This window comes from Bos grunniens, chromosome 11 (genome assembly GCF_055505025.1).
Source record: "Bos grunniens cultivar Pamir isolate PY7600 chromosome 11, Bosgru_T2T1.0, whole genome shotgun sequence".
NCBI lineage: Eukaryota > Metazoa > Chordata > Mammalia > Artiodactyla > Bovidae > Bos > Bos grunniens.
Window position 1 is genome coordinate 51193051 of NC_141175.1, and position 144179 is coordinate 51337229.

General features: G+C 39.5%; 2 protein-coding genes across 4 annotated transcripts; one reads left to right on the forward strand and one right to left on the reverse strand.

The window, feature by feature from the left end:
• Positions 1 to 7861: 7861 nt before the first annotated feature.
• LOC147363083 (lithostathine-like) lies at positions 7862 to 60206 on the reverse strand. 3 transcript variants are annotated; one of them, XM_086323683.1, is made up of 6 exons: positions 60040 to 60206; positions 10407 to 10514; positions 9742 to 9851; positions 9410 to 9547; positions 8402 to 8528; positions 7862 to 8145 (listed from the first exon to the last, which is right to left on the reverse strand). In XM_086323683.1, the coding sequence occupies exons 2-6, from the start codon at positions 10480 to 10482 to the stop codon at positions 8078 to 8080; spliced, it is 519 nt and encodes a 172-aa protein (XP_086179809.1). In that variant the 5' UTR covers positions 10483 to 10514; positions 60040 to 60206; the 3' UTR covers positions 7862 to 8077. The 3 variants fall into 3 exon arrangements, with proteins under 3 accessions (XP_086179809.1, XP_086179808.1, XP_086179810.1); XM_086323682.1 differs by lacking the exon at positions 60040 to 60206 and adding an exon at positions 10768 to 10815; XM_086323684.1 differs by lacking the exon at positions 10407 to 10514 and having other exon boundaries at positions 60040 to 60201.
• Positions 36084 to 43285, forward strand: LOC147363084 (endogenous retrovirus group K member 113 Env polyprotein-like). Its single transcript, XM_086323380.1, has 2 exons — positions 36084 to 36196; positions 42308 to 43285. The coding sequence occupies exons 1-2, from the start codon at positions 36084 to 36086 to the stop codon at positions 43200 to 43202; spliced, it is 1008 nt and encodes a 335-aa protein (XP_086179506.1). The 3' UTR covers positions 43203 to 43285.
• Positions 60207 to 144179: the final 83973 nt, after the last annotated feature.

The following is a 144179-nucleotide window of genomic DNA, read 5'->3' on the forward strand; positions in this document are numbered from 1 at the left end:
TTTACCAATAAGTTGCCTCTTCCCATCAGTGGCCAAAGTACTGGAGCTTCAGCTTCAGCATCAGTCCTTCCAATGAATATTCAGGGTTGATTTATTTTAGGATTGACTGATTTGATCTCCTTGTAGTCCAAGCGATTCTCAAGAGTCTCCTCCAGTGCCACAGCATGAAAGCATCTATTCTTTGGCACTCAGCCTTCTTCATAGTCCAACTCTCACATCTGTATATGACTACTGGAAAAACCATAGTTTTAGCTATACAGACATTTTTCAGCAAAGTGATGTCTCTGTTTTTTAATATGCTATCTAGGTCTCTCATAGATTTTCTTCCAAGGAGCAAGGGTCTTTTAATTTCATGGCTGCAGTCACCATGCACAGTGATTTTGGAGCCAAGAAATATTGAATACTGTGGCACAGTGGTAAAGAATCCACCTACCAATGCAGGAGATGCAAGAGACACAGGTTTGATCACTGAGTGGGGAAGATCCCTGGAGTAGGAAGAAGATGGAACTCATCCTGGTCCCATGCAGACTGGGCATCATGTCAGGACAGGGTCTATACAGCTGTAGATCTATAAGGAGAAGGGAAATAGAAACACTGTAGGACCTGAGTGGAAAGGGCAGGAGATGAGGACTGTGATAGGAAAAGGGCAGGCTAGTAGTTCTGACAGGTGTAATTTTTAAAAGAGCAATAAACCTGTTTTTCTCCTAAAAGAAAAATGCAATGGAGATAGCGGTAGAAATTAGGAGGTGAGGCATAAAACATCACAGTTGAATTTCTTTTTGTGCAGCATGAAGCAAAATTTGCTTATGTTCATGTCAAGGACCATGAGTTCTCTGAAGTGTTGCCCTAGTAGCAAACCTAGTTGGTCCCCATGGTTTCACATACACTGACAGTAGCAAAGGACTTTAGTGCTTACAGTATCATGAGCTTCACACTATTCAGCTCAGTTCTCCTTAAACCCTAGTCCAGTGGTGGGGACATAGAGGGCCCCATAGGTGCCTTCACATGTAGTGGGTTATATTATGGGAGAGGAATATCCCCTGTAATTAGGCTACAGGAGCTTGGATAACCTGAATCTTTCTGATGGACAGTAAGCTAGCTTACTCTTTACTTCAGAAAGAGACATCTTTCTTGTAATGGAGAGTGACCAGGACTGATTTACTTCATTCTGGATGGAAACTGTCTCCATTTTCCAAAACTGTAAGCAAACCTGCCATTGCTTTGGAGAGAGATGCTCTCTGTTTTTAAAGGCTCTTCACTACACAGACATCCTAGCACAGGTTGTCCAGAAGAAAGGGCAGTGAATGTCTTTATTGAATGAAATGCAGAAATGTTAGAGCCCCACCAAAGTTGTTTCCCAAGTCTGCTCTGGACATCCTTTTCTTCCTCAGTGAAACAATATGGTTTTTTCCACTTGCAATAGTTAACAACTTTTAGAAAAATGGTGATTTGTCTGTGTTTAACAGTCTGGGGAAAGGGTCCCTGGGTAACTGGCAGCAGCGAGATGCTCATAGAATTTGACAATCTTGAAAAGTATGTAGCTGAACAAAAAAAGAATGCAGCTGAACAAAAATGTATGTAGTTGTGCAAAAAGCAGCTTATGATTTGAAACCTTTTATCATCCCTATGATACTTTCTGAGTAGCTCCTAAGATTCTGTAGGAATATCCTGAAGACAGCATCTTTAGTTAATATTTTCTTGATAATACAGACCTTGGATTTTAATCATCCAGCTTCACACATGTGTAAACCTCTCTGTGCAACATTGTTCAGTAAGATTTTACACAAAAATATTTTTATATACATTCAGTATCTTAATATCAACCCTTAAATAAAACATCAAGTGGACTAAGTCTCAAGTTGCATTTTAAATACAACTGATAAAAAGATCAGAATTAAGTGTTCTTTGAAAAGAACACTAAAGGTCAACAAAGAGCACAGATCACAGATGTTGCTGGTGGTGCAAGAGAAGCATCAATGGGTCATGCACCTCATACAATAAGAGAAAAAGCTTTTCCTGATTTACTTCACTCTGTGTGACAGGCTCTAGGTCCATCCACATCACTTCAACTGACTCAATTTCTTTCCATTTTATGGCTGAGTAATATTTCATTATATACATGTACCCCATCTTCTTTATCCATTCATCTATTGATGGACATCTAGACTGCTTCCTCCATTTGTAAAATACATAGCTAGTGGGAAGCTACTGTATTGCACAGGGAGTTTAGCTTGGTGATCAGTGATGACCCAGGCAGGTGGAATGGGGAGATAGGAGGCTGAAGAGGGAGGATATATATGTATACCTCTGACTAATCCACTATGTTGTACTGAAGAAACTAACACAACATTGTAAAGCAATTATGTTGCAATAAAAAAAAAAAAAAGAAATGTTTTAAACACACATTTATTGTGTGCCAATCAGGAAACTGAATTTTAAAAAATTTTCCATTTTAACAGGACAGTTTGCTACTTAAACACCTGTATTAATATTCTTTAGAGAATTAGAGGGTTGGAGTAGTTATCTAACATTATCATTTTTTTAATTTAAAATAATGAGATATAAGCTTGTGAGTAATCTTTTTACACTAAACTCAGATTTTCAGGGATATTTGTAGTTGGATTCAATTGAAAGAATTATAGCTTTATTTCTTAATCATCCTCCTCTGCTACCACCAGATTCTACTTAGGCAAGTATTAGTTATTTTATCAAGTTTGGGGAAAAAGGCAAAATCTGGAGATAAGGTGGGTTGTCAATAGAGGAAATGGTCTGTCCACTCTTCCCTGCTTCTCTTTTCCATAAAGCTCTCTCCAAATATCCTCCAAAATGTTTTTAGTGTAATAAGGAGAATGAATCTTACCTCAAATAAGATCTGTTCCTTTTACTTTAAACTTTGCATTTTATTGATTTTGCTTTGAGCTAAGAATGTTGCCTATAGCCTGAAATATACAGGGTAATCCACCTAAGGAATCTGACTTCTACGTGAATAACACTTTTCCATTCATTTAGAGATAAAAACTTGCAGAATAGAGAATAATATTTGTCTTGTTGGGGGTTTACAGAAACACAATGACCTGACCTACATGGGCAGCAGCAAGAACAAAGGATTCCCACACCAAGAAGCTTGCAACAACCAACAATCCCCTCCCTCACCTTGCCTTTAAACATGTTTTGCTGAAATACTTCAGGGAGTTCAGGGCTTTGGGAGCATGAGCCACCCATTCTCCTTTCATAGTCCCAAAATAAACTTTTCTCTGTTCCAAACTTCAATGTTTTGGTTTGTTTGACCTTCCTGTATGTCAGGCACACAAATCTGTGCTCAGTAACACCAGGAGGGCTGATCTGCTGCATCCCTTCTGGGCTACTTCTTTGCTTCCCTTTTGCAGCTTCTCCTGGAAGATCTTTTCTCACTTCCCCTGCTGCTCAGGTACATGGGAACTGGGCACCTGGAAACACTCATAGAATGATAAAACTCCACTTTTGCCTGAAGGAAAGTGGGACTGACTGTGGGAAGGATTCCTTACATTGGAGAGTTCCAGCTTGTGCCAGGAAGGGCCTCTCCCCATTCTGGGTATCTCTCTGAGCCTATATCACCTGTGTCCCTTCTCAGGTCCTGGTTTCTTTCTGCTCAATTGTGAGGCTTTGATTTCACCTCTACCTTTTGCTCATGTCCCATTGTAATAAATCTTCCTCATTTACTCTGGTAAAACGACCAAAGGTAGATAGTGAATAGGGAAGTGGAAAGAGAGCCTCTACCTCCTCCCACATACATATTTTTTCATTGTAAAAACTGAAGCATTTCAGTGTGATTTATAATGATAAATATTCACTTCAACTGTACCACACTTTATTAAACTTATCTGGTTTGTTAAATGTCAGTATTATTTTTAATTGTCAACTTAGGAAATATAGGAATAAAACCTTTTAAATTAATAATTTAAAATGCTCAAGCTTCCAATGGTGTTGTTGTTGTTTTCATTTTACTCTTTCTGTGAAAAGGCCAGCAGCAAAGAACTGGTTATGAATTTCCTACATTCCCAAAGTAGCCACTTGGTTTAGTGACCCAGATTATGAACACTAAGTAACCTTGTTCAAGTTCCAGGCAAAATTTATCACATCCTTAGGAAAGCAGCAAAACAGTAATGTCCAATCTAAACCCAATTTAGAGAGAAAAAATTTCAAAAGACTTAAAAAATGACAATATCACAAAATTTTCCAAGTGTCTTTCTAACCCTTTGTCCTTTCAATGTTCTCAGAAGAAGGAAGTATTTTTATTTTATCATCACCAAATGACTTACTCACTTTTTGAAAATATACAACATCACCAGCTTAGCTTTGAAAAATAATGACATCTAAACTTTCAGTATCAGTGAGATTGATTACTTTCAAAGGGAGTCTTAGAAAAACCCATGGCATACTTACATGCCGATTTGCAGAACAAGAAACAAAAGGAGCATTCACAATGTAAGTTTACAAAGAGAACTGAAAAGGTTCAACCAAAGTTGTGAGAAAAATGAGAAGAGTGGTATTTTATGATGTTAGATGTCAACAGCAAACAGACAACAAGAAAGTAACTGATCCCTGACTTGGATTCTACAGATTTGAGATATTTTTCCTCACTCAAAACACAGTATATCTTGAGATTTTTGATGAAAGGAACATGGTAATTGTTGATAATTAAACAAAAAAGATGCCTTATATCCATTTTTTATATTCTTTAATCCCAGTTGATTATGATGTCAAGTCTTACCTATTTCCAATTGTCTCAGTGTGTGCATCATGAAAATCCCTGGGAACTTGACCAACTTCATTATTCTCTTTCCCTTTTTCTCTAAGAGCTCCCAGATGTTCCACTAAGAAAACCCATGTCCTCCATCCTTGTGGGACACCTTCCTTATATTTATTGATAGTGATCATACCTGATCAGTTTATAATTTATGTGATACTATCTTCTTTGCTCTAATTATGGCTCAAAGATGCACAAGTAATTCAAACTTAAAAAAACAATCCATGACATTTTTCTGTCTAGCAATATGCTTAGATTTGTTTACAAAGACAGGAGGAAGTCAGGATTATTCTTTTATCAGTTAAGGATATAATATATGTTCTACTGATATTGCTGAGGAATCAGTATTCCCAGATGCTTCTGGCAACTCTCTTGAACTATAAAAATAATGAAGCCAGAAGAAGGATGAAAGATGCATATAAAAGAGAATGCAGACAGGAGAACCCCAGAGAAATGACACCTCAGCCCTGGTCAAACTAGCTCAAAGCTTTCCTTATTGTTCAGTTCATTTCAGTTCATTTCAGTCACTCAGTCGTATCCAACTCTTCACGACCCCATGAATCGCAGCACGCCAGACCTCCCTGTCCATCACCAACTCCCAGAGTCTACCCAAACCCATGTCCACTGAGCTGGTAATGCCATCAAACCATCTCATCCTCTGTCGTCCCCTTCTCCTGTCCTCAATCCCTCCCAACATCAGGGTCTTTTCTAATGAGTCAGCTCTTTGCATCAGGTGGCCAAAGTATTGGAGTTTCAGCTTCAACATCAGTCCTTCCAGCGAACACCCAGGACTGATCTCCTTTAGGATGGACTAGTTAGATCTCCTTGTAGTCCAGGGGACTCTCAAGAGTCTTCTCCTTACTGTTAAATATTTTCAATTATGTGATTTAGTAAATACCTTTACTTTTTTTGAACCAAATCATATTGGAATTTTTCTTTCTTTCAACTGAAAATATCCTAACATAATGAGTTCTCCAATAGGAAGAATAGGATCTGATCCCCATAGCTGTGTTAGCTTACCTCCTATTGAAAATGGAACTCAACTAAAATAGAAACTGACATACACACAATCACTGTAAACTTTTCAAACCCATGTTGTTACTTTAACCAGGGCAGAAAATCAAGACCTCTGGAATAGAACAATTCTAAATTCATCTAGCTGTGAAGTGTTTCCACCAGAAGCTCTAAAGGAATATTTAATCAAAGCAGTCTACCTTAGAAATAGGATATGAAGTTTAACAAACAATTTTAAAAAGACACTGACCATTCATTTCATGTCTTCATTTGGGAAGCAAAACTCTTATATGACAACACTGTAGTACTCTTGGTCATATGGAAAATTTTATCAGTGGTCTTGAAAGGGTAACAGGCAGGAAGGTTAGGGGCCCCCAAACAGAGGAAATAGGCTGCAAGTGTCAGACGTTTTTTATCTCTCTCGTAAGGGGCAGGAGGAAACAAACTACAAGTGTCAGATTTTTTTCCTCCTCTATACAAAATTAAAAGGTTTCTTTAAAAATTCTGCATTGCCATGATGATACCTGGTTCCATGTAACTTAACTTTTCTCAAACTTTCAGCTAACCAATGTGTTTTTCTTATGGAAATGCTTTTCTTAAGCTATGGTAATCAACTATGTATTTACCCTAGGCTCTGTCTTTCTTCAAGTCAGTTTGCCTAAGACTCAGACCCAATAATGGCTCAACAAAAAAAGTATGCTTTACTCAGGAAAATGTTCTCTTAAGCTATGTTAATGAGACTATGTATTTGCTTGGAAATCTGCCTTTCTTCAAGATAACATGATTGAGTCAAACAATCGACATGAGTCAATTGTTTTAGATGACTTGAGATGGCCCGAGATGACTCACCTTGTGCCAATATTATCTCAAAATGTATGTTGTGGGTGACGACCCTGGTGCCACTCTCTGAGTTTTGAGACATTTCCTTTCTCTGATTAGCAGCCTCAGCCTGCTAATGGGTATATCACTTCTTGCTGAAAAACTAGCAAGGGGGCACACTTTCTGCCCCCTTCTGATGTGTCAGAAGCCTTCTCTATTTTATATTTTAATAAAACTTTATTACACAAAATCTCTGAACAATCAAGCCTCATCACTGGCTCTGGATTGTTGCCCTCTCCTCCAGAGGCCAAGAATCCCAGCATCTTTCATGGCTCAGCAACAACCTTTCAGTCTCATATGAAAAATGTTTTTTTCCAAATTAGGGAACGGGCCCAAAATATTTTTTCCACAATAGAATCGTGTGGTGAGGGTGGGGTGGTGATAAGGTGAAAGGCAGATTTATGGTCTTGAAATACGCAGATAACACGAGACATCTGGGTCTTGCCTTTAGATAGGTGATGGGAATTTCTCCAGAAAATTGTCACTTTTTTAGTTCAAAATATGCAAGAGAAATCCTACCAGACAATAAGTTGACCCAAATCCTGTCCTAACTGTATCAAAGTATTTCAAGAGCCAAGATGAAGGACCTTCTGGGATTGGTTTTCCCAAGGGCCATCTAGGAACAGGGTTATCTAGGAATGTGGTTAGATGGACTCATGTCATCTGACCATGGGAAGGGAAGAGTGAAAGTTGAAAGACATGAAAAAATTTTACAACAATTTGAAAGCTTACCTTTTGTCTGTCAAAACTAATAACAAAATAATTAGGTTTGGATTTTGAATGTTTTATCCATCAATTTTTTAATTGATTCATTTTATTTGTATTTATGAACATTAATAAAATATATTCATTATCCTTTATACTTATGGTTTAGGAAATAATGTTCTAAACATCATCTCCTAAATTGGTTGCCTCAGAGACTTGGCCTAGGAGAATGTGTAAGCAGTAGAGTGTGTGGGAGAGCAAAGACTTTAAATGGCCACAATCCACATCCTACAGAGAAGCAGTGCTGATGTACTCTAACCACAAAAACACCAAGAGGAATATACATATATATTAGTTATTTCCCCAGGGACCTGAATGAAACTGAGCAGAGGTTGACCCCAGATTCTCTTCACTCAATCATTTCCTCTCCAGACTTTATGTATGAGAATGAAGCAGAGAAGACAAACAAAAGAAAGCTAAAACAAATTTTTTTTTTTATTATAGTATCAGGAAAACTCAGATTATAAAGCATACAAAAGAACCTGAAATGAGGCTGGGGAGGAGGAAAAGGCAGAATGAGGTGGTCAGGGTGAGGGTGTAAGGAAAATATCCCCTTCCAATTGGGTCTTCAGACTTGGTTCCAAGTCCATGATGAGCTGCAACAAGACGCAGGCTGCTGATTTCCCATCTGATCTAGCCCTTGAACTTGCAGATATAGGGTAAGTTCACATTACAGTTATAATTTTTCCATTTCAGATATCCTAGAGAGACAAAAGAACTTGAGTCAATGGGTCTGGTGCATCTTGAGGACCCAATGGAGAGGAATCCCAGATTCTGGCCTTTCACCAAAGTCCTAGTCGAAGGGAAGAAGATAGAAAGAAAGGAGAGATGAGAGGGGATGGGAACAGACAAACCAATGCTGTACTTCATAGCAGAGGAGGATTCTCTGACAATCAAGCCCAGAAATCGGGGATGAAAGGAAAAGACTAAGTAGAAGTGACCTTCTCTGTTTCTTACCTGATGTTCTGGACAGGATCCCACAGTGATCAAGTCCTGAGACAGTGGAAGGAATTCTCTCCCAGGCAAAATAATTGAACATAGCAGTGCTACTCCATTCCCATCCACCAGCATCGGGCTCAGAGCCCTATGGAACAGAGGATGGAGTTGGGTGAGACAGAAAGGCCTTTAGAATTCTCCTGGCCTGATGCCATCTGCTGGAATGCCTGGTCCCCTCCACAGCATCATGAAATTGGCTCTGCTCTTCCAGATGATGCCCCACAGCTCTCGTCTAGGAAACTCTCCCTAACTCCCTGTTTTACTTGGAAAATTCCACAGCCAATAATCACAAAGGCCAATAGAACACCTCAGAGTAACGTGTCACTATATGAACTACACTTGGGGATGCGTTTGTGATTACCCTGTAAACCTCCAAGACAATGCCTGTTTTATAAAAAAGGAAAGTGAGAATGAAAGTCGCTCAGTCCTGTCCAACTCTTTGCTACCCCATGGACTACACAGTCCATGGACTTCTCCAGGCCAGAATACTGGAGTGGGTATCCGTTCCCTTCTTCAGGGGATCTTCCAATCCCAGGGATAGAATCCAGGTCTCCTGCATTGCAGGCAGATTCTTTACCAGCTGAACCACCAGGGAAGCCCATTAAAAAAAAAAAAAGAAAGAAAGAAAAATGCATCTATCCTAAATCTTGATTTAGGACTTGCTAAGCACAGCATATTCAGACTCAGGGAAGCATAGAGAATTACAAATCATGCTTATGTGAATTGTGTAAAAGCTTGATAAGAGGCAGATTAACTTTAGCAGGCGTCTAGGAACTGGCACAGAACTCAGCTCTTCAGCTTCCCTCAAGGCCCTCACTTTCCCCAGTTATTACCTGAGTTCCAGGGATCTCTTGGGTATTTTCTGGGCTGGCAAATGGGATGGGGATGACAGGAGGGGGTGGAGGAGGGAGGGAAGCTGAGTGGCCATAGCATCTTTGGAAGTAACAAATTATAAAGAAATAAATGTACCTCTGTGGGGTCATGGAGCCCAATCCAGACGTCTGATTGGGTATTCAAGTTGTTCCTAACCAAGGAGGCCAGGAAGGATCCCTCAGTCCCACTGAGCACAGACGCAAGGTGTCCCGAGTGTCTCCTCTGGCAGGCAATCTGTGTGGGGAAGAGAGAGACACAGGAGGAGCTTGAGACACCACTAGGGGAAGGGCAGGGCCAAAAAGGGTTGTGTTTGCAAACATGAACTTTTATTCTCAATCTAAGTAAGCTCTTGAGGATCCCCATACCCCACAATCCTGTCTCTGATTTGCTTCTCCTTATCTCTATTAACTGCAAACCCTGGAACTTACATTTGCATTCATCCAGCTTCTGGCTACTTTATACAAGACATAGCAGGAGGACCCATAGGCTATGGAACCTCTGGGACAGCTGATCCTTTCAGAGCGCTGGGAATCTTCCCCTGAAGAAGAAGAAATAAGAGAGAAGGATGAGGTAAAATGGAGATAAAGGATTAAAGTACAGAGGTAACCTTGGAGAATATCTATGAGACCAGTGCTTGGGGCAGTGATACCAAACTCCTAAGTTTCTCTCGCCATTGCCAACATTACAAGAATTTATCTTTCTTAAATTATGAATTAGATGTACTAGTTGGGAGATGGTGTGTTTTCTTTTTATGCATCTGCCTAATTCAAACACTCTTTTCCTCCTCTGGACTGTTTGTTCCTACACTGGATCCTCATCATTCTTCTACTCTTATCTCTGCTTTTCCTCCTTAATCAACTCACATAAATTAGACAGTACTGAGAAAATGAAAATCATCTCATTCCACTGTTATTGAACCACTGGGGTGCCTCCTACCACTAGGTACCCTGAAGAAAGGAGTGATGACTCAGGAATCCAGGCAGTTATGTTGTGTGGGGATATCCCATTACCAGGGGAGGCACAGGAGCTTTCCTCCTTGTCTTGGCCCTGAGTAGACACTAGGAACCCAGAGCTAAAGGCAGAGAAATCTCACCTTGGACCTGAGACAGTAGCATCAGGCAGGAGAGCAGCATCCAGGACAGTCTGGGGAGGCCCAGGGAAGGCAGCATTGTGTCTGTGTGGTGTGGAGGCAGCTAGAGAACTAAGGGAGGATGGTCAGAGAGAGGGTGTGAGAGACCCCCTGTTGTACTTCTTGTCTTTCCTCCATCTAGTCCCCTAGGAATAACTCCATCTTGGTAGCATACCTCCCTTTCCATGGTGCTGGAAAGAATTAGAAAATCTATACATCCTAATGTACCTGAGGTCTCCCAAGTCTGGTTTCACCTGGTCTCAGAGCTCCCTTGTTCTCTGAAGATAAGGGTCTTTGTACACTTTCCCCCCATCACGGGTCTCACCTTGTCTCAGCTCCCACTTAACTGTCTTGCAGGGATCTGCACTGGCTCATCAGGGCAGAAATGACTGGGCTTTTATAAGAGAATTTGAGGGAGGGGCACTGAAATGAATAACAGGAAAGAGGAGCCAGGACAGGGATTCAAGGTCATTCCTGCCATGGGGAGGAGTCTCTTCCCAGAAAAGCTTTGGAGTTGCCACAAATACTGCCTCTTCCTCTTTATCATATTAGCACTTTTTCCTGGAAGAGGTGAAGTTTGTTCTTCCCACTGACTTTTCCATGATTAGCCTCTGTGGCACAAAACAAGTTTTGTTTAAGGGGCACATCTACTGGAATAGTTCTTCTGGTTGATGTCTCAAGTGCTCACTCTTCTAGGCATACACATGTATTTTTTCTAACTGTGTAGTGGAAATAAATAAATATTGGATTATTAAGTGGAGATGTGTATGGGAACTTTAAGTATCACAGATAAGTGAGGGCAAGAAGATACTGTAAGTAAGAGAACAGAGGTTCGGCATTGCCTCTTCTACATGACAGTTCATTTTAAAGAAACTTCAGAATCATCTCATAAGTCAATAGATGAGCCAAAATCTTAAGTGAAATGAGGGGCATAAACCTTCCTGGTATTCTGAGAGATGGAGTTCCCCAGTGGATAGTGATAATTTGATATAATAAGAGGCAATGAAGGAATTTCAAACCTAGGAGTTCTATAGTCACAGGCTGCAGAGCTAAAGGAAGAATGAGAGAGGGTAAAGGAATGATCAGAGGAAGGTCTGGGTGAAATTGTAGATCTGATCCCACACTGCATGTAAGTTAGATCTCTGCTCCATCAAGATGCTCAGTCTGCTGGGCTGCTGACAATTGCCTTCCAAGACTATCACTGGGCTACTGATGAAAAGTCATTTCTATTACACTCTAGTCAGGTGATCAGTGCTATATGAGAACACTAAGAAAACTTCATTAGTCAGGTTTATGTTTGAGCTGCCAGCTTTGGTAACTCTGAGATACACGACCTGTGATTGAGGTTCAGATTGGCCAATCTAGGGGAACATTATAGGAATTCTCTATATAGGCCCTGACCCTCATGTGATCTTTATAGCTAGTTTGTGTGCCAGTGGAGCTTTGCAAAGAGGTCAGTGCAATCAAGGGTGTAATTGATTCATGTCCTGAGACTCCAAAATTGAATAGGACCCACAAATAATCTAATAGGAAGGATAGGAGAGCCAAGGGATTCTTTTGTTAAATTAAAAAAAAGAAAGAAAAGGAATTACTTCAGAAATATGTGCAAGAATGTATAAATACAAAGCCATAACTATCATGAGAGCTAGGCAAAATTAAAACTCAAATGATCAATTTATCATGGAAATGATGATTGTTAGGATTATTTGAAACATAATATTGCTACATTAAAATAATTATTTGAGGGAATTCCCTGGAAGTGCAGTGGTTGAGAGTCCATGCTCTCATTGCTGAGGGCCCAGGTTCAATCCCAAGAAGGGTAAGTAAAATTCGACAAGCTGTGTGGTGTGGCCCCAAAAAGGAAAATTATTATTTGAGAAGAAGTAAATAGTAGTAATTACATATGGGAAATGGAATTCTGGAATTCTTGTGGGGAAAGATACCATTTAGATTAAAGTACCCTAAAACCAACCAGTCCATTCTAAAGGAGATCAGCCCTGGGATTTCTTTGGAAGGAATGATGCTAAAGCTGAAACTCCAGTACTTTGGCCACCTCATGCTAAGAGTTGATTCACTGGAAAAGACCCTGATGCTGGGAGGGATTGGAGGCAGGAGGAGAAGGGGATGACAGAGGATGAGATGGCTGGATGGCATCACCGACTCGATGCACAGAGTCTGAGTGAAGTCCAGGAGTTGGTGATGGACAGGGAGGCCTGGTGTGCTGTGATTCATGGGGTCGCAAAGAGTTGGACATGACTGAGCAACTGAACTGAACTATACTATACCAGACTATACCACAAAAAGACTCTAAAGTTATTTATTTTTTGACCAAAACAGATTTACGACTCCACCAGAAGGTTATATACTAGATTCAAAGCAGCATGTCTTTGAAATGAGCAGCAACACAACTGTGCCTTCAAAAATCACCAACCACACCCAGCATAATGTTGACTACAGAAATTCAAATGCCAGTATTTCCTAATCTCCTTCATTTGCTTATCCAAATCATTGTTGACTCTGATCTTTTATTTCCTACTGAACTCAGTTTTATATTGTTGCTGTTGTTCAGTCACTGTCATTTCCAACTCTTTGTGACCCCATGGACTGTAGCACACCATGCTTCCCTGTCCTTCAGTATCTCTGAGTTTGCTCAAACTCATGTCCATTCAATCCCAGCACCTTCTTCTATTTTGACTTAGTATATGATTTTCTTTTTCCTAGTACTTTCCTTCCCTCCAGTGGAAATGTTCTGGCTTCCTTCCACCTACTGTACACATTATGATACTATAAACAGCTTAAATAATACAGAGATTATTGATTCATTTAAGTATTCTGGAGGTAGACTGTTTCAAATTTCACCTTCGGAAGCACACAGTTGTCAGGACTCTAGGCAGAGGTCTCCATGATGATCTTGGCCTTTCCTTCAAAATAACCACAGCAGCCTAGAGGTTGTCTGACAATTTCCAGTGCATTAAAGAAAGAGCAGGAGGAACAAAAAGGCTCCTTTCTTATACATTTTTTCTTACTGTGGAGAAACATTTTTCTCACAAGCCCTTAGTCAATACAATGTTGTATCCTACTGGCCAATGTTAGGTTGGAGTTCTCTACCATAAAAAAAAAAAAAGTTACTAAAATTGCCTTAATTTACTTTGATCCTCATGATTCATCTCCTGGGACTGAGCATACCTTCTTCCAAGCCAAATTGGAATTTATAAGCAGAGTTTCAAATGAATATCTGCTATCAATCAGCATTTTCTACTGTACCTACAGCCATGCTTATCTTGAGATACTGATCACAGAGGATATTCTGCTAAATTAATAGTCTTTATTACTGACCAGTTTGTGTCTTGATTTATGTATTAAGTTTTCTTTCCCTAGTAAACTGTCATGAAGCTCTTCATCTGGAAGTCTAGAACAGAGTTAGGGAAGCATCCATCTTTCCTTCCCCTATATCTATTTTGTCCCATTGAGCCCTCTAAAATTTTGTGTCTTTCAGGCTGTCCAGAGCTTGACTTCTTCTGACCCAGTTAATAAAAATGGCCCTTTCCCTTAATATTTATAATCTCTTATTTTCTCTCTCTAGAAACAAGTCCAACTCAATTTAAGGGGAATATAATATCCTTCAATTTCTGTCTGAGCCCCCAGTGCACAAAATTTGTACGAGAAACTTTGTATGATATTCAATGCCTGAGATCCCTAAACTGTCTTCTTCTCCCTCCTCCTACTGGGTTGTTGAGAATTCAAAGGTGCCTTGACTGAGACAGGACACAGACTTCTTTCATGCTGACTTAGTTTAAATTATCTGCATATAAGGTACTGACATGCATTGCAATTCACTCAAGCAAGAGGGAATGTTTTAGGAAAGACAAAGATTTATCTCAGTACACCCAAGATTAGGACATATATCATCTCATGAAGTAATAGGAACAGGAAGAACACATTCAGACTGTGAGGGTACACTCTTCTTCCTTTTCTCTTTATTTCACTGGGCTTTATTCATATTTTTTCAGCCCATCAATTTCCTTGCCTTTGGGGTACAGAAAGAGTGATCCAACATAATAATTAGAGTTCTACTATACTTTTCACTTCATGGACTCAAAAGATTGAATATATTCTTAGTAAACAAATTCATTTTCAGGAGAATATCTGAATAGTGTTCTCCTGTTATGAATCCAAGCTTTTTCTGCTTGCCACATGATAGGTCAATTAACCAAGAGACAAAGTGTTAAGCCCAGGAATATGACTCTATTTGGAAAGCTGGCTGACCAATAAGATGGCAGACTAATGTCTCAAAATAACAATCTTATCTGTATCTGAATGTCAGGTGCTTTTGCAGACTTGAGAAGGGCAAGAGTTGAAGAAGTAAAGACCATTATCTTGCAAATAGCTTCTGGGATGGTCAACCTCAGAGAGACAGTGTGCTAATCTCCTCAAGCAGAGGGGCAGGATTACCTGAGGCAGAATAGCAAAAGCAATGAAAAACAAAGGTTAAAGTCAAAGAAACAGATCCAACATGGAGTCAAAATTGGCTCTTTCCTGCAACACTAGCATCCAATTAACTGGGGCAAAGAATTTAAGTCCTTTGGGATCATTGTGGGAGCTGCATTCACGTCTTAAATAGGAACTGTGGATATGACCTAGTTTTTAGAGAAGGGGGCCAGGAACTCACCCCAAAAGAAGTTACTGCAGCAAATGGACTGTCTCAACCCTTGGTTCTGATCTTGGCTTGTTTCCTAATCTAAATTCCCTTGCATATTTCCTCAGGTACCATATCTGCTTCTAGCTTGGAAGCTATCTGGCTTGGAAGAAGGTATGCCCAGTCCCAGGAGATGAATCATGAGGGTCAAAGTAAATTAAGGCAATTTTAGTAATTTCTTCTTTTTTTTTTTTTTTTATGGTAGAGAACTGCTAGAGGAACTTGGACTACCCTATACTTATCCAGGAGTTATCCTGCTAGCTGTTGTGTTCACTATTCTCATGGTATTTGTCTAATCCTCATTTGCTTCAAGAAATATGTATTTAGCCTATTGTAATTTGAATTTCTGCCAGCCACTGGGAAAGAATGAACCGGTTCAAACATCTTCTTCAGGAGGATCAGCATATCCCAATAGGATCCTCAGCCTCTGTTGGTGCCTCTGTCCTTGACTTTACATAGATTTCAGTAGATAATCTGAATAAATATGATAGCAATTTATTGTTATTTAGTCACTCAGTCGTGTCCGACTCTTTGCAACACCTTGGACTGTAGTTTACCAGGCTACTATGTCATGGGATTTCCATGGCAACAAACCTTTAGTATGTTGTCGTTTCCTTCTCCAGAGGATCTTCCTGACCCAGAGATCAAACATACAACTCCAGCATTGGCAGGAAGATTGTTTAACAATGAGCCACCAGGGAAATCCATGATAGTAGTAGTAAATACAAATAGTAAATACAAATAATAGTTGGAAAAAAGTTAAGGGAACTGAGGGACCCTATTTGTCAATATCACTGAATGTAACTTGTGTTTGAATTTTTATTCTTAACGGGTTTTCTCTATTTTACTGTTATGTTGTTGTTGTTCAGTTGCTAAGACATGTCCAATTCTACATAACTCCATGGACTGCAGCTTGCCAGGCTTTCTTGTCCTTCACTATCTCCAAGAGTGTGCTCAAACTCATATCCATTGAGTCAGTGATGCTATCCAATCATCTCATCCTGTGTCACCCTCTTCCCCTCCTGCCCTCAATCTTACCCAGCCCCAGGGTCTTTTCCAATGAGTTAGCTCTTTGCATCAGGTGGTCAAAGTATTGGAGCTTCAACTTCAACATTAGTTCTTCCAATAGATATTCAAGGTTAATTCCCTTTGTTTAAGTTTTGATCTCCTTACAGTCCAAGGGACTCTCAAGAGTCTTTTTCAGCACCACAATTTGAAAGCATTAGTTCTTTGACACTCAACCTTTTTTATGGTCCAACTCTCAATTCTGTACATGACTATTGGAAAAATCAAAGTTTTGACAGCATGAATCTTTGTTGGCAAAGTGATGTCTCTTCCTTTAAATATGCTGTATAGGTTTACCATAGCTTTTTTAATTTCATGGCTGCAGTCACTGTCCACAGTGATTGTGGAGTCCAAGAAAATAAAATTTGTCACTGTTTCCACTTTATCCCCATCTATTTGGCATGAAGTGATGCAACTGGATGCCATGATCTTAGTTTTCTGAATGTTGAATTTATTCCAGCTTTCTCACTCTCCCCTTTGACCCTCATCAAGAGGCTATGTAGTTCCTCTTCATTTTCTGCCATTAAAGTGGTATCATCTGCATATCTGAGGTTGCTGGTATTTCTCCCTGCAATCTTGATTCTACCTTGTGAGTCATCCAGCCCAGTATTTCACCTGATGTACTCTGCATATACATTAAGTAAGCAGGATGACAATAGACAGCCTTGATGTACTCCTTTCCCAATTTCAAACTAGTCTGTTGTTCCATGTCCAGTTCTAAGGGTTGCTTCTTGTCCTGTGTACAGATTTCTCAGGAGGCAGATAAGGTGGTCTGGTGTTCCTGTCTCTTCAAGAATATTCCACAGTTTGTTGTGATCCATACAGTCAAAATCTTGAGCACAGTCAATGAAGCAGAAGTAGATTTTGATATTTCTTTGCCTTTTCTATGATTCAGTGGATGTTGGCAATTTGATCTCTGGTTCCTCTGCCTACTCTAAACCCCACTTGTACATCTGGAAGCTCTCAGTTCAGGTGCTATTGCAGCCCAGCCTAGCTTGAAGGATTTTGAGCATTACCTTACTAACATGTAAAATAAAAATAATTGTGCAGTAGTTTGAACATTCTTTGGCAATGCTCTTCTTTGGGATTGGAATGAAAACTGACCTTTTCCAGTTCTGTGGCCACTGATGAGTTTTCCAAATTTGCCAATATATTGAAGGTGGCACTTTAACAGCATCATGTTTTAGTATTTTAAATAGCCCAACTGGAATTCCACTACCTCCAATAGCTTTGCTTGTAGTAATGCTTCCTAAATCCCACTTGACTTCATACTCCAGGATGTCTGGCTCTAGGTGAGTGACCACATCACCATAGTTACCTGGATCATTAAGACCTTTTTTCTATAGTTCTGTGCATTCTTGCTATTTCTTCTTAATCTCTATTGCTTCTGTTAGGTCTTTACCATTTCTGTCCTATATTGTGCCCATCCTTGCATGAAATGTTGTCTTTATATCTCCAGTTTTCTTGAAAAGGTCTCTAGTCTTCGCCTTTCTATTGTTTTCCTCTATTTCTTTGCATTGTTCACTCACAAAGGCTTTCTTATCTCTCCTTGCTGTTCTCTATTCATAATTTCTACTTTATAATGTCTTTATTAACTAATTGAGTAGTTTATTCAATTACTATATTTACACATCTAGATTTTAAGAATTTACAATTTAATTCCTAATAGTAAGCGAGGAATTCTTCCTCTTATAGTAGCCAAGGCTCAGTCTTAAGTTTTATTTACCAAAAGATAAAGTATCTAACCTGTACTTCTTATTCTTATTACCTTCCAAGTCCAATAATAGTAATATTTTCAGCTCAGCCTTAGTCAGCATTGCCAGAATAATATGAGAAGTAAATGATCCTTTTGCAGGAATTCAGTATCTTTCTTCCAAAAATGTCAAAATGTGAAAAGTTCCAGGAAGATGACTTAGAAGAGCCCAGGTCAAAACTATCCTTGAAGCATATGGAAGATTTAAAACTAAAGGACACACTTTAGGATATATTAGTCAAATATTAGGACGTTAGCTTGGTTCTTTCATCTTATCCTAAACCTATCAGTATAAAACATACAGATAACATATACTTTGTGAAACAAGGCAAACGGAGCAAAACCTCAAAACCCCTGAAGCAATGAGGAAAGTTATTAGTATATTGGAAAGCTGGTACAATAGCTCTTTGAATTTTATTAGTCATATTCTCGTAATGAACAGTAACTCTTAACGGTATCTACCTTATGGCTTATGCAGTTATTGGGGGCAATAAAGTTTTTATCAGGAAACTGCATCAACTTTATTTGGTCTCAGAATCTCACATTTGAAACAGTTCCCTCTTACATAGCATGTTTGTTCTTGTAATATATCCATTGAGTATTTTATAAAATTTATCATCTGTTATTTACTTTTCTTTTAGGATTAACTGGTCATAATACAAGTATAGTTCTTCATTTGAGAAATAATTAAGATTATGCTTCCAACAGATTCCCATCAATTATATTTAGTTTGTTGGTGGTAATTCTGCAGCTATAAACTGAATTTCCCGTGGTGATATTTCCTTTGGTGAAAAAATAAAAAATAAAAAGAAATGTATCTTTAATCATATTGCATTTTTTCCTTTTTATTGAAGTATAATTGATTTAAAACATTAGTTTCAGTTGTGTACTATGATTCAATATGTTATACATTATACTCCATTTAAATTTATTATAAAATATTGACTATTTTCACTGTACTATACAATACATTCTTGAATCTTATTTATTTTATGAATGCTAGGTTTCTACCTCTTAATCTCATACCTCTATCTTTCCCCTCCCCTCTTCCCTCTGCTCACAGAAAACCACTAGATTTTCTTTAAATCTGTAAATCTATTTCTGCTTTGTTGTATTCATTAATGTTTCATTTTTTAGAGTCAACATATAAGTGACAACATACAGCATCTTTCTTTCTCTGTCTGATATATTTCACTCTGTATAACACATAATACCTTCCAGGTCTATCCAGGCTGCTTCAAATAACAAATTTTTTTTCCTTTTCTATGACTAATTTTCTATTAAATGCATGTGTATTATATATATATACATATATATATATATAGAACATATATAGAGAGAATAGCATTGACATATATATACACATATATGTCAATATATATATATATATCTGTGTGTATTATATATATATATATAAACACTTAGCTTACATATATATCTTGGCTATTGTAAATAATGTTGCATTAATCATTATGATACAGGTATCTTTTTTAATTTATGGCTTTTAGTTTCTATGAATATATAACTAGGAGTGCAATTGCTAGCTCACATAGCACTTATATTTTTAGTTTTTTGAGAAAAATCCATACTGTTTTCCATAGCGGCTGCACCAATTTACATTGGTACTCACAGTTTACTAGGGTTCCCTTTTCTTTATATTCTTGCCAACATTTAATATTCATGAATTTTTGCTAGTATACATTCTGACAGATTGATACATCATTGTTCTCATCATAGTTTGTTTGTTTGTTTAATTGTTTTAAATGTTGTATTGGTTTCTGTCTTGTAACAATGTGAATTAGTCATCATTATATAGATATATATCCCATCCTACAGAGCTTCCCTCTGCCCTCCTAGCCCACTACTTTAGTTCATCACAGAGTGACAGGCAGGGCTCCCTATGTTATGTAGCAGCTTCTCACTAGTTATTTATTTTACACATTGTAGTATATATATGTCAATGCTATTCTCCAAGTTAGTCCCACCGTCTCTTTTTCCCGCTGTGTCCACAAGTCCATCTTTATATCTGCATCTCCATTTCTTCCCTATAAATAAGTTCAACAGTACTATTTTTCTAAATGACACCTATATACATTAATATATGACATTTGTTTTTCTCTGACTTACTTCCATCTGTATAACAGTCTCTAGGTTCATTCACCTCATTACAACTGACTCAAAATTGTTCCTTTTTATGGATGAGTAATATTCATTGTATATGTGTACTACAACTTCTTTACTCATCTGTAAATGAATATCTAGGTTGCTTCCATGTTCTGGCTACTGTAAAGAGTGGTCCAATGAACACTTCTTTAATAATGAGTGATATTGAGCATCTTTTCATGTCTTTATTAGCCATCTGTGGTATTCTTTGGAGAAATGTCCGTTCAACACAGTTTTGGAAGTTCTAGCCACAGCAATCAGAGGAGGAGAAAAAGAAATAAAAGGAATCCACATTGGAAAAGAAGTAAAACTCTTACTGTTTGTAGATGACATGATCCTCTAAACATAAAACTCTAAAGAAACAACCAGAAAATTACTAGAGCTAATAAATGAATATAGTGAAGTTGCAGGATATAAAATTAATACACAGAAATCTCTTGCATTCCCATGCACTATCAATAAAAAATCAGAAAGAGAAATTAAGGAAACACATCTATCATTGCAACAAAAAGAATAAAATACGTAGGAACAAATTTACCTAAAGAAATAAAAGAACTTTATATACAAAACTATAAAAAATTGATGAAAGAAATTTAAAAAGACACAAATAGATAGAGAAATATACCATGTTCTTGGATTGGAAGAATCAATATAGTGAAAATGAGTATACAATCCAAAGCAATCTACAAATTCAACCCAATTCCTATCAAATTACCAATGATATTTTTCACAAAACTAGAACTAGAAATAATTTCACAATCTGTATGGAAACAAAAGACCTCAAATAGCCAAAGCAATCTTGAGAAAGAAAAATGAAACTACAGGAATCAACTTTCCTGACTTCAGACTGTACTACATGGTTATGGTCCTCAAGACAGTATGGTTCTGGCACAAAGACAGAAGTATAGATCAATGGAACAAAATAGAAAGCCCAGAGATAAATCCATGCACCTATGCACATCTTATCATTGACAAAGGAAGCAAAAATATACAATGGAGAAAAGACAATCTCTTCAAAAATTGGTGCTGGAAAAACTGGTCAAATACATGTAAAAGAATGAAACTAGAATATTCTCTAACACCATACAAAACAATAAACTCAAAATGAATTAAAGACCTAAATGTAAGATCAGAAACTAGACAACATAAGCAGAATACTCTCCAACATAAATCACAGCAAGATCCTCTATGACTCACTTCCCAGAGTAATGAAAATAAAAACAAAAATAAACAAATGGACTTAATTAAACTTAAAAGATTTTACACAACAAAGGTAACTATAAGTAACTTGAAAAGACAGCCCTCAGAATGGGAAAAAATGATAGCAAATGAAACAGCTGACAAAGAATTAATCTAAATATACAAACAACACATGCAGCTCAATACCAGGAAGATGAACAACCCAATTAAAAAGTGGGCAAAAGACCTAAACAGACATTTCTCCAAAGAAGACATACAGGTGACATGTGTCTCTTTGAATTATGGTGTTGTTAGGGTATATGCCCAATAGTGGGATTGCTGGATCATGCCGTATTTTTATTCCTACTTTGTTAAAGAATCTCCATACTATTCTCCATAGGGGCTATATTAATGTACATTCCCTTCCCTGGTGGCTCAGAGGCTAAAGCGTCTGCCTGCAATGCAGGAGACCTGGGTTCGACCCCTGGGTGGGGAAGATCCCCTGGAGAAGGAAATGTCAACCCACTCCAGTATTCTTGCCTGGAAAATCCCATGGACGGAGGAGCTTGGTGGGCTACAGTCCATGGGGTCACAAAGAGTCAGACACAACTGAGCGACTTCACTTTCACTTTCCAGTGCAGGAGAGTTCTGTTTTCTCCACATCCAGCCCAGCATTTATTGTTTATAGTTTGTCATGATGTCCTTTTGGATTGCTGTGTGGTTTTGACTGCATTACTCTAATAATAAGTGATATTGAGCATCTTTTCATGTGTTTATTTGTCTTCTACATGTGTTATTTGGAAAAATTATTGCTTAGGTCTTCTGCCCATTTTTAACTGGGCTGTTCATTTCTCTGATACTGAGCTATATGAGCTGCTTATATATTTTCAAGATTAATTCTTTGTCAGTTGCTTAGTTTGCAACTATTTTCTCCCATTCTGAGGGTTGTCTTTTCATCTTGTATATTGTTTGCTTTGCTGTGCAAAAGAGTTTAAATTTAATTAGGTCCCAGTTATTTATTTTTTATTTCATTTCCATTACTCTAGGAAGTGAGTCAGAGAGGATCTTCCTGTGATTTTTGTCAGAGTATACATCATATGTTTTCCTTTAAGAGTTTTACAGTGTTTCAGTTCAGTTCAGTTACTCAGTCATGTCTGACTGTTTGTGACCCCATGAATCGCAGCACTCCAGGCCTCCCTGTCCATTACCAACTCCCGGAGTTCACCCAAACTCATGGCATCGAGTTCAGTGATGCCATCCAGCCAACTCATCCTCTGTCATCCCCTTCTCCTCCTGCCCCCAGTCCCTTCCAGCATCAGGGTCTTTTCCAATGAGTCAACTCTTCACATGAGGTGGCCAAAGTATTGGCGTTTCAGCCTCAGCATCAGTCTTTCCAATGAACACCCAGGACTGATCTCCTTTAGGATGGACTGGTTGGATCTCCTTGCAGTCCAAGGGACTCTCAAGAGTCTTCTCCAACACCACACTTCAAAAGCATCAATTCTTTGGCACTCAGTTTTCTTCACAGTCCATCTCTCACATCCATACATGACTACTGGAAAAACCATAGCCTTGACTAGACAGACCTTTGTTGGCAAAGTAATGTCTCTGCTTTTGAAATATGCTATCTAGATTGGTCACAACTTTCCTTCCAAGGAGTAAGTGTCTTTTAATTTCATGGCTGCAGTCACCATCTGCAGTGATTTTGGAGCCCCCAAAAATAAAGTCTGACACTGCTTCCACAGTTTCCCCATCTATTTCCCAGGTTGTGATGGGACCAGATGCCATGATCTTAGTTTTCTGAATGTTGAGCTTTAAGCCAACTTTTTCACTCTCCTCTTTCACTTTGCTCAAGAGGCTTTTTAGTTCCTCTTCACTTTCTGCCATAAGGGTGGTGTCATCTGCATATCTGAGGTTACTGATATTTCTCCCGGCAATCTTGATTCCAGCTTGTGCTTCTTCCAGCCCAGCGTTTCTCATGATGTAATCTGTATAGAAGTTAAATAAGTAGGGTGACAATGTACAGCCTTGACGTACTCCTTTTCCTATTTGGAACCAGTCTGTTGTTCCATGTCCAGTTCTAACTATTGCTTCCTGACCTGCATATAGGTTTCTCAAGAGGCAGGTCAGGTGGCCTGGTATTCCCATCTCTTTCAGAATTTTCCACAGTTTATTGTGATCCACACAGTCAAAGGCTTTGGCATAGTCAATATAGCAGAAATAGATGTTTTTTTTCTGGAACTCTCTTGTTTTTTTGATGATCTAGTGGATGTAGGCAATTTGATCTCTGGTTCCTCTGCCTTTTCTAAAACCAGCTTGAACATCTGGAAGTTCATGGTTCACATATTGGTGAAGCCTGGCTTGGAGAATTTTGAGCATTAGTTTACTAGCGTGTGAGATGAGTGCAATTGTGCAGTAGTTTGAGCATTCTTTGACATTGCCTTTCTTTGGGATTGGAATGTATTTTGAGTTTAATTTTGTGTACGGTGTTAGGAAGTGTTCTAATTTCATTCTTTTACATATAGCTGTCCAATTTTCCCAACATCACTTATTGAAGAGATTATCTTTTCTCCATTGTATAGTCTTGCCTTCATTGTCAAAGATAAGGTGCCCATAGGTGTGTAGGTTTCTCCCTGGGATTTCTATCTTGTTCCATTGGTCCATATTTGTTTGTGTGTGTGTGTGTGTGCCAATTTCCTACTGTCTTGATGACTGTAGCTGCGTGTGTATATACAGCATTCAGCAACCCTGTCCTTCTGAGGCAATTGCTAACTTCCTTGAGGAGTTTTCCAGTCCTCTCTCCATGATGAAGGTGACTAGAGGCATTGCCCTGTTTCACAATAAACACAAACCAGAGAAACAAAACACTTTTTAAAACCATAATTATATTTAAAAATAAAATGCTCTAATTTTTGTAATATGCTAAAGGGGAAAACCCTGCATCCAATTTTCCCTAATTTAAAATCATGGCACATGTTTCCAAGGTAAAATTTTATCAGATAAGTTAGCATGTATTTCTTCCACCCTAAAGAAGACCTGTGGTGTACTATCCAAATAGGAAACAATGTAAATCTGAGAAATTAAGAAATGTTTTTCACAGCGGCCAAAACAATGGCCATCTTTGTTTCTTCCATTTACAATATATATTCCCATGGAAGTCTAGTGTTCCAAAAGTAGCAGCCTCATGGTCAGGCTTGGCTGGATGAGCTTTCCAGCTCTCAGTACCTTTTCACCTCCTTTGGCCTGTCCAGCAGGAAAGCACAGGGAGGCACAGAACCACTCACTCTGTCCAAACAGAAAGCCAAAAGACATTATGAGTGTGAAAGTAACTCACAGATTTCTGACCCAAAGCCAAAGCTCGGTAAAGGCTTATATCAACTCCTCCAATCACAGTCATAAATCTGACTTCTTCTGCCTAGGAAATCATCTTAATTGATGAAATGGCAACATTTCAAAGACAGAATAGTCAATATGCTGGGCAAGGCTCCCCATCCATTTCTTGTAAGCCATATGCACAATTTATGACCCTTCTAACTGAATATCACTCTAGAAATATATTGATTTTTTAACCACAAGATTGACATCTGTGATCGGTGTCTTCAAAGGAAACTGATATTTAAACAGCAAAATCACTTCAGCCTTTATGTTTGTAAATGATCAGCAATTTCCATCATTTTACCCCACTTTCTACAAGCTTCTAGCTCTGAGATAATCTGTGATTTATGGCCTTCACTTGAAGAAATAAATCAGCATTTCTTCATTCAGGAGTTCTGTTGAACACTGAGGTTGACAAACTCTAAAGATTTTTGCTCCCTGGTTATGCAATCAGACACTAATCTAGGTACTGCTGCTAAGGCATTTGTGATTAAGGCTACTATGTTTCTGCTCTTAAATAGAGAAGTGTCCTTGGATTATCCAAGTGTAAACATCAGAGGAGCTCTTCAGAGAAGAGGAAGACAGAAAAGTCAGGAAGTCAAGAGAGACTCCAGTCTTATAAAGCACAAGGAACTAAATAGTACCAACAATCTGAATCAGCTGGGAAGCAGGTTCTTTTCCAGAGCCTCTAGAAAGGAATACAGTCTTATTGTTACATTGGTTCATTGAGTCCAGGCCTTGTGAAACATGGAGCTCAGAAATAGCCATGAGCCATGCCATGTCCAAATGTATCAACTACAGAACTCTGAGATAACAAAAATGTATTGTTTTTGGTTGCTAAATTTGTGGAGATTTCCTATAGAAGTTACAGAAAATTAATGCAAATATTTATTAATTTTTATGTAAGAAGTAAAATTTTCCTATAAAATGTAACATGGTGTCAGCTTCACACAAACCTTAGTTTCTACCCCAATAGAATAGTCATTAACATCCTTATTTTCATCAGCTTCATTCTATTATCTTTACTACCATGTTCTTCTCAAGACGAACTATTGTGACTCTATCGTTCATAAATAAAGGTGTTTCAGATTTTTTTTTAACTGTGTTTTTCACCTTTTACATTTTTATAGCACCTAGCACAGAGCTTTTCACACTGAAATTCTTCTTAACCACTTGTTGGAGTAGGTGACTTATTTTTTTCCCATGAATGTCATCTAAATATTTTTATATTCTGAGCTGTTCTCTCCCAACTTTAAACCAATTAATGAAAAAAATGTCAGAAGTAATCATTGAGTTTTAGCTCCCCTGACATGGGACTCAATAACACTAATGCAAACAAATCCTTACCAGACCTCCTATTTCCACTGGTATATATTTAGGAAATAGGTTATGGTGGCAAGTTTCAATCTATAACTGTGGATAGAGGTAAGGAGGAACACAAAGTTGGGGATCAGTCTGTCATTATATGTAGGAGTCAGTCTGAGAAGAGGGATCAAGTATTGGTCTATTGATCTAGAAACATTCTTGAGGATTAACTTGTGGTTAGTACTGATATCATTTTCTGCTTTTGGTTTAGGCAGAGCTGTAATTCAACTTCGGAAATTCACCAAAGTCTTCAGATTAGTTCTGAGCCTTCTCCAGCATTTATGCTGTGTAAAAACCGACATAACTCCCTTAATTAATGAGCCATGCAACTCCAGGAAAACTGTTTACATGTCCTTAACCCTGAGAATAGGGAAGAAGACTTTGTGAGACATAAAGCAGCCATCATTGATAGCAAGGTGTGAAAAATTAATAAACAGAAACTTCAATTAAATAGAGTTGGGAGATCATAAGGGAAAGTGCTATGACAGTAGCAGAGCCCAACAAGAAGAAAGGTTCTTCTGTCCTAGCAAAGACTCAGCCAGTGAAAAGTAATGGACTCTCTGTTTACTAAAACCCTCCCAACTTCTTTTTCCCCTCTATAAAAGTGGTCTCCTTCCCTAGCCATTAGGACAAACTTGCACATGGCTCACCACAGTTGCAGATTCCAGAATTGCAATTCTCTGCTAATCCCTTTAAAACAATCTTTGCTGAAGAAATATCTAACACTCTATTTGTTTTAGGTTGATATTTAGGTGACCCATACATGACCAGATAAGACACCCAAAGGCTCTATGGTTGGTGAGCAAACAGGTGCAGAATCCACAATTGAGTCACTTTTTGCTCAGTTTTTCTCATTGACTCTGATATTTAAGGGTATGTCTTTCTCCTGGATTTGAGCTCATGCCTTCTTTGCATTTGAAGATCTCCAGGTTTTATTCAGCATCTATTTTAAGATTTCATCTTTCTAGTTAAGCTTTGTTCTATTTGCAATTGATAATTTGTACTTCAGTCTGATTTTGAGATCTGATTGCTTCAATACAACCTGACTGAAAATGCCTTCAGCCCATTCCTTCAGGAACAAGGGCCGCTTCACTGAAACTATGCTAGCTTTTCAGCCTTAAGTCTCTTCCTTTGGAAGAAGCTGTTCTCTGAAAACTGGATTAAAAAGTCTTTGTCCTGGCACTCTGGATCAAGGTGTTCCCTTAAACTGTCTGGTATTAGATTTGATACAAGCAAGCTGAATTGAGCTGTTTGAGAATTGTTGTTTAATTCAGAGTGAAAGAACTTCTAAGGAATGGGATCTCATTATTTAAGTGTTTTGATGGTGCTCTACTAACAGATGATCTGGCTGATTTTATGTCTAAAAATCACAGTCCTTGCTCATTTATTTTGAAAGCAAACTAAATGGCTCAATCTGATCAAAGGAAATTTAGACTATCAATGGCCATTATGGAATTTTTGAAATCCCCAAACTTAAACTGAATTGGATTATAATAGTTCAAAAATTTCCAGAAATTTTCTATTTCAGTTAATATTTTAAAGCTTCCAAATGCTATCAAGATTCTAAAATGACTTCTCTTATAATATTATTTTAAGATTAACTGAGGCAAAATAAATAATTAAAGAAAGATAAAAAATAACCCTTGGGTTCTACTTTCATGGATTCTTGTCTCAGGCTCTGACTCCTGTGCCATCTTGCTTCTCTCCCTTGGTGCTTCATTGCCAAATATCAAATCCAGCACCCTTTTCCTCCTTTCTTGTATACTGACTACACCTGCTCTATACCCTCAATTTCTTCATATTAAGTGTCTAGCCAAATTTCCCCTTTTCTCTGAAATTCTCTCCAAACAATTTATTCTGAACTTGCTAGAACATGTTCCTTTAAAATCAAGCCTTCTGAGAATTTTGAGGCTAAACCCCTTAATTTCTTATATTCTGTGAACAAAGGTAAACTGTAAGCCATACTCAAATATTTCCCCAAAAAGTAACAGAAGAATCACACATATCTACTGAGGGATTTAATTTAATCATTCAAACTTATCAACCTGGTTTCTCTGACTTAACATCAGCTGTCTGCATGTTTGTTAGGGAAGGCCAGACCAAGGAATTCGATGAAAATTGCTGATTGAGAAAATCCTGAGAGGTCTCTAGAATTAAAACCAGGAGGCGAGTCCACTACCTTATTAAATGTTCAGGCTCAGGGAATTGTTAGGGGACTTCATGTGCAATTCTTTGGGCTTTCTTAAAAGTCTGTTGATTGGAATAAAATTCAGACATGCACACAAAAATCTCATGAGTCTGTTCATGACCTCAGGTACTACAATTGACTGATTAAAGTTGTTTTTAAAGAAAATTTGGTCTTTCATTAGATTTTGGTTCCACCCAAGTAGTTTTTAACTCTATGTTTATTAATGGGCTGAACCAGGACTTTTCCCCCCTTCTAGGCAAAAAAGATCAACATGGAATGGGAAAAATGTCTACTCCAGATATAGTTAATCTGGAAAGTCTGTTCTCTCAAACTCTAGATAGGCTCACTTAAAAGGAAGACCACCAAAATCTTAATCTTCAGCTTCAGTAAATAAAGCCTCCTAAACGAAATTAAAACCCATGTAGCTTCCTATTATTGGAAAGAGCTAAGAGCCAGAAAAAAGATTATTAAAATTTAAGCACTTTAAAATGAAGTACAAGCTGGAGTCAAGTATGCCAGGAGAAATATCAATAACCTCAGATATGCAGATGACACCACCCTTATGGCAGAAAGTGAAGAAGAACTAAAGAGCCTCTTGATGAAAGTGAGAGAGGAGAGTAGAAAAGTTGGCTTAAAGCTCAACATTAAGAAAACTAAGATCATGGCATCCAGTCCCAACACTTCATGGCAAATAGATGGGGAAACAGTGGCTGACTTTATTTTTCTGGGCTCCAAAATCACTGCAGATGGTGACTTCAGCCATGAAATTACAAGAGGTTTACTCCTTGGAAGGAAATTTATGACCAACCTAGGTGGCATGTTAAAAAGCAGAGACATTACTTTGTCAACAAAGGTCTGTCTAGTCAAGGCTGTGGTTTTCCCAGTAGTCAAGTATGGGTGAGAGTTGGACTATAAAGAAGGCTGAGCACCAAAGAATTTATGCTTTTGAACTGTGGTACTGGAGAAGACTCCTGAGAGTCCCTTGGACTGCAAGGAAATCCAACCAGTCCATCATAAAGGAGATCAGTCCTGGGTGTTCATTGGAAGGACTGATGTTGAAGCTGAAACTCGAGTACTTCAGTCACCTGATGCGAAGAGCTGACTTATTTGAAAAGATCCTGATGCTAGGAAAGATTGAGAGCAGGAGGAGAAGGAGATGACAGAGGATGAGATGGTTGGATGGCATCACCGACTCAATGGACATGAGTTTGAGTAAACTCTGGGAGTTGATGATGGACAGTGGGCCTGGCATGCTGCAGTTCATGGGTTCACAAAGAGTCAGACACGACTGAACAACTGAACTGAACTGAAATGAACCACCCTTATGGCAGAAAATGAAGAGGAACTAAAGAACCTCTTAATGAAAGTGAAAGAGGAGAGTACAAATGCTGGCTTAAAACTCAACATTCAAAAAACTAAGACCATAGCCTTAGATCTCATCACTTAATGGCAAATAGAGAGGGAAACAATGGAAACAGTGAGAGATTTTCTTTCTTGGGCTTCAAAATCACTGCAGATGGTTACTGCAGCCATGAAATTAAAAGATGCTCCCTCCTTGGAAGAAAAACTGTGGCAAACCTAGACAGTGTATTAAAAAGCAGAGACATTAATGTGCCAGAAAAGTTTTATATAGTCAAAGCTGTGGTTTTGTTTTTCTAGTAGTCATGTATGGATGTGAGAGTTGGACCATAAAGAAAGCTCAGTGCCAAAGAACTGATGTTTTTAAACTGTGGGATTGGAGAAGACTCTTGATAGTCCCTCGGACTACAAGATCAAACCAGTCAATCCTTAAGGAAATCAACCCTGAATATTCATTGGAAGGACTGATGCTGAAGCTGAATCTCCAATCCTTTGGCCACCTGATGTGAAGAGCTGACTCATTAGAAAAGAAAAACAATAACAACCCTGATTGTGGGAAAGATTGAAGGCAGGAGGAGAAGGATATAACACAGGATGAGATAGTTGGATTGCATCAGCAACTCAATGGACATGAGTTTGAGCGAGATTTGGGAGACTGTGAAGGAAAGGGAAGTCTGGCATGTTGCAATCCATGGGCTCACAGGGTCAGACGCAACTAAGCTACTGAACAACAACAACAAAGCACTTTAGGTACCTTCAGACCTCTAAATGGTCTTTGGCCTTTCAAATATTGTCTTCTCAATTCTCAATGATAGGGATCCAAAGCGCTAGGGGAGATCTTCCCAATTCTCTTCTAATTGGCTTGGAGAAACTTTACTCCAGATTGGAGGTAGATTTCTTCCAATTATAACTAATACAGGATCTACATCCTTGATTCTCAAGCCACTACTATAAAGCAGACCCAGCCTCAGGGTACTAAAACATTCAGTTAATGGAGATCAATATTGACCCTCAAAAGATTTTTGTTTCTGAATCTATACCATTTTGTTTTCTACCCTTTAAGATATACACATCTGCATCTCCTTAGTTTTTCTGCCATTACCCATTATTATGCCAAGAGTTCTTAGATAATTAACATGTTGAATCCTTCCCAGAAAATACAAATAATCCTAGAATTTGACAATAGTCATCAAAGCAACCAATCTAAATAAGTAGACCCTTTGGCATCTCTTATTTGCTCTATTTATGACAGTACTAGAGCTGATTCTGGAAAGACTGATTATTTGTCCCTATTGAATCAACTGTCACCCTTTACTTTTGCCTTTCAGGTATGTAATTTTTAGTTTTAATTGGAGAATAATTACTTTACAATATTGTGTTGGTTTCTGCTGTACAGCACTGTGAATCAACCATAAGTATACATTTGTTCCTTCCTTCTTGAATCTCCCTTCCACTCCCCACCCCATCCCATCCCTCTAGGTTGTCACAGAGTAACAGGTTGCACTTTCTATCTTATACAGCAACTAACCATTAGCTATCTATTTTACATATGGTAATGTATATGTTTCAGTGCTACTCTATCAATTTGTCCACACTCTTCTTCCCCCGCTATGTCCAAAAGTCTGTACTCTATGTCTGCATCTATATTCCTGCCCTGAAAATACATTCATCAGTAATATTTTTCCAGATTCCATATATATGTGTTAATATACAATATTTGTTTTTTTTTTTTCTTTCTGAGTTACTACACTCTGTATAACAGGCTCTAGGTCCATACACCTCACTAGAAATAACTCAAATGCATTCCTTTTTATGGCTGAGTAATATTCCATTGTGTATATGTACAACAACTTCTCTTCCATTCATCTGTTGTTAAACATTTAAGTTGTTTCCATGTCCTAGCTATAGTAAATAGTTCTGTAATGAACATTGGTGTACAGGTGTCTTTTTCAATTGTGATTTTCTCCAGGTATATGCCCAGTACCACCACCGCAGATTTTATGGGAAAAATCTCCAACTGATATTGGCAAATTCAGAAGGAACCTCCCATCAAAATTTATGTAGATGCCTCAAAATCTGTTTCCAAAATTAAACAATATCCTATAATCAAAGAGGTTTCCCAGGTGGCTCGGTGGTAAAGAATCTGCCTGCCAATGAAAGGAGACACAGAAGATGGGAGTTGGATCCCTTGGTCAGGAAGACCTCTGAAGGAGGAAATGGCAACCCACTCTAGTATTCTTGCTAGGAAAATCTTATGGACAGAAGAGCTTAGCAGGCTACAGTCCACAGAGTCACAAAGAGTCAGACAAAGTGACTGAAAACACACACACATACGTGTAAAGAAGCCCTGCAAGGCAAAAATCTCATACTAAAAAATTACAAAGCTCAAGATCTCATTATCCCTTTTACTTGCCCTGATAGGACTCCCATTACCAGTGAGAAAACTTAGTGTCTGAGGATGGGTGTTTGTCCAGAATCTGGAAACAATGAATAATATTATTTTCCCTTGATAAACTATTGTTCTTAACCCTCATACTTTACCAACATCCATTCCCACCAGAAATACATCTCAACTGCAATGGTTTTAGGAAGTAAAATTTTTCATTAATTCTATTGATAAAGCTAGCCAACACTTTTAAAAATAATCTTATTCATTTATTTTATTATTTATTTTTGTCCATGCTGGGTCTTCACTGCTGCATGGGCTACTCTCTAGTTGTGGTGCATGGACTTACCACTACGATGACTCTACAGTGCATGGGCTTCAGGGGTGTGTAGCACCTGGGTTCAGTAGTTTTGGTTCACAGACTCTAGAGCACAGGTTCAATAGTTGAGGCTCATGAACTTAGTTGCTTTGCTGCATGTGGGATCTTCCAGGATCAGGGATTGTACTTGTGTCTCCTGTATTGGCAGGAAGGTTTTTTATCACAGAACCTGCAGATAAGCCCTAGCCAAGCAAATTTTACCTGTATTTGGGGGAAAAAATAATTCACCAGGACAGTAATGCTTTCGGTTTAACTGAGTCCTTATTTCTAGCAAATTCTAGAGGCTGATCTGGATGATAAGGTGTTTCCTAGAGGATCTATTTTGTTTCAATAGGTGAATGATTTGCTTTTCAAATCTCCTTCTCCAGCCTCATTACAAGAAGACAGCATTTATTTGCTAAAGATTTAAGCCTTAAAGGGGCTAGGGTCACCAAAGAAAAGTTGCAGTTTGCCCAAACCCAGGTTTTTATTTAGGGCATATGATATCAAAGCAAGGGTTATGCTTAGATCCAGATAGGAATTAATGGTGTCCTAATGCAAGAAGACATTTTAGGAATCAGTGAACCAAAATGGACTGGAATGGGTGAATTTAACTCAGATGACCAATATATCTACTACTGTGGGCAAGAATCCCTTAGAAGAAATGGAGTAGTCCTCATAGTCAGCAAGAGTCCAAAATGCAGTACTTGGATTCAATCTCAAAAACAACGGAATAATCTCTGTTCATTTCCAGGGCAAACCATTCAATATCACAGTAATCCAAGTCTATGCCCCAACCAAGAATGCTGAAGAAGCTGAAGTTGAACTGCTCTATGAAGACCTACAAGATTTTATAGGACTAACACCCAAAAAAATATATATCCTTTTCATTATAGGGGACTAGAATCCAAAAGTAGGAAGTCAAGAGATACCTAGAGTAATAGGCAAGTTTGGCCTTGGAGTACAAAATGAAGCAGGGCAAAGGCTAACAGAGTTTTGTCAAGAGAATGCACTGGTCATAGCAAACACCCTCTTCCACCAACACAAGAGACAACTCTACAGATGGATATCACGAGATGGTCAAAACCAAAATTAGATTGATTACATTCTTTGCAGCTGAAGATGGAGAAACTCTATGTGGTCACTGAAAACAAGACTGGGAGGTGACTGTGGCTCAGATCATGAATTGCTTATTGCCAAATTCAGACTTAAGTTGAAGAAAGTGGGGAAAACTACTACACCATTCAGGTATGATCTAAATCAAATGCCTTACAATTATACAGTAGACATGACAAATAGATTCAAGGGGTTAGACCTGAAAGATAGAGTACCTGAAGGACTAGGTATGGAGGTTCATGACATTGTACAGAAGGCAGTGATCAAGACCATCCTCTAGAAAAAGATATGCAAAAAGGTAAAATGGTTGTCTGAAGAGGCCTTACAAATAGCTGAGAAAAGAAGTGAAGCTAAAGGCAAAGGAGAAAAGAAAAGATATACCCATCTGAGCACAGAGCTCCAAAGAATAGCAAGGAGAGATGAGAAAGCCTTCCTCAGTGATTGATGAAAAGGAATAGAGGAAACCAATAGAACAGGAAAGGCTAGAGATCTCTTCAATAAAATTAAAGACACCAAAGATACATTTCATGCAAAGATGGGTACAATAAAGGACAGAAATGGTATGGACCTAACAGAAGCAGAAGATATTAAGATGTGACAAGCATACACAGAAGAACTATACAAGGAAGATTTTCAAGACTCCAATAATCAAAATGGCGTATCACTCACCTCAATCCAGACATCCTGGAATGGAAAGTCAAGTGGGCCTTAGGAAGCATCATTACAAACAAAGCTAGTGGAGGTGATGGAATTCCGGCTGAGCTATTTCAAATCCTAAAAGATGATGCTGTGAAAGTGCTGCACTCAATATGCCAACAAATTTGGAAAACTCAGCAGTGGCTACAGGACTAGAAAAGGTCAGTTTTCATTCCAATCCCAAAGAAAGGCAATGCCAAAGAATGCTCAAACAATCACACAATTGCACTCATCTCATACAATAGCAAAGTAAAGCTCAAAATTTTTCAAGTCAGGCTTAACAGTACATGAAGCATGAACTCCCAGATATTCAAGCTGAATTTAGAAATGGCAAAGGAACCAGAGATCAAATTGCCAACATATGTTGGATGATCAAAAAATAAGAGAGTTCCAGAAAAACATCTACTTCTGCTTTATTGACTACACCAAAGCCTTTGACTATGTAGATCACAGCAAATTGTGGAAAATTCTTCAAGAGATAGGAATACCAAACCACCTTACCTGTCTTCTGAGAAATCTGTATGCAGCTCAAAAAACAACAGTTAGAACTGGACATGGAACAATAGACTGGTTGCAAATAGGGAAAGAAGTATTTCAAGGCTGTATATTGTCACCCTGCTTATTTAACTTATATGCAGAGTACATTATGCAAAATGCCAAGCTGGGTGAAGCACAAACTGGAATCAATAACCTTAGATATGCAGATAACACCACTGTTATGGTGGAAAGTGAAGAAGAACTAAAGAGCCTCTTGATGAAAGTGAGAGGAGAGTGAAAAGTTAACTTAAAACTCAACATTCATAAAACTAAGATCAAGGCATCTGGTCCCATCAGTTCAGTTCAGTCACTCAGTCCTATCTGACTCTTTGTGACCCCATGAATTGCAGCACGCCAGGCCTCCCTGTCCATCACCAACTCCCGGAGTTCACTCAGACTCATGTCCATTGAGTCAGTGATGCCATCCAGCCATCTCATCCTCTGTCATCCCCTTCTCCTCTTGCCCCCAATCCCTCCCAGCATCAGAGTATTTTCCAATGAGTCAACTCTTAGCATGAGGTGGCCAAAATACTGGAGTTTCAGCCTTAGCATCATTCCTTCCAAAGAAATCCCAGGGCTGATTTCCTTCAGAATGGACTGGTTGGATCTCCTTGCAGTCCAAGGGACTCTCAAAAGTTTTCTCCAACACCACAGTTCAAAAGCATCAATTCTTTGGTGCTCAGCCTTCTTCACAGTCCAACTCTCACATCCATACATGACCACTGGAAAAACCATAACCTTGACTAGATGGACCTTTGTTGGCAAAGTAATGTCTCTGCTTTTGAATATGCTATCTAGCTTGGTCATAACTTTCCTTCCAAGGAAATAGCTTTTTTTAATTTCGTGGCTGCAGTCACCATCTGCAGTGATTTTGGAGCCTGAAAACATAAAGTCTGACACTGTTTTCCCATGTATTTCCCATGAGGTGATGAGACCAGATGCCATGATCTTCGTTTTCTGAATGTTGAGGTTTAAGCCAACTTTTTCACTCTCCACTTTAGGGCTTAGGAATAATTAAAAATAGTTAAAAGCTAAAGATTTAAGGAATGTTGTAATGTTAGCATATTTTATTATAACTTATAGAGATTAGGAATTTTAGAGATATTAATAGCTAGAAGCCTTTTTAAGAGATAGTGAGTTCAGAATACTAGGGGCAAACAGGATTTAGAAAGATAAATAAACTGAGGTTTGTGGTATGCAGCGTAGACATAAGCACGAGTTACAATGTAATCCTGAGTTAAAGTAAACACAATTCTGAGAGAACTGCTGAAGCAGAAACTCTGCTTGAAGGGCAACAATGATTTATGGAGACAATAAATCTGGGTGAGGGGAAATTGAAAATGTCAAACCTCTGACCTAATGCTTTTGTAAAAGTATAAGAGAGAGTCTAACGCTTGAAATAAACATGCAGTCCAAAAAAACTAAGAGAGGCTGCATCGTTACTCGCGGACACTGCCCATCCCTTCAGGCTGGACTCCAGCAGGTGGCGCCCGAACAGGGACATCAAACATCTGAAGGGTAAGTAACTTCATGATTGTAACGCGGGGTGGTTAGGATTTTACCTGTGGGTGGCAGGCAACCCTCTGCAGTTTAGGCAGGGTGAGGAGGGTACAGAAGGAATAAGAATATTCTCTAGGAGAATGGGTCTCTTTGCATCTAAGAATAGACAAATGTTTATTGAAATATCACTTCACATGTTAGCCCATAGAGGCATTAAAGTAAGAACAGAAAGACTGTCTAAATTTCTAATTTTTGTCCAAGAGCAATGCCCATGATTTCTTGAGGAGGGCACCGTATATCTAGAAACCTGGACTAAGGTTGGAGACCAGTTACGTACGTTTGTTTTATACTTTGCATGGGCCAGAAAAGGTTCCTGTAGATGCTTTTGCTCTGTGGAATATGATTAGAGATTCCTGGACCCCCGGCATGAGGCTGTTAGACAGCCTATGGGAGAGGCTGCAGCAATGAATGGTGGGTCTCCGCTTTCTGTGCAAATCATGTTTTCTGCCATTGATAAAGAAGAGGAGAGAGACTGTGCTTTACCTCCCGAGGAAGGAAAGGACTTGCAGGTTGCTGCGGCCGGGCGCTCTAGAGAGCCCCCTCCCCCTCTACACAAACCTTTAAATATTTATCCACCACTTTCTGATTTAAGGCGATCGCTGCTGCTTCCGTTTGTGCCTCCCAGGGCCCAGGAGTTCCCCAGTTTGCCCCCAAAGCCTCCCAGAGCATTGCCTGAGGCTGAGGAGGATGAAGACTTTTCTGAAACAAAAGAGCTTTTGAGGCAGACGCGTGCACAATATGCAGAGCATGCTCCTTGGAGTAAACACTCTCAGGGGGGCCTCACCCAGGCTAGAAGGGAGGCGGAATAACGGGAGACTTGGAATTTTCTATGGCCTTTCCAGTAGCTTTTACCAAAACGGAGGGGAATAATGAAGAAAAAGGAAAATGGGAACCAATCCCATATAAGCTACTGAAAGAGCTTAAACAAGCCTGTTATGATTACGGGTCTACCTCCCCTTATACACTTACTGTGCTAGATGCCTTGGCTGGGAGATGGATGACACCATATGATCGGAGAATGGTTGCAAAGGCTTGCCTTCCTGGAGGAGAGTACCTCCTGTGGTTGGCATAGTATGATAAGTTGGCTAGACTACAGTCAGCAGAAAACAAAACCTCTAATGATGCACAGCTCAGGACAGTGGGATCTGCGGCATTAAAAGGAGATGGAGAACACGAATCTCACATAGCCCAAGCAAGGTGTCTAAACAAGCACTTAATCAGATTATGGCCGTAGGTGTCTTGGCATGGTAACCTCTGCCCCCTTCAGATGGAAAATTATCCACTCTGAGTAATATCAAACAGGGACCCAATGGGAAATATGAAGATTTTGTGGCCAGATTGAAAACTGCTGTAGAAAGAACAATTAAGAGTACTGAGCCAGCAGAGATAGTTCTTAAACAATTGGCTTATGAGAACGCTAATTCTGTCAGGCTTTGCTTTGACCTGTTAGAAGTAAAGGAAGTCTTTGGACTTACATACAGACCTGCCAGGAAGTAGGAACCTCCTTTATGCAGGGGGTTGTCTTAGCCGCAGCCTTGAAGGCAGAAACAGCTGCCCAAGTGATTCAGGGAATGAGAAAAAAGATTAATCCTAATGGAAACGATTTTACAAATAAAAGGTGTTTCTCTTGTGGCCAAATTGGGCATTTTTGCTGGCAATGTCCTGCCAAGCAGGGACAACAAGCTGTGGCAATACAGACTAATACCAAACCCCCAAAGACACCTTGCCCCCGACGCCAGAAGGGGTATCATTGGGCAAAAGACTGTAGATCTAAATTCCATAAGGATGGGACTATGCTCACCCCCCAAGTACAGGGAAGTAATTTTTCCAAGTTTCAGGGAAATGGGCAGCAGGGGCAGCCCCGGCCCTAGACAACAATAAGGGCAGCTGTGTTGAATCCCTTTACTCCCTTTGTCCCGTCTCTGAACTCCTCCGAGCAACCCCAGGGAGCGTGGGACTGGACCTCAGTTCTGCCACAGCAGCAATATTAACCCCTGATGTACCAGTTACTCCGATTCCAATGGGAGTGGCTGGCCCCCTACCTGAGGGCATTGTAGGACTTATGCCGGGGCGTAGCTCGCTTTCCCTTCAAGGAATTTCTGTGATGCCTGGTGTAGTAGATTCTGATTATACTGGGGAAATTAAAGTTTTGATCTTGCCACCTACCAAAACTGTGCAAATTAATAAAGGTCAAGAATAGCACAGCTTTTGCTTTTACCTTATTATCAGACAAGAAGAACCTTGTCTTCTCAAGCTAGGGGCCCCAGAGGATTTGGATCTAGTGATCTAGCCTTTTAGGTGCAGGAAATTACAGCTTCAAGGCCTTTGAAAGATCTTTTAATTCAAAGAAATAAAATGTCAGGGCTGTTAGATACTACAGCAGACGTCTCTTACATAGCTGGAAAAGATTGGCCCTCCTCCTGGCCGACATGCTTGACCAGTGCCAGCTTGGTAGGAATAGGGTCAGTGCCTTCGGTTGCTAACAGCTCAAAAATTTTGACATGGTCAGATGAGAAGGGGGCACAAGGCACCTTTTGTCCATATGTGATTCCTTCACTACCTTTTTCTTTGTGGGGGAGAGATAAATTATCTCAGATGGGAATACTTTTATATAGCCCAGATGAAATGGTTACTAATCAAGTGCTGCTAATGAGGTATAATCCTGATAAGGGGCTTGGAAAAGATCAGCAGGAAATTGTTTCTTTATTAGAAGCGGTTCCTAACGAGAATAGAGAGGGTCTGGGATATTCAAATTTATCCTAGAGGCTGTTGCTCTTGCTGCTGACCCTTACCTGGAAATCTGATGATCTGGTATGGGTGGAGCAATGGCCCTTAACAGCTGAAAAGCTGAAGGCAGCTGAGGATTTAGTTATGGAACAACTGGCAGCTAGGCACATAGAGCCTTTTAATATCCCCTGGAACACTCCTATTTTTGTTATTAAGAAAAAATCAGGAAAATGGAGATTGTTATAAGATTTGAGAGCTATAAACGCAACTATGGAAGACATGGGGGCCCTCCATCTGGGCCTCCCTTCCCCAGTGCCTGTGCCCTTTCAATATAATGTGATAGCTATAGATCTACAGGATTGTTTCTTTACCATCCCCCTGGCTGATCAGGATTGTAAACGGTTTGCTTTCAGTCTCCCTGAATTTGGAGAAGACTCTTGAGAGTCCCTTGGACTGCAAGGATATCCAACCAGTCCATTCTGAAGGAGATCAGCCCTGGGATTTCTTTGGAAGGAATGATGCTAAAGCTGAAACTCCAGTACTTTGGCCACCTCATGAGAAAAGTTGACTCATTGGAAAAGACTCTGATGCTGGGAGGGATTGAGGGCAGGAGGAAAAGAGGATGACAGAGGATGAGATGGCTGGATGGCATCACTGACTCAATGGACGTGAGTCTGAGTGAACTCCGGGAGTTGGTGATGGACAGGGAGGCCTGGTGTGCTGTGATTCATAGGGTCGAAAAGAGTCGGACATGACTGAGCGACTGAACTGAACTGAACAGAACTGATACAAAGTTTCAATGGAAGGTTTTGCCTCAGGGAATGAAAAATAGCCGCATCTTGTGTCAGAAATTTGTAGACCAAGCTGTGCAAGATATTAGAGGAAAGTATAAAGATCTGTATTTAATACATTATATGGATGATATTTGGGCTGCTCATAAGGACAGAGCCTTGTTGCAACAAGTCTTATCTGAATTGATTGAGGCCTTGGAAAACTGGGGTTTAAAGATAGCTCCAGATCAGATCAGATCAGTCGCTCAGTCGTGTCCGACTCTTTGCAACCCCATGAATCACAGCACACCAGGCCTCCCTGTCCATCACCAACTCCCGGAGTTCACCCAGACTCACGTCCATCGAGTCAGTGATGCCATCCAACCATCTCATCCTCTGTCATCCCCTTCTCCTCTTGCCCCCAACCCCTCCCAGCATCAGAGTCTTTTCCAATGAGTCAACTCTTCTCATGAGGTGGCCAAAGTACTGGAGTTTCAGCTTTAGCATCATTCCTTCCAAAGAAATCCCAGGGCTGATCTCCTTCAGAATGGACTGGTTGGATCTCCTTGCAGTCCAAGGGACTCTCAAGAGTCTTCTCCAACACCACAGTTCAAAAGCATCAATTCTTCGGTGCTCAGCCTTCTTCACAGTCCAACTCTAACATCCATACATGACCACAGGAAAAACCATAGCATTGACTAGATGAACCTTTGTTGGCAAAGTAATGTCTCTCCTTTTGAATATGCTATATAGGTTGGTCAGTAAATCCTCCTTTTTCTTATTTAAGGAGGGTATTAAATACCCATACTGTGAGTCATGCTCCTTTGCAGCTGCAGAGAGATCATTTACTAACTTTAAATGCTTTCCAGAAATTATTAGGGGATATTCATTGGATATGCCCACATTTAAGACTGACTACTGCAGATTTAAAGCCTCTGTTTGATTGCTTAAATGGCGATCCTAATCCCAGTTCTAAGAAAAAATTGACTAGTGAGGCAGAGTCAGCTCTTGTTAAAGTGGATGACGCTTTAAATGATCAGTTAATTAGGATTAGTATTACCAGAGGATGAGATTTAATTATTCTCGACACAGAGCATACACCTACAGGAAGCTTGTGGGAATTTAGAAAGATGATAACAATAACCCTGTGTAGGAGATAGCAAAAGAGACACTGATGTATAGAACAGTCTTTTAGGCTCTGTGGGAGAGGGAGAGGGTGGGATGATTTAGGAGAATGGCATTGAAACATGTATAATATCATATATGAAATGAGTCTTCTGTTCAGGTTCGATGCATGATACTGGATGCTTGGGGCTGGTACACTGGGACGACCTGGAGGGATGGTACGGGGAGGGAGGAGGGAGGAGAGTTCAGGATGGGGAACACGTGTATACCTGTGGTGGATTCATGTTGATATATGGCAAAACCAATACAATGTTGTAAAGTTAAAAAGTAAAAAAAAAAAAAAAAAGAAGAAGGCCCATTGGAATGGCTCCATCTACCAGTGACCCCAAGAAAAATAGTTTTGTCTTATCCCAGCTTGGTGGCATAATTAATTATAAAAGGTAGAAAAAGAAGTGTGTAACTTTTTGGAAAAGAAATAGCAAATATAGTGATTCCATTCAATAAGGATCGACTGCAATTTCTTTTATAAAATAGTGATGATTGGCAAGTTGCCCTGATAGATTTCAGGGGTCAAATTTTGTTTCTTTTGCTCTAAAGCCCCCTTTTGCATTTTTTGAAAATACATCCAGTGATTTTTCCAAAGAAATTTTCTTTTCAACCTTTGGAAGGGGCAATTTTAGTTTTCACAGATGGTTCCTCTAATGGTAAAGCAGTCACAATTATTAATGGAAAATCCCATGTTCAGGTAACTGAAGAGACATCTGCCCAGAGGGCTGAGTTACAAGCAGTTATTTGGGCTTTTCAACATTTAAGAGACCATACCTTCAATCTTTTGACTGACTCCTGATATATTGTAGGGTTGTTTTCTCATATTGAGACTGCTAATATTCTGGAAAATAAAACTACCATCTTCTCCTTGTTATCTGATTTACAGAAGGAGATTAAACATAGAGATAAGAAATATTTTGTGGGACATATTAGAGCTCATTCCGGCTTGCCCAGCCCTTTGCATGAAGGAAATGCTTTGGCAGATGCATTAACTAAAGTAATTGATTGCTGCTTTTAAGAGATTTTGTCAACAACTTTCCATAGTACATTCAACAGGAATACCTTATAATCCCCAAGGCCAAGCCATAGTGGAAAGGGCACACCAGACTTTAAAAAATCAGATCGATAAATTAAGGCAGGGAGAATTTAAGTATTCCTCTCCACATCATATTCTACACCATGCTTTATTTGTAATTAATCATTTAAACGTGGACACACAGGGGCAGACTGCAATGATGAGACACTGGATTCCTGAAGGGGCTACAACTCAGCCCCTGGTTAAGTGGAAAGACTTCCTTACCGGAGAGTGGAAAGGGCCAGATGTGCTGTTAACTTGTGGGACAGGGTATGCTTGTGTGTTTCCACAGGATTCCACTTCTCCTGTTTGGATTCCTGACAGACTGATTCCACATGTCCAGTCCCATGAGACCTCCAGGATCACAAGACCCCCAAGGTCACTGAGATCCCTGGGGTCCTGGGGTCTGGGACCAAGGAAAGATGGGGAGACCAGAAGCTCATCGAGTCCAGACCTGAGGGATCCAAGGAGAAGCCGAAGGACGAGTGACCCTTCACCTCAGGCTTCACTGCTAGTACATTGCTTCAGGCACCTGGCATTTCAGGAGAGACATGCTGATAGAGTCCAACCATATTCTGCTCCACCTCATCGCCGTCATCATACTCAAACAACTACCTGCAGCACAGTGCCAACTTGGGGCCAGCTGAAATGTCTTGCTCAGCAGGCTGAAGAATTAATAGAAAGGGGGAGACATGAGGCCATGCCTATGGTAATGTTTATGGCTATACTTGCTGTGTTGGCTTGTCAGCTGAGGCCCTCCAGTGCAGAAAAAGTTCATTGGGCCTATTTGCCTAATCCACCTTCTTTTCAGCCTGTTGATTGGATGAATGAGCCCATTCGTGTTTTTGTTAATGATACTCATCTTTTGGGCAGGGCTTCCATCTATCTTAATAATGCTAAAACAGTGGTCAGCCCTCCCTTCAATTTTTCAGGCGTGTCCTTTTATCCACCTATTTGCTTTTCCATACCTTCCTCTTTACAAGGATCAGCTCCGGTTCTGAATGGATGTGTTAGCATTTCCTTGAAAGGCATGCTTACTGATCCTCTGAGAAGCAAAGGCAAGAGAGACTTTTGGTCTTTACAGCTGCTGATGCCAGGGGCACAAGAAAGACTATTTGATGCCATAAAACAGGCAGCCCCTCATTTAAAGGACTTTCCAAGCTGTGCACTCCCCCTCCAGATTCTGATGAACAAGGACTGCAGGCCTGGGAAAGCATAAGCAGAACTTCTGGCTTTCCTCATTGGAAAGAATGCTTGTATGCCATAAGGTTACCTATTCCCAATGATGCCACCAGACATTTTCTGACCAAATGGGGGTGCTCCTATCATTCGGATAAATGATTGAACTTGATTTTTAAAAAACCTTTTAGATCTATATGAAATGATTCATTTATCCCTTATAAATGGATAAAAGGAGTTTCAATGGAAACTCCTTCAGTGAGTTTCAATGGAGCCTGTTCTATTGGCTGCTATAGCACCTGTGATTTTACATAGACCTTTAAATGAACAAAGATATATTGTACAGGCCTGCGTACATTCTCCTTATGCCTTTTTGTTGGACAGAAATCAGAGTGATTTGGAAGTTTTTGAAGGAGAAACTGTTTACAATGTTGTGTGTGTGAATTTTTTTATATCAAATTGTGTTGATAGGAATGATTATAATAATTATAAGGCTGTGATGATTGTAAAACAACCACCGTATTTGAAGATTCCTGTAAAATTAGAGGGGCAATGGTTTGATGATTATGCATTGAAAGTTTTATATGAATTTAATGGCTTGATTTCTCGACCTAAGAGATTCATTGCAGCTCTGATTGTGGGAATAACTGCCTTGATTGCCATAATTGCTTCAGTTATGGTTTCTGCTATTGCCCTGTCAAAAGAAGTGCATACTGCATCATTTGTTGATCAGCTGTCCAAAAATGTCTCCGTAGTTCTTACTACACAGGAAATTATAGATAAGAAAATAGAAAATAAGGTCAACGCTTTAGAAGAAGCAGTCCTGCTAATGGGGCAAGAAATTACAAATTTAAGAATTAAGTTGTCTTTAAGGTGTCATGCTGAATTTAAATGGATGTGTGTTAACCCTCTACAAGTGAATGAGTCCATACATTCTTGGGAATGCATTAAGAATCATATTTTAGGCGTCTGGAGTCATTCAGATTTTAGTATTGATATTTCTAAGTTACATCAGGATATTCAGAATTTGAAGCAGGCAGAGTCTGACTTTTCCTCTCAATGGCTTTCTAATTCCCTTTTTGAAAATCTGGAGGGGTATCTTTCCCATGGATCCTTTTCTACAATAATGATTAATGTGGCCATGTGCTTATGCCTGTTAGTTCTAATTTGTGTAATAGCCCCGTGCCTTTTCAGAATACTCAACCAAAGTGTTTCTGTTTTATCTACTGAGTTTCATACTTATGCTCTAAAAAAATAAAAAAGGGGGAGATGTCAGGAGCCACATTAGGCATTACTGACAAAATGGAGGCACGGCCCCAACTCCCTCTCCTTGTCCTGCAGGCACGGACCCAGGATGAAGGAGTTAGGCCTTGTGATTCTAACTTGTTTTTTCCTTTCCTTGCTGAGTTGACTGAAAGGAATATTAAGGTGCTTATTGTTCTTGAGAGGAGCATGAGTAGGCACAAAGCCTTCTTCAGTTGTGCTCAGAGAATAATTCATAAAGTTAATCATTGACATTTGTTCAAGGATCTTTACAAAAGAGTGTTCCAGGATGAGCACGTAGGCTGCAGCTTGAGACCATGGGAAGGATTGTTATCTGAAACTTATTTGTGAGGGAAATGTTTATGGCAAAGGAGTTTGCTGAATTTAGGGTTTAGGAATAATTAAAAATAGTTAGAAGCTAAAGACTTAAGGAATGTTGTAATGTTAGCATATTATACTATAGCTTATAGAGATTAGGAATTTTACAGATGTTAATAGCTAGAAGCCTTTTTAAGAGATAGTGAGTTCAGAATACTAGGGGCAAACAGGATTTAGAAAGATAAGAAATAAACTGAGGTTTGTGGTATGCAGCCTAGACATAAGCACGAGTTACAATGTAATCACGATTTAAGTAAACACAATTCTGAGAGAACCGCTGAAGCAGAAACTCTGCTTGAAGGGCAACAATGATTTATGGAGACAATAAATCTGGGTGAGGGGAAATTGAAAATGTCAAACCTCTGACCTAATGCTTTTGTAAAAGTATAAAAGAGAATCTAAAGCTTGAAATAAACATGCAGTCCAAAAAAACTAAGTGAGAGGCTGCATCATTACTTGCCAACACTGTCCATCCCTTCAGGCTGATTCCCTGGCTGCTGGAGCTGGACTCTGGCACTAGAGTCTATGTGGTCACAAAGAGTTGGACATGACTGAGTGACAACTGACTGAATGCAAGAAGACAGAGTGGTTGACTAAGCTGTGTGCTGTGCTTAATCGCTCAGGCGTGTCTGATTCTTTGGGATCCCATGGACTGTAGCCCTGGACTGCAGTCCACCAGGCCTCTCTGTCCGTAGGGATTTTCCAGGCATGAATACTAGAGTAGTTTGCCATGCCCTCCCCCAGGGAATCTTCCCAACTCAGGATTTGAACCCAGTTCTCCTGCATTGCAGGCAGATTCTTTACCATATGAGACACCAGGGTTGGCTGAGGAGGCCTTTACAAATAGCTGAGAAAGGAAGAGAAGAGAAAGGCAAAGGAGAAAAGGAAGATATACCCAACTGAACTAAGAGTTCCAGAGAATTGTAAGAAGAAATAAAATAGCTTTAAGTAAACAATCCAAAGAAATAGAGGAAAACAATAGAATAGGAAAGACTAGAGATCTCCAAGAAAATTGGAGATAACAAAGGAACATTTCTTGCAAAGGTGGGCACAATAAATGACAGAAACAGTAAGGAACTAAAAGAAGCAGAAGAGATGAAGAAGAGGTGGCAAGAATACACAGAAGAACTATACAAAAAAGCTTTTAATGACCAAGATAACCATGATGATGGGGTCACCCACCTAGAGCCAGACAATCTGGAGTGTGAAGTCAAGTGGGCCTTAGGAAGCATTACTACAAACAAAGCTAGTGGAGGTGATGGAATTCCAGCTGAGCTATTTTAAATCCTAAAAGAAGATACTGTTAAAGTTCTACACTCAATATGTGAGCAAATTTGGAAAATAGCAGTGGCTGTAGGACTGGAAAAGGTCAGTTTTCATTCTAAGTCCAAAGAAGAGCAATATCAAATAATGTTCAAACTACCATACAATTGCACTTATTTCACATGCTAGCAAGGTAATGCTCAAAATCCTTCAAGCTAAGCTTCAACAGTAGGTGAACCAAGAACTTCCAGAGGTACCAGCTGGATTCAGAAAAGGCAGAGGAACCAAACTGCCAATATACTTTGCATCATAGAAAAAGCAAGAGAATTCCAGAAAAGCATCTATTTACACTTCATTGAACACAGTCTTTACTGTGTGGATCACAACAAACTATGAAAAATTCTTAAAGAAATGGGAATACCATGGATGGATATAAGGAATACCTTATCCATCTCCTGAGAAACTTATATGAAGGGCAAGAAAAAGCTGTTAGAACCTTACATGGATCAATGGACTGGTTCAAAACTGGGGAAACAGTGTATCAAGGCTGTATGTTGTCACCCATCTTATTTAACTTACTTATATGCAGAATATATCATGCAAAATGCCAGACTGGATGAATCACTAACTAGACTCAAGATTTTCAGGAGAAATACCAACAACCGCAGATATGCAGATGAAATCACTCTAGCAGCAGAAAGCAAAGAGGAATTAAAGAGCCTTTTGATGAAGGTAAAAGAGAGTGAAAAAGCTGGCTTAAAACTCAAGATTCAAAAAACCTTCACCCTGCTCCTCTTCTCCCCTATGTCACTGACAAAGTGTCTCATGGCCACTTCACACTGATGCACCATCTCCTGATTCCTCACAATAACCTGCAGGAATTTCCCTTGGGTAACACTGACTTCTTATGATTTACTTATAGTTCTTATTTGAAAAGTGACTTGGCAAATCTGCTGAGTATGCTATTGCAGCTCCTTTTGTTTTTGAGGCAGCACCTTTACCTATGGCTACTTAAGCACAATGTGGTCAACTTATTGTTATTGTTTTGTGTTAATAAATATAGCCTTAAGGTCCAATAATTCACTTTTAAATACTTGCGCCATTTAAGTAATTTGACAGAGTTGAAGAAGCTAATTGCAATATTTTAATGGAGACAGTAGAAGAACAGTGTTAGCAAATATATGTCACTTCTTTAAATCTAGCAGGTGAGCAGGAAGGAGGGTGGAATCAGAAGCTGAAAATTTAAAGCAGGTAAAACATATCGGAAAAAAGATATAACCAAGTTTCCAAAACATATAGTAATTCTAGAAATTGGTATTAGGAGCTCGAACCTAGCACGCAATCAATACATGCTACCTAAAATCTTTATTGGAATGTTTGTTTAAAATATTAAATTTAAAAAAAATAAAATAAAAATAAAATATTAAATTTGCTTCCACTGCAAGTTTTAGCTACATTTTTATTTTTCATGAAATCTATAAAAGAAATTCCAACGACTAGTACTATAGAAAATCAAAACTACAATCAACAGCCAGTTTGAGAATATTTTGTTTTTTCAAATCATTGTATTTTAATTATGACATCTTCCTCTTCCTCTGGAAAATAAGTTGAAAATCCCATTTTAATATGAATATCCATAATTATTGCTTTAATAATTATTAAATAACTATATTTGGTCTGAACAAAATCAGAGTTCCAAATGTCGGGAGTATTCAAGATTGTGAAATGCTACCTTTCCAATGCAAACCTTTAAAAGAGAAAGACACTACTTTGTAACTCTGGTCAAGAGGGTAAAACTGGGCTTCCCTGTGACTCAGACAGTAAAGAATCTTCCTGAAGTGTGGGAGACCTGGGTTCAACACCTGGGCTGAGAAGATCCCCTGGAGGAGGTACGGCAACCCACTCCAGTATTCTTGCCTAGAGAAGCCCATGGACAGAGGAGCCTGGCAGGCTACAGTCCACGGGGTCTCAAAGAGTTGGACATGACTCGGTGACTTAAGCACAGCACAGCACATTTCAGAACAATAAACTGAATTATACCCTCTTCCATTGGTTTGTGCTGCTAAGTCACTTCAGTCGTGTCCGACTCTGTGTGACCCCATAGATGGCAGCCCACCAGGCTCCCTCGTCCCTGGGACTCTCCAGGCAAGAACACTGGACTGGGTTGCCATTTCCTTCTCCAATGCATGAAAGTGAAAAGTGAAAGGAAAGTCACTCAATCTTGTCCAACTCTTCAAGACGCCATGGACTGCAGCCTACTGGGCTCCTCCATCCATGGGATTTTCCAGGCAAGAGTACTGGAGTGGGGTGCCATAGCCTTCTCTTAGTACTTATACCGATAGTAGGCGTGCTTTGGTAGCGGCTCATGATTTTGGAATGTTGTGGAAGCAATGTGACTTCCTTACTTCCAGCAGAAGTAAAATTTAAAACACCCTTTACATTCATTAATTGGGATTCCTGGATGGCACTAGTGGTAAAGAACCCACCTGCCAATGCAGGAGACATAAGAGATGAAGATTCGATCCCTGTGTTGGGAAGATTCCCTGAGTTGGAAAGATTCCCTGGAGTAGGGCACAGCAACCACTCAAGTATTCTTGCCTGGAGAATCCCATGGAAAGAGGAGTCCATAAGGTCGCAAAGAGTTGGACACGACTGAAGTAACTTAGCATGCATGCACACATGCACATGAACTATTAAGTGTAATAGTTTTACCTGCTGCTTTGCCTATTATTAAGATTCTGGGGAATTCTATATTTTATTCTCTGGAAGCTAAGGAAAATCACCTTACTTATATTTCCACAAGAAGTGATTCCCTTAAAGGGGCTAACAGTAACTAAACCTCTGGTCCAAAAGGATATTTTTCCAAATGACAACTCAGAAAAACTAGCTAGATAGGCCAAAAATTACCTCAGGAAAGGAAAAACAAGATTGAAAATTCAACAGTTGCTGGTTTAAAAAAAAAAAAAATGGAAAACTCTGATTTGGACCAAGTAACAACCCATTCCTACCAGAGACTAAAATCGCTACCACTCACCAATGTACATGTATTAAACCATTGTTCTACTAACAAAATCATAGCATTCATCAATCATTATTCATCAGAAACTTCACAAGGCCATAAAATAGCTACCTCACTTGTCCCTCTTGTGAGAAATACAAACCAGGGAAGCCCGTTCTCACTGCTCCTAGACACATCAAACTGGTTAATGAACCATTCAAGATCAGGAAAATGGATTTTGAACATCTTTTCATGTGCTTTTGGGCCATCTATTGGTCTTCTTTGGAGAAGTATCTATTTAGATCTTCCACTCATTTCTTGATTGTGTTACTTGTTTTCTTTCTTTCTTTTTTCTTTTTGAGTTGCATGAGTTGTTTGTCTATTTTGGAGATTAATCCCTTATTAGTCGTTTTGTTTGCAAATATTTTCCCCTTCTGAGTGTTGTCTTTTTGTTTTGTTTATGATTTCCTCTGCTGTGCAAAAGCTTTTAAGTTTAATTAAATCCCATTTGTTTATTCTTGTTTTTATTTTCTTGAATCAAAAAGATTTGACTGCAATTTATGTTAAAGAGTGATCTGCTTATATTTTCCTCAAAGAGTTTCTGGCTTTACACTTAGGTCTGTAATCCATTTTGATTCTATTTCTGTGTGTAGTATTAGGGACTGTTCTATTTTCATTCTTTTACATATAGTTGTCCAGTTTTTCCAGCACCATTTTTTGAATAAAATGTCTTTTCTCCATTATATAGTCATAGCTCCTTTGTCATGTAAAAATTACTAATAATTAGAGAAGTGGGAATCAACCAAAGCTTCAATGAGGTTTCACCTCACACTGGTCAAAATGTCTATCACCAAAAAAACTACAAAGAATAAATGCTGAAGAGGATGTGGAAAAAAAAGGGATTCCTCCTACATTGCAGGCTGGAATATTAATTGGTACAGCTACTAGGGAGAACTATATGGAAATTCCTTAAAAATTAAAAATAGAACTACCATATGACCCAACAATCACATTCCTGAGCATATACTCAGCGGAAGCCATAATTCAAAAAGACATAGGCATCACTTTGTTCATTGCAGCACTATTTACAATATCCAGGGCATGGAAGCAACCTAAATGTCCATCAACAGAGAAATTGATAAAGAAGATGTCAACAGACTAGTACTCAGTCACTGAAAAAAAACATAATGCCATTTGCAGCAGCATGGACGGACTTAGAGATTGTCATACTGAATGAAGTAAGACAGACATAAAGACAAATACCTTTTGATATTGTTTATATGTGGAATCTAAAAAAAGGATACAGTTCAGTTCAGTTCAGTCACTCAATCATGTCTGACTCTTTGCGACCCCATGAACCACAGCACACCAGGCCCCCCATCCATCACCAACTGCCAGAGCTCATGTCCATTGAGTCGGTGATGCCATCCAATGATCTCGTCCTCTGTTGTCTCCTTCTCCTCCTGCCCTCAATCTTTCCCAGCATCAGGGTCTTTTCAAATGAGTCAGTTGTTCATATCAGGTGGCCAAAGTAATGGTGTTTCAGCTTCAACATCAGTCCTTCCAATGAACACCCAGGACTGATCTCCTATAGGATGGACTGGTTGGATCTCCAGGCAGTCCAAAGGACTCTCAAGAGTATTCTCCAACACCACAGTTCAAAAGCATCAATTCTTCTGTGCTGTTTTCTTTACAATCCAACTCTCACATCCATACATGACTACTGGAAAAACCATAGCTTTGACTAGACGGACCTTTGTTGACAAAGTAATGTCTCTGCCTTTTAATATGCTGTCTAGGTTGGTCGAGAGAAGGCGATGGCACCCCACTCCAGTACTCTTGCCTGGAAAATCCCATGGACGGAGGACCTTGGTAGGCTGCAGTCCATGGGGTCGCTAAGAGTCGGACACGACTGAGCGACTTCACTCTCAATTTTCACTTTCATGCATTGGAGAAGGAAATGGCAATCCACTCCAGTGTTCTTGCCTGGAGAATCCCAGGGACGGGGGAGCCTGGTGGGCTGTGGTCTATGGGGTCGCACAGAGTCGGACACGAATGAAGCGACTTAGCAGCAGCAGCAGCAGCTAGGTTGGTCATAACTTTCCTTCCAAGGAGTAAGCATCTTTTAATTTCATGGCTGCAGTCACCATCTGTAGTGATTTTGGAGCCCAGAAAAATAAAGTCTGACACTGTTTCCACTGTTTCCCCATCTATTTCCCATGAAGTGATGGGACCAGATGCGATGATCTTCGTTTTCTGAATGTTGAGCTTCAAGCTAACTTTTCCACTCTCCTCTTTCACTTTCATCAAGAGGCTCTTTAGTTCTTTTCACCTGCTGCCATAAGGGTGGTGTCATCTGCATATCTGAGGTTATTGATATTCTCCTGGCAATCTTGATTCAAGCTTGTGCTTCTTCCAACCCAGCCTTTCCCATGATATACTCTGCATATAAGTTAAATATGCAGGGTGACAATATACAGCCTTGACATACTCCTTTTCCTATTTGAAAACAGTATGTCATTCCATGTCAAGTTCTTTTTTTTTTTTTTTTTAATTTTATTTTATTTTTAAACTTTACATAATTGTATTAGTTTTGCCAAATATCAAAATGAATCCGCCACAGGTATACATGTGTTCCCCATCCTGAACCCTCCTCCCTCCTCCCTCCCCATACCATCCCTCTGGGTCGTCCCAGTGCACTAGCCCCAAGCATCCAGTATCGTGCATCGAACCTGGACTGGCATCTCGTTTCATACATGATATTTTACATGTTTCAATGTCATTCTCCCAAATCTTCCCACCCTCTCCCTCTCCCACAGAGTCCATAAGACTGTTCTATACATCAGTGTCTCTTTTGCTGTCTCGTACACCGGGTTATTGTTACCATCTTTCTAAATTCCATATATATGCGTTAGTATACTGTATTTATGTTTTTCCTTCTGGCTTACTTCGCTCTGTATAATAGGCTCCAGTTTCATCCACCTCATTAGAACTGATTCAAATGTATTCTTTTTAATGGCTGAGTAATACTCCATTGTGTATATGTACCACCGCTTTCTTATCCATTCATCTGCTGATGGACATCTAGGTTGCTTCCTGGCTATTATAAACAGTGCTGCGATGAACATTGGGGTACACATGTCTCTTTCCCTTCTGGTTTCCTCAGTGTGAATGCCCAGCAGTGGGATTGCTGGATCATAAGGCAGTTCTATTTCCAGTTTTTTAAGGAATCTCCACACTGTTCTCCATAGTGGCTGTACTAGTTTGCATTCCCACCAACAGTGTAAGAGGGTTCCCTTTTCTCCACACCCTCTCCAGCATTTATTATTTGTAGACTTTTGGATCGCAGCCATTCTGATTGGTGTGAAATGGTACCTCATAGTGGTTTTGATTTGCATTTCTCTGATAATGAGTGATGTTGAGCATCTTTTCATGTGTTTGTTAGCCATCTGTATGTCTTCTTTGGAGAAATGTCTATTTAGTTCTTTGGCCCATTTTTTGATTGGGTCGTTTATTTTTCTGGAGTTGAGCTGTAGGAGTTGCTTGTATATTTTTGAGATTAGTTGTTTGTCAGTTGCTTCATTTGCTATTATTTTCTCCCATTCTGAAGGCTGTCTTTTCACCTTGCTAATAGTTTCCTTTGATGTGCAGAAGCTTTTAAGGTTAATTAGGTCCCATTTGTTTATTTTTGCTTTTATTTCCAATATTCTGGGAGGTGGGTCATAGAGGATCCTGCTGTGATGTTATGTCAGAGAGGGTTTTGCCTATGTTCTCCTCTAGGAGTTTTATAGTTTCTGGTCTTATGTTTAGATCTTTAATCCATTTTGAGTTTATTTTTGTGTATGGTGTTAGAAAGTGGTCTAGTTTCATTCTTTTACAAGTGGTTGACCAGATTTCCCAGCACCACTTGTTAAAGAGATTGTCTTTAATCCATTGTATATTCTTGCCTCCTTTGTCAAAGATAAGGTGTCCATATGTGCGTGGATTTATCTCTGGGCTTTCTATTTTATTCCATTGATCTATATTTCTGTCTTTGTGCCAGTACCATACTGTCTTGATAACTGTGGCTTTGTAGTAGAGCCTAAGTCAGGTAGGTTGATTCCTCCAGTTCCATTCTTCTTTCTCAAGATCACTTTGGCTATTCGAGGTTTTTTGTATTTCCATACAAATTGTGAAATTATTTGTTCTAGCTCTGTGAAGAATACTGTTGGTAGCTTGATAGGGATTGTGTTGAATCTATAAATTGCTTTGGGTAGTATACTCATTTTCACTATATTGATTCTTCCAATCCATGAACATGGTATATTTCTCCATCTATTAGTGTCCTCTTTGATTTCTTTCACCAGTGTTTTATAGTTTTCTATGTATAGGTCTTTAGTTTCTTTAGGTAGATATATTCCTAAGTATTTTATTCTTTCCGTTGCAATGGTGAATGGAATTGTTTCCTTAATTTCTCTTTCTGTTTTCTCATTATTAGTGTATAGGAATGCAAGTGATTTCTGTGTGTTGATTTTATATCCTGCAACTTTACTATAGTCATTGATTATTTCTAGTAATTTTCTGGTGGAGTCTTTAGGGTTTTCTATGTAGAGGATCATGTCATCTGCAAATAGTGAGAGTTTTACTTCTTCTTTTCCAATTTGGATTCCTTTTATTTCTTTTTCTGCTCTGATTGCTGTGGCCAAAACTTCCAAAACTATGTCGAATAGTAATGGTGAAAGTGGGCACCCTTGTCTTGTTCCTGACTTTAGAGGAAATGCTTTCAATTTTTCACCATTGAGGATAATGTTTGCTGTGGGTTTGTCATATATAGCTTTTATTATGTTGAGGTATGGTCCTTCTATTCCTGCTTTCTGGAGAGTTTTTATCACAAATGGATGTTGAATTTTGTCAAAGGCTTTCTCTGCATCTATTGAGATAATCATATGGTTTTTATTTTTCAATTTGTTAATGTGGTGTATTACATTGATTGATTTGTGGATATTGAAGAATCCTTGCATCCCTGGGATAAAGCCCACTTGGTCATGGTGTATGATCTTTTTAATGTGTTGTTGGATTTTGATTGCTAGAATTTTGTTAAGGATTTTTGCATCTATGTTCATCAGTGATATTGGCCTGTAGTTTTCTTTTTTTGTGGGATCTTTGTCAGGTTTTGGTATTAGGGTGATGGTGGCCTCATAGAATGAGTTTGGAAGTTTACCTTCCTCTGCAATTTTTTGGAAGAGTTTGAGCAGGATAGGTGTTAGCTCTTCTCTAAATTTTTGGTAGAATTCAGCTGTGAAGCTGTCTGGACCGGGGCTTTTGTTTGCTGGAAGATTTTTGATGACAGTTTCAATTTCCGTGCTTGTGATGGGTCTGTTAAGATTTTCTATTTCTTCCTGGCCGAGTTTTGGAAAGTTGTACTTTTCTAAGAATTTGTCCATTTCTTCCACGTTGTCCATTTTATTGGCATATAATTGTTGATAGTAGTCTCTTATGATCCTTTGTATTTCTGTGTTGTCTGTTGTGATCTCCATTTTCGTTTCTAATTTTGTTGATTTGATTTTTCTCCCTTTGTTTCTTGATGAGTCTGGCTAATGGTTTGTCAATTTTATTTATCCTTTCAAAGAACCAGCTTTTGGTTTTGTTGATTTTTGCTATGGTCTCTTTTGTTTCTTTTGCATTTATTTCTGCTCTAATTTTTAAGATTTCTTTCCTTCTACTAACCCTGGGGTTCTTCATTTCTTCCTTTTCTAGTTGCTTTAGGTGTAGAGTTAGGTTATTTATTTGACTTTTTTCTTGTTTCTTGAGGTGTGCCTGTATTGCTATGAACTTTCCCCTTAGGACTGCTTTTACCGTGTCCCACAGGTTTTGGGTTGTTGTGTTTTCATTTTCATTCATTTCTATGCAAATTTTGATTTCTTTTTTGATTTCTTCTGTGATTTGTTGGTTATTCAGCAGCGTGTTGTTCAGCCTCCATATGTTGGAATTTTTAATAGTTTTTCTCCTGTAATTGAGATCTAATCTTACTGCATTGTGGTCAGAAAAAATGCTTGGAATGATTTCTATTTTTTTGAATTTACCAAGGCTAGCTTTATGGCCCAGGATGTGATCTATCCTGGAAAAGGTTCCATGTGCGCTTGAGAAAAAGGTGAAATTCATTGTTTTGGGATGAAATGTCCTATAGATATCAATTAGGTCTAACTGGTCTATTGTATCGTTTAAAGTTTGTGTTTCCTTGTTAATTTTCTGTTTAGTTGATCTATCCATAGGTGTAAGTGAGGTATTAAAGTCTCCCACTATTATTGTGTTATTGTTAATTTCTCCTTTCATACTTGTTAGCATTTGTCTTACGTACTGTGGTGCTCCCGAGTTGGGTGTGAAAGGTTGTTGTTGAATCACGCGAATACACCAGGATTCTTGGCCCCCGGAGGAGAAGAATTCAATCCGGGGCCAGAGACGAGGCTTGATCGCTCAGAGCTTTTGTGTAATAAAGTTTTATTAAAGTATAAAGGAGATAGAGAAAGCTTCTGACATAGGCATCAGAAGGGGGCAGAAAGAGTACCCCTCTGCTAGTCTTTAGCTGGATGTTATATAGTCACTAGCAGTCTGTTAATGAAAGAAAGGAATATCTTAAAATTCAGAATGGCACCAGGCCCCTCACCCATAAGATGCATTTTGGGATAAATGGTTTATCCTGGGCCATAAAATGATTAACTTGAATCTTGAAGAAGGGCAGACCACCATACAAATAGTTTCATTTACATAGATTAGGGGAACAATATCCATACTGGTTTGTCAAGTAGGTTCTGGGCCAAGAGGCGGAACCGACTTGGAGACAGAGTTTGGGGTAAAGGCATAGCACATTAGCATAGCTTAAGACAAACATTTCCATAAGAAAAAGGCATTGGTTATCTCTAGACTCGAGAATAGCTAACTTCAGGCGAAACCGGGTGTCATTATGGCAACACAATATTTTAAGAGAAACCTCCCTTTAAATTTGTATAGAGAAGGAAAAAATATTGCTAGTTTGTTTCCTCCTGCCGCTTAAGAGAGATAAAAATGTCTGACACTTGCAGGCTATTTCCTCTATTTGGAGACCCCTGGCCTTCCTGCCTGTTACCCTCTCAGGTGCATATATATTTATAATTGTTATATCTTCTTCTTGGATTGATCCTTTGATCATTATGTAGTGACCTTCTTTGTCTCTTTTCACAGCCTTTGTTTTAAAGTCTATTTTATCTGATATGAGTATTGCTACTCCTGCTTTCTTTTGGTCCCTATTTGCATGGAAAATCTTTTTCCAGCCCTTCACTTTCAATCTGTATGTGTCCCCTGTTTTGAGGTGGGTCTCTTGTAGACAACATATGTAAGGGTCTTGTTTTTGTATCCATTCAGCCAGTCTTTGTCTTTTGGTTGGGGCATTCAACCCATTTACGTTTAAGGTAATTACTGATAAGTATGATCCCGTTGCCCTTTACTTTATTGTTTTGGGTTCGAGTTTATACACTGTTTTTGTGTTTCCTGTCTAGAGAATATCCTTTAGTATTTGTTGGAGAGCTGGTTTGGTGGTGCAGAATTCTCTCAGCTTTTGCTTGTCTGAAAAGCTTTTGATTTCTCCTTCATACTTGAATGAGATCCTTGCTGGGTACAATAATCTGGGCTGTAGGTTATTTTCTTTCATCATTTTAAGTATGTCTTGCCATTGCCTCCTGGCTTGAAGAGTTTCTATTGAAAGATCAGCTGTTATCCTTATGGGAATTCCCTTGTGTGTTATTTGTTGTTTTTCCCTTGCTGCTTTTAATATTTGTTCTTTATGTTTGATCTTTGTTAATTTGATTAATATGTGTCTTGGGGTGTTTTGCCTTGGGTTTATCCTGTTTGGGACTCTCTGGGTTTCTTGGACTTGGGTGATTATTTCCTTCCCCATTTTAGGGAAATTTTCCACTATTATCTCCTCAAGTATTTTCTCATGGTCTTTCTTTTTGTCTTCTTCTTCTGGAACCCCTATGATTCGAATGTTGTAGCATTTAATATTGTCCTGGAGATCTCTGAGATTGTCCTCATTTCTTTTAATTCGTTTTTCTTTTATCCTTTCTGATTCATTTATTTCTACCATTCTATCTTCTAATTCACTAATCCTATCTTCTGCCTCTCTTATTCTACTATTTGTTGCCTCCAGAGTGTTTTTAATTTCATTTATTGTATTATTCATTATATATTGACTCTTTTTTATTTCTTCTAGGTCCTTGTTAAACCTTTCTTGCATCGTCTCAATCCTTGTCTCCAGGCTATTTATCTGTGATTCCATTTTAGTTTCAAGACTTTGGATCAATTTCACTATCATTATTCGGAATTCTTTATCAGGTAGATTCCCTATCTCTTCCTCTTTTGTTTGGTTTGGTGGGCATTTATCCTGTTCCTTTACCTGCTGAGTATTCCTCTGTCTCTTCATCTTGTTTAAATTGCTGAGTTTGGGGTGTCCTTTCTTTATTCTGGCAGTTTGTGGAGTTCTCTTTATTGTGGCATTTCCTCACTGTGTGTGGGTTTGTACAGGTGGCTTGTCAAGGTTTCCTGGTTAGGGAAGCTTGTGTCGGTGTTCTGGTGGGTGGAGCTGTATTTCTTCTCTCTGGAGTGCAATGAAATGTCCAGTAATGAGTTATGAGATGTCTATAGTTTTGGGGTGACTTTGGGCAGCCTGTATCTTGAAGCTCAGGGCTGTGTTCCTTTGTTGCTGGAGAATTTGCTTGGTATGTCTTGCCCTGGAACTTATTGGCCCTTGTGTGGTGCTTGGTTTCAGTGTCGGTATGGAGGGATTTGATGAGTTCCTGTCAATTAATGTTCCTTGGAGTCAGGAGTTCCCTGGAGTCAGGGTTTGGACTTAAGTCTCCTGCTTCCAGTTATCGGTCTTATTTTTACAGTAGTTTCAAAACTTCTCCTTCTATACAGCACCATTGATAAAACATCTACATTAAAGATGAAAAGTTTCTCTATGGTGAGGGTCACTCAGAGAGGTTCACAGGGTTACATGGAGAAGAGAAGAGGGAGGAGGGAGTTAGAGGTGACCCAAATGAGATGAGGTGAATCAATAGTGGAGAGAGTGGGCTAGCCAGTAGTCACTTCCTTATGTGCACTCCACAACTGGACCACTCAGAGATGTTCACGGAGTTATACAGAGAAGAGAAGAAGGAGGAATGTGACAGGGGTGGCCAGAAGGATAAAAGGGGGGAATGAAAAGGAGGGAGACAGATCCAGCCAGTAATCAGTTCCCTAAGTGTTCTCCACTGTCTGGAACACACAGAAATTCACAGAGTTGGGTAGAGTAGAGAGGGGTTAGGGAGGAGACACAGGCGACCTGGTGGAGAAAAAGGAGAGTCCAAAGGGAGAGAGAGCAGTCAAGCCAGTAATCTCACTCCCTAGTGAAAAATGGGTCCTAAAGATTGGGTTCTTAAAGGTACAAAATTGGTAACAAATACATAAAAGCAAAAATTAAAAATCTAGAGTAGAGTTTGGAATTTCAAAAATACAATGTTAAAGAAAAGAAGAAGAAAAAAAAACAAGGTCAAAAAATTATAAAATATATATATATGAAGTTTGCTGAAGAAGAAAAAAATAGGGTCTTTTTTTTTTTTGCAAAGTAATAGGTTATAAAAGTGAAAATTAAAGGAACAATAGAGGACTTAAATTTTTTTTTTAATTAAAAAAAAAAGAAAAAATGATCATAAAAATAATAAAGATATATCTAGGACTTTCTTGGTTTTGTTGTGGGTGTTGTGGGTTCAGTTCATTTTTGGCTAGTTCCTTGGTCAGGCTTATATTTCTCAAGATCTATAGGCCCCTTCCTATGTAGTCCGTAGTAACCACAGGGTTTTGATCTATTGCCTGTAGCTTCCAAGGCGTTTCCCTCTGTTATATCTTCTTCTGTTTGCTAGTCTCTTCAGTATCTGGTTTTCGCCCTGACACAAAGGGGATGGTGGAGGACACTTTTTTTTTTTTTTTTTTAGGCTTACTTGTTCAGTTGCGCTGTGGGGAGGGAGGGATGCTGTAAACAAATAACACTGGCGTGGGCTCACAGTGCCTCAGCCACCCTGGGTCTGCCCCCACTCACAGCGCGTGTAGCCACCCTGCCCACACTGCTCGGGCTCTAGGTTGTTCCGCCGGGAACAATCCGAGACCGGCCCTGGGTTGCATGCATCTCCCAGGTCCAAGCCGCTCAGGTTCAGGCACTTGGGTAGTCCTCAGAGGCGCAGACTCAGTTGGGCCTGCGTTTTGTGCTCTTCCCAGGTCCGAGCAGCTCAGGTGATGAGGTGTTTGGCGAGCGCCAATGCTGTGACTTATCGCCTCCCCGCCACTCGGTTATCTGGGTGTAAAACCGGCACACCTTCTCAGGCAGATGTTGACCGTCCAGACCCCCAAGAAGTTTTAGTTAGCAAAGAAGCCTGCTTACAGTTTTATAGATAATGTCTCTCTGGGGCTGCGATTGCCCCCTTCCGGCTCTGGCTGCCTGTCACCGGAGGGGGAAGGTCTGCAGCCGGCTATCTCTGTTCAGTCCTTTGTTCCGTGCGCGGGCCTGGCGGTCTTAGGTTAGGACTGGCTTTTCCCGTGGTAGATATCCCACAGTCTGGTTTGCTAGCCCAAATTATTTTGCTCAGATAGTGCTCGGGGTATTCAGGCCAGATTCTTACTCTCAGCAATGCAGCCCGCGCCGCGCCTCCCTGCCCAGCCCCCGCTTGCTAATGGCAGATGCAGGCGTCTGCGCTGCTTCTCCGCTGGGGGAGTTACCGTAGGGCTCGCAATCTGCAAGTTTTAATTGTTTATTTATTTTTTCTCCCTGTTATGTTGCCCTCTGTGCTTCCAAAGCTCAGCACAGATTCGGCAGTGAGAAGGTTTCCTGGTGTTTGGAAACTTCTCTCTTTTTAAGATTCCCTTCCCGGGACGGAACTCCGTCCATCCCTCTTTTGTCTCTTTTTTTTTTGTCTTTAATATTTTTTCCTACCTCCTTTCGAAGAGTTGGGTTGCTTTTCTGGGTGCCTGATGTCCTCTGCCGGCATTCAGAAGTTGTTTTCTGGAATTTACTCGACGTTTAAATGCTCTTTTGATGAATTTGTGGGGGAGAAAGTGTTCTCCCCGTCCTACTCCTCCGCCATCTTGGCTCCTCCCCCATGTCAAGTTCTAACTGCTGCTTCCTGACCTGCAAACAGGTTTCTCAAGAGACAGGTCTGGTAGTCTGGTATTCCCATCTCTTTCAGGATTTTCCACAGTTTATTGTGATCCAAACAGGCAAAGGCTTTGGCATAGTCAATAAAGCAGAAATAAATGTTTTTCTGGAACTCTCTTGCTTTTTCAATGATCCAGCAGATGTTGGCAATTTGATCTCTGGTTCCTCTGCATTTTCTAAAACCAGCTTGAACATCTGGAAGTTCACAGTTCACATATTGCTGAAGCCTGGCTTGGAGAATTTTGAGCATTACTTTACTTGCGTGTGAGTTGAGTGCAATTGTGTGGTAGTTTGAGCATTCTCTGGCATTGCCTTTCTTTGGGATTGGAATGAAAACTGACCTTTTCCAGTCCTGTGGCCACTGCTGAGTTTTCCAGATTTACTGGCATATTGAGTGCAGCACTGTCACAGCATCATCTTTTAGGATTTGAAATAGCTCAACTGGAATTCTATCAACTCCACTAGCTTTGTTCATAGTGATGCTGTCTAAGGCCCACTTGACTTCACATTCCGGGACGTCTGGCTCTAGGTCAGTGATCACACCATCATGATTATCTGGGTCGTGAAGATCTTTTTTGCATAGTTCTTCTGTGTTTTCTTGCCGTCTCTTCTTAATATCTTCTGCTTCTGTTAGGTCCATACCATTTCTGTCCTTTATCGAGCCCATCTTTGCATGAAATGTTCCCTTGGTATCTCTAATTTTCTTGAAGAGATCTCTAGTCTTTCCATTCATTGTTTTCCTCTATTTCTTTGCATTAATCGCTGAGGAAGGCTTTCTGATCTCTCTTTGCTATTCTTTGGAACTCTGCATTCAAATCGGTATATCTTTCCCTTTTCTTCTTTTCTTTTTGCTTCCCTTCTTTTCATAGCTGTTTGTAATGTCTCCTCAGACAGCCATTTTGTTTTTTTGCATTTCTTTTTTTCTGGGATGGTCTTGATTCCTTTCTCCTGTACAATGTCATGAACCTCCATCCATAGTTCATCAGGTACTCTATCTATAAAATCTGGTCCCTTAAATCTTTTTCCCACTTCCACTGTATAGTCATAAGGGATTTGATTTAGTTTATACCTGAATGATCTAGTGGTTTTCTCCAGTTTCTTCAATTTCAGTCTGAATTTGGCAATAAAGAGTTCATGATCTGAGCCACAGTCAGCTCCTGGTCTTGTTTTTGGTGACTGTATAGAGCTTCTCCATCTTTGGCTGCAAAGAATGTAATCAATCTGATTTCGGTGTTGGCCATCTGGTGATGTCCATGTGTAGAGTCTTCTCTTGTGTTGTTGGAAGAGAGTGTTTGCTATGACCAATGTGTTCTCTTTTCAGAACTCTATTAGCCTTTGCCCTGCTTCTTTGCGTACTCCAAGGCCAAATTTGCCTGTTATTCCAGGTGTTTCTTGATTTCCTACTCTTGCATTCCAGTCCCCTATAATGAAAAGGATATATTTTGGGGGTGTTAGTTCTAGAACGTCTTATAGATCTTCATAGAACCATTCAACTTCAGCTTCTTCAGCATTACTGGACAGGGCATATACTTGGATTACCGTGATATTGAATGGTTTGCCTTGGAAAGGAACAGAAATCATTCTGTCATTTTTGAGATTGCATCCAAGTACTGTATTTTGGACTCTTTTGTTGACTATGATGGCTACTCCATTTCTTCTAAGGGGTTCCTGCCCGCAGTAGTAGATACAATGGTCATCCGAGTTAAATTCACCCATTCCAGTCCATCTTAGTTCACTGATTCCTAGAATATCAATGTTCACTCGTGTCATCTCCTGTTTGACCACTTCCAATTTGCCTTATTCATGGACCTAACATTCCAGGTTCCTATAAAATATTGGTCTTTACAGCATCAAACCTTGTTTCTATCACCAGTCACATCCACACCTGGGTGATGTTTTTGCTTTGGCTCCATCCCTTCATTCTTTCTGGGGTTATTTCCTCACTGATCTCCAGTAGCATATTGGGGACCTACCGACCTGGGGAGTTCATCTTCAGTGTCCTATCTTTTTGCCTTTTCATACTGTACATGGGGTTCTCAAGGCAAGAATACTGAAGTGGTTTGCCATTTCCTTCTCCAGTGGACCACATTCTGTCAGCCCTCTCCACCATGACCCATCCGCCTTGGGTGGCAAAAAAAAAAAAAAAGAGGGGGTACAAAGGAACTTATTTACAAAACAGAAGTAGAGTAACAGATGTATAAAACAAGCTTATGGCTACCTGGGGGTGGGGAAAGAGTAAATTGAGAGATTGGGTTGACATATACAGATATAAAATAGATAACTAGTAAGAACCTGCTGTATAGCACAGAAAACTCTACTCAATACTCTCTAATGGCTTATATGGAAAAAGACTCTTAAAAAAGAATGAATATACGTATGTGTATAACTGATTCACTTTTCTGTACACCTGAAACTAACTCAACATTGTAAATCAATTATACTTCAATATATTTTTTTAAGTATCACAACTGCTAAGGTTAGTAATAACAGAGTATTTTGTGTTCCAATTCCATATGAAATTTTTCTTCACTTTCTCTATCAAAAAAATTATTGACCACTAGGAAGAAAACCTGTAAAATGGGTTTCATACAACTTCCTCTGTCTCATGGAGATAAAATATGTTTTAGTGACCACCTGAATGTTTTCACACTGGACTGAAGCCTTCATTGGCAGACAGGTCACTGCCACTTCTGGGCAAATCCTGCCTGTATCTGAACATCATCCAGCCAACTTGAAAGTAAAGATTCTCAGGATTGAAGCAGAGGATATCTGGTGAGACAGCTTTCCAAAGGTATCCAGACTAGATCTGTTGGAAGTTTTTTACCAAACCTCAGATGATTATAATACTTATATATATATTATATAACATAATACTTCATATGAGCCCCAATATCTGTAATCTTGAAAGCATTTGTACTTTATATAAAATGTCTGAGAGTTCTGCCTCCTACCTCTCCTTATAACTCAAATGTGACATTAGTATGTTTTTAATCTGTTTAATTTCCTTCTGACATGAGACACTACACCCAAGAAAGGTCCTTCCTAGCATTGAGGGACAAAAAACTACTAAAACCAGAAAAACTGATTCTTTCGTAGAAAGTCCTTGATCAAAAGGGAAAGTATAAAAAATTAATAAACAGAAACCTCAGTTAAACAGTGGAGGAGATCAGAACAGGGGGAACTCTCAGGTCCTTTGAAAATAGTAGAGCCCGACAGGAAGAAGAAAAACTCTTCTTCTTTCCTGACAGGGATTCAGTCAAGGAAAAGCCAAGGACTCTGGTGGGCTGCCGTCTATGGGGTCGAACAGAGTCGAACACGAGTGAAGTGACTTAGCAGCAGCAGTAACTTCTCCCCTGGAGAAGGAAATGGCAACCCACTCCAGTATCCTTGCCTGGAGAATCCCATGAACAGAGGAGCCTGGTAGGCTATAGTCCACGGGGTTGCAAAGAGTCGGACACGACTGAGCAACTTTTTACTTTACTTTCCTGTTTACTATGGTCCTCCCTACTTTCCTTTCCCCTGTATAAAAGAGTTCTTTTTCCTTTGCTGTGTGGAGAACTTGCACTAAGGTTTCCATGGTTGCAGACTCCCAAATTGAAATTCTCTAGTGATCTCAAATAAACCCATCTTTGTTGGAGAGAAAACTGGCATTCCATTTGTTTTAGGTCAACAAATGTTATTGCTTTGGGAAATTGCCTTGAGACAATGGTAGCTTCTAAGTTTGCTACCCAGATGACATGAAACAGAAATACCAGCAAATGAAAAGATGTTCAAATCATGAATTTCATTGAATCAATTCAAAAGATAAAATGAAAATTCAAGAAGAGATAAGGTAAATTAAGAAAAAATGCATGAATAATGAAAGGACTATTCTATATAATTTGAGAATAAACAATTAAAGTAATTAAAGTTTTAATAGTTATTCATTGATGTGTAACAAATTGTACACAAAGCTAGTCCCCTAAAGTAACAGATAATAATTATATTGTAGTTTTTTAAGTCAGGAAAATCCTAGAGCAGAATAGTCATTAGGAAAATATTGAGGAACTCAGAATAAAATATAAATCTTAGTTAAATAAAATGTAATTTTTTTTAAGAAAGCATTTGTGTATGCTACAAATACTGTCTTTAATTCCTTTAATTTTAATCCAAAATTGATATCCTGACTGGTTATAATACTCTATGAGAATTGACTTTTCCCTTCAGTTTTGTTTTGTTTTGTTTTGTTTTTTTGCAAGTGGTCTATTTGCCTTTGAAATCTAATGTTTTATGGAGAAGAGTAAAACTAACCTATGTTTTCCCTCCTTTGTAGAACACATGATCCACATAGCTTCAAATAGTCATTTATTTACTAAATTATTTACTTTTTTGGTTCTTAGTGAAACCACTGACCATTTCTCCAACCTGTCCTAAATGTTATAAATTTGCTTCTTTTTCATCTCAGGTTTATTCCTTAGTGCCTCTTTAGTTTCAGATCTATGATAGATTCTGTTTTTTTATCTTCTCTATCTCAGTAATAAATGATATGAACCACATAAACCTTAAGATATTATTTGTACAATTGAAGAAAAAGAACAAAACGAAATGAATGAAAAAATTAGTCAAGGGCATAATAAACAAAACTTGAAAATGGAGGGCTATCTGATTCCAGAAGCTTCTAGGTTCCAAAAGAGAAAGTACATACTATTAAGATGACTTAAATTATATGAAAAAATTTCAAAGCTGAGAAATGGATATAATTATTATTACTCTTTCCTCATTATTCTTCAGTGCTTTTTTTTTTTTTCCATTGAGAGCTTCTTATTCTTCTGAGAATACAAATAAACTTTAGTAAAATTTTGTCTGGTTTTTTAATTTAAACATGTATTTTTCATTTGAACCTCACTTCTCATATCTATGTTCTTTTTTCGTTTGTTTGACACAACATATTTACAGAGATCTAAGACTAGATCTTTCCTTATTCATTTTGTAATGCAAGTTTTATATGTATTGTTACATAACTTGTCCCAGAAAAAAATATTGAAGGGCTCCACTCAACTCCTGTCTTTGTTTCCCTGGCTATTTTTCATTTTTCACACAGTGCTTGAATTGGAAGGCTGTATATCACTGGTTTGTAATCTCTGTTAGAACTTGTATTGCTTGAGTGTGGGAGGTGGCAACAGTATCCAGAGTGAATTGGCAAAACGAGCAGTTGGCAGCTGGTAATTCTAATTTTGGTAAGTTCTTTCTTAGCACTTGCCATATTTGAAATATCATCTGCCTGAGAACTGCATGTGCTCCCTTGAGGAGAATTTGAGGCTACCTCAGAGTTTATCCTTTCCCTTACTTTGAGGAGAGCAAGTTACCTTTCGGGAAATAAGTGACTGTGACATTCCTTTGGCTCCCAAGTTTTTTGTTGCATGGTTATCAACTTACCTCAGTTGACATTTAATTGAAACAGCAAACCTGAATCTCAGCTCATTGTGACCCAATATTCTCTGCTCTGCTTCATCTCATATCATTCAGGACTCGTTATGAGTGAAGAAACCCAAATGGCTTTGCCAATAGAGTTTTTCTTGTTTGTATAAACAAAAATATAGAAGCTAGGTGAATTCTATGTACATTTCTGTGAGTCGTGGCTTTGCAGGGGATCCTTGTTGTCCATATCCCTAGTTTACCAGGATGCCAATATTTCTACGTACCCTGGCTAAAACTGGCCAATTCTGTTGTTCAGATTCAATAAGAGTTACTTTTGGAGAGTGAATGAAAGCATTTAGAACTGGCTTGTGTTCTCTGTCATACTCTTGCTTGGTCATCTGAGTGTCTCCACAGAGAAGTGGTCTACACTCTTGTAGATATTATCATATTCTATTGCTTCCTAGTCCCTTATTTAGCAGAGCACTCCACTGTGGTTTACATTAACTTCAGGGAGTCAGTGATGGCAGTTGTGTTAAAACCAAGTATCACCAATCTAAACACAGAGGTGCTCAGTGGAATTGAAAGTCGCTCAGTCGTGTCCGACTCTTTGCGGCACCATGGCCTGTAGTTCACCAGGCTCCTCTGTCCATGGGATTCTCCAGGCAAGAATACTGGAGAGGGTTTCCATGCTCCCCCTCCAGAATATCCTCCCAACCCAGGGATCAAACCTGCATCTCCTGCACTGGCAGGTAGAATAGAATTTAATTCAATGGTTGACTAAAGGTTAACACAATGTGATCCATTTACAAGAGGGAAAAAATTTGTGGATCTGTTTTCAAGAGGGAAGTAAACTGATACACAAAAACAAAATTGTGAGAGAGTTCCTGGGGAAAGTAATGAGAATCTGTCTTTTCTGGAGCATGTGGAACCTCCTCCCCAAATGAACACACCTTGCAGGTGCCACTGCCACGTTTTCGTTATGAACAATTTTTTTCAGGGTAAGGAAAATTCAGTCTAATGGCTGCCATATCATATCTTTTAACACCCCACTCTCTAATGATAAAGAAAGCCACAGCCAACCATGTGAGGAAGAAGTAAATGCTTGTCCTTACTTAAATCAATGAAGGTCTTCTTTCCACCTCTGCAAATGGAGAATGATATCTAATTGCTGCTCTGAAATGCTTATGCTTAATTCTTTGTGTTAGCCCATCTCAAATCTTTACTGGGCTGCACCAAGGAAAAAACAAGGAATTTGATGAAATAACATAAAGGTAAATTTACTCAGAACTTAAAATTTCTCCTGTGATTGTGTTTTTCACTTATTTAGAGGTATTAGAATACTTGCTACTTTTAAATAAGGATGAAAGAAGATAGTAAGTTGCTTTATTTTGCTTTACCTTTTTAAATGAAATATGGAATTGGCAATGCTACTACAACCTCTTATATCTAGTCCATGAAATTAAAAACCTTGGTTAGTATTTCAATGATTCATGGGTACTCCAAATCCTAGCTAATGTTCATAATGGCACAAGGTCTGACACAGAAGAGTATTTAGTAAATGCCTGTTATTGTCATTGGTATTCCTATCAATAAAATTTCTTATTTAAGGATGATGGGTTGTGTTCTTCTGAGTTTCTTTTCTACCATTTGTGAGCTGGAGAAAGGAAGGTGAGATATGTAATGACTTTAGTGAAGGAAAATGGAAGACGGCTGCTGTTTGTGCACATGTTTTTATACTCAACAAACCATTGTCACATGTTTTTAGTATGACAGCCCAGAAACAGCTGTATCTATTTGACAACTCAGGAAACCTAAAAGTGCCTACTAGTAGTTATATAATCACCTTCTAAGCAAAGCTCCTACAGGTGGGTTTTGACTTAAGATTACCATACTTTGTACCACCATGTCTTACCACTTTGGCAGTATATGTTTGGAGCACCTATAGATTTTATTGTGATGGGTTGGTCTAGTATGAAGTCTCTGCTTAAAATTAACACTCTAAATTTGATAGTGTCTAATGAAAGCAAAAAAAAAAAAAAATCTGTAAATTTTATTACAAAACCTATTGAAAAGATGTAGCAAGTAGGATAAAAAGGACAGATATAAATGTATTCATCCATCCACTCATTCTACAAGCAAGCATTATAGAAGCCTTGTCAGAGGAAGGGAGGAACAACCAGAACAGGAAATAAAAGATGCCTGCTTCTTCAGAGATGATCACTCTAATTCCTGTTAGAAGAGCAGAATTTTCATTGAATCCTAAACTAAAACAATTTCACTTACATGTGATTGTTTCTGAATTTTCTTTTATCTAGTGTAAAAAATCCAGCTCAACTAGTTCTTGCAAAAGAGATGGTTTTACCATACAGGTAAGATTATTTTTCTCACATAATCCAAAATAGGAAAAGTGTTGGGTACAAGCAAGGATGTGATGCAGGGCCTCTGCTGCCCCTTACTGCTCCCTGTCTCCTGTCTCTGCACCCCTACTTCAGTCCTATTTCAGAGCATTTATTTTCTAGAATAAAAGCAGCAGAGCAGCTTGCTTAATTCTACCATCACCCTAGACTAAAATACAGTGATTCCCAGCCTCCAGTTTAAGGAGCAGCCACCTTGTGGCTCATCTGGTAAATAATCCATTTGCAATCCAGGAGACCTGGGTTGGATCCCTGGGTTCGGAAGATGGCCTGGAGAAGGGAAAGACTACCCACTCCAGTATCTGGCATAGAGAATTCCATCACAAAGAGTTGGACATGACTGAGCAACTTTTACTTTCACCAGAAAGAGACCTTCACCACTGCCAGGGACCACTCCAAATTCTAAGTTCCTAAGAAAGGATTTTAATGCTTCAGCTTGGATCAGGTATGCATAACAACAGCTCCCATTTTCATTATGTGGTGAGAAAAGGAAGGCACTTTGTAGGAACTAAAAAATCCAATTACGTATCTGCCACACATTTCTTGTGTTTCCAACCACCTCTCTGAAACACAATCTCCCATTTCTTGAAATAAAGAAACAAGATCTTATAATGTAAGAGATGGTAAGTGCAGTCTTTTTCTGAAAAAATTCATAGTTGGGTATTGAAAATAATGGCAGGACTGCAGGGATGGGGGTAGAATTGGTATTTATATTGGTGTTCTGGCCAGAAGACCCAGAGATGCCTGAATCCATATTAGAACTGCATCTTGTCCAGTTTCCCCAGTGGAAGGATCAAGAACAAAGGAAATTTTGTGCAGGTAAAGAGAAAATTAGCCAAGATGGTGTGGTCAGGCTCTCTCGCCCCAGGGACTCTCACTCTTGACCCACGTTTTGTAAATAATGACTATATAATGGCTGAGACCACTTATAGACTGCATGTGAGTCATGAGGTACTCGCTTCTCACGGGCTACTTTGTGTGGTATGCCTGTACGAGCTTCACCATGAAAGCCCTGGCTACTGCTGGGTAGGGACTACATTGGAACAGCATCATAGTTCTGCTACATGAGGTTGTGTTTTGGCTATGTTATGGTTATGTTATGGCTGTTGCTATGGATGCTGCATCAACCAGGAGAGAGGCTGTGTTATGGCCACCATGCCAGCCAGGAGAGAATGTGTCTGCAGTTCCTCTGGCTCCTCAAGTCTCCCTCCAGCCTCTTAGCTTGTGCCTTGCCTACCCTGGGTTCAGCAAACAGTGTGAACAGTGAGAGAGTTGGCTTCACAAACAAGATGAAGAGGAATACACCTTGACATCAAATTTTTATTTTTTTGTTTTATTTTTAATTTTATATTTTCATATTAAAAATACTCACCATAAGAGCTTCCCATGTTTTCATGTGCTCTTTATTCTGAACCTGAGATGTTTTATATAATTAAAAATTGACAGAAAGTTTGTAATCTATTAATCACTGATTGTACATGTAAAAATTTAAGCACATTTAAGTTTTCTATTCAGTCCCATGGAGTTATATGAATCACATTTTTATTGTGTTATATAATTTTGTTGATATTGTTGTTTAGTCGCTAAGTCAGGTCTGACTCTTTGCAACCTTATCGACTGTAGCCTGCCAGGCTCCTCTATCCATGGGATTTCCCAGGCAAAAATACTGAAGTGGGTTGCCATTTCCTTTTCTAGGGAATCTTTCCAACCCAGGGATTAAACCCACATCTCCTACATTGGCAGGGATATTCTTTACCACTGAGCCACCCAAGAAGTCTCATAGAAGTGTGTTAGTCACTCATTCATGTCTGACTCTTTGCGACCCCATGGACTACAGCTCGTCAGGCTCCTCCGTCCACAGAATTCTCCAGGCAAGAATACTGGAGTGAGTTGCCATTTCCTTCTCCAGTCTCAATAGAAGACTATCTATTAATTAATAAGGCAGTATGAACTGCTAACTATCTTGAATTACATCAACAGAATTTTCAAGAATGTCACCTAGGAGGTGGTGTTGTGACTATTTAATGCTTTATAAAAGCCTGTCACTCAGGCATAGATTCTTTAACTATCAGACCTTTGGCTAAATATCAGGTGATACATGGCTTATTCAGAATAAAGAAAAAAAAATTTAACCAAACATTAAATGCAAAAGAAAATCTAGTGTTCTTTAATAAGCCTCAAACTTAAAGAACTTAATATGTAAAGATCATAAACAGTTTATAAAAAGCCATATTGTCAATATGATGATATCTTAATTGCTGAGGTGAAAAGAGATTCAAAAGATGCTTAAATACAAAGCAGTATTGAAGGAGAAAAGTGATGTATAATTTTATTAATATATATGTATTGTTATCTAATAAGGATTTTAATGTGTACATTAAGTAATGTTTACTTTTCCCAAAGTGTATCATTAGTGTTATCTTATAATGCATGATATGACATTCTAAAATAAGTTAAAATAGGGAACCCTCTTACACTGTTGGTGGGAATGCAAACTAGTACAGCCACTATGGAGAACAGTGTGGAGATTCCTTAAAAAACTGGAAATAGAACTGCCATATGACCCAGCAATACCAGTGCTGGGCATACACACCGAGGAAACCAAAAGGGAAAGAGACACGTGTACCCCAATGTTCATCGCAGCACTGTTTATAATAGCCAGGACATGGAAGCAACCTAGATGTCCATCAGCAGACGAATGGATAAGAAAGCTATGGTACATATACACAATGGGTATACATATACATATACATATACACATATACTCAGCCATTAAAAAGAATACATTTGAATCAGTTCTAATGAGGTGGATGAAACTGGAGCCGATTATACAGAGTAAAGTAAGCCAGAAAGAAAAACACCAATACAGTACACTAATGCATATATATGGAATTTAGAAAGATGGTAGCGATAACCCTGTATGCTAGACAGCAAAAGAGACACAGATGTATAGAACAGTCTTTTGGACTCTGTGGGAGAGGGCGAGGGTGGGATGATTTGGGAGAATGGCATTGAAACATGTATAATATCATATAAGAAATGAATCTTCAGTCCAGGTTCGATGCAGGATACAAGATGCTTGGGCTGGTGCACGGGGATGACCCAGAGGGATGGTATGGGGAGGGAGGTGGGAGGGGGATTGGGATTGGGAACACATGTACACCCATGGCGGATTCATGTTGATGTATGACAAAGCTAATACAATATTGTAAAGTAATTAGCCTCTAATTAAAATAAATAAATTTAAATTTTAAAAAAGAATTATAAGTTGAAAAAATAAAGTTAAAATAAAATAAGTTAAAATAGAGTATATTAAAGGGCTTCCAAGGTGGCACTAGCGGTAAAGATCTCAGCTGTCAATGCAGGAGACATAAGAGACATGGGTTCAATCCCTGAGTTGGGAAGATCCTCTAGAGTAGGGAATGGCAACCCACTCCAGTATTTTTGTGTGGAGAATCTCATGAACAGAGGAGGCTGGCAGGCTATAGTCTACAGGGTCGTGCAGAGCCAGACACGACTAAAGTGACTTAGCACATCCACACAGAGTATATTAAACATAGCTTTTTCCGTCACATATCTGAGGGAGTTCTAATGTCCTGGCTGGACCATATGATAAATCTCTTTTTCCTAAACCTGTTGGCTAACATTCTTGCTCTGCTTCAACTTCCAATCACCAAAACTTACTTTGGTTCTTATCACCCTCAAACTTCAGCATAAGAAGAAGCAGAAATACCACTGTAGCACTTTACCTTTAAAACAGTTGCCCCACTAGCAGAGGGGCTCCATCAGTTTCCAGAAACTTAAGAATTCAGAAAAGTTGCATCCTCTTTGGAGCAGAAGGAGAGTGGTTTGGATGCAAGAGGCAAGATAATGTGTGCATGCTAAGTTGCTTTAGTGTGTCCAACTGTTTGTGACCTTATGAACTGTAGCCCAGGAAGCTCCTCTGTCTATGGGATATATACATATGCTTATGAGAAAATTCACTGCAGTAGGGTGATGAAACTTGAGTTGGATTGTAAAGGACAGGTGGAATTCACACAGGTGGAATAGCAGATGTATAGTATCTTAAAGGCAGGACTGGGGGAAGTGTTACTGAAGGGAAGTGGGGAGGGGTGGAGGGGACTGCTATGATGGGGGTGTGGTGGGCACAATCATAGGCCATCTGTGTCTGTGAGTGTCTGTGTTTGCTAACTTTCTTTACCCAGAGAAAAAGTAAACTTTTCCCTCTTTTCACAACAAACCACTGAAAGAGCTTGGGGTGTCATTTCTTATCATCCCAGTTCAGGGTATGGTGAATCTGGCTTTTACCATTTGGGTTCCCTGAGGACCCAGATCCAATAAGCTTATCCCAGGTTATTGGTCTTCTCTCTGACTGACAAACCCAATCCTCCAAATGGGGTAGAGGTCAGGTGGTGGATTTCAAGATATTTTATAGGAATCTTTAATTCCTATAGTAAACATATTGCCACAGTGATACAGTGTCAGTGGCTTCTCTGCAGTCCACTGCTGATTTCCAACTCAGGTGCCCAAACTTTCAAGTGACTAAGACTCAAGCCTCAGCACAGGCAGCGCTGCCTACCCTAAGTATGCAAGCTTTGTCCCTGAACTTATCACTGAGGCTGCCTCTGCTTCACATTTTAGAGAAATCCAAAGCATCTGGAAAAAAATATCCAACCACCTCTGTTTTAGGAAAACTCAAGGACTGTGCTTTGCAGTAGAATCAGAGATGTTAGTTTTTGTTTCATAATTTCTCAGAGGATATTGTTCCACTTCTGTAACCCAACAAACCCTGAAACATTTTGTGAAATCTCCCTTTCCCCCTTTTTTTTTCTTTTGGATTGTTTGAATAGCACTGCTTAGGATGACATGTGTGTGTGTGCATGCTCAGTTGCTTCAGTCATGCAACTCTTTGTGACTGACTCTTTGTAACTCTATGGACTGTAGCCCACCAGGCTCCTCTGTCTGTAGGATTCTCCAGACATGAATACTAGAGTGGGCTGCCATGCCCTCCTCCAAAAGATAACATAGCCATTTGGAATTGCCACCAAGAAGAAGGAACTATGAGTTGGTATGCATGAGAATTTAAGCTTCTTTCTTCAAAGTACCTCACAAATGTGCTTCTGAGAAGTTTTTAATAGTACAAATGACTCCCTCTTTGACTACTGCTTTCTTACTGGCAGTTCTGGAGCTGTTTGCTATTCCTGTTACTGGGGAGACAGCTTCCTTTTTATCCTAATAGCATTGAATCTTTTTTTTTTAATATAAATTTATTTATTTTAATTGGAGGTTAATTACTTTACAATATTTATTGGTTTTGCCATACATCAACATGAATCTGCCATGGGTATCTTTTGTTAATTACTACTTCTCTTAATCCTACCTCAGATATGCAGAAATGAGACCCTTCTCAGAATCCTCCAGCAGGACCCCAAATCTAATCAAAGATGCTTTCTCCTCCCTCTTGGACAGCAGCAAATAGTTACCTGGGGGCACCCTACATCAATGCTTGGAGTCATTATATTTGATTCTGCCCAACTGAAAGCTGATCTCTGGTGGTCTTTGGCTGATTGAACTTTGGTGGGAACAAAGCCTTATGGCATGTATGCCTATTATAATCCGTATCCCTCACTTTCCTACCATGAGTCATCCTGATTCTTCTCAATGATGTCCTAATAGTATGAAGGGCTTCCATTTTTCCCATCCTAGTGTGTGCTTCTTGTTTCAAAAGCAGGAGACAAACACTGTTACATGCATAGAATCAGAAGAATGAAAGTTGAACACTGTAGTATCAGCAGGTCTTTGTGGTACTTTCCTAACCCAGGGATCTCAATGCATTTATGCTGGTCATCATTTTTTTTTTTTTTTCGTCAATCAGGTCTGAGTGTGATAAGAGGGGTGGGTAATGTTATCTGAGGAAAGAGTAAGTTTTATCATCTCTGAATCCTTAGCAGAAAAAGAAAGCACAGTATATGAAGGTGATTCACTAAATATCACTAAAGAAAAGTCCTGGAGCCTAAATTATAAAACATAAATAATAACCCCACTCCAGTACTCTTGCCTGGAAAATCCCATGGATGGAGGAGCCTTGTGGGCTACAGTCCATAGGGTCGCTAACGGTTGGGCCCGACAGAGTGACTTCACTTTCACTTTTCACTTTCATGCATTGGAGAAGGCAATGGCAACCCACTCCAGTGTTCTTGCCTGGAGAATCCCAGGGACGGGGGAGCCTGGTGGGCTGCCGTCTATGGGGTTGCACAGAGTCGGACACGACTGAAGTGACTTAGCAGCAGCAGCAGCAGCAGAAATGCAGGACCCAGGAGAAGGGAAGGGCGACCCACTCCAGTATTCTTCCCTGGAGAATCCCAAGGACAGAAGCCCAGTGGTTACAGTCCATGGGGTTGCAAAGAGTCAGACATGACTGAGGACTAGCACACACACACACACACACACACGGATGCAGGGGTGGGCAGGAGCAGGGAAGTGGACTTTGTTTTATGTATATACAGTTTGGAATGTGGTCCTCTAAGGCCTTTTAAGAGACACATTAGAATTTTTAGTATTTGTAGAGTACCAACTGTTTTTAACAGTTCTAGTTGAGTAGCTCCAAGAAATAGACTGAAGTCAAACTCTTGCTCCTCAGTGCCTTTTCAGAAATTGTTGAATTTCTGCCTCTATTAACCCTGTGAATTTCACTTTCTTAAAATTATATATTGTAGAAAATTTGTTTTCTTTCGATAGAAGACTATGTATTATATCATCCATAGCATATTATTTGGATTGTCAGATTCTAGCCCTGTTCATTGTCAGGTCTTTGAGCTCTTTTGCAACTCTTTGTAACTTTTAAATACAGGTATCCCCCACTTTTTTAAACTTTGTTTTACACCACTTTGCTTTTATGAAAGACCTACATTCATACCTGTTTTCTGTAACTGAAAGAAACTTGAAGAGGATTTTTGCTTTTTCAAAAGAGGTGCAAAGCAAAAACAACATTGGTTTTGTTGTGAGCCATTATAGAAGCACTGACCACCAGAGGAGAGAGTGGCACCACCAAGCTCCTTCCTGGGAGCCACACTCAGCATCACAGCATTGAAACCAAGCAGGACCCTGTGGAGTCTTCCCAGGAGCAGAATCTCATGTCCCTTGCCTCATGTTTTCTTAAAAGCTAAAGTCTCCTATACCCTCCCCTGAGTTCCAGAGATCAAATTTAATCAAAGAAATGAGAAAATGAAGAAACAAAGGAAAACATTCAAGCAAGACAAAATAATAATAAAGTCAAGGACCTTCAATTTCTCTTCAAGGGCTATAGATAATATCCTTAGCCATATTCTTGAGTTGTTTTGCAGAGATTAAAACTCCTACCAGGTGTAAGAAGTCAACTGATGACCCTAGACCAGTCAGAACCAGAAGGTTGATGATGTAACTCCCAAAATACCATCCTGTTACCCTGTCACCAACCTATCAGAGTAGGTACAAGCTGATCAAGCATCCTGCGAACCTCTCCCTCACCTCGCCTTTAAAAGCCTTTCCCCAAGAACCATCAGGGAGTGTGGGTCTTTTGAGCATGAGCTGCCAATTCTCCTTGCTTGGCCCCATGTTGATTGCCTTGCAATAAGCACTGTACTTTTCTATACCACAGCCTGGTGTCAGTAGATTGGCTTTACTGCACTCTGGTGAGCTGACCCAAGTTTGGCTCAGTAATAGCATCAAGCCACAAAAATTTGGACTGTCTTTGAGCATCTGTGCTTTACCTTGATTTATTTTGTGCCTCCATCAGCAAGATGAGTCTTAAGGTAATTGCTTCTTTGCTTAATGTTATTTTGGCTCACAGAAGTTTTCATAGGAATGCTCTATTTTTGAATAGAGAGGGAATCCTGTTATATATATTATAAACATTATATGTATATAACATATGTGTATGTGTGTGCTTAGCTGCTCAGTAATGCCAAATCTTTGGTGACCCTATAGACTGTAGCCTACCAGGCTCCTCTGTCCATAGGATTTTCCAGGCAAGAATACTGCAGTGAGTTGCCATGCCCTCCTCCAAGAAATCTGCCCAACTCCAGAATCGAACCCACATCTCCTGTGTCTCCTGCATTACAGGTGGATTCTTTACCCACTGAGACATCAGGGAAGCCCATAACATGTATTATTATGTATAAATAATAAACATATATGTGTGCATAGAAATATATCACTGTCTAGCAGTGATTTGACTCCTCATCCCACCCCCACCAGTCTGGAAAAGACAAAACAGTTTCATTTGTGATTTACTTTATCCCATTTGCAATTCATCTCAATATTTATTTTATCCCTATACATAAATCTGGGTTGTTTTGACTTTTCCTTTGAATTGGACATAACTTCTGCCTGGTTCCCTCATATTATCTGAGTAAAATAAAAATTTTCACATGCCTTTAATCACTATGAGAGTTTAATTTTACCTTTTTTCTGAAAATGATCTTTTCCATGATTTTAATGATTGCCTGTGAGTGCCCTGCAGTTAATAAACATTTTGCTTTGGTCCATGATAAAGAATTGAATAACATTAGGAACTTTTTTTGAAGTTTCTCTGAAATTTGTAAACATATTTACTTTATGTGCTAACTTATTTCACTTCTTTGCAAAGCAAATTCATTATAGTGCAGGGAAGTGGAAATTCCACCAACTCAGCAAAGGCTGTATGTTCTGTGTGTTTTGTTCTGTATGTTTTGTGTGTTCAGCTACTTTGTTGTTTTTGTTGTGGTCAGATTCTTGTTTTGGAATGCATACTTCTTAATTTCTTCTCAGCATCTCTTATGTCTCTGGTTTATATGTTTAGAATAAGACAGTGAGATGGTTGAGTTCATCTTGGTGCTATCAGCATCCCTCTTCTCCAGATTCTTTCTCTCATCATTGCAAGGTTTGTTTTCTTTCTCTGGATCTGATTCTCCACCCACTTATGAATACCAAGCCCATAGGAAAAAACTTTTGTTTTCATTCCTTTGTACCTTGAAACATACAAAGTGCTAGGAATCACATTGTCTCTCCTTCCTCTGCTTCCTCAGTCAGAGATATGCACTGCAAGAAAATAAAGTTCACTAAATTAGAACAAACACAAACTGTTTATTCATAGTTTGCCATAGCAAGGAAGTCAACCGCTTTCCTTACTCTTAGAAGAGCTAGGATAGGAAAGCCGTATGGTGAAAAACAGGGACAGCTTAGGAATGCCCTGATTGGAAGTTGCATGCACTGTAACCTGGAGGTGGACTAATAAGAAGTGGTGTCTCATATCTGATTGATTTGTAAAGCACATTTAGCCTTCCTGATTGGTCTTCAACTAGAAGCTGGGCAAAAAATAGGGAACCTGGCAGTCATTGATCTTAACTGTTGTGGGCTGATTACTGTGGAGGCTGTGGTTTGGCTTCCCAGGTTCACTGCTGCAGAAATTGCAATGAAAGTTCTATTATCGTGTATGAGCTAGCTGTTAGCCATTTGAATATTCAATCTCTAACTGACTAATTTCTTTTTACAATGTAAAATGATAACTGTAAATCTAAAGAAATCCAAAAGAAAAAGCTTGTCAGCAAGAATTTTGGGTCATTCCTGTTTTTTGGTGCTAAATGTTAATTTTTGTTGAGAGTCTGTTTGCAGAAAGTTTTCACTTTTGTCTCAGGTTCAAAGGATTTGTTAACCAAAAAACCACTCATTATATACAAGTAAACAATACAAATATTTATTAGAGAATTATCTAGCTTACTTTCAATAGATTGCGTTTTATCCAACATACAGACTTAAACAGCACTGGGAAGTCCCCTGACACAGCACATCTGGAGTCCCAGTTGGGAAAAGGTCCCAAGTAGCACCTCTGTTCTGTAGGTGAGACATCAAAAATTACGGTTCGCGTTCCCATTTAAAATCCCAGGATGCAAACTGATATTGTTGTGAATCTGTGAGCAAATTTCAGTTCTGGTTTTGTTGCAGGAAGGGGGACCCGTTCCAGGACACAAAACTGGGTTCTTATCTAACACTTTGAAATGGATTGTCCAAGAAGACACATGTGCTGACAAAGCAAGAGATTTTATTTCCAAAGGCCACCTGGGGAAAGAGCAGTAGGGTAAGGGAACACAGGAGAACAGCTCTGCCATGTGGCTCACAATCTCGTGTTTTATGGTGATGGAATTAGTTTCCAGGTTGTCTTCAGCCAATCATTCTGACTCAGAGTCCTTCCTGGTGGTGCACACCTTGCTCAGCCAAGATGGATGCCAGTGAGAAGGATTCTGGGAGGTGGTCAGACACGTGGTGTCTCCTTTTGACCTTTCCTGAACTCTTCCGGTTGGTGGTGGCTTATTAGTTCCCTGTTCCTTACCAGGACCTCCTGTCATAAAACAACTCAGGCACATGGTTACTATGGTGCCTGGCCAGGGTGGGCAGTTTCAGTCAGTGTGTTTCCCCTAACAGTTTCATGTTAATGCTGTTTGTTTTGCTTTGTAAAACTTGGAATATTTTAAGCCCTGGTATTGGTTGGCCAGATCCCTTCCAGGAGATCAAAAATCTCAAGATTCCTTGCCTATCTTATCTATGGTGCAAGACTTGCACTCACAGGAGGCAGTCAGGGCACTCACAGTCAGGGAAGTATCCAGGTAGTTAGGAAGCAAGGTCAGAGGCCTGCTCTGCCTTGTCTCTGAAGCCTAAACAAGACTATCTTCTTAATTTCCCTAACAAAGTCCATGGTAAATCAGATAGTGTTGTGCTTTACTTACATCATCTCATGTGGATCCTTGTGTAAACCTTGTCTGGGAAGGTTATCTCCTTTTTAAAGACACAAAGACTGAAGTTCAGATATGTTAACCAATCTGATGAAGACTACAAAGTTAGAAAATGGAGGTGCAAATATTTTAACCCAAATCTCAGATCTCGGAAAAAAAGGCATGAAAGGATCTATACCAAGCTGAGTGTGTGAAACTTGGGAAAAGATAAAGATATTAAATTTGCATTTGTATTTTTGAATATTTGATTACAATAACTATAAATTGCTTTCATAATAAGAAGGTTGATCATCAATAAACAATGGCAGCAGGTAAGAAACAAAAACCTTAATTCTATGTACACACCATGTGCTTCCTTCTGAAAATCTAAATCATATGCTATTTCATAAACTTAAGTCACAAAAAAATTCATCTCAGATAATAAAACCATATTAGTGCTTTTAAGAGTGTTTTATCCCTGAAGAGATTTATACAGTAGGATATTGTTAACTGGTTAATAAGTCAAAAGGTGAAAAAGAATAGCATATTATTAAGAAATATTTCCATCAACTATAGCCATTTAATAAATGTGTGCTAAGTTGCTTCAGTCATGTCTGATTCTTTGAGACCCTATGGACTATATAGCTTGCAAGGCTCCTCTGTCCATGGGATTCTCCAGGCAAGAATACTGTAGTGGGTTGCCATGCCTTCCTCCAGACATTTAATTAACAGTTAATCTAAAATAGAACTTCATTGCTTTTAAATAACTGGTACTATTCCTTCATCTATCCACTCATCAAGTGTTAAATGAGCTCCTAATAGGTTTTAGAAATGGTGTTAGTACCTGAGATTAAAAAATAATAATAATCAAAGTGTGGCATTTAAAGATGTAGATTTTTCTAGCTCTTAAAATATAATTTTCAAGAAAAAAGTAAAATCATGAGTCATACAGACATGTAAAGATTACAATGTTAAAGAGTTTATTTAGCTTATTAATGAGGAAACAAATAAAATGTTGCAACCAGTTCAATAGTGAATCTAAAATGGAAATGATGAACATATTTGCAGGGCAGGAATAGAGGCACAGACATAGAGAACGGACTTGTGGACACAGCGGGAGAAGGAGTGGGGTGGGGGGAATTGAAAGAGTAGCATTGACATAGCTACACTGCTGATACTGCATTGCTTCAGTCGTGTCTGACTCTGTGCGACCCCATAGACAGCAGCCAAACAGGCTTCCCTTCCCTGGGATTCTCCAGGCAAGAACACTGGAGTGGGTTGCCACTTCCTTCTCCAATGCATGAAAGTGAAAAGTGAAAGTGAAGTCGTTCAGTCATGTCCGACTCTAGCGACCCCATGGACTGCAGCCTACCAGGCTCCTCTGCCCATGGGATTTTCCAGGCAAGAGTACTGGAGTGGGGTGCCATTGCCTTCTCCGTAAATCACATAGCTAGCAAGAAGCTGCTGCATAGCACAGGGAGCTCAGCTTGGTGCTCTGTGGTGACCTAGATGTGTAGAATAGGAGATTAGGAGGTGGGCTCAAGAGGAAAGGGATATATGTATACATATAGCTGATTCATGAAGTTATAGAGCAGAAACTAACACAGCATTGTAAAGAAATTTTATTCCATTAAAAAAAAAATAATAAAGTTCATGGCAGACTCCAGAAAAAAAAGTGAACCTAAAGAACAGATAAATTTATGCTTCAGGAATATTGAAATGAGAATTCAAATGGGAAATAGAACTTGTTTTGCCTAAGAGAAAATCTGCCAATGCACAGAGTTCATTTGCAAGTCCACAGGCATTAATTATTTTTGCATTGTAACAAGTATCTAAAATTTATAGAGTTGTAAAATAACTCCTAAAGAATCAATATCAGATAATCAAGAAGAAAATGCTCTATAGGATGCATGGTTTTCCATCAAAACACACTATTTTTCTCTACATAGCAAAGAGAAACATACAGTATATACAATAGACTTTGCTATCTCTACCCTCAAAGTTCTTCTCCTCTGCCACCTCTACTAGCCCTGCTAGTAGAACTCTGAGTCTTTGAGGTAAATGTAGAGTTCCCTAGTCCTGCTCCAATGAGAGAATAAGTCATACCATCAACTTTCATCTTTTTCAGTGATTACTCAGGGCTTATCTCAGTTAACACCCTCCTCCAACAACACAAAAGAAGACTCTTCACATGGACATCACCAGATGGTCAATACCAAAATCATATTGATTATATTCTTTGCAGCTAAGATGGAGAAGCTCTATACAGACAGCCAAAACAAGACTGGGAGATGACTGTGCTCAGATCATGAACTCCTAATTGCCAAATTCAGACTTAAATTGAAGAAAGTAGGGAAAACCGCTAGACCATTCAGGTATGAACTAAATCAAATCACTTACGATTATACAGTGGAAGTGACAAATAGATTCAAGGGACTAGATCTGATAGACAGAGTACCTTATGAACTATGGATGGAGGTTCGTGACATTGTATAGGAGGCAAGGATCAAGACCATCCCCAATAAAAAGAAATGCAAAAAAGCAAAATGATTGTCTGAAGAGGCGTTACATAGATATGAAAAGAAGAGAAGCAAAAGACAAAGTAGAAAAGGAAAGATATACCGATGCGAATGCAGAGTTCCAAAGAACAGCAAGGAGAGATCAGAAGCCTTCCTCAGTAATCAATGCAAAGAAATAGAGGAAAACAACAGAATGGGAAAGACTAGATATCTCTTCAAGAAAATTAGAGATGCCAAGGGAACATTTCATAAAAAGACGGGCTCAATAAAGGACAGAAATGGTATGGACCTAACAGAAGCAGAAGATATTAAGAAGAGGTGGCAAAATACACAGAAGAACCATACAAAAAAGATCCTCATGGCCCAGATAATCATGATGGTGTGATCACTCACTGAGAGCCAGACATTCTGGAATGTGAAGTCAAGTGGGCCTCAGGAAGCATCACTATGAACAAAGTTAGTGGAGATGATGGAATTCCAGTTGAGCTATTTCAAATCCTAAAAGATGATGCTGTGATAGTGCTGCACTCAACATGCCAGCAAATTTGGAAAACTCAGCAGTGGCCACAGGACTGGAAAAGGTCAGTTTTCATTCCAATCCCAAAGAAAGGCAATGCCAAAGAATGCTCGAACTACCACACAATTGTACTCATCTCACACGCCAGCAAAGTAATGCTCAAAATTCTCCAAGCCAGGCTTAAACAGTACATGAACCATGAATGTTGGTTTTAGAAAAGGCAGAGGAACCAGAGATCAAATTGCCAACATCTGCTGGATCATGGAAAAAGCAAGAGAGTTCCAGAAAAACATCTACTTCTGCTTTATTCACTATACGAAAGCCTTTGACTATGTGGATCACAACAAACTCTGGAATATTCTTCAGGAGGTAAGAATACCAGACCACCTGACCTGCCTCCTGAGAAATCTGTATGCAGGTCAAGAAGCAACAGATAGAACTGGACATGGAACAATAGACTGGTTCCAAATCGGGAAAGGAGTATGTCAAGGCTGTATATTGTCACCCTGTTTATTTAACTTCTATGCAGAGTACATCATGAGAAATGCTGGACTGAATGAAGCACAAGCTGGAATCAAGATTGCTGGGAGAAATATCAATAACCTCAGATATGCAGATGACACCACCTTTATGGCAGAAAGCGAAAAAGAACTAAAGAGTCCCTTGATGAAAGTCAAAGACGAAAGTGAAAAAGTTGGCTTAAAACTCAACATCCAGAAAATTAAGATCATGACATCTGGTCCCATCACTTCATGAGAAATAGATGAGGAAAGAGTGACAGACTATTTTGGGGGGCTCCAAAATCACTGCAGATGGTGACTGTAGCCATGAAATTAAAAGATACTTGGTCCTTGGAAGAAAAGTTATGACCAACCTAGACAGCATATTAAAAAGCAGAGACATTACTTTGTCGACAAAGGTCCCTCTAGTCAAGGCTATGGTTTTTCCAGTGGTCATGTGTGGACGTGAGAGTTGAACTATAAAGAAAGCTGAGTGCCAAAGAATTGATGCTTTTGAACTGTGGTGTTTGAAAAGACTCTTGAGAGTCCCTTGGACAGCAAGAAGAGCCAACCAGTCCATCCTAAAGGAAATTAGTCCTGAATATTCAATTGGAAGGACTGATGCTGAAGCTGAAACTCCAATACTTTGGCCACCTGATGCAAAGAAGTGACTTATTTGAAAAGACCATGATGCTGGTATAGATTGAAGGCGGGAGGAGAAGTGGACGACAGAGGACGAGATGGCTGGATGGCATCACGGACTCAATGGACATGAGTTTGAGCAATCTCCAGGAGTTGGCGATGGACAGGGAGGCCTGGCATGCTGCATCCCATGGGGTCACAAAAAGTCAGACATGACTGAGCAACTGAACTGAACTGAACTGAACTTATCCCAGTTTTTCCCAAGATGTAAGGGAAAGTTTTCTATGTGAGATTTCTAGGAAAGCTTTTGCTTTCCTGATGAAAAGATTTCATTGCAACTGGCATTATCTTTCTCTTTTTATTTTCCCTTTTTGTAGCTGGAATGCAGATGTAATTATTGGAGTTCAGCAGCCTTTTTGTTGCTATAGAATGAGTAGCATAAAATATATATTAATACAATCCTAGCTGTATTAGTCTGCTCAGTCTACTATAACAAAATAGCATAGGCCAGAGGCTTAAACAATAGACATTTATTTCTCACAGCTCTGAAAGCTGAGAATTCAAGATTAAAGTTCTAGCTAATTTGGTTCCTAGTAAGAGTTCATTTCCTGATTTGTAGGCAGTCGCCTTCCCACTGTAGTCTTAATTGAGAGCAATCTGTTCTCTTATAAAGGCACTAATCTTATTAGAAAGACCTCCCCTTCTTGACTTCATCTAAACCTAATTACCTTCCAAATGCTCCATCACCAAAATCAATTCACTTCGGGGATTAGGGCTTCAATGTATGAATTTTGTGTCTGTTCTAAGTAGCCTCAGTTGTGTACAACTCCCCATAACCCTATGGACTGTAGCCCTCCAGGCTCCTCTGTTCATGGGATTCTCCAGGCAAGAATACTACAGTGGGTTTTCATTTCCTTCTCCAGGGGATCTTCCAGAACCAGGGATCAAACTTGCATCTCTTACATCTCCTGCCTTGGCAGGTGGGTTCTTTACCACTAGTGCTACCTGGGAAGCCCATATGAATTTTGGGAACATATAATTAAACCTGTAGGAATAGCTAATGCTTATGTAGCAGTTGGGCTTCCCTGGTGGTTCAACAGTAAAGAATCTGCCTTCAATGTAGGAGACACAGTTTCGATTGCTGGGTCAGGAAGATCCCCTGCAGCAGGGAATGGCAACCTACTCCAGGATTCTTGATGAGAAAACCCCATGGACAGAGGAGCCTGCCAGGCTACAGTCCATGGGGTCACAAAGAGTTGGACATGACTGAAGTGACTGAGCATAAGCATACAAGTAACAATTACTATGGGCCAGATATTGTTCTAGGTGACTTTCATATATTAGCCCTTTTAACATTGCGATAGGCCTGAGGATAGCTATTATTTTCTTTATTTTATAAGTGAAAAAGATCAAACTGATGAAAGGGTTTGTTCGAGGTCACAAAACTAAGAAATAGTGGGGTCAAAATTTGAACCAAGGCTGTTAGTGGATGAATCTGTGTTCCTAACCATTATATTATCTTATCCTATTACAAATGGCAATGGCCCTGTTTCTTCTGAACCACGGAACCAGTAATTACCAATTTCCAGACTTCTGATTGCTGCTGCTGCCGCTAAGTCGCTTCAGTCGTGTCCAACTCTGTGCGACTCCAGAGACGGCAGCCCATCAGGCTTCCCCGTCCCTGGGATTCTCCAGGCAAGAACACTGGAGTGGGTTGCCATTTCCTTCTCCAATGCATGAAAGTGAAAAGTGAAAGTGAAGTCACTCAGTCATGTCCGACTGTTCTCGACCCCATGGACTGCAGCCTACCAGGCTCCTCTGCCCATGGGATTTTCCAGGCAAGAGTACTGGAGTGGGGTGCCATTGCCTTCTCCGATTAGGTAAGATAAATAAACCTCTATCAACTTAAGCTGCAAATAATTGAATTCATAACTGGTACAATTTTTCACTATTTAGCACAATTTTGCTCTATTTCTTTGATTTTGTTTAGGCTTAGGTAGGTACAGTTTCAGAGAAGGCAATGGCACCCCACTCCAGTACTCTTGCTTGGAAAATCCCATGGACGCAGGAGCCTGGTAGGCTGCAGTCCATGAGGTCGCTAAGAGTTGGACACGACTGAGCGACTTCACTTTCACTTTTCACTTTCATGCATTGGAGAAGGAAATGGCAACCTACTCCAGTGTTCTTGCCTGGAGAATCCCAGGGACAGGGGAGCCTGGTGGGCTGCTGTCTATGGGGTCGCACAGAGTCGGACATGATTGAAGTGACTTAGCAGCAGCAGCAGCAGGTACAGTTTATCATATTGAAAATCTCCTTTTCCAAAATTTCTAAAAAGATACATCATAAAAATCAATCATAAAAAAACTTGGAGTATAACATGATTATCTTCCTCAATAGGGAGTTTCATTTGTTTCCATCAGATGTCTAGGGCCACTGACAATCTGATCACCCTAATCCAACTTCAAATGTTGCACCTTTCTATGCCTCTCAGTGACTGGAGGCTGACTGCAGTGTAAGGTTGGCTAACTTCCAGTTTACTGAGTCCTGGGGTATAAGCCTTTGGGTCCAAACTCAAGCACAAAACTTTACTATAAGTTTTGATGCCCCAGCCCTGAGAGGCTGTCACATATGTTGCTGTCACCTCTTTTCTGGAATAATCTGACATTCCCAGGACTGAAGAGATCTCAATATCACACTCATCTCTCTGCTACTTCTGCACTTGACTAATTCTTTACAACTCATTTAGCTCTTTAAGACCTTCGAGCAGATTTTCTCAAGTTTTCACCTTGTGCATTGTCCTTAGAGGAAAGGTTGTTCAGAGTACCATTATAGATAACAAGTCTTCTCTTCCCCTTTTCCTTACATTTCAGCTGCCTAAACATGAACACCTTTCATACTTCTAATGTCACTGTTTCCTTTAACGTTATGGTAGAATAGCTCAAAGTCACCACTCCTATTGTAAGTAAAGCTCCCCTCAACATTTCTATAAGTTTTAGAGGGCTTCTGATTTTCTTGGTTATTTCTTTGCTACAACCTGAATCCCTGTTGTCACACGATACATCTCCAAACTCCATTCCCAGAATGTCATGAATGCAATATCATTTGTTAGCAAATGAATGAGTAATAAAATAAAGACCCACTGAAGCATCACAAACACAGATCAACATAGTTTAGCAGTAGACCCAAGTACCTTTAATGTTCTTTTCTTCCCCTCTTCCATGTAAAACTTCTCATTTGCCTTCTTAGTCATCTTTCCCAATGCTACTCTATACCATCCAGCTCCCATTTTCCTACTTCAACCTGTACCTTATCATTGGCCTTCCTGTTTGGTTTCCTTGACTGTTCTCTCCTCTTCTAAAGCTATCAGATCTCCAAATCTCCAAAATCCTATTTACTTCTAAAGGAAAACAGTTTAAATATCTTTCTAATCACTATTTTAAGCTAAGTTCAGGTCCAACCTTATGTTAAATGATAATCTTCAGAAAATAGCAAAATCATTACTTTCATAAAGATATCAAAATGAGCACATTTTAAATATTTTTAGTTAATTCATATAACATAAAATAAACAGTTCAGGGTAAATGTCAAAAAGCACAAACATACAGAGTAAAGGAATCAAACTATAAATGGATGCAAAATAACTTTTCCACAGTGGGGAGAGACATTAATAGAAACTCTCCTGGCAAGGCCATCAGTCACCTGAAATTTAAAATGAGGTGCAGGAAACAGCTCAAAGATAGTGAACTGGTCTGGAACCAGACTGCCCAGAAGGAGGTGCTATGGACCATGTGTAGTTTTTCAATAAAGTGCAAAATTTTTTCTGTTCTTAGATTATCCAAAATTCATTAAGGGTCCCACACTGCTGAACCAAAGGTCATTAAAGCTTGGAGTTCTCCCTTGGAGGGTCAAAGCACTCTCTGCTCTTAAGTTACACTAATGAGTGCTCTTAGATTGTATTAACACTTTCTCCTTTCCTATGATCAAACTGGGAGGCAGTATCTAATCATCAGACAAAGCAATATAATAGTTTAGACTGCTTTGTCCAGTGAAAGCCTACAGGGATCATTTCCTCTTTTCTATCTCAACTGAACTGTATAGAATATGCTTGTTGTCTCTTTTCATTGCCTCCTGAATGAGGTCTCGGCTGACACCCAGCCCTGGCTATGGTGTCTTTCACCTTCAGTGATTCATCTCAACCCATTAAATGTTGGCACAGATGATATGAATAGCCAAGTGTCAAGACTTTTAATTTCTTGCCTATTAAGGAAATGTTTCAGTATTTAAAGCAATAATAATGGGATTGAAGAATGTCAGAACTAGAAAGGGACCTAGAAAGCATCTAATTCAATTTTATATTTTACAAATGAGGACAAAGTGGCCCCAGAAGGGAAGTGACTTACCAACTAAGGTCACACTAAGAAGCCATGGCACAACAGGACCTAGAACCCAGGAATGCCACTCTGACTTCCATTTTATTAATTTTTCGGGGGGGAGCAGCTCTATCAGAACCAGCCACATTTGTTCCCTTGGTATGTTCATATAAGTCCTCTCTTTCTCCCACAGGGTCTTTTCTGTTAATCCTAATGTTCCTGGTGCTTAATGCTTATTTGTATGCTAATCCCAGTTAATAATGAAGTGATAATGGATGAAGCTCTTTCTGACAATTATTTTGCCTTAAATATAAGATGCTTGAAAAGCTCATCACAACTGAAAAAATAAATTTCTCATGGTTGAATGACAATTTGGTGGATCATTTAAAGCATTCTACAGATCTTGGCTATTCCAGCCATTATGAGGTGGGGTTTAATTTGTCTCCCTTGAATATGGACTTCAATGCCTCAATTCTTCTAAAGATTATGCAACTGAGCAGTATACTATCAGGGCCCTTCCAGTTATGAGAGACCACCATGTCTCCTATTTTTTGTTTTTAGAAAAAGACTTTAGCCTTCTAGGCCTTCCTGATTTCCAAAGAATAGAATCAAGCAATTGAGTAAGTGAGGGGATGCTGAAAAAAAGGAAAAGCAGTAAATAAGAAAAGTAAGGATAGCTTAAACACTAGTTCAATTGTAAAACATAGTCCTAGTTTCTCCTCAAAGGATAGACATACAATGTGATGCATGTCTTTGAACTGTTCTGCAGAAACTGAGAGCCACACCCAGGATGAGGATAGTGACCGCATACTGACCACAAGCACATAGACCCCAGGCTGATTAGAACCAGAGGCTGATGATTAAGATTCTTCAAACATCACCCTGTTACCTCATCATCCAATCAGAAGTCCACTTGCTACAACCCTCATTCCAAATGTTGCCTTTAAAAACGCTTCCCTAAAAGATATTCTGGATTTCAGGTCTTTGGGGGCATTAACTTCCCATTCTCCATGCTTGACACCCTGCAATAAATGCTACACTTTCCTTCGCTACGGCATGGTATCAGTGGATTGGCTTTGCTGTGCAGTGGGTGAGTGAACCCAAGTTTGGTTCAGTAATGGTTTGAATGCACTGGAAGTGACATGGCTGACTGCCCAGGCTGGATACTAGAAAGCCATACAACTTCTGCCTAAATCTCTCTCAGGACACAAACATATGCAGGGCAGCCCTTCCATGGAAGATGTCAACTACTCTAAGTTGCCATTCTGGAAAGACCACATGGAGACCACACGGAGAGTGATTTCTGAAGCAGCTCAGCTCTTCAGCCTCCATATATATCTGAATCTTTTCACACAAGAGAAAACGTCTCAAAATGACTCAGATTCTAATCAAGACCTGTCTAACTAAGCCTGGTCAATACCCAGAACCATGAAAGATGATAATGAACAGGCAACTGTTATAATTTCAGTTTGGAATAACTAGTTAGCGGTATTAGATAGCTTGAGCAGGCCCTTTGAGAGGCGATGAAATAGTTGGGTCCTGAAAACCTGTCTAGCTACAAATGAGATGATTAAAGTACAGAGGAATCTGTAGTCAACAAGCACACTGTGACCATTCTTTCATCTGCCTGCATGTATAAGAGCTCATTATAGTAATTCACTTTTCAACAGTTAAGACTGAACTGATGGTGAAATTCAGTTGCTCACTAAACATGGGTCCCTCTTTCCTACAGCGATCTTCATTGTCAGTGGAGATGTCTCTGTTGCTTGGTGGAGTTTTAAACTGGAGCAGTACAATCAAAGAGAACACATTTACCTATGAAATCTTTTTATGGTGTACCGTGGAAAGCTGAAGATGGTCTGATTTTGGACATAAAAACACATCGATAATTTTTCAGATGAAAACTGATTCAGGTAGATGAAACAATTTCTGAGGTCTCCAAATATTCCTACTGTACAAGGTTTTGGATGCCCAGATCTTTCTTGTTTTCCTCCCAATAGACATGAAACATTCAGAATACTCCCTTTTCAGCATCTCCCAAAGTTAAAAATCAGCAGGAAGCTTCAAATCTCCTTTTAAAAACAGTCTTTAAATTGTAAAAACAGCAATCAGAATGGAAAATCTCCTCTACTTCTCTTTGCTTCTTTGATCATACATTTGCCAAATATTTATTTACTTTGTGGACATTTCTAGAATTGAGTACTTGAGTACTGGACTTCCCTCCCAGAAGAGGCACAGATCTGTGCTAAGACCTGAAAAGCACCTTGTGGTAAGTAAAACTGGGCAATTAAGTGATGGTTTCTTAATGTTTTAATAAGGGGGAAAAAAAAAAACTGACAAGTATCTTTATTTATTTTTTCTTATTTTTTTTTATTTTTTAACTTTACAATATTGTATTGGTTTTGCCATATATCAATATGAATCTGCCACAGGTATACATGTGTTCCCCATCCTGAACTCTCCTCCCTCCTCTCTCCCCATACCATCCCTCTGAGTCAGTATCTTTAAATACAATAAGAGGCAGGGCTCTGACTTGGAGTTATAGTGTTAGTATATTTCATTGCAATTACTTCTCAATATCCAGTGAAGATACACAGAGCCAATCCTCAGCAAAATCATGAGATCTATCTTTGTAAGTCCCAGCAAACTCCTTATGCACCTTTTTAATCTTTTAGCTCTCTTCTCTCAGACTTTAGTACTCCAAAGCTTTCCCACTCTTCTCTCCTAACTTCTCTACCATTTTGTCTGCCAGATATCCATTTCTTCCTCTTTGTGTGGCAAATTTGTTATATAAATGGCAATATTATGTCACCAACTTCTGGGGGACTCTAATTTAACTAAACTAGCTGCATCAATTGAATGTTCCAGACACAGTGATAAATTCAGTGTGTATTGGAAGAAGCATTTCCCCCCAAACTGTGAACAAGGAAAATATGGTACCAGTTACTTTCAGTATTCATTTTATTCACCATTTATCTTGACTAATGGATAAGGCCAGCACACTGAAGAGAGCAGAGTCAAAAAAACATAGAAACAAATACAGAACCCTAGTAAAAGTACTCCTGAAGGTGACCCTAATCCCTGGGATCTTTAGTTATGTTATCGCATATAGTATAAGTTAGTCTTAATTGTACTTTTTTTGCCTGCTGCTGCTGCTGCTAAGTCGCTTTAGTCGTGTTCGACTCTATGAGACCCCACAGACGGCAGCCCACCAGGCTCCTCAATCCCTGGGATTCTCCAGGCCAGAATACTGGAGTGGGTTGCCATTTCCTTCTCCCTTTCTTTGCTTAGCAACTGAAAATATCCCTAGAGTCAATGATGATATTACATCTATTCATTTTCAAGGTCCAGTGGACATTCCATGTTGGTAATATGTCAAGAGTACGTTGTTTGAACCAACCCTCTGAATAAAAACAACCAAAAATGCCTAATAATCTATTTTTTAAATCTTCCTAAAATTATCAAGCAGATTATAAAATGGTAAGAAATTGTTATGACAAAACCTAAGTGAAATGTGAAATCTGAGCATTTAAGCCATTTTGGTCCTGAGGACATTTGTAAGACAGGAAAAACTGAGAATGCCTTCATTATACTTCTTTGGGACTTTAGGCATGACTATAGAATTCGTAAATGCTATATGAAGATCAAGAACCCTCTTCAGGGGTATAGAATTCATAACAGCTGAATAAGAACTTCAAAGTCAAGAACCTTCTTCAGGTAGAGGTTTAACAGGAGACCCCACTTCTTTAAAGATGCAACTACATAAACCTACTCTTTAGAGTAAGGGAGAACCAGAAGTAAACTTCCATTCACTCTCTGCCTTGGGGAAATTGCAAAAAAATAAAAAAAAAGTTCTTCGGCATTTAACAGAATGGGAATATGGCATTTAACAGAATGGGAATATGACATTTGCTAAGAAGTTGGAACCAGATTTGGCTATCATTTGAGTCTGCAGCCCAAATTTTCATCAGCTGGGTTATCCCCTCCCAGAGAAACAATAGCAACTTTCCACAGAGTGCTAGGATAAAATGAGACAGTAAGGACAACAGCTAAGCATGAACATTTGTAAATGGTCTGGTCTGGGCATGAAGAACAAGGTGTGGCAGCCAAAGTGTCTTACCCAGAACTGGCTCCACATGGGCAGATCTGGTGTGGCAAATCAGTCTGTGATGGAACACTTCTTTTCCCTTGTCAGTCTTATACTCTATTGCCCATTTCTAATGATTCAGTAAGAGTGGGGAATGGCTAGCCAAAAATAATCAGTCTGCCCTCACATATTCTAAGATAAGACTAGTCTTCATTCTTCCTCCTCACTCCCACAGATTTGAAGATGTCGTGAATGACTCCCTTTCCCACAAGTCTCTGTAAAGGCTTCCCTGATAGCTCAGTTGGTAAAGAATCAGCCTGCAATGCAGGAGACCCCAGTTTAATTCCTGCATCGGGATGCTCCCCTGGAGAAGGGATAGGCTGCTCACTCCAGTATTCTTGGGCTTTCTTTGTGACTCAGCTGGTAAAAAATCCACCTGCAATGCAGGAGAGCTGAGTTCAATCCCTGGGTTGGGAAGTTCCCTTGGAGGAGGGAAAGGCTACCCACTCCAGTATTCTGGCCTGGAGAATTCCATGGACTGTATAGTTCATGGGATCACAAAGAGTCAGACACGAGTGAGTGATTTTCACTTCACTTCTGTAAATTTTCAGGTCCCTTTCCTCTTATTTAAAAGGTTCATCACTACTGAACTCTGCTCCTATTCCAATAGCCTGAATAAAACTATTTATTTATCTAATGAATCTCGTCTTTCACAAGTGGTAAGTAGACTGGCTGAGCAATTAATGTGAATAAATGATATTTGGATTTTTTAAACATAATGAGATGTTCTCAAATAATGGGCTCATAGATCGGAATAAAGTACATCTTATCTGGATGGTAAAGGAGATGTTTGCTAGAGATAGGTTGATTTAATCAATAAGACAATCTTTCAAATGAACCTGCCTTCTTATTGGTACAGAAAGTATCAAGTTTGAAATGAAAGACAGTAAAAAGAATATAAAAGATAAGCTGGAAAGTGCATGCACTGGAATCAGGCCAACATTTGAATTCTAGGCTTTGTGGCTAACTAGCTGTGTGGTTTGGGGTGCACTTGGTCTAATTGCTGTTCCCAGTAGATACTGCTTTTACTCATCCAGTTGAATCTTGGCTGTCAGTCAAGTCACACGTCTTCTTTTAGGCTTCTTCTGTGTTAGTGGGTGTATCTGGTTCCATGCCAGGGCCCTCTCCATTTCTCCTTCTTAGTATAGCTGTGAGTAAGCTGTCGTGATTTGCCACTGAAACCTGTGCTTTGACAATAAATTATTTTTAAAGACAATTTGGGAATGCAAAGTGGAAATATAGCTTTATCAGGAATGAGTGATCTTATATTAATCTTATTCTCTTTGACAGACACTTGATGGATAGACACAGATATGTAGTCAAAACAAGGGCTCTATTGTCAACAAGGCATGTGGCAATGATATTATAGATGAGATGGAGATGTAAGGGATGGATGTGAACTAATATTCCAAGACTGGGTCATTGTAGTGATGTGGATAGACACAGAGTCTGTCATGCAGAGTGAAGTCAGTCAGAAAGAGAAAAACAAATATATTAACACATATATGTGGAAGCGAGAAAAATGGTACAGATAAACCTATTTGCAGAGCAGGAATAGAGACACAGACATGGAGAATGGACATGTGGATACAGTGGAGGAAGCAGTGGGTGGGACGAATTGCGAGGATAACATAGACATGTATACACTACCATGTGTAAACTAGATTCCTAGCGATAAACCCCTGCGTAGCACAGGGAGCTCAGCTTGGTGCTCTGTGATGGCCTAGAGGTGTGGGAGCGGGGGAGTGGGAAGAAGGTTCAAGAGGGAGGGGATGTATGTATACATATAGCTGATTCACTTTGTTGTATAGCAGAAAGTAACACATAGTAAAGCAAATATATGCCAATAAAATTTTTTTTTAATATTCTGAAAAGACAATGATTGAAGAAAAAATGTGTTTAAATTGAAAACTGTGCATTATCTACATGTGGCATATCCATATAATCTACAAATGATACAATTCTTCTCAGTAATCAAACTCCAGTGTTTTATTGTCTTTAGGCTATTTTATGGCTCCTTTTAAGTTGCTAGACAAGCAAATTCTGTCTGCTCCAATAGAGTTTTGGTTGACTTCCCTATCCCTGATAGAGAAAAACAGGTTTTGCCTCCATTTACAATTCAATTCCTTTACTCCATATATACTCACTCTTTTATCTTTTTTTAAAAAACTGATTATATTAATAACATCTGCCTGGTTCTCTCATTAAATGAGTAAAATAATAATATTTTAATACTATACATAAATCTTTTAAATATATTCATTTATATATCAGTTTGAGAGTCATGATTGTTCCTTTTTCCTGAAAATTATCTTTTCACACTAATGAGCACTGAAACCAATGATACTATATTAAACAATATTGGGACCAAGAATACTTTCCTATGTCTGAAGTCAACTAGTGAGGCCAGAAAATATCTGCTCCTGGAAGATAACTAAAATTGCTTATTTATCGAGGCTTTACAAGGCTCCCTTGAAGTCCCTCTACCGACTAGCCCATCAACCCAAATTGTACAACTATATCTATTCTCTGCCCTAATAGACTTGACCACAGATTATCTAGCCCAAACCTTAAAAATCCTGTAAATATACTTTCTTAAATCCCCTCTTTTGAGAAACCACTGGTTTTGTTAAAGATATGCTCTCTTGCTGCAGTAAGTTTAAAATTTCTCTTTGCCTAATCAGTAGATTTTCTTTGTAGAGTGTGTATGTGAGGTAGGTTGAAGGAAATTAATAACAGGAACTATGACCATCAGCTGCTTCTACCAGATGACATGTTCTAGTGCCCAGGTTGGGATTATAGAGTCAAGTTGACTTTTTTTAGTAGAAATCAATGTTGGGTCTGTGGTCCACACTAGGGATCCAGATCAGAATTTGTCAATGTGGAGTGAGGTGTTACACATACCTTAGATGCCCAAAAGTATTTGAAAGTATTTGCAAATGATAAAAGATCAGGTTTTTCCCCTAAAAGGCCAGTAATTTGAGATGTTTAAATAAAAGAAAAGGTCTGATATACTTACAGGCTTGTATGAATAAAAAATAGCTACATATTAGGTATGTAACTGTATTCATTATATTTAAATGTGCAGAGGACATAGAGTTCATTTATATCTTGTGACTAAAGTGATCTGATCTTTCTTTTGGGTCCCTTACCACAGGGTGTAGGTAAGAGGTGGGGAGAAATATTTAGCTTAATGTGTTAATTTTATTTCAGGCTCATAAACTGAATCCTGTCTTTAAAAAAACTGTCTGTTCTGGTTTGGTGTTGTATGTGATGTGAGGAGGGGAATTTTACTTTCATGGCAATAGGAAAGGCATCTTTGTATCCCCTCTTGTCTCTCTTGCAAATTAGCTGTCTTTGGCAATGCTAGGAGGCCTGCACTGCGTGTATCCCTCCAGTTCCCATCACTCAGAGCAAGTGACAACCTCTAAAACTCTTCTAAAACTTTTATAGGGTTTCTGCCAGAAACCCTCTCTCACCCTCCAGCTTTTTCTGGGAGCAGCCACTTGGCCCCACATTCTCTTCCAACACTAATCCCAGTATTTCTATGTCCTCTCTCTCCCCTCTGAAGGTTCTGGATGCAGAGGAAGAGAAATGAACATTTACCTCCTAGTTCCTGAATGTTCTCCTCACAATCAGAAGAGCTCTGAAGGCTTTGCTTCTGTTTCCTATCAACCCAGGACTTCCCTAATGTAAAATTTAAGAACAAAGTCAAAATGGAGGGCATGCAAAGATTTTTCAAGGGAACATGTACACAAAGTATTTGAGAGAATAAATTTCCAGGTCCTTCATTTCTTTTAGGTACTCTTTTCAAATTTGATCTGCCTGAGAATGCATTCATGACTGTTTTTCACTTCATCTTTTGCAGTTTCCTGTTGTATTTTAGTTAAGAAAACCACTCATTGCATCACCAGTAACCTTATCATTACCTGCTAGTGTGAAACTCCCCAGCATGCTGAACTGAGAGTAGATTACAATTAACTGGGCTGTAAGACAGACTCTTATTTGGGAAGATGTTTTTAGGGTAGTCTGAAGACAAGAGAAGGGAAAAAAAAAGACTTTAGAGGAAATCAGAGCCTCTGATACCTACAGATACACAAACATTAAACACAGCCTAACTCTGATTCAGATAATATAAAATCTTCCACATGCTCAAAATATCTGATGAAGGAAAAGAAAAAGGATTATGTATTGATTAAATGAACATCTGCATAAAAAACAGCTGAAAATTTATTCCATGATTCAGGCACTTTACATAAATTGTTGCAATCCCCCATGTATCCTGGACTTTGGAAATCAGAAAACTGAAGCCAAAGAACATAAAGCATTAGGACAGAAGTTGGTAGGGCTCTGAGCCCAACCAAGCCAGCCAGCAACCAAGCCAGCAGGCTGCCTCCAGTGTCTAAGGTTCCCTTCACCCAGCATGAGAGTTAAAAGTGGAGGCACAGGAGCAAATAAATCAAGTAAAGTCTGAGCTTCCTATTAGAAGCCAGATACTGGAGTCTCCGTGAATTTCAACCAATATCTGAAAGACCAGTGAGAAATGAATGTTTGTAGCTAAGGGACATAGAGACTCTCATTCAGAACATTTCTGACTATGCAAAATGTTTTACCAATTAGCTTCCTTCAATGAATGAATTAATGTAGCACTAGGTTCTAAAGAGATGCAGCACTACAGGGAGACTACAGAGACAATTCAGCTGCCCTCATAGACCTAAGGAACATGGTACAAATCATGGATCTTGACAGCTGCCTTGGGGACAAGAAGTATGTAAATGGTTTATGCATAGGAGTGTTTATATGCATATACAAAACTTCTATAAGTAAAACTTCAAATGTTTTTTAAAAAGTGAACTATCAGAATCTTGTAAAACTCCTTTTAGCATCCATTCAAGTTCAAAAAATTTCTTATTATTTTTGTAAAGTGACCTGCTATTTTTATTGAAGTACAGTTGATTTACAATATTATATTAATTTCAGGTATACAGCATACTGATTCAATATTTTTAAAGATTATACTTCATGTAAAGCTATTGAAAAATATTGGCTATATGTCTTGTGCTGTGCATTATATTCTTGTAGCTTGTTTCTTTTATACACAGTGGTTTCTACCTCTTAACAATTGCCTACCACCTTCCTACCCTTTGCCCCTTCCCTCTCCCTACTGGTAACCTCTAGTTTGTTCTTTATATTTGTGAGTCTTTCTGTTTTATTATACTCATGCATTTGTTTTATCTTTTGTAAATTCCACATACAAATGATACCATTAAGTATTTTTCTTCCTCTAACTTATTTTACTAAGCATAATTCCTTCCAGGTCCATCTATGTTGATGCAAATAGGAAAACTGAATTCTTTTTCACAGCTGAGTAATATTTCATTACATATATACCATTTCTCTCTGTTCATTCATCTGTTGATGAAAACTTAGGTTGCTTCTATATCTTGGCTTTTGTAAATAATGCTTTTTTTAATTTGTTTATTAGTTTTCTTTAAATATATACTCAGGAGGGAATTGGAGGATAGTATGGTAGTTCTAGTTTTAATTTTTTGAGTAATCTCCATACTGTTTCCTTAGTAGTTTCTCCAATTAATATTTCTACAGTGTACTAGAGTTTCCTTTTCTTCACATTCTTACTCACACTTGCTGTTTGGGAACTGCCATTCTGACAGATGTGAGGTGATATCTCATTATGGTTTTCATTTGTATTTCTCTGATGATTAATGATGCTGAATATCTTCATGTTCCTATTAGCCATCTGTATATGTTCTTTGGAAAAATTTCTATTCAGCTCTTCTTACATTCTTCTTTTTCTGATATGGAATTATATGAGCTATTTATATATTTTGGATATTAACTCCTTATCAGTTATAACATTTGCAAATATTTTCTCCCTTTCTGTAGGTTGTCCTTTTGTTCTGTGGATGGTTTCCTTTGCTTTGCAAAAGTTTTTCAGTTTGATTAGGTCCCATTTGTTTATTTTTGCTGTTGTTTCCTTTGTCTTATGAGACAGATCAAAAAAGATACTGTCGTGTCTGACTCTTTGCAACCCCATGGACCATATTACAGTCCATAGAATTCTCCAGGCCGGAATACTGGAGTAGGCAGCCATTCCCTTCTCCAGGGGATCTTCCCAACCCAGGGATCAAACCCAGGTCTCCTGCATTGCAGGTTGATTCTTTCCCAGCTGAGCCACAAGGGAAGACCCAATTTCCTTTGCCTGAGGAGACAGATCAAAAAATGTATTGTTACAATTTACATAAAGGAGTATTCTACTACCTTTTCTAGTTTTATGGTTTCGGATCTTAAATTTAGGTCTTTACTCCATTTTGAGCTTTTGTATACGATGTGAGAAAATGTTCTAATTTCATTCTTTTCCACGTGTCCAGTTTTCCCAGCAACACTTATTGAAAAGATTGTCTTTTCTTGCCTCCTTTGTCACAGATTAACTGACCATAAGGTGTGTGGATTTATTTCTGGGCCTCTATTCTGTTCCATTGATCTCTGCGTCTGTTTTTATGTCAGTACCACTTTTTTTTTTTTTTTTTTTTTCATTACTATAGTTTTGTAGCATAGTCTGAAGTCAGGGAGCATATCTTCAGCTTTGTTCTTTGTTTTCAAGACTGCTTTGGCAATTTGGAGTCTTTTGAGGTTTCACATAAATTTTAGGGAACTTCTCAGGTGGGAGTAGTGGTAAAGAATTCACCTACCAATGCAGGAGATGTAAGAGATGCAGATTCAGTCCCTGGGATGGGAAGATCCCCCGGAGGAGGACATGGCAACTCACTCCAGTATTGCCTGGAGAATGCCATGGACAGAGAAGACTGGTGGGCTACAGCCCATAGGGTCACAAAGAGTCAGGCATGAGAGCATGCATGCATAACTTTAGGATTATGTGTTCTAGGTCTATGAAAAATGTCATGGATATTTTGATAAAAGTTGCATTAAATCAGTAGATTGCTTTCGATAGTATGGCCATCTTAACTATTAATTTGTCCAATCCAAAACACAGGATATCTTTGCATTTCTTTGTGTTATCTTCAGTTTCCTTCATTGAGGTTTTATAGTTTACAGAGTATAGGTCTTTTACCTCTTTGGCTAAGTTTATACTTACATATTTTATGCCTTATACTTATGTATTTTATTATTTTTGATGTGATTTTAAATGGGATTGGTTTCTCGCTTTCTGTTTCTGATAGTTCCTTAGTAGTGTGCAGCTGTGCTTAGTTGCTCAGTCATGCCCAACCCTTTGCAATCCCATGAGCTGTAGCCTGACAGTCTCCTCTGTCTATGGGATTTCAAAGGCAAGAATACTGGAGTGAGTAGCCATTCCCTTCTCCAGGGGATTTTCCTGACCCAGGAATCAAACCCGGGTTTCCTGTATTGCAGGCAGATTCTTTACCCTCTGAGCCACCAGGGAAGTCACTCATTATTAGTGTATAGAAAAACAATATATTTCTGTATATGAATTTATGTCTTGCAACTTTATTGAATTTATTTCAGTTCAGTTCATTTCAGCCACTCAGTCATATCTGACTTTTTGCCACCCCATGGACTGTAGCATGCCTGGCTTCCCTGTCCATCACCAGCTCCCGGAGTTTACTCAAACTCATGTCCATGGAGTTGGTGACTGAATTTTTTATTAGTTCTAATAAATTTTTGGTGGAGACGTCAGGATTTTCCTTCTAGAATACCATGTCGTCTGCAAATTGCTACATGTTTACTTCTTTTCTTCCAGTTTAGATGTCTTTTACTTCTTTTCTTATTACTGGGCTAGGACTTCCAATACTGTGTTAAGTAAAAGGGAAGACAGTGGGTTTCCTTGACTTGTTCCTGATTTTAGAGGGAAAGCTTTCAGCTTTTCACCTTTAAGTATGATGTTAGTTGGGAGTTTGGTCTATATGGCGTTTATTATGCTCAAACATGTTCCCTTTTGATGGGAAAAAAAGTTCTACACTTCTTTTTTGGTTTCTTCTTCTAGTGACATTTTTTTCCTGATTGTGGAAAGTGACTGAAAATAAGAACCATTATAAGAAAAAAAAGAATTCCATAATTTTACCACCCACAGTTAACTGCTGATAATGTTATGATCCTTTTATTTCTTTCTATGTAAGTATGTATATGTTTACATAGTAGAAAATTGCCAAATTGGACTCATATGTGTGTGTGTAAACACACAAACACTTTTGCTTTCTCTTTTACTGTCCTTAGAATTCTACCATAAGTATTCTTTACATACTAAGAAAATACTATTTTATTGGCTATGTAATATTCCAGCATATATTTATGTCACAACTCAGATAACCAAAATTTTAAGCTGGACACTTTAAAGTTTTTCACTTGTTAAGTGAAATGTTAAGTGAAATTATAATGTTCCATTATAAATAATGGAAATAATCATCACTCTCTAAAGCTTCCCCATTTTTTAATTGAAGAAAAATACTAATTTATAAACAAGTAAAAATTTTTGTAATAATAGAAATGTTTTATTCTGCAATGTCCAATAGAGTATCCGCTAGCCACATGTGTCTATTAAGTTCTTGGTATGTGGTTAATGCAGCGAATTAACTGATTAACTGGATTTTTCATTTTACCTAACTTTGATAAATTTAAATAGCCACGTGTGATCTTCTTGCTTAAAGCAGAACTTGAAGAAGACATCATATCACTTTAAGTATTTGCTTACATGCAGGAATATCCCCATCTTGTGGCCTTTTAGAACATTGCCTGTAAAATTGTTTGAAACCAAGGTGTATTTGCAACTATAAACACAATTTGTAGTTGTCACTTCATGGTGTCCATGAATGACAAAAGTCACCTAGTAGCTTATATAAAGTATCTGCAAATTAAAAGACTGGCATTGCTAAAACAGTCAGTGCTCAGGGCAAATTGAATTACATGAGGACAGTGAACGCCTGGACAAACTCTAAAAATAAGCATGTTTGGAACAATTTTGGTTGATCCTTTAATAAACAGCTGAAATCTCTAGGAATTATTGACACCAAAATTATGTCCTTTCTTTGTTCTGTTATCCAAGAGTCCTCTAAATCCTTCCCTCATATCTACCACACATTTCTCAAAACTGGCTCCATCTGTGCGTGTATGTATACCCATATCTTTTGAACATATAAACTATTTGTGATTTAACGGGGAACAAAACTAAATACCCCCCTTACCCAACTAAGTTTGTAACTAATTAAGACATCAACGGGGGTGGAAAACATGTGAAGACCATGTATTTTATAACTGGCAAACTGTTTTAAAAAACATGGCTTTGTGGCAGAGCCATGATGGAAATTCTAACATCAAACTCCCGAATTAGTTTTGTCTACCAACTCACAGGGCTTCCCTTGTGGCTCAGCTGGTGAAGAATCTGCCTGCAATGTGGGAGACCTGGGTTGGATCCCTGGAATGGGAAGATCCCCTAAAGAAGGGAAAGGCTACCCACTCCAGTATTCTGGCTAGTGAATTCCATGGACTGTATAGTCCATGGGGTCGGAAAGAGTCAGACACGACTGAGTGACTTTCACATACATACATACCAACTCACAAGCATTTTTGTAAAACCACAGATCTCCTCCTAATGGCAGGTCAAAAATTCAGGACATAAAGGAAGGCTAGAGATATATATCGGAGAAGGCAATGGCACCGCATTCCAGTACTCTTGCCTGGAAAATCCCATGGACGGAGGAGCCTGGTGGGCTGCAGTCCATGGTGTCACTAAGAGTCAGACACAACTGAGCGACTTCACTTTCACTTCTCACTTTCATGCATTGGAGAAGGAAATGGCAAACCACTCCAGTGTTCTTGCCTGGAGAATCCCAGGGACAGTGGAGCCTGGTGGGCTGCTGTCTATGGGGTCGGTCGCACACAGTCAGACATGACTGAAGCGACTTAGCAGCAGCAGCAGCAGAGATGTATATACTATAAGCAAATGGCCCCAGAGAGAAGAGGTGGGTGGAGGCAGGAGGCTGGAGAGAAAGGGGCAGGAGAGACTTTGCTATATGTGGCAGGTAACCCATATTTTCTAAGTTATAATTTCTTCTTCTGTGGTAGAAATAATTAAAGGTTGTGCAGGTTGTTTAAGAAAACTCCCACTTCAAAGAAACTGGAAAACTGTGAAAAAGTATTCACACTAATGGAAATGAATAAATGATATTCCAGCATGATGTCAGTGAAAATTTTAGCTGTTTGACAAAATAATTTCAGCTTCATCTGAGAGCAGCTGGGGAGAACAGTACTTATTCATCTTTGCACAACTCTGCACATGACTGTTTATCTTTTTCAACCTGAAGCAGTAAAACAAAAACAACTACTGATCTCAGACTCATTCCTCTTAAAATGCTGCTTCAGTTTATCTGGAAGACTTTGAAAATGCAGTCTTCTAGTTCAAAAACAAAAGAACTTGCTCAAAAACCATTATGTCATCAAGTTGTTTAAAAGGCATTCAGTTACAAAATAAAGGGTAAAAATCAATATGCATAACACCATTATAGCAATAATAATAAGCTACAACATATAATAAAATATTTTGTTCCCAGCAGCAACACAAATACACAATTCTAATTGTAGGAATTCACCCTAAGGATATACTTGTAGTTGTATATAACAGTTTGTTATAGGTATATTCATCACAAAATTGTTTATTATCATCCTTATAAAATCATGGTGCGATGGTAGATGTTTCTAAGTGTGCTAACCTGGCAAAATTTTAAAGCTCTGTGACATCTCTATATTCTCCCCAACACCAAAGACTCACTAGTCTGTGAAATAATAAATCTGAAAACAATTCTAATTAGATTTACTAATATGTCACTCTGGGAATTGGTATTGGAGGTAATAGTTTGTATCTCTGTATCTATATCTAAATGTCAGGAAATTCAGTTTGATTTGAGTCACTGCAGGTTGGCACCCCATTTGTCATATCTAAATATCCCTGAAATATTTGTAATTACTAAGGATAACCACTCTTAGAAGTGTAAGAGGTATAGGCTGTTGTCCAACAATGGATTAAATCAGGCCTCTCTGTGTCAAGAGACTGAATGGGAAAGTTGCTCAGGTCCTGGCACGGATCCCTGAGAAGCGAAGGAGATGGTGCTTTTTTCTAGGAGACAGTTCTGAGAACCACTGCACATCCCCTGAAAATGCCCAGTTCAGAGATTTGTTATATGGGAATGAAAGCATGGTGCTTCTTTGATTAAACCTAAAACCAGAATCAGGACTGCAAATAAAAATGCTGTCAGAAAAGCATATAAGGGTTTGTGTCAGGCTGCCTATAAAACAGAGAGACAATAATGTTTGCCATGAAATGTATGCGCCAATTAAACCACTTCCCACTCCAGTACTCTTGCCTGGAAAATCCCATGGATGGAGGAGCCTGGTGGGCTGCAGTCCATGGGGTCGCTAAGAGTCAGACACAACTGAGCGACTTCACTTTCACTTCTCACTTTCATGCATTGGAGAAGGAAATGGCAACCCACTCCAGTGTTCTTGCCTGGAGAATCCTAGGGACGGGGGAGCCTGGTGGGCTACCGTCTATGGGGTCACACAGAGTCAGACACGACTGAAGCAACTTAGCAGCAGCAGCAGCAGGGTCAGATTTGGTCCATGGGCAGCCAGTTTGTGACTCTTAACTGATCTGATTAGTTAATCCTCTTACAAATAATCACAGCTGAAGTGGCCCTAGTGGTAAATAACCCTCTTGCCAATGCAGAAGACATAAGAGACACAGGGTATTTTTTTTTTTTTTTTTTGAGACACAGATTTGATCCCTGGATCAGAAAGATGTCCTGGAGGAGGGCATGGCAACCCACTCCAGTATTCTTGCCTGGAGAATCCTATGGAGAGACGAGCCTGGTGGACTACAGCCCATAGGGTCGCAGAGTCCAACAAGAGTAAAGCAACTTAGCACGCACACAGGCTTAATGTAGGAATCTGGTCCAGACAGGTCTCTGCTCCCGGCACTCACGTTCTGCTGTGTGGAGCAGGATCCGTGTCAACAGTGACACCATATGGCAGTGAAGAGCAGCGGCAGTGTGACATCCAACTCTCAGTAGATGCTAGATTTTCTATTAACGCAACAGGTTGGGGACTTGAAAAACTAACCTTCTAGATAGAGCAATGTAGATGGGAAATACTAGATAGAATAATGTATTGGTGTTCAGTTTTGGAGCCTGTACACCAAATTCAGAGGTCTCTTTCACCCTCCCTCTCTTCCTTGCCATTTTCTTTCTCTTCTCTCTCCCTCCTTTTCTCATGATCTCTCCCTGTCTTTCTCTGTCTCTCACTCTTTTTCCCCTTAACAGTTTGTGAAATTTTTAAGGGTATATTGTGAAATCTCCTTTCTTAAAATGGAGATTTAGCAGCCTGGACACTATGTCTTCCCACGTACATGAGCTAGTTAATAAGTGTTGGAATTTCATCTCTCTCATGAGTCTTAATTGCTTCCCATAAGCCCATGCTATTCAGTACATCCATTGGTCAGAAAGCACTCTAAGGATAGAGCTCTGTCTGCTAATTTTCTCTGTATTCACCAATCATTTCTCTCCTTTTTATTCCCGTACCCAGTTTCTCACATCCTGAGATATGAATGCAATATTGTTGACTGGTAGATGAGCTAAGCTGACAGTTGGTGGCACTGCTTATCAACCAAAATTCAAAATTCCTAATGCATAAGCATAAGAAACTTTACCTCTTTATTTACCGTGAGAGGTAATCTAAGCACTCAAGACATGAGAATTGCTAGGGGAACAGATTTCTGAACCCAACTTCTGAGAGAGAAACAGATTAAGTTGTGAAATCTACAGGCTTAATTGTGTTCTGAATGATTCCAATTCAATCCATAAATCACATTATCTGAAGTGAAGACATGGGATGACAGAGCTTGAAACTCAAGAATAGTGCAGGATAAGTTTCTTTCGGATATATCTGTCTTATCTGAGGGGTTTGCCAGGGTCTTCAGTGATATTTTGTTTCTATCAATTTTCTATGTATGGGGTTCCCTGGTGGCTCAGTTGGTAAAGGATATGCCTGCAATGTGGAAGCCCTGGGTGCTATCCCTGGGTGGTGAAAATGCGTTGGAGAAGGGAGTAGAAAAGAACTCTCTAATTCTTTCTTGCCTAGGGAATCCATGAACAGAGGAGCCTATGTATGCATATATACTATATTCATATATCTGATATACCTATATCATAAAGAGCTATTGATTGTCAGTCTTAATCTTTTTAATGATTAATTTCTCATTAAGATCAAAATTTATCTGCTAATTCCACCAAACAAATGAGTAGCCGAGATTTTTGTCTGTGTGTTTATTGACTTTGTTTCTAATGGTTAATCATAAGCATTTTAAATTAAGCTGAAAGTGAAAATGAAAGTGAAGTCGCTCAGTCGTCTCCGACTCTTTGCGACCCCATTGACTGTAGCCTATCAGGCTCCTCCGTCCATGGGATTTTCTAGGCAAGAGTGCTGGAGTGGATTGCCATTTTCTTCTCTAGGGGATCTTTTCAACCCAGGAAACAAACCCGGGTCTCCTGCATTGCAGGCAGACGCTTTACGGTCTGAGCCAAAACTGAGAGAATTTTACCATGAACACCCTAATGCCTATCACCTAGACTCTACAATTAGTATTTTACTATCCTGGTTTCATCAATGCATTCCTCTATTATTGCACATGTGCTAAGTCGCTTCAGTCTTGTCCAACTCTTTGCAACCCTGTGGACCGTAGCCTGCCAGGCTCCTCTGTCCATGGAACTCTCCAGGCAAGAATATTGGAGTGAGTTGCCATGCCATTTTCCAGGGGATCTTCCCAACCCAGTGATCAAACCTGCATCTCTTACCTCTCCTACATTGGCAGGCAGGTTTTTTACCACTAGGAGAAGGAAATGGCAATCCACTCTAGTGTTCTTACCTGGAGAATCCCAGGGACGGTGGAGCCTGGTGGGCTGAAGCAACTTAGCAGCAGCAGCGGCAGCAGCAGCAGTGCCCCCTGGGAAGCCCTTCCTCTATTATTAGTGAAGTGAAGTGAAAGTCGCTCCGTCGTGTCAGACTCTTTGCGACCTCATGGACTATACAGTCCATGGAATTCTCCAGGCCAGAATACTGGAGTGGGTTAGCCTTTCCCTTCTCCATGGGATCTTCCCAACCGAGGGATCAAACCCAGGTCACCCACATTGCAGGTGGATTCTTTACCAGCTGAGCTACAGGGAAGCCTCTATTATTAGTTGCTACAAAATTACAGTTTTGCACTGTTGAACTTTGCCATTTGATATTGGAATATAAAATTCTTAAATAACTCAGTACAGGCACTCTATCTATCAGATCTAGGCTCTTAAATCTATTTCTCACTTCCACTGTATAATCATAAGGGATTTGATTTAGGTCATACCTGAATGGTCTAGTGGTTTTCCCTACTTTCTTCAATTTCAGTCTAAAGTTGGCAATAAGGAGTTCATGGTCTGAGCCACAGTCAGCTCCTGGTCTTGTTTTTGCTGACTGTACAGAGCTTCTCCATCTTTGGCTGCAAAGAATATAATCAATCTGATTTCGGTGTTGACCATCTGGTGATGTCCATGTGTAGAGTCTTCTCTTGTGTTGTTGGAAGAGGGTGTTTGTTATGACCAGTGAATTTTCTTGGCAAAACTCTATTAGTCTTTGCCCTGCTTCATTCCATATTCCAAGGCCAAATTTGCCTGTTACTCCAGGTATTTCTTGACTTCCTACTTTTGCATTCCAGTCCCCTATAATGAAAAGGACATCTTTTTTGGGTGTTAGTTCCTAAAGGTCTTGGAGGTCTTCATAGAACCGTTCAACTTCAGCTTCTTCAGCATTACTGGTTGGGGCATAGACTTGGATTACTGTGATATTGAATGGTTTGCCTTGGAAACGAACAGAGATCATTCTGTCGTTTTTGAGACTGCATCCAAGTACTGCATTTCAGACTCTTTTGTTGACCACGATGGTCACTCCATTTCTTCTGAGGGATTCCTGCCTGCAGTAGTAGATATAATGGTCATCTGAGTTAAATTCACCCATTCCAGTCCATTTCAGTTCACTGATTCCTAGAATGTCGACATTCACTCTTGCCATCTCTTGTTTGACCACTTCCAATTTACCTTGATTCATGGACCTGACATTCCAGATTCCTATGCAATATTGCTCTTTACAGCATTGGACTTTGCTTCTATCACCAGTCACATCCACAGCTGGGTATTGTTTTTGCTTTGGCTCTATCCCTTCATTCTTTCTGGAGTTATTTCTCCACTGATCTCCAGTAGCATATTAGGCACCTACTGACCTGGGGAGTTTCTCTTTCAGTATGAGAGTGAAAAAATTGGCTTAAAGCTCAACATTCAGAAAACGAAGATCATGGCATCCAGTCCCACCATTTCATGGGAATAGATGGCAAAACAGTGGAAACAGTGTCAGACTTTATTTTTCTGGGCTCCAAAATCACTGCAGATGGTGATTGCAGCCATGAAATTAAAAGACACTTACTCATTGGAAGGAAAGTTATGACCAAGCTAGATAGCATATTCAAAAGCAGAGACATTACTTTGCCAACAAAGGTTCATCTAGTCAATGCTATAGTTTTTCCTGTGGTCATGTATGGATGTGAGAGTTGGACTGTGAAGAAGGCTGAGCGCCGAAGAATTGATGCTTTTGAACTGTGATGTTGGAGAAGACTCTTGAGAGTCCCTTGGACTGCAAGGAGATCCAACCAGTCCCTTCTGAAGGAGATCAGCTCTGGGATTTCTTTGGAAGGAATGATGCTAAAGCTGAAACTCTAGTACTTTGGCCACCTCATGTGAAGAGTTGACTCATTGGAAAAGACTCTGATGCTGGGAGGGATTGGGGGCAAGAGGAGAAGGGGACGACAGAGGATGAGATATCTGGATGGCATCACTGACTCGATGGACATGAGTCGGAGTGAACTCCTGGAGTTGGTCATGGACAGGGAGGCCTGGCATGTGGTGATTCATGGGGTCGCAAAGAGTCAGACACGACTGATCAACTGATCTGATCTGATCTGATGTTATGCGGCATTTTAATGTGCATTTCTCACTTTATGCATTTTTGCTAATGACTTATTACTTGCTATTTATTTTATATTTTTCTAGACTAGGGAAATGATGTTAGAAAGGAAATTCAAGTGATTTTCCTATTCGAGTTCACAATGAGTCATAAATCAACAGATATAATTCACAACATCAACAATGCACTTGCCCAGGAATTGCTTAATGGATGAGCAGTGCAGTCATGGTTCAAGAAGTTTTGCAAAGGAGATGAGAGCCTTGAAGATGAGGAGAGTAGTGGCCAGCCATCAGCAGGTGACAACAAACAGTTGAGAGCAGTCATTGAAACTAATCCTCTTACAACTACATGAGAAGTTGTCAAAGAGCTCAGTGTCAACAATTCTACAGTCACTCGGCTTTTGAAGCAACTTGAAAGGTGAAAAAGCTCAATAAGTAGGTACCTCATGAACTGACCGAAAATCAAAAAAATTGTTCTGAAGTGTCTTTTTCTCTTATTCTACAAAACAATGAACCATTTCTCTATCAGATTGTGACATGTGACAAAAAGTGGATTTTATACAACAACCAGCAATGACCAGCTCAGTGGTTGGACTGGGAAGAAGCTCCAAAGCACTTTCCCAAAGTCAAACTTGCACCCAAAAAAGTCATGGTCACTGTATGGTGGCCTGCTGGCCATCTGACCCACAACAGCTTACTGAATTCCAGCGAAACTATTACGTTTGAGAAGTATGCTGAACAAATCAATGAGATGCACTGAAAGCCGCAACACCTGCAGCCAGCATTAGTCAATAGAAAGGGCTCAATTCTTCTCCATGACAATGCCCAACTGCACATCGCACAACCAATGCCTCAGAAGTTGAATGAAGGGCAATGAAATTTTGCCTCATCTGCCATATTCACCTAACCTCTAAACAACCAACTACCTCTTCTTCAAGCCTCTTCACAATTTTTTGCAGGGAAAATGCTTCCACAATGAGCAGGAAGCAGAAAATGCTTTCCAAGAGTTCTTTGAAGCATGGATTTTTACACGACAGGAATAAACATTTCTCATTAGCAAAACTGTGTTAATTGTAATGGTTCTTATTTTGATTAATAAAGATGTGTTGAGCCTGCTTATAATGATTTAAAATTCACAGTTCAAAACCACAATTACATTTACACCAACCTAATAAATATCAATTCATCTTATTGTTTAATCTATCTTATTTCAATATAGATTGGAGACATCAGTCACTATGAATCTCTTCAACTAGAGTTCAAAATTTGTTTATGGTTTTTACATAAAGCACATATAAAATGAAATTGTATGCAATGAAATTCGTACATTTTGGGGTATTATTCAGTGAGTTCAGACAACCACAGTCACCTGTGCAACCTAAATTTTTGTTATGATGCAGAACATTACCATTTTCCCAGGAGGATTTCTCATATGCTTTCCCAGTAAATCTTCACCCCCACCTCACAGAAGCAACCATTGTTATATTTATTCAGTATAAACTAAGATGGCTTGTTTTTAAGATTTCATATAAATGGAGTCATATATTAAGCTTTTTATGTATAATACTCCTTTTCTTTATCATATTTTTGAAATTCATCCATTTTGTTGTCAACGTGTGTGCTAAGTCACTTCAGTTGTGTCTGACTCTTTGCAGCGCTTTAGGCTGTAGCCTGCCAGGCTCCTCTGTCCATTGGATTCTCCAGGCAGGAATACTGGAGTGGGGTGCCATGCCTTCCTCCAGGGGTTCTTCCCGACCCAGGGATGAAAACCCACATCTCTTATATTTCCTGCACTGGCAGGCAAGTTCTTTACCACTGAGCCACCTGGGAAGTCTGTTGTGTATATCAATAACTTTTTTCTCTCTTTTATTGCTGGATAACATTATAATCTACAAATATACCATGGTTTGTTTATCCACTACATTTGTTGGACAACTGGGCTGTTCCCAGTTTGGGGCTAATATGAATAATCTTGCTGTGAACATTCAGGTGCAAGTCTTACTGTGGAAATATATTTTTATGTTTCTTGGGTGAAAACTTACTTGTAGAATAGTGAGATCACAGAGGAGGTATGTATTTAGTTCAACGAAAGGTTGCCAAAATTCTTATTAAGCAGTTCCTCTACTTTATCTATTTTTCATTCCCTTCAACAACATTTGAGGGTTTCAGATGCTCTGTGTCCTCAGTAACACTTGACATTATCAGTCTTTTTAATTTTGGCAATTCTGATATATATGCAACAGTGTCTTAGAATTTAAGTGACCTAAGAGTTGGCTCTTTTTTGAGAGAGTCATGGGGTTTATTTTTAAAATTCAGAGCCATTCATAAATAACTTGGAAAAAATGTATTTGAATGTCTATTCTCATATGTAGAATTGTTAGGATATATGTAAAAGGTGAAAGAGAAAAATGTGCACCTGTCCTAAAAGAGCTTACATTCTTAACATCTATGGTAACATGTAAGACCTGTGTGACTAACTCTGACTCAGAACGCTGCAAGATTTGAATAAGAATGGTCATTGCAACAGTCAACTGCCAGGGAAGTCTTTAAACTGGAGATTGAAAAATGAGTGCTATTTGAGTTACAGAATAAAGTGAGGAATGAAGTTGGCATTCTGCTAGGAAAATAGCCAGCATGAGACCCTAAGTTCAGAACAAGCAACGGTGTGGAAAAGTGAGGGCCTGCACCTCCACCTGCAAATTTTAGGCTTCCACGAAAATCACAATACCACCAGGTCCCATGCCAAGGTTTGGTTGTCTGGCCATTTTTCTTGCTACATGTTTACAACTAAATTATTTCTCATTTCTAATTTCCACACTACAAAATTGAAACCAATATTTCAGTGTACTAGTGATGTGTAGACTTGTCCTATGTGGCAGGTCAAATGAATAACAAAGTCTAATGTATGTTTTCTGTTTTTTTGAAGTTGGAAGCATTGTGGACAACTCTTTACACAAAATGGAATCAGCAGTCTATGAAGAAAGCAGTGTCTCATTGTTTTTTAAAATGGGCTTGAGACTTTCCTCCATTAGTTTTCTTGCTCTTTTTCCTCAGAAAAGTATATCATATAATACATGAGAAAATAAGCTTGCAGTCAATCAGATACATCTGAGTTTATGGTCTCTTGAGTAAGTTAATTGGACTCCATAAACCTCGCCTTTCTCATCTCTAAAATTGGGATGATGATAGAACTTGCCTCATCATTTTGCTGAGAGGATTACATAAGATAATGCATGTTAAGTGCTTTGCACAGTCTCTGGCTCAGTAAATATCAGTTATTTTTATTACTCTCTTGATCACCTTTGCCAGTTTCACCTGATTCCTTACCAAGTATTCCTAGATATAAGTATTAAATAAAAAGTATGCACAGTGAGCATAACAGGCATAGTGTTCAGTTGCCTGAATTCACTGATAGGTTTAATATCTTCCAATGGAGCTAAATTAATTTATGTAAAGTTCTCCTGATTTTCCTTCATTAAAACAATAGTCCATATATAATCTGGAATCTTTCTAAATGAATATATGAATGAATCTAACTTGGCTTTTTATAATGCTGAAATATATTCAAAATTTATGCCTGAAAAGAATATTAAATGTGAAATAGATGGGAGATTCTCAGATCATACGGTTACAGTGGCAAGACTGATGGGAATTTTTCTGAGACACAGGCAACTTAATCCCTAGCAACAGGTGGTGGTGCAACATGGGTTTGAATCCCAAGGTACTACCATGGCCTTTGTTTTTATTAGTTGCAAAAACTGCCAGCTGCTCAGATGAAGTGATCAGTGGGACTCTGGGACAAACTCTCTACTGAAAAATATCACCCCTCCACCACCTGGCTAGCACTCTGACTGAAACTGTTGAATAATTCCCTCTTAAAATGAAAATGTACCTGAGAGAATTAACACATTCAGCAGTCTGTTGAGCCCAACAGACTTTAAACTGCTTAATCAGATGGATTTCTCATTGACCTTAATTGTAAACTTTTGTGGCAATTTGGGCAATTCCCTAATAGGCAAAGAAGACAAATAAGACAAAATATGGCAAGCAGGAGTTTTCATTTGGGCAAGCAAGCATTAAGATACAATGTGTGTGAGGGGGCTGGGAGCAGGATCATGAGACAGGACAAAGATTTCAATTTTATTCCATAATTTGATGTGTGTGCAGACTTCGTCAGTCTTCAAATTCTTGAAACATGTGTTCCTTACCTACACAATAAAGAAATGCACTTCTGTTTTAACTAATATTCATGATATTCAGTTCAGTTTAGTTCAGTTCAGTCGCTCAGTCATGTCCGACTCTGCGACCCCATGAATTGCAGCACGCCAAGCCTCCCTGTCCATCACCAACTCCTGGAATCTACCCAAACCCATGTCCATTGAGTCGGTGATGCCATTCAGCTATTTCATCCTCTGTCGTCCCCTTCTCCTGCCCCCAACCCCTCCCAGCATCAGAGTCTTTTCCAATGAGTCAACTCTTCGCATGAGGTGGCCAAAGTACTGGAGTTTCAGCTTTAGCATCATTCCTTCTAAAGAAATCCCAGAGCTGATCTCCTTCAGAAGGGACTGGTTGGATCTCCTTGTAGTCAAGGGATTCTCAAGAGTCTTCTCCAACACCACAGTTCAAAAGCATCAATTCTTTGGCACTCAGCCTTCTTCACAATCCAACTCTCACATCCATACATGACCACAGGAAAAACCATAGCCTTGACTAGACGAATCTTTGTTGGCAAAGTAATGTCTCTGCTTCTGAATACACTATCTAGGTTGGACATAACTTTCCTTCCAAGGAGTAAGCGTCTTTTAATTTCATGGCTGCAGTCACCATCTGCAGTGATTTTGGAGCCCAGAAAAATAAAGTCTGACACTGTTTCCATTGTTTCCCCATCTATTTCCCATGAAGTGATGGGACCGGATGCCATGATCTTCGTTTTCTGAATGCTGAGCTTTAAGCCAACTTTTTCACTCTCCACTTTCACTTTCATCAAGAGGCTTTTTAGTTCCTCTTCACTTTCTGCCATAAGGGTGGTGTCATCTGCATATCTGAGGTGATTGATATTTCTCCCAGCAATATTGATTCCAGCTTGTGTTTCTTCCAGTCCAGTGTTTCTCATGATGTACTCTGCATATAAGTTACATAAGCAGGGTGACAATATTAGTGAGAACCAAATAAGATTATATTCACTGAAGTCCTCTGGATACATAAAGCATCCAATATAACACATAATGCTATCTTTTTGTAATTAGTGGTAATGTAAAACCTTGGAAAGAACATATCTGTTGAAGAATTGAAATAGGTAAGCATAATAAAAAAATGCTGATGAAGCAGTAATTTGACTTATCATTAGTCTTAACATGATGTTGCTCCATCGCAATTATTATCTTATTAAATCTTTACAAAAACACTGTGACTTAGGGCTGGTATTTCTGTCCCCATTTTATAGATGAAGGTGTTGATATCAATACATGTGAGTCATCCTGCACAGCATCATTTTCATCTGTACCTCACTGCTGACAGAATAACATGGGCAGTATTAAGAAGCTGAAGCTTACAGAAAAAATACAAGAAAAAAAATGGTACTTTTAAATATTTGATGCAAAAGGAAGAAGAAATATTTCTTCATTGATGGAGACAACTAGAGTAGTGTTGATATAATACAGTTAGAAAGAGAACTCTTCTAACTCATTGTGCCCGGAAAAGGAAGAGTTGTGCTACATTAAAGAAGATGTAATATTTGACATACAGGCTCAGTACATAGACTGAAAAGGAGACCCTGGATTCTCTGAAAGACTTTAGATTCATAATCTAGACAAATAGTGCATTCTGAAACAGAATATTGAATAGAAATGGCAAAAGAAGCAAGATATTAGTATAAGACCAATCAGGTTCATGAAGTGCAAGCTATACCAAGCTAACCCAGTTTTCAAAGGGTTTTGTTTTTGCTGCTGCTAACCTACTGTCAACCGATTGATTAATTAATCAAAAGAATTATCCTATTTCTACCAACATTATAAAAATTTCTTAATTTATCCTTGTGGTCAAGATGGACACGTGAGATATGGACAATAAATAAATAGAATAGCTTGATAATAGGTCACAAGATGATATACAAGTGGTATTAAAGAGCTGAGGTCCAAAGGTGATGAGGTTTCTGGTGGACTGCCAGAGTTCTGTCCAAAACAGCCTTAAATCTGAGGAAGCTTAAAATAACCTAGTTGCATTTAGCCCTACATGAGGATGACATGGTAGGTTTGAACATTTTATATCTCCCATAATTTATTTCTCCCCGATCAGCTTCATTAGCAACCCTGGTTCTGAGCTTCCTCCTTCTACTTTGACTTTCCATCTTGTTGTCAACTTTCCTTGTCTTTAACTTTCTGAGCTTCAACCAGTTTATTCCTTTTTGTTAAGGCATTTTTGTAGAGACCATTTAGTAATAAGAGATATTCCTCACTCTCAGTAGGATTTTAGAATTTCTATACTCTGTGAACTGATCTCATGCAAAACTCAGATTAATCATTTTTTCTATAAGTTTTAATAACGTGTTTAATTGATCAGTCATGTCCGACTCTGCGACCCCGTGGACTGTAGCCTGCCATTTTCCTCTTCAGGCAAGAATACTGGAGTGGGCTGCTATGCCCTCCTCCAGGGGATCTTCCCAACCCAAGGATGGAACCCAGGTCTCACACATTGCAGGCAGATTCTTTACTGTCTGAGCCACCAGGGAAGCCAGGTTTTAATAATAGTTACCATAATTAAGTAGTCATGTATGGATGTGAGAATTGGACTATAAAGAAAGCTGAGCACTGAAGAATTGATGCTTTTGAACTGTGGTATTGGAGAAGACTCTTGAGAGTCCCTTGGACAACAAGGAGAGGCAACCAGCCCATCCTAAAGGAAATCAGTCCTGAATTCTCTTTGGAAGGACTGATGCTGAAGCTGAAACTCCAGTACTTTGCCTACCTGATGAGAAGAACTGACTCATTTGAAAAGACCCTGATGCTGGGAAAGATTGAAGGTGGGAGGAGAAGGGGGTGAGGATGAGATGCTTGGATGGCATCACCGACTCAATGGACATGAGTTTGAGTAAGCTCCAGGAGTTGGTGATGGACAGGGAAGCCTTGCATGCTGCAGTCCATGGGGTCTCGAAGAGTCAGACACGACTGAGTGACTGAATTGAACTGAACCATAATTAAGTACTTATCAACACCAGAACTATGCTCAGACATTTAAAAAAAATATTGCTATTGTAAGTGTTTATTCACATTCATTAGTCCTATATGTCAACTGAGGAAACCAAAGTAGTGATGACAATGAAATAAGAGGTAACACGGGAATGATGTCACATTCAAGGAATTATGATTAAATTTTATAACAAAAAATTACAGCAGTTAAATTTAGGTAGGCAGAATACTGTCAATATCGAATCAACTCTAGGGAGGATGAATCAAGTTGGTAAAAGGATCTGAAAATCAATTTATGGGAGCAAAAATGAAAGAATGGAGGCTAGATAAACTGGAAAATTTGGGAGAAAAAGGTGTCTGTTTCCAAACAAATAAGGGGTTATCACAGGATGGAAAGTATTCCATTTATTGACAGTATTCCAGAATGTAGGCTAAGAACAAGAAATTATAGGGAGGTAGATTTCAATCCAATACAAAAAATCGAAGTGTCTGAAGATGGAATATTCTACTTAATCAATTAATTACACTCTCTGTTACAGGTATTCACCACTTACCAAAAATTTGTAGAACAAATTCTTGCATAGGGCAGAAAATTGTATCAGTTCAGTGACTAGCAAGTGCAAGGTTAGGGCCCACTGACACTGAATAAAAATAGCATTAAATCACTTCATGTTATTTCCTTTTTTCACTTTCTTTCAATCTTTTTTATTCCTGTCAAGGAGAATCTCTAATTTGTACTAGTGTCTCAAATATTTGCTGTTGTCTTTCAGTTGCTCAGTCATTGTCTGACTCTTTGTGACCCCACGGACTGCAGCACACCAGTTTCCCTGTCCTTCACCATCTCCAGGAGCTTGCTCAAACTCATGTCCATTGAGTCAGTGATGCCATCCAACCACCTCATCTTCTGTTGTCCCCTTTTCTTTCTGCCTTCAGTCTTTCCCAGCATCAGGGTCTTTTCCAATGATTCTGTTCTTCATATCAGGTGGCCAAAGTATTGGAGCTTCAGCTTCAGCATCAATCCTTCCAATAAATATTCAGGACTGATTTCCTTTAGGATTGACTAGTTTGATCTCCTTGCAGTCCAAGGGACTCTCAAGAGTCTTCTGCAATACCACAGTTCAAAAGCATCATCTTCAGTGCTCAGCCTTCTTTACTGTCCAATTCTCACATCATACGTGACTACTGGAAAATCCATACCTTTGACTATATGGACTTTTGTAGGCAAAGTAACATCTCTGCTTTTTAAAATGCTGTCTAGGTTTGTCATTGTTTTACTCCCAAGGAGCAAGTGTCTTTTAATTTCATGGCTTCAGTCACTGTCCACTGTGATTTTGAAGCCCAAGATAATAAAACTCTCAAACATTAAAAAAAAAAAAACTCAAATATACCTATTTTATATTCATTCCAGATTATTACTTATTAAGATATTAATTTCTCTGTTGCATCTACTAACTCTTCTTCATGAAGTTTATTTCCTCATGCATTCTTTAGGGTTTTTTATATGAGGTCATCTTTAGGGAGATAGAGTCTCACTGAGGTGTGATTATGATTTCACAAGAATGCTTTGAGAAATTTTTCTGCCAAATAAGCTAGGGATTTCTCTGGTTCATGCTTCAGTGGGATGGGGTGGGGGTGGGGGAGGGTGTTGGTTACTTCTTCAATTTGTGTGCTTCGTGAAACGTGCAGTAATATAAATACAGACACCACCCATAGAAAGGATGGTGAAGGACAGAGATTTTAATTTCTTACTGATATCATCTTTTTCTTCACATGAAATTAAGCTTCCTTGCCATTGGACCATGCAAAGTTTAGGGATTTTCCTAGCATGTGAAACTAGGAAACTATTTGAAACTCCATACCTTAAGCTTATAATTGACTTCTAGGCTTCCATTTTCCTTGGATTCTAGCCAAGTTCTTAGCAGTTACATCTTACAAATCCCCAATGTCAGTTTCTCTTACAGCTCAGCTTTGATTTTTCTCTTTGATTCTTATACATGAAGATTTCCTTTTCTTTTCTTGAATTGCCATATAATACATTTTTAAACATGTATTTCATCCAGCATTCCCATTTTGGGTTAGAATGTACTTGTTTTACAATGTTGTGTTAGTTTCTGTTGTACAACACTGTGATTCAGCCATATGTGTGTGAGCCTCGCTCCCACTCCCCCATTCCACCCCTCTAGATCATCACCGAGCATCAGGCTGAGCTCCCCGTGCTGTGCCACGGCTCTCTGCCATCTATCTGTTTTACCCATGGTAGTGCATATATGTCAGTGTTACTCTCTGTTTTTAAAGGGAGCAATGGAGGCTACTTATTAGTGTGTCATTAGTACAGCTCTGTCTCAGCTACACCTCCATTTTCTAAAAGAGAGAGTAAAACTTAGGGTCAGGCATTTTGGCATGGAATAGTATCTAATTTCATAGCTTTGTTTTCATTTAAATTTATTTTTACAGTGTCTTTTGTGGGATGTGTTAGAGGGGTTTTTTGTTTGCTTGTTTGTTTTGGTGAAAGTTTTGTTGAAATATAATTCCCATACCATATTCTTTGTCCATTTAAAATATACAATTCAACTGCTTTTAATAAAAAAATGCAACTACCACTACAGTCAATTTTAGAACATTTTCATCACTCCCAAAGAAGCCCTGTACACGTAGCTACTATTCTTTTTTTTTTTCAGTTCCTTCCCTTCAACTCTTAACTAGCCACAAAGCTGCTTTCTGCCTCTACAGTTTTTCTTATTCTGCTCTTTCATGCAAATTGAATTATATAATCCATATTTTTTTGGACTGGCTTCTTTCACTTAGCATAAGGTTTTCAAGGTTTACTCACGTTTTAGCATGTATGGATACTTTATTCCTTTTCCTGGTCAAATAAAATTTTATTATATGAATACACTACATTTTGTTTATCCATTCATCAGTTGATGGACATTTGCAATTGGTTCTACCTTTTTGGCTATTATGAATAACGCTGCTATGAACATTTTGGTACATTTGGGCAAGTTTTTTAAAGACATGTATGTTCACTTCTCTTAGATGTATATATCAGAGAGGCATTGTCAGGTCATATGGTAACTCTATCTTCAATCATTTAAGGAACCATCAGATTGTTTTCCAAAGTAAGTGCACTCTTTTAAATGTTTACCAGTAATGTACTGGGTTCCAATTTCTCCACATCCTTGCCAACACTTGTTATTGCCTGTCTTGTTGATGATAGCTATTCTGATGGTTGCAATGTTGCATCTCATTGTGGCTTTGGTTTGCATTTAACTTACGGTCAATGAATTGAATATCTTTTTATGTACTTATTGGTCACTTCTACATTTTCATTAAAGAAATGTTTATTCAAATTCTTTGTCTATTTTTAAATTGGGCTAGTTATTTCTGTTATTGGATTTATCTGTTACATATATGTTATATATAAAGTTTTTCATCAGGTATAGGATTTACAAATATTCTCTCCCATTCTGTGGGTCAGTTGTCTTTTCTCTTTCTTGTAAATGTACTTTGATGCATAAAAGTTTTTAATTCTGATAAAATTTAATTTATCTATTTTTGTCTTTAGTTGCTTGTGCTTTTGGTTATATCGATGAAATCATTGCCAAATCCAAGCTTACAATAATTTGCTCCTTTGTTTTCTTCTAAGACTTTTTGACATCTCCTAGATTTAGGACTATAATCTGTTTTGAGGAAATTTTTGTATATAATATGAGGTAAATATGTGTTGGTATTTTAAAATAACAGTAGGAGTAGAGAAATTATTTTAAAAATAAAACTATGTACACAAAAGTGTGTTATATTTAATGAAAAATGTAAAGTATTTAACAGTGCATGCATATGTGAATAGGGCAAAAATAGTAAAGTGATATATGGCTAGTTGATGGCTCTTAGATACCTTCCTAGATTGATTAATAGTAAATTATTCTCCCCAGTGGCTCAGCAGTAAAGACTTTGCCTGCAATTCAGAAGACAGGAAAGGCAGGGCTTGTCTGGAAGATCCCTTGGAGGAAGGCATGGCTACCCACTCCCATTTTCTTGTCTGGAAAATCCCACGGACAGAGAAACCTGGCAGGCTTCAGTTCATATGGTTGCAAAGAGTTGGACACAACTGAAGTGACTGAGCACATATATAATCTGAATGGAAACAGAATACCTATCAAAATTTTTGTTTTTCAGCAAATTTTTATTTTGAACATTCTCAAATTTACAGAAAAATTTTAATAACACAATGAATACACAAATTTTTTCACCTGAATTCACCAACTATTTATCCTTTGCCTATTCTCTTTATCCTCCTGTATAGTAAAGATTTGACTTCACCTATTGGCTCCCCTGGTGGCTCAGATGGTAAAGAATCTGCCTGCAATACTGGAGACCTAGGTTTGATCCCTGGGTTTGGAAGATCCCCTGGAAAAGGCAATGGCAACCCACTCCAGTATTCCTGCCTGGAGAATCCCATGGACAGAAGAGCCTGGTAGGCTACAGTCCATAATGTTGCAAAGAGTCAGATATGACTGAAGCAACTTAGCACACATGCACAAAGAGAGGTCTGATCGTTGCCATGACTCTTGGGAGATAACCTTAAACACTTTGGAGTTTCCTGACAGAAATGTTTTTGTAATTCATCATGGTGGTGGTGCTTTAGTCTCTAAGTCATGTCCGACTCTTACAATCCCATGGACTGTAGCCTGCCCAGGCTGCTCTGTCCACAGGATTCTCCAGGCAAGAATATTGGAGTGGGTTGCCATTTCCTTCTCCAGAGGATCTTCCCTACCCAGGAATCAAACCTGGGTGTTCTGCACTGCTGGCCGATTCTTTACCAACTGAGCTATGAGGGAAGCCATGGTAGGCCCCTAAGGTCATACCAGTAATTTATGCTAGTAAGGTGACTCCCAACGGAAGCAGACCACACTAGAAGGGCCAACCTTATAATTAGAGGACTGGGGCTTTGGGCTATATAATATCAGCCTTACATCTGGAGTGGGAGCAGGTTGCTAGAGATTAAGTTCAATGACATAGGCAATGAATCAATAATCTTGATTATGTAATGAAGTCACAATAAAACCTCTTGACACTGAAGCTTGAGTGAGCTTTCCTGGTTGGCAATACTCTGTACATACTGTCATATGTTAATGCCAGGAGATGGTACATCCTAGGGATGATGGTAGCTTCATTTCTGGAATCTTCCCAGACCATGCCTTACATTTCCCTTTCTTCAGTTGCTTCTACCTTGTATCCTCATTATATAAAACTGTAATCATAAGTATGGGGTTTCCCTGAGTTCTGTGAGTCATTTTAGTGAATTATCGAACTTGAAGGTGATTTACAGACAGTTTCTAACTTCCAGTTATGAAATGAAGGCAGTCTCTTGTGAGACTATTCCTTCTGAATTTGCAGTCTATCTAACCCTGGGTCGTCTCCAAAAATAAAATGTGAACTTCCTGACACCTATTCTCTCAATGCTTCAGCACTCATCTCTTGCAAACAACACTTCTCCATAACTGCAATAATATTTTTTTAATTACCTAACATACAATCTATATTCAATTATCCCAGTTGTGCCACAAAGGTGTTAATATTCATTATAAAAATGATGCTAAGAAATAACATTATGCCTTCTATTTTTTAAATTCTCTGTCTTTTATGAAGAGAAAACTTTTGGAGAACAGATATGTGGAAAAAAGACACCAACAATTTTCAGTTTGAAGCGTAATTATGAGGAAAAAGTCATTTTGAGATTCTGTCCCATCAAAGCAACTGACCATAGGTGGGTTGTGGGTGAAGGAGCTGCTTTTGAAGGCAGAAGAAACAACAATGAAGGAAACCACTGAATGGTGGTTTAAGCTTTTTTTAAAATTAAAATCAATTAATTTTTTGAAGGTTTACCACTTTTGTAAAATTGAAGTATAGTTGATTTACAATGTTGTGCAAGTTTCAGGTATATAGCAAGTAATACCATTTTATATATAGTATATATTTATATATTGAAATAATATATATATTCTTTTTCAGATTATTTTCCCTTATATGTTATTACAAAATATAGAATATATGTCCCATGTGCCTTATAGTAGGTCCTTGTTGGTTATATATTTTATATATAGTAGTATGTATTAATGCATGCTAATCCTAAACTCCTAATTTTAAATGTTTAAATGAGAATTGTCTCAACTTGTGATAAAGCATTTCTTTTTAAACAGCATGTTTTACTGTAGAAGGCATAGTACAGGATAGTAAAGTTTAAAGTATAGATTTGTTGTCCTAATATTATAGAAAGACTAGCATCATCTAAAAGGAAGAATTGCAGGATCTAGGTTTTCCTTCCCTTTACCTGACTTATCTTAGATTCCTGCTTCTCACTTAACCAATTTATGCAGCAAATTTTATTGAGCCCATTCCATGTGCTAGACAATTGTCAGGCATCAGGATTGTGGCGGTAAGAACACAGACAAAGTTCTTCTTGAAAATCACATTAAAGTAAGGGGGAAATATACTGTATAGGTAATTGTAACTATAAATAGTTATTTGAAAGAGAAATACAGAATACTATAGATGTTTTTGTGGTTTAGTCGCTATGTCTGACTCTTGCGACCCCATGGACTGTAAACCACCAGGCTCCTCTGTTCATGGGATTCTCTAGGCAAAAATATTGGAGTGGCTTGCTGCTTCCTTCTCCAGGGGCTATTTTCCCCACAGGAATTGAACCTAGGTTTCCTGCATTGCAGGCAGATTCTTTACAGACAGCACCGAGGGAATCCCCATAGATGATTTTAACCAGTATTTTAATGAGGATCATAGATAGGCTCTCCAAGGAAGCAGCCTGTAAGCTGAATCCCAAAATTTAAGATTCACCTGGGTAAGGGAGGAGGGGTAAGAAATAGGAAAACAGAAGAGGAAATAGCGTATAAGATAAACAAAGCAGGAAAGAATCTTTTCATATAAAGGGGGGTGGAATTCTTGTAATGGTAAACTGGTTCTTTGTTCCTTAAGTTTCTCTGTTTCTCCTTTGTCAATTTGCAACTTCTTAATATCTCCCTTATCTTTACAGTTTTTCAAATCAACTCTTTTGTTTGTGAAATCTTAAGCAATTGATAAGATCAGAAAGCAAGGTCTGATAGAGGAAAGGCTAGGTTTGCCTTAGAACCCCTGGGACTTCACCTTAACTCCAGATCTGCTGCCCACTCGGCTGCTTCTGTCCTTCTTCACTTTGAAGAATGTTTCATGGCTCTGGGCCATCTTCTGTATGGACTTGGAAACCGCTTTTGTTTCTCTTCCTAAGAACTTCATCTTCAATTTAACACCATCTCTCCTGGGCTCCATCAATCTCATTTCTATTTTGCAGGGGGAAGGTTTCATCGTGTGCATACCATAAACAATTTTTTGGTGCAGCATTTGATCTGACTCTGTAAAATCCTCCTTTGGATGCTAATCATATACATATAGATACAAATAATTGACTTCGCTTTCGCTATGCTTTTTGGCTCCTACTTCATTGGGCTAGTTGGATTTAGGCACAGGCCCCAGTTTGTGTAAATTCATTTTCAGGATGTTTGTACGGCTTCCCAGATAGGCTCTGAGAAGGAAAGGAAGTAGTCCTAGCATAGTAAATACATAAAAAGACAATCATGTGCATTCATGGAGCTCATTCAAAGCGAAAAATCCAGTTAATTCTAGCAACAAACTGCAGACCTTTAAAACACACGCTCCATAATAGGAGGAACTTCATTGATTTTGTTCACTGCTGTCTCTTGCAAATGTAGTGGTGCCCATTACATTCCAGAAGTTTAATGATTTTTTGTTGAATACATGGATAAATAACTAGCAATAGTAGAATTATAGACAATCTGTAAAGAAACTGATGTACAAACTACATAGAGTTTCTCTCCCTAAATAGATGTATAGACAGAAGTATATATTGTTATTTATTTATAATGAGTCTGTGAGTTCCACATCTTCCCAAGGATGGGTCAGGGGGCCCAGATCCTTCCAGGAAGGGCTACTCTGGGGGCTGGTTCAAGGATGAGCTTTAGCTTTGGGATGGTTCACTTGGTGTCAGATTCAAGCTGTTTGAATGTGATCCTAGATTCACCAGTGAAAACAAAATTTGTGTGTCTTATGTTTTCTGTTCCCCTGGTTTGTATCCTTGAAACTGCTGTAGAAATGACCAATGATTGTAACAAATTGCTAAATGACATTTTTGTGTGGGGTAGACACAGCTGGATTGGTTGGCCCCAGCCCCCAAAGACTTTTCTAAGGTGTTGGGCTTTATTCTCTGTCCCTTCTCTCTGCAATTTAGGGTAGCAGGAACCACATCCAAAAACTCAGGGATTCACTCAAGGCAAACTTCAAAGTATTTCATAGCCCGAGGAAGCCACCAATCCTGTTTCTTGATGCCTGCTGTACAGTCCCTAATTCAGCTACCTCTTACAACTCATTATTATGCTAAACACTTTGATTACTTTATGGAGGTAATGGCAATTTTCTCCAAATTTTGATTTCTCTGAAAGAAGATTCTGATATTATGTAAAGAACCCCGGACTGAGAAATATTAATCCATAACCTGAATACCAGCTTTGTGCTTCTTAGATATCTCTCCTTTTCACTGTTTGATTGAATATATGGTTGTGATGATTTCTAATGTTTCTCTGGCCCTTATATCCTGAACCCTAGGAAGATCCAGACCAAACACTCTGCTCCTTTTACTGGTAGAAAAAATGAATCCATTATTTCATTGATGTTGTTTAATTTGCCTTCTGTCATGAGTCCCTTTTATTCTCTACAATTTACAGCTGAGGCTCTGTGTGAGACATTGTATATGATTTTTTTTCTCCCCCACCATCTGCCAAACTGTCACAGATCCTCAGAAATCAGCTTCAGTGACTTTCTTTCCCCTATTAATACTTTTAGTACCAGCAATGGGTTACCATTCTAAGGGAAGAAAGTGAAGAGGAACTAAAGAGCCTCTTGTTAAGGGTGAAAGAGGATAGTGAAAAAGCTGGCCCAAAACTCAACAATACATATACACTACCATATGCAAAATAGATAGCCAGTGAGAAACCAGGGCTCTGTGATGCCTAGAGGGGTGGAATGGGGAGGGAGGTGGCAGGGAGATTCAAGAGGAAGGGGACATGTTTACCTATGACAGATTCATGTTGCTGTATGGCAGAAACCAACACAATATTGTAAAGCAATTATCCTCCAATTAAAAGTAAATAAATTAAAAAAAAAAAAACTAAGATCATGACATCTGGTCCCATCGCTTCATGGTAAATAGAAGGGGGAAAAGTGGAAGTAGTGACATATTTTATTTTCTTGGGCTTCAAAATCGCTGTGGACAGTGACTACAGCTGTGAAATTAAAAGACTCTTGCTCCTTGGAAGAAAAGCTATGACAGACCTAGACAGTGTTTTAAAAAGCAGAGATGTCACTTTGTTGACAAAGGTCCATATAATCAAAGCTATGGCTTTTCCAGTAGTCATCTATGGATGTGAGAATTGGACCATAAAGAAGGCTGAGTGCCAAATAATTGATGCTTTTGAACTGTGGTGTTGGAGAAGATTCTTGAGAGTCCTTTGGAAAGTAAGATCAAGCCAGTCAATTCTAAAGGAAATCAATCCTGAATATTCACTGGAGGGACTGATGCTGAGGCTGAAGTTCCAATACTTTGGCCACCTGATGTGAAGAGCTGATGCATTAGAAAAGACCCTGACAGCGGGAAAGATTGAAGACAGGAGAAGAAGGGGACAACAAAGGACGAGATGGTTGGATAGCATCACCGACTCAATGGACATGAGTTTGAACAAGCTCCAGAAGATTCTGAAGGACAGGGAAGCCTGGAACAAGGAGTCAGACATGACTTAGCCATTGAACAACCACAGCAGGGAATGATGTGCTGGTTATAGCCTATCTATGCCTTCCTATTGAGTAGGCAGATTTTAAGGGGTCTAAAGAAACCCTCAAAAAGCAAATGCCATCCTAAGATCTGTCTCCATGTTGAACTTCAACACATTTTCCCTAATGAGGACCTAGACTGCCTGTTCTGGTTCTCTTATATCACTCTTTGATACAGGCATGTGGGAAATCACCTGGTCCACTGTAGACTCACAAATACCCTACCCCTGGCCTATCAGTACTGAGATTTACTTGCAGAAGACTTTGTCACCAGGGGTGCCAACATCAGAAATACCCTGGATATTTTAAGCTTAATTTATGTAGAGACTTGGACTCAGAGTTAAAGGGCTTACAGTCTAGCCAAAATTGCCTCTACCCTTGAACAAGGCATGCATTTTCTCTGGAGGCATGTTGGGTGGGCCTTGTCTGAAAGCCCTATTGAAGGGGTCCCTGGGACATGTGCTTGATATCTGGTTTACAAAGTCCATTTTACCTCAAGGCCTGCAGGTTCACATTTTGACAATCTATAGATAGAATTCACCTTACAGCCATGTTTTATTAATATTTGGCATGTTCAGTGTTTGGTTTTGCATTGAATTTAGATATCTAACATGTGCTTTCCAACACCACAAGCAATTCTGGGACACCAGTTGGGTGTCCTACAATTTAACTTAATTCTGACAATATCTACCCAGAGATAGTGTCAGATTCCACAAGTTAAGGGTTCAACCTACAAGCCTTCCTCCCACCTTGACTTCATCAGAGGCCAATCACAAGTCCAGGTTGTGATTAATGACTATAAATCTGAGTTTCCCATTACCCTCTCCTCAGGTTCAATTAACTTGCAAGAGCTGCTCACAGAACTCAACAAAACATTTACATACTAGGTCACTGGTTTTTAGGAAAGGATATAGCTCAGGAAGAGCCAAATAGAAGAGATGCAGAAGGCAAAGTGTATGAAAAGGGGAAGTACAAAACTTCCATGTTCTCTCTAAGCATACACTCTCCTAGCACCTCCACAAGTTCATCAACTCAGAAGCCCTTTGAACCCCATCCTTTTGGGCCTTCATTACCTAGCTAAGACTAGTTATCACTGGCCCTTGTGATTGAAAATCTCCAGCCCCTCTCCTTTCTTCAAAGTTAGAAAGTGAACCTGAAAGTTCCAACCCTCAAATCACAGGGACTTTCCAAAAGTCACTTCATTAACATAAATCCACATGTGGTTAGAAGGAGCTTATTATGAATAACCAAAGATTTCTTAAACCTTTTGTTCTTATCACTTAGAAAATCTGAAGGGTTTTAGGAGCTCTGTGCCAGAAAAGATCAAATATATATTTCTTATTATAAACCCAATATCACAGGATGCCTCAGCCAAGCTTGACTCACTCTGCCCCCACAGTCCCTACCATTCCATTTTATCATGCACTTGGCCCAGTTCGCATATACTTGACCCTGGAAGCATTTGAATTTTTGGCGTCAGGTCCAATCTGTGTAGATATTGCCCCTTGGGGTTTATGAAAACAAATACAATCATATAAGACTCATTTTCCAAATGAAAATGGGTTTATTGGGGGAAAATATTGTTTACTCTGAGATCAAAGAATTATGTCTGTGTTGTAGTGGTTAAAATCAGGCAATTCCTACAACTTCTGTTCACTACCATCTGTTTTATTAAAACAAACCAACAGCTCAGCTCAGCTCTTCTCTGCAAAGTCACCCAGCCCCAGATGTCAATTTCTGGGATGTGGTCAGTATGAAAAGTGTTGAGATTTACATAATTGCATTGTATAATACCTGCAGCTCTGAGGCAGGCTGCAGCTAGTTCTTATTCATGCTCAGTTATGGATCTATGATTCAAAGACCCTGCTGTGTCTACTGTGTCAAATACTGTGCCACTATTTGCCTGAAAGCAAGTGGATACAGCATGGGTCAGGGAGAGCATGATGGGATGAGGGGGCTGCTCAGAGGGCAAGGGCCATTATGGTAGATTGTCTCCAAGATGCCCCCTCAGATGCCTAGCTCCTGGTGTTAACACCCAAGTATGATCCCCATCCCTTTAAGAACAAGCTGGATTCAGTAGCATACTAGTATACAGTAGAGGTGATAGAATGGCACTTCAGCGACCAAGTTTAGGCCCTCCCTTGCTCTCTCTTAAATCCTTTGTTTTGGGGGAAACCAGCTGACATATTGAGATCAACCACATGTTGAAGCCCACAGGCAAAGATCTGACAAAAATCTGAGGTCTGCAACAGTCCTGCCCACAGCCACAAGAGTCAGCTTGGAAGTAGATACCCTCCCACTTAGGCCTTGAGTTGACTGCAGGTCTAGCCACAGTGCAGCAAAGAAAAATGGAGGCAGGTGGAGCATGTCATCTCTAAGACAATATGTATTATAATGCTTGTCCTTAGTGCCATTGTCATAGGAGCACATTCTTACTTGGTTATTCTGGATGCGCAGATTCTAGGACTGTGACTTGGGGCAATTTACTTAACTCATCTGTCCCAATTTCCCAATCTGTAAATGAAGGTTCATAAAGTCCTTCATGTGTCTGATGTATTCTCTAATTTAATGTATCCAGAAATAGATGTCTAAGGGATGATGTGCCCCTGGGTTAGTCCTGGTCAAAGGTGGGGAGTCAATCTGTCCACAGTGTGGGAATATTTACTGAAGTTAATGAGAATTGAGTACTAAATACACTGAGGAACACATGGGATTTTTATGTATTTATGCAAATTAGCATGGGCAAACAAAAAAAGAGATGTCCAGGGGAAGGCTGATGTTTGTTTTCTCTCACTGGTGCATGTTAATGACCTAAATAAGATTTGCAAATTGGTCTGTGTCTACCTTCCAAGGTTAATATTGTAATTTGGTGAGCCTTCAAATAGCTTGACTTGGATTACTATGCTGGCAAGCTGCCAGGAAGCCCAAATCAGCTTGCCACTGTCTAGTAATTTCATACATGATGGTGGACACTGGTTACCCACAGGACATTCTAATCAAGGGAAAGAGAGAGAAAGAAGGGAAGGAGCCAATATTTTTTATTTATGCCCCAGGTTTTAACTTTAAGTTCATTTTTCCAAACTCTCTTAGGGCAAAGATGATGTCTACCTTTATTGATAACTTCTGTAAACAGAGATAACACTTCTGATCATTTTACTGTGAGAGTGAAGTAGCTCAGTCCTGTCCAACTCTTTGAGACCCCATGGACTATAGCCTACCAGGCTCCTCCTCCATGGGATTTTCCAGGCAAGAGTACTGGAATGGGTTGCCATTTCCTTCTGCAGGGGATCTTCCTGACCCAGGGATCGACCCTGGGCTCATTTTACTACTTGTTTTGTTTGTTTGTTTGTTGAAGGAAAAGAAGATCATGTGTGTTTAGCATAGAGTTTAGGACTAGGCTTGACAAAGAGTTTGTTATCTTTCATCAATTCTTAATTAGCTGTCCTCTGTAAGAAAGAGAACATTTTTAGTTTGTGGCTTTTGTGGGGCACTGGGACAAATTGGAAGAGGAGAGTGAAAATTTGGCTTAAAGCTCAACATTCAGAAAACGAAGATCATGGCATCTGGTCCCATCACTTCATGGCAAATAGATGGGGAAACAGTGGAAACAGTGTCAGACTTTATTTTTGGGGGCTCCAAAATCACTGCAGATGGTGATTGCAGCCATGAAATTAAAAGACGATTACTCCTTGGAAGGAAAGTTATGACCGACCTAGATAGCATATTCAAAAGCAGAGACATTACTTTGCCAACAAAAGTCCATCTAGTCAAAGATATGGTTTTTCCAGTGGTCATGTATGGATGTGAAAGTTGGACTGTGAAGAAAGCTGAGCACCAAAGAATTGTTGCTTTTGAACTGTGGTGTTGGAGAAGACTCTTGAGAGTCCCTTGGACTGCAAGGAGATCCAACCAGCCCATTCTAAAGGAGATCAGTCCTGGGTGTTCTTTAGAAGGACTGATGCTAAAGCTGAAACTCCAATACTTTGGCCACCTCATGCGAAGTGTTGACTCATTGGAAAAGACTCTGATGCTGGGAGGGATTGAGGGCAGGAGGAGAAGGGGATGACAGAGGATGAGATGGCTGGATGGCATCACCGACTCAATGGACGTGAGTTTGAGTGAACTCCGGGAGCTGGTGATGGACAGGGAGGCCTGGTGTGCTGCGATTCATGGGGTTGCAAAGAGTCGGACATGACTGAGCGACTGAACTGAACTGACCTGGGACAAAGATATGGAAGTTTCAGAGAAGAGCTCTTGGTTTACCTTGAAGAGGAAGTTCCTACATTATAATTGATTGACATGCTAGTCCAGACTTCATTAAAACATATCAAGCAGTTGCTGCATGACTGCTTGTTGTAAGTGCCTAAAAGAAACATCTCAAGGTTCATTTAGGGACCATAAAGGCACCTTTCAAACCAGAGACTGGGTAGCCTTATCACTCTTTGCAGGGCAGAAAGTGAACTGTACTTAGCTAGTTCTATTACCTATATATCAGGGCCTAGAAATACCTGGAATAAGAAGGCCAGTCTGACAAATCCATTTGGAGTTCTAAAGACAAAATTATTAATGCAGACTAGATAAAATTTCCTATCTGTATTGAAGTGAATAGCACCCATAAATAGAAAAGTCTTTGAAGTTTTGCAATTAGTAGAAAGGGTTACCAGCCTAGAAGGCAAATAGGCCGGGTAGGGGTAAAGAAGACCAGTGACATGGTTTGGCTAATATAGAATTACTCTAGAGTAATCCTATGTTCCTACCAGGACTTAAGAGAAGGACATTGGAATTTATATGATAAATAAACTTTCCAAGTGATTTCATATATACCAGTTTGCTGCTGCTGCTGCTAAGTCGCGTCAGTCGTGTCCAACTCTGTGCGACCCCATAGATGGAAGTCCAACAGGCTCCTCTGTCCCTGGGATTCTCCAGGCAAGAACACTGGAGTGGGTTGCCATTTCCTTCTCCATATTTGGCAAAACCAATACAATATTGTAAAGTTTAAAAATAAAATAAAATTAAAAAATAAAATAAATAAATAAAACAAAGTGGAAAAGTTAAAAAAAGAAAAAGAAAAGTGAAAGTGAAGTCCCTCAGTCATGTCCGACTCTTAGCGACCCCATGGACTGTAGCTTACCAGGCTCCTCCATCCATGGGATTTTCCAGGCAAGAGTACTGGAGTGGGTTGCCATTGCCTTCTTCGATATACCAGTTTAGGAACCTCTTTATTAGATGATCTCAAATTTTTCCTAAAGCTTTTAAAACTAAGATAATGTTAAGACAAAAAAATTGCATTTTATGTTAACTGAATTTCATTCTAAAATCTCAGTTTTAAATGCAGTTCTCTATTATCAGTGCATTACATTCAGCTAAGCTTCATCATTCATAATAAAGATGACTTTCATTCAGGGCTTCTCTAGTTGTTTACAGATATTTGCCATACCTCAAAACTGGCTACATACTTGGGTTCCAACTCTAAACTTACTAAGTGGAAGGTAAATTATAGAAGACACACTATTGGAACATCTGCTGCTGCTGCTGCTAAGTCACTTCAGTCGTGTCCGACTCTGTGCGACCCCATAGACAGCAGTCCACCAGGCTCCTCTGTCCATGGGATTCTCCAGGCAAGGACACTGGAGTGGGTTGTCATTTCCTCCTCCAATGCATGAAAGTGAAAAGTCAAAGTGAAGTTGCTCAGTCATGTCCAACTTCTAGCGACCCCATGGACTGCAGCCCACCAGGCTCCTCCATCCATGGGATTTTCCAGGCAAGAGTACTGGAGTGGCGTGATACAAATAAAAATTGGCTTTCCCCTATTTTTCAGATACTGAGCAAAAATGAAACAAATATGGGAAATACAGCCTCGTACTTATGTCTATATACATGACTATATACATGCCTATATTTATGACTGAGACATGTATATTGGGCCATGGTACAAGGATAGGGTGGAGAAGGGCATGGCAACCCCCTCCAATATCCTTGCCTGGTGAATCCCATGGTCATAGGAGCCTGATGGCTACAGTCCACAGAGTTGCAAAGAGTCTGATACGACTGAAGCGACTTAGCACGCACACACAAATATAGGGTGGGATCACAACTGGGGGAGTAGGCAGTGTGGTCAGAAAAAAGAGAGTTAGGTATTGAAAGAGCAGGAGTATAGCAGGACAAGAGAGATGGGAAGACTAATCTTGGAAAGGGGGAGTTCCAGGAAGAGACTGGAACAGCTTGGCAAAATCTGGAATCTGTAAAGAAGTTTAACTCGTGACATCTTATACATGAGCATATTTAAATCCTCTGTTGCTTAAAACCAGACATATAAATATCATGGGACTTGACAGTTGATAATGTCCTCATAACTGAATGAGGATTGTTACTTAGTTTCGTTCCACACTCTACCAAGAGTCTGGAACATAACACTGCTCAAAATCAAGAGCAAATTCATTTTCCTGACAAGCTTGTTGTGTTAGCTGAAGAGGAAGACTCTGGAGACAAAGTGCTGAGTTCAAAATATTGTTGCTTTAAATCCTCTCTACATGATTACCATAAATTGTAAAATGGAGATAATACAGTTATCTAACAGAGCTATTATGTGCATTAATTAAGTAAATACATAGCAAGTGCCTAGACAAGCAATTGCCACATCAGCGCTTTGTACTATTACAGAGTTGGTGTTGTGAAGGGAGGACAAATCAGGTGAGTGATGGAGGCGAGGTGCTGTGACATTCTGTGCCTGGTAGTTCCAGGCTCTGGGGAAAGAAGATGCATCTCATCAATTATGTGAGGCTGTTTCCAATCACTTCACCCTCCTCTCTAACTAATAAATATAAACACTTCTCTGCCTTCAATGGCAACTCATTGACAAGCTTTAAGTAAATGTATAGTTCAGTCCTTTCTCCAAGTCAAAGGATGTTCTTTATGTTTGTAACCCCAGTGCCTGACTTATAACAGACAGCCACTAATGACTATGACTATGAAATGAATGAATGAAAGTACAGTGAATGTCTATGATAAAACCAGATTATTATACCAGCATCAAAGAAGAAAAATTATGATTTTTATTTAACTCCCTATGTGTGCTATATTTCAATGTACATATTAAGACACACTTGACATGAAAGCAATACTGAAACAAGTTGTTAAAGATTTCATTCAGTATTTGCTCAGGAAAACATCTCTGTCAGAGTTCCCCTGGGGAGTAACTAAGCTGATACTCTATATGTTATCCTAGAAGGAGCATGGGGGCCCCAGTCAGCATCCTGGGTTTTAGAAAAGCTGTGTCATTGCCTAGCTCTTCAACTCTGAGCAAGAAGTCAGCCTCTCTAAGCTCCAGTTTCCCCACTGGTAAAATAGGGATCATAACAGTAATAATACTCAGTAGTTTTTAAAAGTTTAAGGATAAAATTATTTATAATACTTAACACATAGTGCTTGGCACAGAATGTGTGCTCAAAGAAATTAATTGATATAATATTATTTTTCATAATCATCACCTTTTAAAATTATATCATTCATATGAAAAGCACACAAACTACAAAAAGAAAAAGAGAAGCACTTATGAGAAAGGGGAAATTTTAAACACTGGATAACTGACAATGTAAGGAGTTTCTGTTCATGTTCTAAGATTTGGTGCTGATACAATATTTAAATCTTTATGGAAAAGCCCCAATTTGATAGAGATACAAACTGACATATTTACGATGCAATAACTGTGATCTACTTCAAAATAATCAGGACTGATGGCAACAGGGTCCAAAGATTACACAAGATCGGCCATAAAGTGGCAATTGATTATTTTAGCAACTCAGACATGGATACTCACTTCACTACCCTCTTTACTTTTATATCTGTTTGAAAACTTCCATAATAAAAGTTAAAAAATAATTAATGTTACACACATATATATGAAAACAATGATAATATTCTGAAGTTTCTGGTTCCTAATCATCCCTATTCTCCCAGCCCTCTCTTTTCTCTTTTTCTCTTTTACTCAACCCCAAAAGACACAGTGCTCCAGCATAAAATGATTCAAGGATAGCCTAGATTTCATTACATAGTTTGCTTGGTGATTTGTTTTGAGAAGTTAGGGACACACAACTGACGTTTGAATACAGATCATGATTATTGAAAATGCCTTGGTAGTGGTAGACATGGCAAGCAGAACAAGGAAGAGGTGAGGAATCTTCATTAGAAAGGTTAAAAGGTGAAATTTAAATAGGAAACTGAAAAATAGGTAGGTTTTCAAAAGAAGCTGTATGGGGGAGAAAAGGAAAGATGAACCACACTACTCCAATAATACATTAAAGGGAGCCTGTATCAAAAGGCAAAAAGAGATTTTAGAAGATTAAAAGGACAAATGACTAAGAAGGAGAGGAATATGAATGGTTTAAATTATTCTGAACCATCATACGCAGGCTCTTAAGTGATGCCTGTGCCAGTGTCCTAGGGCTACTGTAACAAAGTACACACTGGTGGCTTAAAACAACAGAAATTTACTTTCTCACACATCTGGAGGCTCTAAGTCCAAAATCGAGGTGTCAGCAGAGACCTACTCCTGCTGAAACCTGCAGTGAAATACTCTTTGACTTCTCACAGATTCTGGTAGTTCCCTAACAATCTTGCATTTCTTGGCTTTCAGCCACAGACAGCAATCTCTGCCTTCATCAGCACATGGCTTTCCTTGTAAGTCCCTGTCTTCGCATGGCTGTCTTTTTATAAGGACACCAGGCATTTGGACTAGAGGCCCACACTACTTCAGTATAACTTCATCATAACTAATTGCAACTATAATCCCTCCATTTCCAAGCAAATTCATACTTTTAAGTACTGGAGTTAGGACCTCAGTCTCTCTCTCTTTCTCTCTCTTTGGCTGTGCTGGGTCTTTGTTGTGGGGTATGGGCTGTCTCCAGTTGTAGCACACAGGATTCTCTTGCTGTGGAGCTTGAGCTCTAGAGCGCACCATCTCTCTAGATGTGGCTTGCGGGCTTAGTTGCTCTGAGGCATGTGGGATCTTAGGTATCAAACCCTAGTACCCTGCATTGGAAAGTGAATTCTTAACCGCTGGACCAGGGAAGTCCTTTGTGTTCTAATTTTGGTTTGTATTTCTTTTCCATGTGACGCTGGACAATTTCCCTCAAGTTCTCTGAATCTATGGAAGAAGACTACCTGTTTCATACAACTGACAGTGTTCTTGAAGGGAGAAATAAAATGATAATGTAAAAGCACTTGGAGATCTCAGTGTCCTGGACTTGAACTCTGTAAAGTGCTATTACTGACCCTTCTATTCATGCCATTCACTAGCCCTGTGCAGACACACTAGAAATCTCAATGATCAGGAGCATTTTCTATGAGTGAAAACTTTGCCTCTAGAACATTCTTAATAATATCTGAAACTGCTATTTCAATGAGAAAGAGAAGATCACTCAATGGAGGATGTCAAGCAGTGGCAGTCCAGAAGATTTGAAGAAAGAAGTAGAAATAAGCACAATGCTGATGAGTAAATGCCAATCTTTCTCCTCCAAGATCTCTAGTTTCAATAGAGGAAGAACGTGGGCCTCTTTGTTCCCAAGGGGAAAAGCCTGAAAGTCTCCCTTCGGGCCAAGTCCAACTTCTTCATGCAAAATGACTGATTAATGTGAGTGATTTGAGTTTCAGATAGTCAATGAGCTTCAGTTTTCCTAAACAGAGACAAGATAACTTGGTCCTATATTCTGATCTTTTGATTCCTTTATCTTGCCAGTTAGAGGTGTAAACAGGAAGGCTTATGACACTAACAACTCACAGTTGTTTCTGGGCAACTCAGGGTTCTCCAGACAACTCAGCTATCTAAATAGTTAAGTCTTAAGTTTGAGAGATGAGGAAGAATAATCAGATCCCTACTTCTAGAAAGTCACTTGTACCAGGGACCCCTGTGTTTCAGTTATTAGTACTTGCCTGGCCAATAAATTAAACTAATGCATTGATGATTAAACTAATAAATTAAACTAATGCACCAGGGGCTTCCCTGGTGGCTCAGAGGTTAAAGCATCTGCCTGGAATGCGGGAGACCTGGGTTCTATCCCTGGGTCGGGAAGATCCCCTGGAGAAGGAAATGGCAATCCACTCCAGTACTCTTGCCTGGAGAATCCCATGGAGGAAGGAGCCTGGTAGGCTACAGTCCATGGGGTCGTAAAGAGTCAGACACGACTGAGTGACTTCACTTTAATGCCTTGATACCTATTGGTCATATGTTGTCCTCTCTATCATTTAGATTTCTATAGAAAGGAGGGGTGGCTATCAGCTAGCTTCACTTCCCCAGATCCTCCTAAAAATGTTACTGAGTCCAAGCTTGCTTTGCTCGCCACACAATAGACCAATGAATCCAAGAGACGAGGTGTTGAGACAAAGAAGAGACTTTAATGGTGGAGCTGGCTGACCAAGAAGATGGCAGGCTAGTGCCTCAAAATAACCATCTTATTGGGGTCTGGATGCCAGGTTCTTTTATAGAGCAGAGAAAAAGCACAATGAGGAGCTAAAGTCAAAAGGCAGAAGAGAGGGAGATGCAGGGGGGAAATAAAGTGAAAGGGACTTCAGTCTTACAAAACATCTCCAGCCTTCAGAAGGAGTGTTGTTAATCTGTTCTATTCACAGGTGGGCAGGGACAAACCATCTCTCCTTGAGCTAAACAAAGGCACATTAGTTCATAGTCAAGGAGAGGGACAAGGTCCTCCAGGCAAGCCATTGAGTATGATTATAATAGTAAAGGCAGTGAAAAGCAAGTCAAAGAAACAGTTTCCAATGTGAAGTCAGAATTGGCTTTCTCCCTGCAACATACACACATACCTCCTCAATACCCAAAAAATAAAATTGAGTTGAGTTATAGAAGGAATTGTGGTACTGGAGAAGACTTTTGAGAGTCCCTTGGACAGCAAAGAGGTCAAATCAGTCAATCCTAAAGGAAATAAACTGAATATTCATTGGAAGTGTGGCTGAGAAGAAGCCATTTCTGACTCCATGTTGGAACTGTTTCTTTGATTTGCTTTTCATTGCATTTGTTATTATAATCATACAGAATGGCCTGCCTCAAAGAATTCTTCCCCTCTGCCTTACTGTTAAACTAATCAAAAAAGCAAGAGAGTTCCTTATTGACTATGCCAAAGCCTTTGACTGTGTGGACCACAACAAACTGTGGAAAATTCTGAAAGAGATGGGAATACCAGACCACCTAACCTGCCTCTTGAGAAACCTATGTGCAGGTCAGGAAGCAGGAGTCAGAACTGGACATGGAACAACAGACTGGTTCCAAATAGGAAAAGGAGTATGTCAAGGCTGTATACTGTCACCCTGCTTATTTAATTTATATGCTGAGTACATCATGAGAAACGCTGGGCTGAATGAAGCACAAGCTGAAATCAAGATTTCCAGGAGAAATATCAATAACCTCAGATATGCAGATGATACCACACTTGTGGCAGAAAGTGAATAAGAACTAAAGAGCCTCTTGATGAAAGTGAAAGAGGAGAGTGAAAAAGTTGGCTTAAAACTCAACATTCAGAAAACCAAGATCATAGTATTTGGTTCCATTACTTCATGGCAAATAGATGAGGAAACAATGGAAACAGTGACAGACTTTATTTTTTGGGTCTCCAAAATCACTGCAGATGGTGACTGCAGCCATGAAATTAAAAGATGTTTGCTCCTTGGAAGAAAAGTTATGGCCAACCAAGACAGCATATTAAAAAGCAGAGATATTACTTTGTTAACAAATGTCCTTCTAGTCAAAGCTATGGTTTTTCCAGTAGTCATGTGTCGATGTGAGAGTCAGACTATAAAGGAAGCTGAGTGCCAAAGAATTGATGCTTTTGAGCTGTGGTGTTGAGAAAACTCTAGAGAGTTCCTTGGACTGCAGGGATATCCAACCAGTCTATCCTAAAGGAAATCAGTCCTGAATATTTATTGGAAGGCCTGATGCTAAAGCTGAAACTCCAGTACTTTGGCCACCTGATGCAAAGAACTGACTCATTTGAAAAGACCCTGATGCTGGGAAAGATTGAAGGCAGGAGGAGAGGGGGATGGCAGAGGATGAGATGGTTGGATGGCATCACCAACTCAATGAACATGAGTTTGAATAAACTCCGGGAGTTGGTGATGGACAGGGAGGCCTGGCATGCTGCAGTCCATGGTGTCACAGAGAGTCAGACATGACTGAGCAACTGAACTGAACTGAAGGTACCTTTGTTCAGAATCCTGTCCACCAGTGATGGCAAGAAGGAAGAAATTAACACATCCCCTGCCTGAGGCTTGCCATTCTAGATGTTTGCAAGATTAAAGGCCTTTTTTACTTTGCTTCCTCACCTGCCCGCATCTCTGATCTTTAAAAAACATGGCATCCAGACTCCATTAAGATGGTTATTTTGAGGCTTTACCTTGCTTTCTTCTTGGTCAGTCAGCTCCCCAAATAAAGTCCCTTCCTTGTCTTAACCTATACTGGCCTATCGTGTGGTGAGTAGAGTGAACTTGGACTCATTAACAGAAGGACTGATGCTGAAGCTGAAGCTTCAATACTTTGGCCACCTGATGCGAAGAACTGACTCATTGGAAAAGACTCTGAAGCTGGGAAAGATTGAGGGCATGAGGAGAAAGGGGCAAAAGAGGATGAGATGGATGGACAACATCATCGATGAGTTTGAGCAAACTATGGAAGATAGTGAAGAACAGGGAAGCGTGGTGTGTTGCAGTCCATGGGGTCACGAAGAGTCAGACACAACTTAGTGACTGAATAATGAACAACAACAGAGGGAAGGTTCAAGATCACAGAACTCAAGTTAACTAGGGTCAGATCCCACCTTGAAAAGGAATCAATAGAAAGAACAAGTTATGAGGTGGCCAGGAAAGGGATCTGAGGTGGGTCAGTTCTGTTAACTTTAAAGCAGCAGCAACCCCACCAGCTAGCAATTTCTAAGGCACACAGAGCTGGAGATTCTTTTATTGCCAGAATGCCGAGGAACCTGAAGGAGATGGGTTGTGAGACAAGAATGAGTTGAAAGGCCAGGGTGTGAGGTGGAGGAGGAAGAGCACAGAGGCAGGCCTGGGATGAGGCTGTGCAAACTGCCTACTTGCAGTATCAACATCTCCCACCCATTGATTGTCAGGGTGACACAGTGAGGTCAGCTGCAGCCAAGGCTGTGGTGAGGAGCTAGGAAGGAACATGGGGAATGCATGAAAGCACCAAAATGCTCTGGGAACAGACTGGATGATGGTCTGGGCCCCAGTTTACACAGGTAGGCAGGAGGTTCAAAACATTTATTTGGTCAAGTTTGAGACAAAAAAAATGATCAAGTTAGAGTTGGATATATTTTGCAAAGTGTGGAAGTAAAGATAAAAAGGAGGAGATGACAGCAAGTGTCATCTGTCAATATTCAAGTGTCACCATTGGTCAGTATTCCTGTGGGTTTTCCCACTTTGTCATTCTCTCCTTATTAAAGTCCCCCCAAATAAACCAGAGAATAAGACAAGTCTCTTTTCCTCTTGGAGCTGGCCTGGTGGCCATGGGTGTTGCCTGGAAAGTCTTCTAAGTGCAACTGTTGCTAAGTCTGGCAGCCAAGGAAAACATCGCCCACCTTCTTTCATTCCTCACAGCTCCAGGAAATGTTCTCCCATGGTCTGTCTCCCACTCAGTGGTCCCCTCCCTGCCACCTCCCTCTACAATATGAAGCAAATCTGTCAGTAGTCTGGGCAGGGCCACACCACAAGAGCCATTTGGCAAAAGAGTGGGTGTTATCTTCAAGCAAAGCAAATTCTTCTCTCTCTGCTGGCTATCAGTCTATAATTATCCCAGAAGTGTCTGAGGAAACCTGGGTTTTCTCTCTGCTTGGTTACTGTTTTGTTTTTGTTTTTTTCTTAGTCACTTAGAACTACTGAACTGAGAAAAGTTGCTAAATAGAAATAAAGGCTAGAACTATGATGAGATGTTTTTGAAGTGATATAAGATGATCCCAGAGTCATAAGACTATTAAGGACTTTTGTAACTGTTTTTTGGTACTGTTGTGTTTATTGCCTCTGTAAGATCCCAGAAAGTTTGTCTCCAGAGTCTCACATTTCAGAGTCTAGTCTAAAGGAATTTCTGTTGCCCTGAGTGGTTTGAGTCAAAGACAGTGGGTTCACTTTCACCATGGGTTACATTCAATCAGTTCAGTTTAGTTGCTTAGCCATGTCTGACTCTTTGTGGGCCCATGGACTGCAGTGTCCAGGCTTCCCTGTCCATCACCAACTCCCAGAGCTTGCTTAAACTCATGTCCATTGAGTCAGCGATGCCATCCAACCATCTCATCCTCTGTCATCACTTTCTCCTCCTGCCTTCAGTCTTTCCCAGAATCAGGGTCCTTCCTGATGAGTCAGTTCTTCACATCATGTGGCTGAAGTATTAGAGCTTAATCTTCATCATCAGTCCTTCCAATGAATATTCAGGACTGACTTCCTTTAGGATTGACTGGTTTGATCTCCTTTCAGTCCAAGGGACTCTGAAGAGTCTTCTCCAACACTGCATTTTAAAAGCATCAATTCTTTGGCACTCAGCTTTCTGAGAAAAGAGTGGTTAGTTAATATCTAGACTTCTCAGTATAGAGAGGAAATGGGCAGGAAAGACCTTTAATCTAACCTGTTGAATATCCTGACACAGAGGCTTGGGAGATGCTACCAATTAGGAAGTTCTCTGTCACTCATCCACCACTGTACAATAGTTGTACTTCAAGGCATTCAGGGCTGTCTGCTCCTCATTTATACTACTAATCCCACAAACACATTTTGTTTTTCATCTACCTCAGAAATAAGCTCTCAGTAACACATCAAGGAGTAAAATAGTGACAGAATGGCATTCATTGCCCAGTAAGATGTGAGGTCAAAGGGAAACATTCATATGTACATTAGGAGCCAAGTTTAGTAATGGCTAGAGTGGTAACCATGAAGCTTATATCATTTGTTCTTCAGTCATTAGCTGCTGCTGCTGCTGCTGCCAAGTCACTTCAGTTGTGTCTGACTCAATGTGACCCCATAGATGGCAGCTCACCAGGCTCCCCCATCCCTAGGATTCTCCAGGCGAGAATACTGGAGTGGTTGCCATTTCCTTCTCCAATGCATGAAAGCAAAAAGTGAAAGTGAAGTCTCTGAGTCATGTCCGACTCTTCGTGACCCCATGGACTGCAGCCTACCAGGCTCCTCCATCCATGGGATTTTCCAGGCAAGAGTACTGGAGTGGGTTGCCATTGCCTTCTCTGCTTCAGTCGTTAAATTGTGTCCAACTCTTTGCAACAAGGAGCAAGCCTGGAAAACAGGCAAGAATACTGGAGTGGATAACCATTCCCTTCTCCAGGGGATCTTCCCAACCCAGGGATTGAACCTGGGTTTCCTGCACTGCAAGGAGATTCTTTATCATATGAGCCATCAGGGAAGCCCTTGTATCACTTATTAAGATGTAAAGTTATTGTATTAGTCTGTATTATCACTTATTAAAATGAAAAGTTATTGTATTAGTCTGCACCAGGGAAGCCCTTGTATCACTTATTAAGATGTCAAGTTATTGTATTAGTTATTGTATTATTGTATAGTCTGCCATAACATGATCAGTTCAGTTCAGTTGCTCAGTCATGTCCAACTCTTTATGACCCCATGGACTGCAGCACACCAGGCCTCCCTGTCCATCACCAACTCCCAGAGCTTACTCAAATTCATGTCCATTGAGTCAGTGATGCCATCCAACCATCTCATCCTCTGTGGATACTACAGACCAAATAGACAAAGCAACAGATATTCATTTTCCCATATTTTTGGAGGCTGAAAGTCCAAGGTAATGATACCAGCAGAGGCCTCTGGTGAATCCTCTTTCCTGGGTTTAAAGATGACACCTTCTTGTGTTTCACATGGCCTTTTCTCTGTGCATGTAATTGAAGAGAGATTTCAGGTGTCTCTCATTTTCTTATAAGGAAGGGCACCGATTCTATTGAATTGGGACCTCACCCTTTTGATCTTATTTCCTAGAGAAGGAAATGGCAAACCACTCCAGTGTGCTTGCCGGGAAAATCCCATGAATAGAGGAGCCTGGTGGGCTATAGTCCATGGGATTGCAAAGAGTCAGGCATAACTGAAAGGCTAACACTTTCATTTTCAACTTTATTTATGTCATTTAATGCCGTATCTGCAATATTGTCACATCAAGGGGTTAAGGCTTTAGTTTATGAATTTTGAGGGACCCAACCTAGTCCATAATACTCTGACATCTGGCCTACAAAATTCATGTCTTTCTGGCATGCAAACTATCAATACATTCTCTCTTTCCCAATAGCTCCAAATGTCTTTACTCATTCCTTCATTGATCCCAAATTCAAAGGCTCGTCTAAACCAGGTATGGGTGAGACTCAAGTTATGATTTATCATGAGGCAAAACTCTTCTCCAGCTGTGAACTTTTGAAACCAAACAAGTTATGTGTTTCCCAAATACAATGGTAGGACATGCGTAGAATAGATATTCCCATTCCAAAAAGACAAAAGAGGCGATGGATCCCAAGCAAGTCTGCTGCTGCTGCTGCTGCTAAGTCGCTTCAGTCATGTCCGACTCTGTGCGACCCCATAGACAGCAGCCCACCAGGCTCCCCCGTCCCTGGGATTCTCCAGGCAAGAACACTGGAGTGGGTTGCCATTTCCTTCTCCAATGCATGAAAGTGAAAAGTGAAAGTGAAGTCGCTCAGTCGTGTCCGACCCTCAGTGACCCCATGGACTACAGCCCACCAGGATCCTCCATCCATGGGATTTTCCAGGCAAGAGTACTGGAGTGGGGTGCCATTGCCTTCTCCTGCCTTCTCCACAAGCAAGTCTAAAACCTAGCAATACAAATACCTTTCCATCATAAGACGAGAGTAACCTCATTTGGCTCAGTGCTCTATCCTCTGGGTTCATAGAGGTAGCAGCATTACCCTCATGGCTATTTAAGTAGAGGCCCAACCTCCTTGACTACATGCAGGGATCCTGCCCCCAGGCTATGCAGAAAAGTTTTGTCCATGAGTCATTGGGCCTCAGGATCCTGGCCCAGCCAATAGCAAACCAAAGAAGTGCCCCCACTCTTTGAACCCAAAAAGGAAAACAGCCTTGCTTCCTGGGCTTCTGGTAGGAGTGACAGCCTTGATCTCTGAGTCACTTTTAGGTCACACTTCTTTTTTCTTGAAGGATAGCACATGTTCAAAGCCAGATAGCTCTATTGTCCCAGCCTGTAGAAATTGAGAAGTCTTGACTCTTAAGAGTCCCTTGGACTGCAAAGAGATCGAACCAGTCCATTCTGAAGGAGATCAGCTCTGGGATTTCTTTGGAAGAATGATGCTAAAGCTGAAACTCCAGTACTTTGGCCATCTCATGCAAAGAGTTTACTCATTGGAAAAGACTCTGATGCTGGGAGGGATTGGGGGCAAGAGGAGAAGGGGACAACAGAGGATGAGATGGCTGGATGGCATCACTGACTCGATGGACATGAGTCTGAGTGAACTCTGGGAGTTGGTGATGGACAGAGAGGCCTGGTGTGCTGCGATTCATGGGGTCACAAAGAGTCGAACACAACTGAGTGACTGAACTGAACAGAATAGACTTCATTTCTTACATCCCATTTTCTGTTTCCCTTAGTCCCAGTTAACAGTGTTTCTGCTGGTATAATCACGTCTGTATTAGTTGCTTCAGCTGAAATGGCTAATTAACTCCGAGGGCAATCTCTTTATAGAGTGGTGGTTCTTATTCACTGCAACCCTGGTGTTCTCATCAGAGCACACTTTCTCTTTTTTTGCAATATAGGTAAGATAAAAATTTTCTAACTCTTCAAGGTCTGGTCCCTTCTGGCAAAATTAGTTTACCCCTTTTCTTACATTTTATTATAAGCAGTAAAGGGAAACCAGGCCATACCTTCAAGACTACTTAGAAATTTCCCCTGATAAATATCCAAGGTCATTACTCATATGTCCTATCTTCCATTAAATACTAGAACATAATTCCAAAAATTATTTGCCTCTTTAAAATAAGGATTATCTTTCCCCAGTTTCCAAGAAATGTTCATCATTTTCATCTGAGATTTCACCTGAAGCACTTTTCATGTCACATCTATACCAACATTCTGTTCTTGATGACATATGTATTCTCTCAGATGATAGGCACTATCTCTATAGCTCACCTCTTTTCTTTCTTAGCTCTCACCAGAATCACCTTCAACTTCCATGTTTCCACCAACAGTCCCTTCAAATCTAAGCTTTTTTTAACATGCCCCTCTACCCTCTTCACCCTCTACCCATCACCCAGTTCTAAGGCCACTTCATTTTTTAATATTCCGTACAACAGCATTCCACTTCACATACCAAAATCTGCATTAGTATACTCCGACTGCCTGCCTTAAGAAGAAACCGTAGATCTAGTGGCTCAAACAGCACTCATTTCTGTTTTCGTAGTTCTGGATTCTGGGAGTTCAAGATCATGGTGTCAGCAGGGTTGTTTTTTGGTAAGTCTTCCTTCTTCAACTTGCAAGTAGTGCCTTCTCTCTGCATTTGCATGGTCTTTTCTCTGTGCAGACACAAGGTGAGGGAGAGCTCTGGTTTGTCTCCCTCTCTCCTTACAGAGACATCAATTCTATTGGAATTGAGTTCCACCCTTATGATTCCATTTAATAGAAATCAACCCTGAATATTCATTGGAAGGACTGATGATGAAGCTGAAGCTCCAATACTTTGACCACCTGATGCAAAGAGCTGACTCATTGGAAAAGACCCTGATGCTGGGAAAGATTGAGGGCAGGAGGAGAAGGGGACAGTAGACAATGAGATCATTGGATGGCATCATTGACTCAGTGAACATGAGTTTGAGAAAACTCCAGGCGATGGTATAGGACAGCAAAGCCTGGTGTGCTGCAGTCCATGGGGTCACAAAAAGTCAGACAGGACTGAGTGACTGAACAACAACAACCACCTCCTTAGAGGCTCTGTCCCCACCCACAGTTATATTAAAGGCCAGGGCTTCAATCTATACATTTTGTGGGGAATACAGTTCAGTACTTAACAGTTAACAAAAGAAAAATGCAGAGACAGAACCAGCTCTGGAACTGTTTAGCTGAATAATTTTTCATATACTACCTCTGGTAAAAGACAATTGCTTAAAATTAGTCAGCAATGCATGCACCTTTCTACATAAGAGAGGAGAAGGCCACAGAAATAAACTATATTCCTCCTGCCTTTGGCTAATACTTTCCAGGCTCGGGAACATGACCAGTCTGGATATAAATGTCACTCCAGTTCTGGATTAGCCAAAGGGATTTTGAAATCACTCAGGTGATCAAAGAGAAAAAGCACTTCCATTCAATATCACTGGGCCTGAATGGAGGGAGGTATCCTTGTTTGAAGGTGAAATATCAGAGGAAAAACTAATAAGTCTATAGAAAGCTCCCTCCACGTGGAAAAACAATCCAAGCATGCAAGCGAAAGCATAGCCATGCAAAAGGTTTTAGAATACAATCATTTTGTTTTCTCTGTGATATTCTGGAAAACTAGACTAGACTGTGAAAGAGATCAATAAACAACAGGCTGAAAATATTTAATTT

Bases quoted from the DNA above. Each gene is read 5' to 3' on its own strand.
- LOC147363084 (XM_086323380.1), top strand. From the start codon at position 36,084: ATGCAGTCCAAAAAAACTAAGAGAGGCTGCATCGTTACTCGCGGACAC. The intron at 36,197-42,307 runs GTAAGTAACTTC...GATTCCTGACAG, and splicing joins GGACATCAAACATCTGAAGG to ACTGATTCCACATGTCCAGT.
- LOC147363083 (XM_086323683.1), bottom strand. From the start codon at position 10,482: ATGCTGCCTTCCCTGGGCCTCCCCAGACTGTCCTGGATGCTGCTCTCC. The intron at 9,852-10,406 runs GTGAGATTTCTC...CTTCTTCTTCAG, and splicing joins GCTACTGTCTCAGGTCCAAG to GGGAAGATTCCCAGCGCTCT. The intron at 8,529-9,409 runs GTACATTTATTT...TCTGTTCCATAG, and splicing joins GGCTCCATGACCCCACAGAG to GGCTCTGAGCCCGATGCTGG.